Source organism: Diplotaxodon limnothrissa, linkage group LG8 (genome assembly GCF_057381915.1).
Source record: "Diplotaxodon limnothrissa isolate DT_005_m linkage group LG8, D_limnothrissa_male_GT1.1, whole genome shotgun sequence".
Classification (NCBI taxonomy): Eukaryota; Metazoa; Chordata; class Actinopteri; order Cichliformes; family Cichlidae; genus Diplotaxodon; species Diplotaxodon limnothrissa.
In genome coordinates this window covers 13,414,147-13,536,042 of record NC_140603.1, presented here as the reverse complement: position 1 = coordinate 13,536,042, position 121,896 = coordinate 13,414,147, and the positions used below count along the sequence as shown (strand labels likewise).

Sequence of the window (121,896 nt, the reverse complement as noted above, 5' to 3'; positions counted from 1 at the left end):
GACAATGAAAAATTATCTGAGCTAATCAACCTCTGGTTTGTTTTATTTTCCTGCACACTGCACCTTTACATGGACCTCCCTTCCCCCCGTTACTCTCCGTGGCAGCCCACTCCAGTGGCACAGCGACTAGGTTCAGTTCAGGCCTCTGAGCATTTATTTTCACCCACTCACTCTGTGTCACCGTTCACCAACTTTATCTTCCAACATTTTAACCTTTACATTTCCCTGTGTGGAATGCACTTGTAGGTGTACAGGAGAGAGAAACAAATATATATTTTTATCTTTAAGGTGGGGTGAAATACTGGGCGGGACTCCACAGTGTGACACACCTCTGCTTGTCAAGGCTTTCATACCTCAGGGTGAGTAAGATACCTCTAGTCACACTAAGGCTCGAGACAGGTTTTGGTTTCTGCTAACCTCAAGATCCAGGCACTGGAAGTATACTAAGTTACGGTAAGCTGATTTGACATCTATTTCCAGTCTCTGACATCTCAGGTCTTTGATTATTTGACTCTCAAATACATTTAGATGAGTATGGTAAGTCATTTTATTGTATGTTGTATAGGTTTCTTGGATACTCATAGTAATTTATGAAGGTGTAACCAAACATTTACCAGTAATTCAGTATTTGTGATCAGATTTTGAAGGTTTGCTTATGAAAATGTACTAAAATCAAAAGCACCATGGACACTTGACTTAATTCTGACTTAACCTGGCATGATTGTGTTACTCTTCTTACCTAACATCAACAAGACCACAGCTCTTTCTGTCAAATCTATACAGTTAAGTTGCGCACATAGAATATATTTTGTAAAAACATATTGGATGGATGCAAAGTAAAGCTTTGTTTAGATGTAGAAATGTTTCCTTGATTTAAAACAGTACTTTAACTTATAGTTTGTGCACAAATCATCATGCTTACCGCACTGTCCCAGTGTTCATTTTGAAATGCCACACTATATGTTCGTGCAAGACCAGGCTGGCACTGAGTGCTCATAAATGTGAGGTTAAGTGATATTTTTTTTGTGGGCAGAGTTTTTAAGTGACACCATGTGAGTTATACCAAGTGTTTGCTGTCTTTGATGCCGGTGACGCTTGTTCAGTGGTCACTGAGAAACAGAGAGGTTGGTATCATACTTTGAACTGTTACCAGACAGGTCGGGTGGCTCGCTCGCTCAGTCACTCACTCACCAGAATCCTGTGTTACTGAAGCAGAGCGGGGATAGACAAACATAAGCTGGAAAAGGGGAGGGGCAGGGCACATTTGAATGAGGATATTTCTTTTGTGAGTAAGTCTGTTTAGCTTTAGGAAGTAGGAGCTGCTGATAACTTGTTAAAGCAACACCATCGTTCCTCTCTCCATCTACAAATGTCACTCGTAACTCTGTCCAGAATGTGTTTCTGAGTGGTCCTGGTATTCTGCTTCCTTTTCTAGGTCTGTGATTTTTTAGGAAAGCTGCTTTATCTTACACATCTCCAGCTGACAGAGTGGAAAAAACATGACAAACATCACTCGACATATCGTCACAGTGAGTGCCTTCCCTTGAGTGATGTTTTTTATCATGCATTTTTCCTCATGTGCTCATTCTTCCTCATTACTTTGCAGCACCTTCTGACGTTCTCGCTGCAGAATGGGGAAGTGCGGAACGTTGAGGAAGCTCAGAACCGTCTTTCCTCCCTGGCTCAAAATAAAAAGCTATGGAGTCAACAGATGTACCTGGATGTGGGAGCAGGGGGCATTTATCTCAGAGACGTACAGAGTCAGGTGAGGGCAGGCGCATCTCAGTGGATGATGAAGAGATTTAAATGTGCTCAGCTGTGAAATACCACACATATTTGCATCCACAATGACCATCAGTTCTATCTGCCCTTGCAGGACGAGCTGGAGAGCTACGCCTTCAGATCCATCTTCCGCTGTGAAGCTGTTAACACAGAAAAACACTTCCCATCCCTCCTTATGTTAGTCTGCCAAGGTGAAGATCAGAAGAAGCCAGACATTCACTTCTTTAACTGTGAAACGGTGAAGGTGAGTGCTGACGGCGCGAGGAGTTTCCCCAAGTGTTGTCCTGGATGAGTCATAGGGTCTATTTGCATCAGGTTTTACCAGTGATGCCACTTACATTTTGTCATTTTAAACAGGCAGAGCAAATCTGCGACGAAGTCACGTTGGCAGTTTCGAATTCCACCGCCAGCAAGAGTAAGCTGCTCCCTGATGACCACAGGTACAGTGACTGTCATAATCACGCACCCACGAAAGTGCATTTCTCGGCACGGTTTTAATGGGAGAGCACGCTTCTGTGTTCACAATCACATGGGCGGAGTTTAATTGGCAGCCACAAAAAAGGAAACTCAGACCCACATCCCATTTAAAGCAGTTTGATTTTCGCCGTCGTTGTCATTATGTCACATTTTTCCACTGAGTCAAAGCAGCTTTGTGTTGCCATCCACCTGTGTGGAGGCAGAGAGAGGGAGGACAAACAGTATAAACAGCTGAGCGAGAGCAAGCAAAAGACTCGTTCTACCGGTTTCTACATAACTTAAGAAGGTGTGACAGAGATAGCAAGGCCATTGTGACGGCGAGTAGAGAAGGCAAAGGGAACAGAGGCGAAGGCTCTGGGCATAATCTGGCTTTGAGAACATTTCTCTTTAAAGGACACGTGAAGGGCAGAGACATGTGGTAAGAGACACAGCAGGAGCCTTTTGTATTTACATCAGAATTTAATTAAAATTTCTAAAAAAGTGAAGTCATCACTGTTAGGTTACTTGTATTTTTTTGGGGATAAAAAAGTCAAAGCGGACTCACTGTTTTTATTGCTTGCTAATGTAAAGTGTTTGTGTTTAGCGTGGAAACGAGTATGCAAAATTAGGATGTTCACTCTTTCTTCATGGTTGGATAAGGGCTGGAGGATTAACTCTTTAGCCCTTGTAAGCCTACTGGGAGTAACCTTTAAAGCTCCTTTTTGAACTAAGCATATTTCAGACCTGCTTATTGGACAAAAATGACTGGGTTTGCATTAGAAGTTAGTGAGAGTGGTCCCTGTTTACGCAGCTACCCTTGGAAAAACCTGGAAACTGTTCTACTGGTCATAAAACCACATCTTTATTGATATATACTGAGGTGTCAAAACCCATCGTTAAGAGTGCTGGGGAGGTCATCAGATGTCTTCTTTATAAGGGAAAGGGCTAAATCTTAGAGGCGCCGCGTTGTGCACTGCGCTCATAGAGCTGTTTGGGGCTCTTACCAAGAGGATGCTGCTGTTACGGCATTGAATGTGAGCTTGTTAATATGACTTCTTGAGCCCTTGCTGAAGGGCGTCTCATTTGCTGGCGCTGAGTGTACACCTGTACCATCATCAACAAAAACACTGTTATCACCTTTTAACCCGTAGTGCCGTGTTGTGGGAGAAGCACTGAATCTCTCCTCTCGCCCCGCAGGCTTTCTCAGAGTGGAGGAGATATGTTCGACCCCTATAACATACCAAGTCCTCCCGTGCTGCATGCTCCTAATCCCCCACCTGTCAACCCTCCACCTTACCCTGGACCCAGAGGTAAGAAAAAACATAGAAGACTTCTTTTTCCACATGCATGCCTGTTCAGTAGTGCTTCAGAATTATTCCGAAGGGTTGGGAAAGTGAGCAGGAGGAAAGGAGAGAAGCGTCAGGTATTCGAGGCAAAGGTCTCTCCAGAGCACAGAGATGGCTTTGTCAGCTTGTGTTTGTGAGAGGGCGGCTTTGGGAAGTGCAGAGATGAATGAACATGGATAAACTGAGTCCCTTGCTCTATTTCACGACAGCAAATGGCGGACCTGATATCTCTTTCCTGCGAGCAGAGAGAGAAGTGGTAAGCCAGCTCATCTCTTTTGAGTCTTTTGTCGCCACTTTTGGCTGCTTTTCACGTAACGAAGGCAATTCTTCTTTCCTCAGGGGATCCTTAATCACTGTTTCGACGAAATCGAGGCCTTCATGGGCAAGCTGCAGCAGACTGCTGAAGCTGCGACGGTGCTGAACCAAAGAAAGAAGAAGAAGAAGAAAAGTAAAAAGCAAAGCGCTGAAGGTAAGAGGGAGATGCATAGATTTCTCCAGTTTCTCTAGTTCGAAGCAACATATCCATCAACTGCTGTTATATTTTGTTCCCAAACAACAGACGAGCTACTCGCCACAAAGGCTCGCCCTCCACCAGATGGGGAATTCGTTGATATCTTCCAGAAATTCAAATATTGCTTCAGCCTCTTGGTATGTATGCCATCAAGTCCAGCCTCATTATTTGCTTACTCGTGGCAGCTGCATATTCATCGCCTCTGTTTATTTCTCAGGCTCGCCTGAAATCAACCATCACCAATCCTTCTTCAGAGGACCTCATTCACCATGTGTTCAAGCCTCTGGATATGGTGAGTCAGGGTTATAAACTCTACCTCAGCAACTGTTGTTGCTATTGCTGTAAATATGAGGTGTTGTCTTTCACTGCAGGGGAGCATGACCAACCTCTTCGAATAAATCCGTGTGACACGTAATGCCATGCGGGGGCAAAGTCAACTGGGGGTAAATGCCTAGATTCAAAAGACACATTCTCTGCTTGACGGCCCAATCAGGCAGCGTTTTTGTTCCTGATGTTAGTGGACATCAGTGCAGAACTGTAAGCATGTGTCATGTCAAAATAATGGAAAGTCTTCAGAGTAGTTAAGTGATGTTGTCAGAAGCTACAGCTTCTATTCAGTGTTTACACAGGGCAGTTCCCTGCACAGCGGCCTGATTGAAAATCACCAAAAAATGCAGCATTTGTTTGATCTACGCAGTTTCCTTGGCTGTATTTGTATGCGGGCAGGGGTTGGTGGTGCATACCTCTCAAACATTTGGTTTAGATTTGAGCTTGTCTCGACACTAGAAAGGCCACTTTGTTGTCCCTCGACGCCTGTTTTAAATTAGGACGTTGGTAAGTTCCATCTGGGAAAAAAAGGTGGGCCATTCGTGGCTGCTTTTTTAGAAATCAAGTGCCTTTAGATTATCATTTATTTACTTTGATTTCATGGAAATGTCCAATGCCCTTCATTAAAGTATCAACATCACTCATGATGATACACTGTGAGTTAGCAGAAATGAAAGAAATATTTCAAAGTATGTGCTTTAATTTTTCCACTCCAGTATGAATCAAATAGGGTGAAAAGGGTGTGTTTGATTCGTGTAAACTGACACACCTGAATGGGAACACGCAGCCTTGTCTCTCAAAGACGTGTGTGTGCTTCTTCTTGTGTGCTTTGGCTTTTGTGTGCAGATGTATCCATTAGTTTTTTGCATTTGTTGTTACATCTGTGGTTTGATGTTCGGCTATCGGGCAGAAGGATGGACGGTATTGTTGTTGCGGTTTGCTAGAACCATCAGCGATTGTTAAGACTTTGAATGCCAGATCCATTACAGCAGACGTGGGAACATCAGTTCAGTTTAATTTATATAATGCCAAACAATCCCAACAACAACTGCCTTAATGCGTTTCATATTGAAGGAAAGGAAATTATAATAATATAGATATAACCCCAACAATAACTTGGCCCCTTTGAAAAAGCACTTTGGCAACAGTAAGAAGGAAAAACTGCCTTTTAAGAACCAGGCTCAGGGAGGTGCAGCCATCTGCTGCGAACACTTGTGGGTGAGGGGAGGAAGAAAGGATAAAAGACACACTGATTTTTTCTCATCTGTATGTTGCACAGATGGTAAAAACAACAGGAGGACCAGCTTTTGGAGCCGCCATATCCAGTCCTGCCCTGACCAGCTCTGCTGTGTCCCTTCTACAAGATACCCTGACTGAGGAGGAGAGGCAGCTCTGGACGTCGCTGGGACCCAACTGGACACACCCTCGGTCGGTATCAATGCTTGTCTGTCTCTTACTAGTTGTGAAACTGGTGTTTTACTTTCCAGAAATCTAAAAAGGCAGCACATTAAAAACTTCCAGTCTTGGTGTTGTATCAAGCTCGACTCTGGCCAGAGGCTGTGGAAAGGGAGCATTTTGCCTCTGTTGATAGTTATGTGTCACCTTTTTACATTTTTGGGTTCACTGAAGATTTTATCTGCTGAAGAGCAACATCTTTGTTTCAACCAAGCAATATTTTTGTACTTCGTTTCTCTTGAAATCCTTTGTTTTACCTGCGTTTTGAAATAAGCAGATTTTTTGAGACAGGAGATTAAAAAGGACGTTTTTTTGCTCATATCCAGTTCCATATTTTTATTCTTGGACTGAAAGACTACAAAGCAATCCCTATCTGTCTTCTTCGGTCTTTTGTCACAGCACCTCAGTTTCAGCTCATGGGGTGAGGGTCCCCTTACTTTAAGACAAAACTTTCTTCTGATGTTTAACAGGACCCTCCATCAGGTTCCATTGTGACAGTATTTATATAATAAAAAGCATAACAAATCCACTTAAGGCATTTTGGGATTTATTGATTTCTCATGTTAAGAAAAGGGAACCGATGGATTAGCTGTCAAATGTACATAAGACCTATTATATTTAATATTGTAAGCAAGCTTTAAGAGGAAAATCCAATGTCATAACTTCCATCAATGAAAACTGCTTGAATAACTATCATAGTTTTGGTTGTTGAGCTCATTGAAGGCCAAGGCAGTGACTTGTTCTGCTCTCTCAGGTCTCAGCTGCGTGGGCCTGTAGCTCCATACACCCCAGTGTTCTTTGATGGCTGGAAGCCAGAAGCCTTGAAGCCTGACGGGCAGGTTTGGGAGGATCCGGTCGAGTCACAGCACAAACTCGAAGCCCTTCGAGAAAAACAAGAGGTGTGGAATACTTCTATAACGTGATTTAGAAGTCATTAATCGTAGATCAGTGGAAACAAGAACTACGGATGAGTGTGTAAAAGGACAACACAGGGGTTTAAGATACTAACGCATGAATAAACCTTACGTACAGTAAACAGTGGAGATACACTTTCCGCTTTTTGACAGGTCAGCTCACATTTCTGTCCATCCCTGCTAAAAACTGTATAAGGTTCACAGTTAGTTCTTTGTTTTTTTAATAACACCTTAGTTTCTCAAACTTTAATGCAGTCAGCCTTACCCAGATATACACTGACATTATATTTCTCTACATATTTTGTGCATTTTGTGCTAACTTGTGTTGTCTTCACTTGTCTATTTTTTTTTTTTGCTCCCACAACAGCAACAACCACCTCAGCCACCAAACAATGACACGTAAGTCATCTACAAGACATAAATCAATGAACTGCTGTTTTTCTTGTTGTTGTTGTTTGTTTTGACCTTGACTAAATAAAAACAAACTTTGTCTCGTTTGGTCAGAAATTCACTCCCACCGGGGCCTGACAGACTCTACTGCTGCAGTTATGACTTCATTGCCAGGAACAGCAGTGAGCTTTCAGTGCAGCAGGGGGAGACACTGGAGGTAACACACAGTGAAGCAAGTCATTTTATGGCGCACTCAAGGAACCATCATAAAAGTCCTGTTATTCGTTGTTTGACAAAAGCTATTTGCAGTTGTTGATACACTTTACAGCCCTCTCCCTGACCGCAACCCTCTCTGTCTGACAGGTGATCGAGTCATCCAAGCGCTGGTGGAAGTGTCGCAATCGGTTTAACCAGGTCGGCTTCGTCCCCTTCAACATCCTGGAGCCCATGGCTCACATAGAGAGCCCTGTCCACAACAACCCCCCCAGTGTAAGACGGCAAAAAAGACACCCACACACATGCATGCACGTGTGAAACACACAAGCTCTCATCTGATCATTCCATCAGAGCAAACTCATTTTTTTCTTCACTCCACGTTCCTTCAGGTTCCAGCTGCGCCTCCACTTTCCAAGAATGTCACTCTTGCCCCACCCACCCCCCCTGCTCTTCCCAAAACCACCCCCACCCACTCCCCACAGCGCCCACGCAGCTTACCATCATACAACCAGCATGTGCAAGCTGTTGAGGACAATGACAAAGGTAATGGACTACAACTTTATGTGTCCTAGACTGTGGCTCTGTAGTGTAGCGGTTTGCACGTTTGCCTAACAGGTGAATATAAGATTTATTTAAAAAGTATATAACCAAAAAAAAGATACAAAAAAGCACAGTGATAGGCTTCTCATAAGTCACCTAATTATGGGTTCATTATTTTGGATTTAAACCCACGTTCTCATGTTTTAAGATGCACTTTTGAGCTATGTCTTTCCTCCACTGAGTCCTGCATTTATATTATTATTTGAGCATGAAAGTGACCGTTACCTCTTTAAACTCCAAACTTTTCAGTCACGCTGGTAAATGATGAGCTGCTCCAGAGACTGACGAATGGAAAGTCCAATATGAACAAACCCCTCGTCATCCCTCGCTCTGCTGACACCTCCCTCCCCCTTGACTACCACTCTCCTCCAGAGGAGGTGGCTGAGTGGCTCAGAGGGAAGGGCTTCAGCAAACCGTAAGTGACCGCAGACCAGATAAACCACGTTTTGTGTATAAGCAGGGAATGCTGGCTCTACACGTGCGTTTTGCCATTACATGGATGAACGCAGCGGCTCCACCGGAGTATCCTCTGAAATCCATTATGTTTTGTGTCCCTCAGGACAGTGTCATGTTTGGGTGTGCTGACAGGCGCCCAGCTGTTCTCTCTCAACAAAGAAGAGCTGAAAGCTGTGATTCCAGAGGAGGGTGCCAGAGTGTACAGTCAGCTCGCTGTGCAAAAATCACTGCTAGAGGTAAGCGAAAAGAGAACAGCTATATCTTTTAAAGGGAAGCCATATCAAAGCCTTCAATATTGACATTTTTATTGGTTTTAGGAAAACTAAACATGATCATTTTTGGCAGGATGCAAAAACACAAGTATGAGTGTAATCAGTGATTTAAAATTACTTACTTTTAACATATTTTCATTCATCTTTTACCTTTCATGCTGGACTGAGGACATATGATACATTCGGATCAGCAGACAGTCTAATCCAAACAGAACAAAATTCTTATTTTCAAGTCCCACGTGCCATCCAGATTACCCTGGAAGAGTCTTATAATTCAGGAAAAGATTAAGAGACATTAAAAATGCATTTGTATGTGTGACAAATTTTACATTGGTATTTGGATTATTTTGGTAAGAAAGGCCAGCATCATTTTTTAGGCTTTTATCGACGTTTATCTCTAGTTTTTGTGACGTCCAAACTTCGTCCCATATTTTGTGTGAAAGAAACATGCTGGAAACGTGCTGACAGGCCATTTAAAAACATCTTGAAATGTATTCTACGTATATGGATTTCACAAAAACCTTCAGCGTTGAGCAGAAGGCTCACAGTAATTTGAGATGGAATGACCTGAACTCAGTAGCTTGAGGTTCAAATTACTGTAAACAGCTGATGCTTTTCATCTCATTGCTACACAGTCTAAATTGATTTCTACTTTTTACAGGATGCCAGAAGGGCCACAGAGCTGGAGGCAGTCATGGAGAAACAGAAAATGAAGGTTGATCTGAAGCTGGAGAGCAGTACATTGTGAGGAACAGCATCCACATTGTGAAGAGCGTTACATGAAGGACTGTTTTCCCGTCCCCAGAGACCGAACATGTGGCAGTGACTTGACTATCTAACATTAAATCACGGCATGAGGGTCACTACGGTATTATTACCTGATGTTAAAACCGAGCTTTCTGTCAGCAATATGAGACGTAGGAATTTAATATAACCAGGTGCCGTGCAAACTAAAGGGGACTGATTTTGCTTTTCCTTATTTTATGCCATATATGTACAGTTAGTGTTTTTTGTGGATGCTCATATTAAACATGGACACAGTTTCAAACAGCGATTGGAGCACGTACAAGTAAACCAGGAGTCAAAAGGTCAGATTTCAAAGGCCTCCACCAATTTTTATGGAATGTTTTTTCTACTCTTGGCTTTGTACAGTGGTGCAAATATGACACACCTCAGGTACACAGCTCGGGCTGTTTAAACCCTTTGGTTGCAAGGGCCAGCCAATCAGAAGAAGGCTGGCTTAAAGAGAGGGGAAATGGAACTAGAGTGGTTTGTTCCAGGATGAATTGAGGTGATGGACTTAGGCCCAGTATAAAAAAATAAGAATTAATCTGAGCTGTGAATCTTGCAGTGGTTCTCCAGTAGAATGCAATAAATCTAAAAATGGAAATCAGTGTAAGAGATCCCCTTTAAATATTTTACCACTGCAGTGCCCCGTTTGTAATGCATGTTCATTTTAGTGTAACAGCTGTCTTCTTCTCTGCCTAATTAACTTAAATGAAATGTATTTATCTTTGTAATACACATTTGTAAAAATTCAGCCATTATTATCACATCTTAACAATGACAGGACCTTGTCAACACAATTCAACACACAATTAAATTCCAAATGGTGCTTTTTTCTTTTTTTTTATTGAGACTTTAAAGAAAGGTTTCCAGCAGAACAAACAGATATGACTTCACACATTAGGTAAAGCAGTGCATCCATTAAAATCTGTTTGCATTTAATCATAATGGAAAAGAAATCTGTTCAAGTTGGGCCAAAAAAAATGTTTAAATTTTTCACTTAAAGGTAAGTAGATCTGAACATGATCATTTCTGAACCTACTGCTTCACATGCTGACACAAATTCTAAAGATATTGTTTATTTGCAGTATGTTAAAAAGAAATCAAGATAGAAAGAAATGATAAAGAGACTTGCCACCAATATAGATCAGAAGATTTCACTTATACTGAAGAAAGTCACCTGTAACCTGATCACTTATGATAATAAAAAAAAGACAAAAAAGGGAGGCAAGTCGGATACTAATGCTAACATCTTTAAAACCTTTGAATGTAAAACTTTAAGTGGGTTTTAGAGAACTAAGTACTGAGGACCATTATGTGGACAGACATTCGAGAACTGCACTGGGACAGCGAAACGAAATCTTCAAGGAGGGAGATGAGGAGGGGAAAAAAAAAACCAAGAAACTACTTGACAAGACTAGGCTTTTTCAGACAATTAGTCAGCCTAGAATATATTTACAGACAGATTTTTTTTTTATCAAAAGACCATCAGATAATAATAAAAAGAACATGGACCAGTTACATTTTTATGCTCCAGTCCAGCAGATCAGTTTGCCTTTTCTAGTGGACACATTTCAGGGCAGTAACAAGACGAGGGATGGACTGGATACAGACAAGTCACCGAGTTACAGATGTGGGTATTAAGAGTACACTCCACTACTGACCAATAACCTGCCAAATCCCCAAAAATCTGATGTATCTGATGCTATAAAAAAAAAAAAAAAACAAGAAAAAAAAAAAAAAGAAAGGAAAAAAACAACAACAACTAAACAAAAAAACTCAATTCTATACTTGATAGTATGTGTGCACTCTGGCTGCACTAAAGCAAAGAAAGGAGGCAGGCGGGAAAACAGAGGGGTGGGGTGTCGAGGCAAAGTGTTTAACATTAGGATATTATAAATGGACAGACGGGAGGAGGCTGTGGTGTTGTGGTCATGGATGGAGTTTGGTCTTCAGAGGTCCCCCACGTCTCTGTCGTCTGCCCTGCGCGAGTCCGACCTGCCGTTCATACCATCCCTTCTGTCTCGCTCCCGTGACCGGTCTCTGGATGAGCGGTCACGGTCCCTGGACGAGCGCTCTCGATCTCTGGACGACCTGAGCGACAAAACGATATGAGATATTCAGGTTAGTAACACAAATACAACAGAGCAGTTGAAAAAAAAAAAGAGAAGGATTGTATGTGTAAAATGCCAAAACACAAGCTTGAAGCTGGATAAAGGGCTCAAAAAAAGCCCATGTAATTGTTGTTTCCTTTTATTTTCACTGACTGTTCTTAGGCGACGCAATCAGTATCCCACGGATCTCCATGTGTTTGCTCAATTCTCTTTCACGGGAGTATAGATTAATAAGGGTTTTCGTCTGTGTTTACTTGTGTCTGGAGCTCTGCTCGTGGCTGTGACGGTGTCCTCGGCTGCGTGAGCGGGATCGGCTGCGATGCCGTCTCCTCCTCTCCCTGGAGCGTGAGCGGGAACGGCGCCTGTCTCGTGACGAAGAGCGTGAGCGTCTCCTTCTGCGGTCACGAGAACGGGACCTGGCAAAGACAGCAGACAGCATATTTCATTAGCTGACTTGAACAGAACAAATCGGACTCATAAAAGACTGGAACGAATGAACTGACAGACAGAAGAGGGAGCTTCCTTACCTTCTGTGCTCTCTGCTCCTTGATCTTGTCCTATAAAATAAAACCCCAGAGTTAAACAGTAAAACACGCACTGCTGTAAATGTCATCTGGATTTTAACATCGGCACTCACCTCCTCCTCATCCTTTCCTCCTTCTCCCTTTCTTCTCGTCTCTTTAAGCGCTCCTGATTCCTCTTCTCTTGCTTCTCGACCACAGTTTTCTGATAAAAATAAATAAATAAAATAAAGTCAAAACAAACATATCTAAAGCCTTTACATCATCCTCCCTTTCTAGCAAGTATTCAGCACCATGTCACTCATATTTTTATGAGTTGGCTGTAAACAAGTTATACACACCTTTAGCTGGTCCAGTTTTTCTCTGATCTGAATGAAGCCGAGGTGAAGCTTCCCGCCAAAATGGTCAGCCAAACGACGGTCGTTGTCATGGAGACCAAGGTAAGCAGAGCACACCTCACACACCCGAAGCTTCTGCTGCTGAAAGCTTGAGGCTGGCATGGAGTTTCTGTATTCTTCCTGAAATGGTTCAAGAGGGAATAAAAGAGGCAGCGAGGTGTCAGAAGTTCAGAAAATTAAGAGACGGAAAGCACCACAAGCTCGAAGTTCTAAGAGCTCACTCCTTACCTCTGCATCCTTCTTCTTCGTGCGGACCTTCTCCACCTCTTGCAGGACTTTCTGAGCCTCATCCACATTGCCCTCAGCTCCGAGCTGTTCAGCCTTGGCCAGGAGCTTTCCTATTTCCTCATTTAGCTCATGCACCTTCTCTGCCTACAAAACAGCCACACCAACACAAGAGACAACAGGTTATGTTGAGTGAAAAAACACACTGACAGGGTTCACTGGATGTTGCATAAGGAAAGCCAGACTTTATCAAGCATAAAAATGTTGCATCATTCACCTTTGCTGCCACCTCTGCACTGATCTCTTCTTGGGTCTCAGCCAGGCGCTTCTTGGCCAGTTCTGTCCTCCGATCACAGTCCACAATAAAAGACTCTAGGTGATCCACTGCCTGTAGGAGCAACACCTTTTATTAACACACTCAGCAGTCACTACTTGGCAAGTACAAATGTTTTGATTTGCACTTGCATCATTTCAAAAACGCTTTTGGCATGAATGGTGCTGACTTGCAAGACAGATAGACATTTTATTCATTCACAAGGGAAATTATTGTGTTACAGCAGTACGATAAAGAATACAAATAGTACTCTTTAACTATGTTTATTGTAAAGCAAAAGTGCCACAAGCGCACACCTAGGGCCTTAAACCGTGAGAAATAGCAATTTTTTAAAATATGCACAACATTGATAAAAAACAAAGAAAACATAAAAATGAGTTAAAGAAAAGTGAAAAGTCTAAGATTGTGCAACTTGCATTAATAAATAATATGCACACAATAAATCAGGGAAACAGCTGCAAGAAGGTATAAAAATAAAAAAAAAAGACTTCCTGAAGCATTCTTTTTGAAAGCGGGGTTAAATCATTTTAAGGGAGAAGGAGTTCTGCTGCCTCGTTAGTGTGGAGTGGAGCGTGTGAAATGGGCCATGATGGAGAGCAGTTTGTTCAGTCACGTCCTGTCCCTCACTCACTCCAGATTATTATTAATTAATAATATTATTAATATATTATTAGTAAAAGGAACCTCACTTACATCAAGCTCAAAGAAAAGATCTCTCTCCTTGGAGGCAATTTCATAATCAGCCCGAAGTGCCAGGTCATGGATCTTAGTGCACTCCCCCAGGTCCATGCGCTATCACCAAAAAAAACCAGACAGACATGAGTTATGCTGCATAAACTCAAACATAAACAAATGATAATGTAAAAAAATAAAAAAAGACTGCAAAAGTTAAAGACACTTATAGCACTTTTTTTTTCCTTTCTGAAATTTCTTTCCAACCTCTTAGAAATGAACTGAGTTTTTAAAGCTTTCAGGATGGGTCAGAACTGAAGTTTGTCTCACTTACAGTTCCAGAGAGGATGTCATGTGGGCAGCAGTTGAGAAGGTGACTTTTGCAGACTCGTTCGTCAGTGAACTTGACCCTCTGCCGCGTCTCATCCCCTGAAACAGCCCAAAAGAAGAACCAGTGAGACAGCCCTCACATACTCGATAACAGTGGCGAGGTATCCAGTGCTTCAATACATATTAATGTAATTGTACTACATACCACAGTTCCATTTAAATACTTTGTACCTATCCAAATGAGTAAAAGCTATTTGTATATTGCTGCTTGTCAGGGTTTTCATTGTACTTTATTAATGTAACATTACAGGTATCCATTAGTAGAGTAAATGTGCCTCTACTGGACTATACTAATGTATTAATGCAGTAATAAAGGTTGCTTTGTATGTGTGTGTTACTTTGTTCTTATTCTTAGTGCTTACCTTACCCAAGCCTCAAATGGGTTATTATCAGAGCCTCAACTCAGTTAACTTTTTATAAGGCTCAACGCCCACTCTATAATGAGGGTCAAAGGATTGGGCTGGGAGCGGTGTAACATAACATTATAATAATACAATTTAGGTTTCAGTTAAGTCGTGTCAAGTACAGCTGCTACCTTAATGCTGTATCATTTTCATTAGAAAATGGAAGATGGCCACTACAACTATAAATAGATTTACATTTTTAAAATCAAATGTTCCAGCCAAGCCTTTATTTATAACTGTGAACATTCAAAGGAAATTCAAAACAAGGATGCAAAAGAAATCCAAGGAAAAAAATTTAGGTTATACACACTGCGACTTGCACCACATACTGTACCCTTCTGCATCTTCAAGACCTCAGCTGCAGAATTTTAAACCCGCTGTAGAAAAGTATAAATGGGAACAGTTTTCTCGCGCACACCTGTAGTAAGAAGTTGGGAGTCATACACAAGTCAGATTGTAAATGCTGTGTGCAAAGTTTTTTTTGTGTGTGTGTGTGGACTGACTGCTAAAATTGCCTTCTGAAAACAGACGTGTAATGGAAAACTGCTCGTTTGGACTCAGCGCGACCAGACGTCTTAGCTCAAGCTGTGTGATACTACTTCAAATAGTAATACTAGTGCCACTGAAGATTTACCTATTTGTGTGATTTTTTTTTTTAAGAAAAAAAAAGAAAAAGGCTACAATAACTTCCGGAAGGCAAACAAATTGTTTGGATATTCACCATAACAGCTTTAAAAATTATGTGTGACTCACGGCTCGATGAACATGAGGCTTTTCTGCAACTCCTTTGCAGATTGATGTAGGCTGGCAAAGATACACTGAACCTTAATGAATAAAATAAAGGGGCCACAATTGTTCAGTCTGTATGCAACAAAAGTATGGGAAGAATTTGATATCATATCTCATCACACATACACCCACAAGCTCACCACACAAATTCACTCTTACTCTAAAGCTCAACTTGTTAAAAAAATGAAAAAAAAAAAGGCTCAGAGCTTCAAATTTTACACAACCAGCTGTCAGGATAAAATATTTATAAAACGGCAGGGCTGCAAGAAACTGCAGTCAGACCTGACAGCTGATATATTTACACACACATACATACATTTAAATTATGCTTCTTCAAGCGTGTATTATACATGTTTTTCTAACATTGCACAGCACCGATGTTACAGGTTATGCTGCATCTATTTATAATCTGCTGCTGTAATAATGTATTACACTTCCAATTAATCCCAACTATGGGACTAAATCGGGTTATATTATTTGCCAATTAATGTTTGTATCCAAACGGCTGGAAGCTACTAAAAAAGAAAACACTTCATTTAGGACGTCTGTCCACTCATAACTGCGATAATCAAAATTAACGAGCGCAGTATTGCACTCCGTTTCTTTTTAAATAAAATCTAATCTCGAGTTAATCTCGAAAGTGTTTTATTATCGAGTATATGTGCTAAATTATTTTGTTCCTTTAGAAAAGTGTTTCATTTTGTTTTTAGAACTCCTGCAAGACCGACTGCAAAGTACGGTCCGTTTATCGTTTAACCCTTGTTTGGTGTGAGATTACGCTTTATTTAATCAATACAGCCATGACGACTAATGCAAAGATACTTGATCTCAAATCCAAGCAGTACTGACATACATGGAAAACACCTGTAAGAGCACAGTAATGAAGAAACGTGATACTGGTTTTAGTGACAGAATGTAATGAAGAAAAATCTATCAGAAAATATGGGTGGAAAAACATTTTTATCCGAAAATATGTTATCCAAGATATACATGGGGCAAGCTTCCATTGTTACGTTATTGTAAGCAAAGAAGGAAGGAAGAATATTTTTTCTCTTTCTAAACACTGAAAACCTTGAACACCGCACAAGGGTTAAAATTATGCCAATTAAACTATATAAATGGATACAGAAGATATCTGGTTTACCATTAACTAAACATTAATTAACGCCAGGAATATATTCTTGTACACTGTCCAATGCATCCTAGCTTGGCGCCTCACAGTCCACAACAAGTAGCTACGTTTAGCCAACGCACATTACAAGCTAGGAATTTAGTAAATCCTAGAAGTAATAAAAGGGAAACTACAACCTATTAAACTGCAATGAGCCACGTTGGATGCAAACATTAAATCCTCTCATTAATCCTTAACAGGCTGCCTGAATATAACGTTACTTTGTCCCACAGCCCTCTGCAGTACATCCATTCATGCAGCTCTGTCCATCACACGCCAACACAAGCCAGCCTCAGCAGTGGCTCCATCTTGGCTAGCTAGCTCGGCTAGCATGCTACAGCAACTCACCGTCCCTCGCTGTTCCCATCAGCTGGTCGAGCAAAGCTCTCATTTGAGCTTGGGCAGACATTACTGCGGTTCTTCCGTCGACGGGGTTAGATAAAAGTCAATCAACTTGAAAACGGTTCCTCTGTTTTATCGGCTTATTTGAGAATGTATTTATCCAAGCATCTCCTTTTGCTGCTTCTCCCTCTATTTCTTCAACTCGCCCGTTTCCGTCCAATATCCGGGAAATGACGAAACTATTCTGTAGCCTCGCTAAACCAGGAAGTCCCCAGATTCCGTCTAAATGTGCCAATCGAAACGGCCAAGTACGCGTACAACAACCAATCACAACACGTTTACTGATAGACCCTGAGCTATGACTTTCAGGCAACGGCTATTCGCCATAGGCATTCATCATGTTGAAGCACCTCTTGCTACAAGCAATACCCAAATTTAGGTAAATTAATCTTAATGTTAAGGTTCATGTTGTTTCGGAGGTTTCAATATTATTTGAATGTGTACATTTTCAATGTGTAGCGCTACCTGTCAGACAAATTCGGGGTACGCGAACCTTTTAGGACGGTGGGCTTGCCTGTGATTTGTTTACGCAATTGAGGTTGACAGGCAGTTTTGTTAGCCTGTGTGTCAGGCCTGCTATCTAAAGTTAGCCGCACCAAAGAACGCAGGAGTCGGCGGTGCAGAGTTAAAGTAAGAAAAACCTTATCTGTATCTGCTTAAACTATTGAATTAACCTCAAATCGAGGGCCGCTTTCTGTGGTAATATTACACACAGTCCCTTTTTTCGGGGCTGGCCTTCGTTCAACAAGTTAGCAAACTAATCCACCCAGGTGTTGAGGGTAAACTTTTTTTAATACTTAATCTCGTTAATATAGATAGCTATCCGGAACTGACTAAGGCGAAGAAAAGACTTTCACGGCACGGTCTCGGGGCGTAAAATAATTTTGTGCGAGTCTGTTTGTAATATACATAAGGAAGTTTGTAGCACACGCCCTTATCTTTCTTTTTTCTTTTTCTTTTTTTACGTGTGAGTAATAAGCCTGTTGCTGCAGAACAAATAATATGGTGTGCAATCCTGAGCGATGTTTATTATGGGTCTGCTCTTTTTGTGCTGAGAAGCGTCTGGATCTGTGCTGGCACATCTGAATAAGCAGAGATTCACAAAGGTTGATGCAGCAGAAATAGCTGGACTGCTAGACACTGCTGCCTCCAGTATTATTTCCCACAGAGTGTATCTGTGAATGCCAGCGAGTTTTGTATGGTTACTTTGACACATGCAGGTTTATAATCCGCTCCACACTGGAACTGTATATGACTATTTGTATTTGCAGTGGTATGTATTTACGTAAGTGTTTACCATAATCTCTTTTCTCCTTTTAGGCAGGTCAGTGGGCCAGTAATGCGTTAAGGCAGTGATGGAGACCACAGACCAAGCCACTGAGGGCGACCCTCTGAAGACAGGAGAAGATGGTGCAGAGGCAGGAACAGTACCATCAGCAACAGAGCTGAAGAGAAAGAGCTGCAAGGAGTTGGGTTTTTCCAAACTGTCTCATTGGCGAACTGCAGTCTTTTTCTTGTCCTTGTTCCTTTGCCTCACCATCGTGTTTGCCTTCTCCTTCATCATCCCCTGTCCCGTGAGGCCACAATATCTCGTTACCTGGAACAGTTCATTCCCTGGAGCAGGTGAGTGCAATTTCACTGCTTGACAGTGTTATAGTTGCGAGATAATTAGGCACTACTTTCTCTTTTCTTCACCACAGCAACCTACAACTTCTTAGCTTTTGAACATGCAAATGAAGACAAGGTGATGGATGTCCTGTTTATTCTCAAAACCACAGAAGTGACACAGAACAGATCATGTGCTGATAAAGGTAGAGACTGATCCTCTGTTTATGAAAATACAATACACCCATTGTGTGTTATGTTTGTTTAGAAAAACTGTGGGTTTTCCAGGTCTATCCTCACCATGCGTGTTTCTGTTGGCACTGGATGGCACACATGGAGAGAACCTGTGGGACTGTCCGCTGGAACCCGACTTCCACTGGGCCCAGTGTGGCCTCGAAAGAGAAACGGGCAGAACCTGGGACTGTCTGCTGTCCCATTCTGACAAACTCACAGCCATCGACAAACATACAGGTTAGTGAAAAAACAAACTCAATGCAAGTAGTGGCAAATCAAATCCTTTATTTAATTAAGAGGAAGAGAAATGGGGATTTTACTGGCTAAGAAAAAAATTGTACCCATTTCCAATTTGTTAGCGGCAACAAATTACTGACATACCATTTAATGTAGTGTTCCTGAAGTCTAGTTAAAGAAAGGAAGTAAAGCAATTTTAACTTCTAAAGATCCGTTTTAGGTCAAGAAAGATGTCTTTTGTAACCTACGTTGTTACTGTGTGGTGTGGTTGTCTCAGGTACGAAAATCTGGCAACAGTCTCAGCCTACTGGGCTGCGCAGCTCTGCGCCCGTTCTCAGTGTCCCAGATCTGGATGGGGACAAAGTTGGTGATGTGGCTCTGGTGGCATCTGATAACACACAGGTAAAGGTGAAGTTAAGAGTTATATTATTCTGTTTCTTGGTTTTTGGTATATTTTATTATGTTTTTCTCTTGCTGTAACAAGACTCAAATATGGAAATGTTCCCCATTGAAAGTGTTGATATTAATGATAATATTAAAGCAAAAATGGAATCGTCCCAGTCTCAGTGTCTCCTGTCATATCTGCAGACTCAGCTGGTATTGCTCTCAGGGAAGACGGGTGACCAAATCGGCACTACGGTGGTTCTCGATTCCACAGAGACAGCCAGTCATCTTCTGCACCGCACTGAGAAAGGTTCTTACTACGTACTACTGCAAAAAGGTTTGTGTATGAAATCATCCGTGACAGTTACTCTGCAGGCAAACCGGTTGAGCAGGTTCTCAATGATAAGTGTTGCATTTTATCCAAGTACAGTTGCAAAACTCAAACTGTTACAGGTTTTTTTTTAATGCTTAGTCATAACAAAAGCTGAATAATAACAGCTGCACTGTTATACCTTTTATAGGATCACCTTTAGTCTAGGCTTAAAAGATTATGTGAATCTTTGTCCTGTAACAACTTATTTAAAAGTTGAATAAAGTCATATGTTCTGATTAATAATAACTTATGGACCCAAAGAAAATTACCCGCAGGTATTAGATGTCTACAAAGGAGGTGGGTCAAAGAGATTTGGTTAGGGTTCAGGTGTGCATCAAACGCTTCAGTAAAAGAAACGTTATCATAGAGATGTTTGTTAAATATTGATATTACCTGATATTAACCTTGCTGCATTTTTTAACAACAGTTCTTACAGTGAGGCTCATTTACTGTAACATTTCATCTTTACTCACTTTTCAAAAGATTCGTCAGCTTTTAGTTTTCTTCCTGTTGTTGATTCTAGGACAGGAAAGGGAATTATTGAGTGAGTGAGTGTATTTACTCGTAGACACTGGGCTGTATGGCTGGGCACTGTGGAAGATCGCTGCCAAGGCTAAAGCAGGGATGGATATGGGTCTGAAGAAGGACCAACACCTGGAGAGAAATGCCAGTGGCACAGACGGCCTTGTACCCATCTACGAGTAAGAAGGAACTTTGATTATCACTTCTACAAAACCGCCTGTTGTCATGGGGATTTTTTCCCTGAGACTTGCTATTTGTTTCTGCTTTATAGGTCTGAAGTGAGTCGAATGCTGAAAACCGATGAAACGGATGATTCATCCAACCTGCTGGTTGTGGCTGGGAAGGAGGTGGCATTGCTTGATGGCAAACATTTGGAGCTACTGTGGAGATTCAACACCAGCTCAGTCCTCAGGTAAACCCACTGTGTATGCTTTAGATTTCATGTGCATAGAATAAGAGGAAAGTGCTTAGTTACACAGCACAGCAGCTTAATTAATACCTCAGTACAGAGTGCTTACAAGGTCGATACCGTTGAGATTGCTGGACAAATTCCATAATGCCATGGATACAGAAAGGGAAGAAAAACAACAAGAGCACTTACCTACATCTTTCCTACCATAATGAATACATGGCATGCATTAGTGCAATAACATAATCAGTGTTTACAGATACACTAACATTTGTGATTCTAAATTTAATACTTCACCTAAAAAAAGTTAGGCTATTAAGTAATTACAGAAACAAAAAACATCTTTATTTTATTTATTTATTTTTCCCCTGGTGAGCTGCAGTCATAGCTGTGCAGCACTTGCCTCACAGCAAGAAGGTCCTGGGTTCAAATCCAACATCTGGCCGAGGCCTATCTGTGTGAAGTTTGCAATGTTCTCCCCATGTTTGTGTGGGTACTCTGCCTTCCTCCTACAGTACAAAGACATGCAGTTTGTGGACTTAGGCTCATTGGTGATTATAAATGTGTGAGTGTGGATGCATGGATGGTAAAGCTATATCATTTATAGACCTGGAAAAATAGTCCCTAAATGTACTGTAGACATGTCCATATCCACTAAATAATTTATACATCTCATTAAAATAATATATTTGCTCAGAAGTCAGATTGTGTTAAAACACAACAAAAACCAACAATCTCAAACATTCAGTTAGGGCTGCTCGATTATGGCAAAAATGATAATCACGATTATTTTCACTGAAATTGAGATCACGATTATTTGACGATATTTATTTAACCCTTTAAGACCTACTATAGAACCAAGTCCACCAGAGCTTATATTATTATTATTTTTTTTTTTTTACATGCTGTAGTGCCATTTGTGGGAGCATTTCAAGTTGCTATACATCAATACAACTGTTATAGCCCATATTTTAATAATATGTATGCATTAAGTGCATAGTAATTACATAAATTGCAAAAAAGTGCAATAAACTACAAAAAAAATTGAAAATCGCTTTTGTTTTGTTTACATATATTTCTACTTGGAGAAATTTAAGAGGTTTATCCCTCAAAACTTTAAATACAATAATGTTGCAAAAAATAGTTTCCCACCACAGGAAATTTATTTTGAGTGTCTTCATAGTTTTATTTTGGAGATACAGCAATTTTTATATACTGCAGGAAAAACAAAAAACAATCCTATGATGCAAATTTGCAAAGAAAACAGCATGTGCATCATTTCACTGTGGGAAGTGTTACGAACAGCTGATAGGAACGGCAAAGCGTGTTTCTGGAATATTATGTTTTTGTTCCTGCAAGCGCTTTTTATGCAATTTTTGCAAAGCTATATGTGGAACGAAACCGTGACCGAGGACAAGCTGATGGCATCAGATGTAAGTACAACTCCTCCGGTTTCATATGCAAAACAAATTATTGCGCTAGCTTACACGGTTCAGGTTCTACAGGGATTTAAAAATAGTTACGCAAAACGGAGCGTGCTGCTCTGACCGGCTTTAAAGGGTTAACAATGACTTTTAAAAAATAATATAAAATAGTGTGCAACACCACTGAAGTTTTTTTTTTTTAACTCTTTTCAACCAACGGCAGTCACTCTCCAAATAACTTCTGCTTAGCTTTCCGAGCTTCCCTCGGGTCCCCTTAATCAGCGGTCTCCAACCTTTTTTGCGCCACGGACCGGTTTATGCCCGACAATATTTTCACGGACCGGCCTTTAAGGTGTCGCGGATAAATGAGGGAGGGGCTAATAATCGGCTCAGTCATTTTTAATGATCGTTGAAAGCCCAGATCGTAATCGTGATTAAAATTCGATTAATTGAGCAGCCCTACATTCAGTATTAAATTCTGGTCATTTTTGTGGGAGAGCAAAATAAATATCAAAGTAAACCATTTGTTGTTATTAACTAGGACTCGCTGGGTGGAAAAACAGCCTTTTCTCTTTATTTTTTTCAGTGAACCCTCTTTTGGTCATTTTAACAAAGATGGTTTAATAGATGTTGTCATTGAGGAGGATATTGGCAACAACACAAAGAGGGTAAGTTAAATTGAAAACGTGACAAACAGCTTTATTTCGATGCCTGACTGCTGGCATGAGGTGATCAGTGTGAATCATAGAAAAACTAGACCACTTTGGTTTTAAATGTAGATAATAATCCTGGATGGGAAGACTGGCGGTGTGCTGTGGGAAGTCCAGCTCTTGGCCAGTCCTAATTCCCCGAGACCCGCTTCCATCGACACCACCAACTACTTCTCAGTCTTCATGTTTTGGGGCTTGATGCCCTCAGAGTCAAACTCATCTGTAAGTACACTACCTTTATGAATATGATCATTTTACACGTTTCTCACAAACAAAACTGCTCCCTGACAGCTGCAATGTTTTCCTTTCAGGAACCAGTAACAAGTGAACGACGCTCTTACATGCTGCATCCTCTCTATTCGAATGCTGTCCTCGAGTCCACTAATGTCGTAGACCACATTATAGCATTTAAAGGTACCTCTTGTTCTAGCAAAGGTATTACTGGTACGATGTATTTCCAGGGTGTATCTTTATAACAACACCCCGTGTTGGTGTTATACCTGGATTATCTTAATTAATGTTGGTCCAGGTTTAACATTGCAAGTGACCAATCACATGTTGATGACATAGTTTTGCGCCTTGGAATAAAAAATCCAAGCAACGTGATTGGTCACTTGCGATGTTGAACCTGGACCAACAATAATTATTTTTAAGAAACAACACAAGGAAATCAGATTGAGCAGTGTTTTTTTTTATTTATTTTTGGGTAACTTATATATTTTCATTGTAGCCACGCTGATGGAGCGTGGGCGCCATGCTGCCTACATCCTGCTGATAGGTCCTAAGGAGGAGGGAGCCGAAGGCACCGTGGTTCTCAGCAAGCGCAAGCTGAAGCAGGACGTTCCCGACAGCAAAGTACTCCGTTTTGGCGACGGGACTACAAAATCCAACGAGGACATTAAAGAGGCCTTCAACCGACTCCGCTTTAGCGATTGGTGAAAAGGCCGGCTGTAACCTGTGCAGTATATCATCGGTTTTATGCTGACTTAACTTGATTTTCAAAACCAAAGTTGTTGTACACTAATTGTGAGTTTCCAACTGCTGACCAGCAAAGAAACTCCTTTATCTTTAGAAGACTTTAGGTTGATTTGCTTTGACAGGGATGTTCTCCGGTGGACAAACTGGACACTGTCTATATTCACTCTTCTTCACTGCATATCCTTCATATTGTCAAAACTCTAAACCTGTATAGAATCAGAAAAAAGCTGCTGTTCACTGACAATCACTCTACTCAGACTGCTGTTCTCCTGCTGATAAACCCATCAGATCTGCCTTTATGTATTGTTTCTAGCAATTTCATGCATTGGTGCAATGATCGTTAAAAACAGTAGAAGCTGGACTGTTCAGATCTATGCAACTGTATGTCACGCTGTGCTTTAAAGGTAGCAGATGCATGCAACTACAGAGGCTTTTCCTTAGTGTGTCAAATTAAAAATAGCCTAAATAAAATAGATACTCAGTTGTAAGGCTGGTTTATGGTATAAACTAAATGTTATGTGTTAAATTTGTAAGGGATCCTGTCTGTGAAAGTATCAATAAGGCACTCTGGCAGTCAACAGTACTGATGTTGACATCGATGACCCTTTACTGTTACTTACTTAATCCAACATGCTGTAAGATGTAATGCTATATAACGCACACTGACAATTTAGTCAATGCTGTATCAAATAAGAGTTATTGCTGTGGTTGAACAGCTCCTTGTGAAGCTGTTTTCCCTTGGTAACTTATATTAAGGTTGAAGACCAGGTTCTTATTTTTGCTGAACATGGACATATTGAACCTGTGAAAGAGGCCTTTATTGGAGATGACTTTACTTTCTGACTTGTAATGAAATGTTTGGATTTGAGCTATATTAAAATATTTTTAAAGAAATTGGTTTTGTTTAATCTAAATGAATAAAAACAGGCCGTTTGTCGCCATCTTGTGCACGCACACACAGAGTGCAGTAAAGCGCGGACAGACCGTCGGCATGGATGTATGCAAGGCAGTCACGTGTCTCCGGGGCAGTACCGTGCAGTTTACTCCCTAAATACGTACACCGCGTCATTTATTTACCGTGACGCAAGACTGTCGTGGGGCTCCTCCTGAATACATGTGAGGGGATTGAGAGCCTCTCCTTGTAGGGAAATGCTTGGAATTTTTATGGAAAGCCGCACTTGAGGCAAAATAGGAGAAGGCGCCGAGACTTGGCTGGAAGGGAGTGGACCCGCGTGGACAGCGACCGGAGACGGATAGGCGCGCGGATAGTGCAAGTGCACTACCTGTAAAGGAGTTACGCGCGGAAATGCAGCTCATGCACTGAAAGTGTAGTTAGTGCTCCTGAGGCACTACACGGTTAACATGTCACTCTGCTTATTATTATCAGGCTAATAGACCTGCCACATAAAAAACGGACTGCTCATCTGTTCCGTGTCTTAGCTCACAGCTGGTAGGTCCTATAAAGTGCGCCTGCAGCACCTCCATACGATTGCAGGCATTTCTTGACAGAGTTCCTCACTTGAAATCCGAAATATAGGAAGCCCACATGAAGGGAAAATTACTTTTTATGGCCATCCAACTCAAACCCATCCAGCTCATATGCTTAAAAACATCATATTAATGATTAACAGAAACACAGAGGAGCCGAAAACTTCCGGCTTCATAGGAGTAAAACCTCGAACAACAAATTAAAGCTAAAATAAACACCTCCCGCTGCGCCCCTGGGCTTTCACCCCTCAGGGCTTTTATTCTCCAAAACACGACATAAAGCAAACATTTGCGTGTAGACAAAGTGTGACTGTGAGAGTCTTGTCATTTCAATGTGACCTGTATCCGCCATTCCCTTATGATAAAACTGCACGGCTCCAATATCTTCAGACCGGAGCGCACGCGTGGAGCGCGCACTGTCTCTCAGAGTAACGACACTCACCGTCCGGTGTAAAGTCACTTGAGCCGAGCCAGCATCTGCGACTAAGGTACCGTTTACCTGCATGCTCTAACCCTCTAAAGTACCGTTTTCGTCTTGCGCAGACCGTCCGCTAGGTATTATTTCTATTTATTCTATTCATGTCTGTGTGTAGTCATCAAAATAACCGCTCGGGAAGTGGCGTGTCAAAAATGGCACCACTAATTCTGGGTATCGATAGGAAGTGTTTTAATCGGTTTTCAGTAGCATTCTTAAAGAAACTAATTACACTGCAGAGAGAAATAGCGAATGTGTTACCAGGTTGTGCGAAAAAGAAAGAAACTGGGCTACGTGCGAAGGAAACGCTTTTTGGCCTGGTAACTAAGGCTATTGATTACTGCCAATACCGGCTAATAAGGCGCATTTTACCATTTAGGGCCTTCCCACTTTGTCCTACATATTTAATCACTGCTTATGTTTGACTGTAGTTTGATATTATAGATTGGACGGTGAGAAGAATAGCTGATGAAAGTCCCGCATTTCTAGTAGCAGCCTTCAGGTGCCGCAGACAGCAATCCGCTGCACTTGCCCAAATATGAAATCTTAAGGCGTCACAGATCGTCACCGCCGGCCACTGTTCAATCTCCGCACATAGAAGGCAACCTGCAGATGTTATCCTCACAAGAGGCTACCACACACAGGCTAATGAGTGGCTGTTTCTTTCCCCTTTTGCACCCATTCATTAAATTCTCCTTCCAGAGGTGAAAATGGCCGAAGACATTAAAGCCAAACTTGAGAAATACCGCACGGCTCCCTTTGACTCCAGATTCCCCAACCAGAACCAGACCAGGAACTGCTGGTCCAACTACGTGGGTAAGACTACACCTCAAGGTCAAAGAGGTGCCTGTTGTTTTCTCCAAATGTGTGAAAGCGACTAGAGGAACTGCCAATTAAATCAAGACTATGCTGTGCTTTAAAAAGGCAATAACAACCTAGTACAATTTTGGATTATTACAACATTATTCAGTCACAGTAATCATGAGAAAGGCTTACATAGCTCACCTACTGACCCTGACCTCTGGCCTGAAGATAGCCCAGTCAGATTTCTTCACAGGGTCTACTGGAAGGTTATTTTTGATATTCACCATTGTTGTTTCTCTATTTATAGACTACTACCGCTGCCAGAAAGCTTTGGATGCCAAGGGATTAGACACCCAGCCCTGCGAGTGGTACAAAAGGGTCTACAAATCGCTGTGCCCCATCTCCTGGGTAAATATAAGAAATGTTACCATCTCATTTCTAACAGAAAAGCCACTTTGCTGAAAGCGTATTGGCAGCATGTACATGGTAATTTAATTGGTGGGAAGAGTTTATTTAGCAGGGGTCAAACAACTTTATGATTCCTCACATTCCTGCTCAGCCCAAACAGTCAAAAATAAGGAAAACATGGAAAACACAGTTTGGAGATTTGCCCCTAATCACACAGCTGACTAAAAATACATCAACATGTTGAGTTACTTTATCAGCCAAAGCGATTCCACTCTCTAAGCTTTGCTTAACATCACAAGTTGTACAAAAATGTAGTTTGAGGATTAACACTCTTACATAGTTATTAAATCAACTAAAAATAAATATTTTTGTCTCAAAAGTTTTCTTTTTTTCCTCTAAAATTTTTGTCCCTTTAGATCCAGAAATGGGACGAGCAGAGAGAAGATGGGACCTTTGCTGGAAAAATCTGAGGCTTAAGCATTTCGAATGCCGATAGTCTGCAGAGATGTAATCTTTTCAGTAGAATGTTTGTACGAGTGGTATAAAACCTGCGGTGTGCCTTTCCACTAATGCTCTGTCCTGAGATCACACCGAAACTGAATGGTCATTCCTTAAAGATATCATGAAATGTACAGCAGATTCTGCATTAATAAAAAATATCTCAGGATATATTTATGGAACTGGCTTGTCCTGTCTTATTTTGTCTCTTTACAGCATGCTGCTGATCCCCTGTGAGGTTATTCATAGACTCTTTTTTTGGGGTTTAGTTCAGATGTGTGTGAGAAAGAGTCAGGGCAAGGAAGTCTGAACATAAGAGATCAACAGCAAAACCCAAGTGGCCCGCTTATAGAGTTTGATGCAGATCACTCCAGACATCCCCCCCCCCCCCCCAAAAAAAAGCACAACAAGAGGATGAATTTCCAGAAAACTGAAGGTAAACTATTACTTTTTTCACATTTTATTCATTCCAATAAACCTACTTCAAATATACATATTTAATCAAGATTAGAAAAATAAATATTTCAAAACACTAAATGTCACGGCTACAATAATGGCCACCACTCCACAGAGCAGAATGGAGATTTGGAGTAATGAGTATCACTGCTGCGGGACATAATGAAATTAAATACATAAAACTGCATTTCATATACAATGACTCCCAGCTATAAGGAGTGTAGAATAGTTTATACTGGGGCTCAATGACGCAGTAAAAACACCTAAAAAAAAATTTATGCTGAGGAGTTTTTCCCATGCAACAAGTTAGTACAGTGAACACTGAGCGGAAAAAAAAGTACAGCACAGACTACCAAGTATTTTAGTGAACACAGATTCCTATTTATCCCCTTTTAAACAACTGCTCTTCTTAATTTGAGGTAAGTTTATAATATTTGCATATTAGAAGTTGTCTGTTATCTACTCAAACGCTAAAAGTGGAAAATTGCTTCTATTTTTTAACCGAATTAAAAAGACTGCTGTGGAAATGTTTGCTGGAAAAAAAAAGTCAAACAATCTAGTGCATGTGCATAGCAACTTCAATAAAGGTCACTTGGATTGCAAACGAGCTTTTTCTACTTGATGCGAAGCAGAAAAAACAAACTGACCTAATTGTGTGAAGCCAAATAGATATTTGTTAGTATTAATGTGAAGCTTTGAGCGGCTTCAATTCTCAATGTTCCTCGACTTCGTCTATCGCATTAGTCGTTAATGTGAATCTTGCAAATGTAAAAACCTCTCTGAAAGTACTTCCACAAGTAAAACCACTCACTTTTGAAATATATTATCCAAGAGATATAAATATTAATAGATATAAATTAGTGGCTGCATAGCATTAGGCTTGGTTTGTGCACTGGTGGGAGTGTTTTCATACCCATTAGGCCGAGAGCTAAATGACTAGGCTCGTTGGTGAATCATGTTAATTAATTAACGTAGCGTCCTGATGTGACAGTGTACTCATGTGGCCTTTGAGCTTTTTTTTTTCTTTTCCTGGATTATGTATACGCCAGAAGCAGCATTGGGATATGCAGCACAAGTCACAAGTCACAAGTAGCAGCCACAGATTATAGTGTTGGTACTAGGCACAATAATATGGCTGATAAAATGCAGCCTCGACAGTTTTTTCCTGGCACTGAGGGAGGGACGACTATACAGTACATGTTCAGGATATCTGTGGACTCGTTTTCACAGCAAAGGAGAGAAATCCAACCATAAAGTGGAATCTTGTGTGTGTATAATCTCTGTCCTTTTAATTGTGGACCGTGTGAGATGCTGGGGTGACGCCTTTACAAATGACAGCTGGGTGGCTGCTTTGGGACTTGGTGTAAAGGAGGTTTTCAAAAGTCACCCACCAAAAAAGTGGAATAAAAGAGTCAGCCACAGGTTCTTCCCTTCAGCTCTCCTCAAACTGTAAAAACACTGACTCCATGTCAGTCAGTACCTCCTCCTTCCATGTTTCCCGCCATCAGTCATGCAGGTTTTAGGCCGTAGAGCTGAATTGAGTGAGAACAGAACAGAAGAGTTAACAAAGACATTTTAAAACAGACGAATCCATCCATGTTAAAGTGCTCCAATCGCTTCTCTGATTCACCTGGGTCTGCCGTCTGCTTCTTCTTATTGTGATGAACTATCTGGTTCTCATTGGTCATCTTCACATCCTGATCTTCCACATAATTACTACAAGGCAACACAAGAAAAGGAAGACACAGCGGATGTTTTTCTTTAAAACTGTAGTGCCAGCGAGAAGCGGAAAAGGGCAATAAAACACAAAAGGGAGGGTTGACAAAGCTCGAAGTCAGGGAGAGGAGGGACTCTGGGGATCACAAGTCAAGCAAGTGGTAAGGAGGATGTGGGATGTTTGAGGGCACTGGAGGAATCTTCAGTACAGGGAGTGACCACAAGGAGGCAGCAGCACTGGGTTTTTACTATCCTGTTACTCACTGTTGACGGTGTCTGCTGACACGGGGGCTGAAGTGGAGAAGAGTACAAGTCTTTTCAAAACTACTGAGTTAATCTAACACAATTTGTCTGTAAATCTGTTTGATTGTCAGAAATGCAACAGGCCTGTCAAAAAGCATTTTACATGACAGATCACGGGTGTCATTTCAGTTCATGGGCCACATGCAGCTCAATCTGACTTCTAGAGGGTCGTACACCAAAAGCAAAGCAGCATTCAAAATACATTTAAAAAGTCCTCTCATACATTTTATCCATTTACAAAAAAGATGATGAGCAGTGTAAGATGTCTTTAAGAAGACTGTGGAATTATAAATCTCAGTAGGAGCATGGCTCCTTGGATTAACCGTCACACTTCAGTGTAGTATGGGATGACAAAGATAATTTGTAAGATTCTGGAAAAACACTTTTATGTTACCCATTCTTAACATCCTGCAACACAACCTCCTCTGCAAATTTCAGACTCTGCAAGGCGTCCAGTCGGCTGGCAGCCGAGTGCATGTCTGATACCCCTTTTCTAAATAAGGCAAACCTAAATAACAATCAGCATTTAGCCTGTAAGCAAGCAGCCGTTCATGAATTCATCTTTCCAAAAAAAAAAGAAAGATAAATGAATACAAAAAGCCTGAGTACCTGATGACAGTGTTCCTCTCTCTGTGAGTAATGTAGACGTCATCTGTGAACAGGATGGTGTGGTAGGGCACCACAGGGTCGCAAGTAGGCAGGATGCCTCGTGTCACTTGGCTTACGCAGTCCAAGATGCCATTATATACCAGGAGGTCATCCACCAGCAGCTGGACTCACGGAGAAACATGCACCATTAGTAAACAAACAGAAGCGATTGCTAAACCCGCAGCAGAGAGAGAAGTAGGCTTACCCCAAATTCTTTCACTCCTCTCTGAGGCGTCTTTGAGTAGTTCCACAGCTTGATCATGGACACAGTCACTGGATGATCAAAGATGACATACACACGGTTCACCTGCATGGAAACAGAGCATACACTCGTGTCAGCTGCAAACAGTCTCTCTCTTACACACTCACACACACACTGTCTTTCTCACCAGGCCAGGAAGCACTGGGGCTAACCACATGTGTCTTCCATCGTGGGTGCAATTGACTCCATCTATTAATTTATCTGGAGTCCTCACATCACCGCTCACATTGTCCAGCACATTCACACTGTCTGGAAAAGCAGCAATGTCTGGTGGACGTAATGTTGAGGTCTGATCATGTTTATTAATATAAACACAGCTGCTAATTACCCACAACTTTACTCAGAGTTTCATGAGAACAGAGTTTTACAGTAGTCACAAACTCATTCAGAGATATATTATGTAAACCCAAATCAAATAAACTAGACTACTTTTTTTATTTGAACCCCTTGAATATACTAATAAAATGCACAAGTATAATTCACACTAAATATTATTTCAATTTGATTGTCACAGTTACCTATAAGAGTAAACAACCATGCACTACTGCTCGAAATCCTTATGTTCTTAGAGTAGGATGTAATGTTTGATCTTTTAAGAGGAAAACATTAACAGCTAGTGACTTAATATCTATCAATCTAAAGTGACCGATTTACAGTTGTTGTCAGAAGTTTCATCCAATCAACATAGGCATGAATGTCATGCTGCTTTTCCGGGGTGGAATGATCATACAGCATTTAATAAATCTTTTAAAAAGAACTGGGTGAACAAATTTGATTTTGTTTTGGATTTTCTTCAATTCACACAGCGTCTTTTGGTAGCCATAAACAAGCAGGTATAATTCTACCTCGATATTTGATCACCCTTCTTTGTTAGAGTTCATTAGAGTGACTTGTAAGAATTTTAAGTGAAGTCCACAGATTTTCAATAGCACTAAGGTTGGGGCTAGAAAAGGTCTTTGGATCTTTTGGGATCATTGCCCTGTTGGAACACCCACCGATGTCTCAGTTTCAACTATTTAGTGATTGATACTCCTTCATTATTCCATCCACTTTGTGCAGTGTATCAGTACCACCGGCAGCAAAACAGCCGCAAGGTATGATGCTACCACCACCATGCTTGACAGCTGGTACAGTGTTCTTAGGTTAGATAATCTCACTTTTACCTCTCCATACATACCTGCACTCTTGTCATTGTTACCTAATAGCTCAATCTTTGCCTTGCCTGGCCATAAAACTTTTCTCTAGAATGCATTTGGGTAGTCCATGTGGGAAAATGCTAATTTCACTCAAGCTTGAAGGTGTCAATTTTCGAGTAGGGCCTTCTTTCTTGGTTGGCACCCTCTCAGTAAGGCTCACTTCACTTGACAGTGACACTGGTGTGTCAGCAGGTTCCAGCTCATGGCAGGCTTGGCCCTTCATGGTTCCTGAACATCCTAACCAATTTACTCCCATATGAGGGTGAAAGTTTGGGTCTTCTTCAAAAACTTGTCAAAGTGGTGAGACATCTGAATAATTTGTACATATGTACAATTGTTTGAATCAACGGTCCTGGAATCTAAAGTTGTTTAGAAATGGCTCCAAGAGACCTTCCCAGCTTTTGTAAATCTACAGTTCTCCTTGTTGGATCTTCACTGAGTTCCTTGGATTTTCTCATTATTCTGAGTATTGGTCAGTCCACTGAGAGTTGGCAAACATATCGTTTTTTTGTTAGCAAAGAGAAACTACCAGTTGTAGTTAATCATGATCACTAATGAGAAGTTAACAGTTCTTGGCCTTGTCAAGTTAAAAGACATTGAAGAACCTTAATTAAAAGACAAAAGCGATGTATGTAAATAATTGTGAACCCAAATCTTTGTCTACCCAAGTCTTTAAAGATGCATGCTGCAAAATCATTCCACCCTGGGGAAAGAACAGCCGAAAGAAACCATTAAAAGTCCAAAATTACCGTGACATTTCTCCCCACGATGAGAGTATGTAAACTTCTGACCACAACTGTACACCACGCATTCTTAACCAGGCACCCATCTGACCACATTAACAGTAAACATTAACATATTCCAGCAAGTGAGGTGAATTCGAGCCAGTGAGGTCAGATGCAAGTCTGAATCATGAGAAAGGATACTGTTGTCACTGAGGCTGATCTTCTCATGGTTCTGATTGTAAAACTCAAGGCCGTTCAGACCAATGTAGTATGGATCTCCCCAGGTTGTTAACAGCTGGAGCTGAAAAATGACTGACAGGTGAAAGTCAAGGAAAAGACAACATCGAGCATTTTAGATCCAGCTTTTTCCTTTTCTAGCTGCTTAAAAAAAGGAAAAAAGAAAGATAAGAACATTTTTACCACTTTACTGGACAAAAACAAATTTTCTTTAACAAGTCTATAATGTTCAGCTTTTGTTTAGAGTTCAAAATGTGTACAGTTACAGACAAATTATTATTCGGATGCAATGGGTTAAATCTTCCCACTACATTTTTAAGGCCTGGTCTTAATCTGATCCACCCAAATTCCAGGTGGTTCTTCTGGCTGGTGTACATTCACCAGTCTGAGGCATGGCCTGTGATTTTAACCACTTAATTGCATAACCAGCAACCTCAGAATAGCAGTCACTAACCACCAGTAACGAATCATTCATATGAAACAAAGGTTTTTGCTCTGCCTGTGTTCACATTATTTCACAAAGTTAATAGTTCCAGAAAGAGTAAAATAGTAAGAGGTTACAGAGGTGAGCCCTGGCTGGCTCCTAGACCGAACGTGAAAGGAGGGCACATTGTAATGTCTGTGAGAACAGTGGATGAAAACACGAGCTCGATAAAGTGCTTAACTTATCACTTATCGCTACACCAAACGATATAGTGATTTTTCTGTGTTAAATACATACTAACCTGTCAGCCAGTTTTCACTGCTATTTTCTGATATGTGGAAAGGTTTTGCGCAATATCACAACACACTGAAATGACTGGACACATTTCTATTTCTCCTCCAGCCAGACATTTTCCTTCTGTAAGCTCTTGATGAGCATGTGCATGCCAGTGGTGTTGCCAAAGCAACCAATGCAGATTATTTAACGTGGTCTGAACTCAATCTGATCCGTGCATTTAAAAAATATCCACAGAACATTTTTGGACCAATAGGGCAGACAGGAGCACAGCATGCATAAGCATGTGTGTAATCTGTTTAGAAAAAGGATACACCCACAAGGCATGATGGGAGCCTCATAGTCCATGCTGGGCTGTTCTTGTTTCTTAGAGTGTCCTCTGAATTAAAAATAAAGTTATAAATAAGGAAAGGCAGTTTTCAGAATTTCTGATGAAACAGCAGTTTTACTCAAACTCATACTCTGGGCTTCACCTGTGGTAGTCTTCGTTACTCCCGTTATCAGCTGGAGTCTGGAGAAAGTCAACAAAGAGAATCTCCTGGGCAAAATCAAAGTGACAATTGCCCGGTCCCTTCCTGATCAGTAATCCCTCCGTTGGTGAGACAGGAACATCATCCAAGAACAGATGAATCAGTTTCACCTGAACCAAACATGTGGACATTTTTATGTTTTCTAAGATGCATAAAGTGTTCTGCAAAGAACTTCTGTGGTTAAAAATAAAAATCTGTCACAATAAGTAATCCATGCTTTGCAGCATTATACACAGTCATCACTTTTTCAGCACGTACTGTTCTTTGTACAAATGAGAAGTCAGATTCACAGCTTCATAAATCCATATTAAGGGTGTCATACAGTGTGTTTACATACATTAATTTTCATAAAACACTGTAATATTGTTGTTATTTCTCTCACACAGTATTTTATCTCTTGTCTCTTTAAACCCTCCAACCCCAGAAGGGCCCAGTCTACATTGATTGGTCAGCTAATATGTGGTCTGATACTGCATGTATTAAAACTGGACTTTGGGCTTTGTAACCACAGACCTTTTATAACCGCAAAGCAGAATATGGCCTTAAGTAATATGTGAATTATACTTGTTCAAAATTATCAGCTGATCTGACTCCACTTGAAGGAAGTGGCACTAATTCAGTTCACAATATTTTGTTAATTTACAAATGATCATGTAAAGTACGAAATATCATAAACACGTTAGTATTTGAAGTAAACTTTATTCTGCATCATAACAAATGTGGGTTCAGCCTGGCAGAAACTGTCTCACCCCTCTGTAAGAGTCCTCAGGAGACTTGTTGTAGTTCCAGAAACGGAGACCAGCGATGGTCTGGGCCTTGCTGAAGGTAATGGTCAAGGTGTGGGACTCTCCATAGGAGAAAGGAATCAGCCACATATGCTGGTCATCGGTGGTAATGTTGTGGCCATCAATAAGTCTAAATAATGACAGTAGACATTATACACTGTATCTTACATAATAATGATGTAATCTTTGCCTGGACTTTAACTGTAATATCAAAGGGCATGTTACATTTAGTGTCAGGCATACTTATCAAGTGTGCGCAGGTCATGTCCATAATCAGGTAGGTCGTTGAGGTCCCTGGGTGAAGCAGCGATCATACTAAGATCTAAAGGTAAAGTCTCTCCATCCTTCCCCACGATCTCCAGTCCTGTCAGGCCCATGTAATGGGGGTCGCCCCATGTCAAGGTCATTTCCAGTCTAAGGCCTGGGATTAAGACAGACTGTAAGCATCCAGAAACATCCAAAACACAAAGCCAAAAACAGAGAGGCAACCATAATATGACAGGATATGACTGATGTACTCACACTTTCCTGTGTGCATCCCAGGAATGAGCTCTAAGCTCTCTTCAGATTGGCTCATAGTAGAGTTGAGTTGAAGTTTCAGCTAAAACAAAACAACATTGCATTTAAAGCATAACTGTACCACACAGTCCTGTTGATGCTGTGGCTAGTTTGGCCTTTGTGCCTGTCTGCTCTGATCATTTGGGGCCACATAATGAAAGTCAACTCTGTCACACTTTGGAATAAGTTGCTTTATGAATTTATGATTCAAATTCTCGAATGAGACCAGTACTTACAGTGAGGTCTTCCTCTCTGAAACCAGCCTGGGTAAAAGGTCGTTCCTCTCCCTCTCCATCAGCAGTGCGTGGTCTCTGCAGCTCCTCCTCATACACCATGCTCTCAGGACTTTCACCTTCACTAAGGAAGGTCTCATCATAACGAGACATCGCCTCCAGTATCTCATCATCAGTGGTGAAGAGGATAGTGTCGCCAAACTGGTCCAGTCCTGAGCGCATGAATAAAGGATAATTTGGTCAAAAAAACAACACACAATGGAGCATAAACTCTTGTGAAGTTGTTCTGATCAGATACCTCCAGAAAGAGTTCCAGACGCTTTTGCAATCTCCCCCCTGAAGATGCACCTTCCATCCAGAAGCATTTCTACCTCTTTCACGCCTCGGAATGAGTGGATGCGCGACTTGTTGTAGTTCCACACACGGATCATGGCCACTTTGTGGGGCACTCCAAAGTCCATGAAAATGGTGTGGCTACAACCAGGAGTAAATGGGGCTAGCCAAAGATGCATGTCATCCTGAGTCCGATTGATGCCATCGATTAAGTTGGTGACTACGCGTGGATCCTTGCCGTATGCTGGGAGAATGTTGATGTCTGGCGGGTCAGCGTGGATATGAACAGGTCGGAGAGGCTCTCCACTAGAGCTGAAAACCTCCAGGCCGTTGAGACCCACGTAGTGACGATCACCCCAGGTGGACAAAATGTTGATTACCAGCCTTTGGCCTTGCGGCAACACTGGAATCTCAAACTCGTCCTCCCGCTCCATGGATGGATCGTCATCAGGGCCTTCGCAAAGTGTCCCCTGAGTGGTTAAGGAGGACAGAGGGCTTCTGGGTGATGAAGAAGAGATGGGTGGGACTGTGGGTGGACCACAGCCCTGGCGCTGAAGAAACTCATCAAATATGTCGCCTTCGAACGCCATGTTGGAGATGCGTCCACGCTGACATTGGTTGAACTTAGTGAGTGAATCCCAGGACTCCATGAGGGTGTCATCCTGCTGACTGTGCAGCCGGGCCCGAGAGCTACTCTGCCTTCTGCTAGCACTCACCAAAGACATGGGCTCATCTGGAGAACACACAAACATTAGACTATAAATTACTAACAAACCAAAAGGAAAGAAATTAGCCTGTAAGAATTGTCCGACATCAAATATAACTAAAATCTACAAGTCTGTGTATTTCACTAAATATCCACTTAAAATTTTACATAAATGAACCCAATGCAAATGAATCAGTAAGATTAAAGAGCAGTAATATATTTGCCAAAGTGATCAACAGCAAAAAGAATGACAATGATTAGATCAAACAAATGACTGCCAGTAAGGTGAGAATAGAGACTCTAGTTAGCTAAACTATATACATATTAATGTTATTCTCCTAAAGTCTCCAAAAGTATATTCCTTTGTATTTTTAATCAGTGGATACGATTTCCTTTGAAAGGACTGATAAGGTAATGAAAACTCCTACCCTGACCGATGATACCCTGATATTTTTAAAGATGAAATAGAGCTAAATTTATAGAAAGGCTGGAGTAGCCATATATACAGATTTGTCTCTCTGTTTCAGTATGAAAATTCTGACAATGCATACCAGCGTTTGTCAGTGCTGTAGCTCTGTGGTGTTGTTCCTCTGTCTGCCTTACACTGGCTGTGGAGTTTCTGAATGAGCTCCTCCGTCCGCTGATGGGCCTGTCTGACCTTTGCTCCCCGACCTCCTCAAGCAGGTCGCAGCTCAGGTCCAAAGAGTCAGCCTTCCACTGAACCCCATTCGCCGTCCTCTCCGCCCCTCTGCACACACGCCCTGGGTTACATGGCAACTCTGGGAGCATGGAAGAGGATGATGCTGATGGCTGTTTGAGCTCTGAAGAATGTTGGGGTACCAGCCACCGTGGCCTCTCCCTGCTGGTCTCACATCCCTCTGGAGCACCTCTGTTCAGAGGCTGCAGCCACTGCGGGGCAACCCGTGAGGAGGATGGCTGGGTGGTGACTGTTTGCTCCATGGGTGCAGACTGCTCCACCTGCTGCCTGAGAGAGTGGGTCTCCTCTGAGGCAGACAGGTCAAAAGAGCTCCTTTGTATCGAGTGACGAGTAGAGGATGACACTCCCACAGAAGCAGTGATAGGTGGTAGTGGTGTATGTGATTTCTCCTGCATGTCTACCACATTCTGGCCTGCTGTGTCAGACAATGCATTCAAACTTTGGTATCTCTGGGAGATGCTACCCTCTCCACCCTTACTGTCTTCATAGCAAAGGGGAGTGGCCCCTCTTAGACTGTGTCCTGAAGCCACAGGGCTGGAAAACACAGAGTCGGAGACCTGGCAATCCTGAAGATCAATTGTGGTGCTGTAGTCAAAGACTTGGTTGCCACAGCCCTTCTCCAGCTCACCTTCAAACACCAACGTGCTGTTCAGGTACAGCTTTATATGTCGCGCACCTACGTCAAGCTCCTGGCAAAGATACAGCACATCAGTTTACAAGCGTCTTTAATTTAGGATGTTTAACAATTTCAAAAGCATTTGATTTTAAGCAGTAAGTTATGCCACAAAATGAAGAAATAATGATTTTCACATTTCAATTCTTCACAGAATTAACACCAAACATTTGAGTGAAGCTGTAAAACCAAATGGTGGGGAAATATTTAGCATTTCATTTCTCTGTATAATGAATGTTTGATTAAAATTCAAGCAAAAGGATGACAAGCTGCAACCTGATGAGTATTAAAAAAAAATCTAATTTCATAAAACACACTATTGACTAACATGCTCTAGCTAGCTGCTAATTAGTGCAACTGCGACCTTTTGATCCTCTAGACAATAAACCACTATGAACCCAGAGAAGTCTAGAAAATACTCCAAACTCCTTACCTTACAGGCTCTTATTCACAGTCCGGTACAAATATTGCTAAGTACTAATGGTCGGTGTAAACTAGGAAAACCTGGGGTCTTTGTGCCCCCTTCTTAACAGCAGAGACGCTGACAGACAGAAGCCCATGTTACACTAATCCTCTGAGGCTAATCTCTCACTGTTCCACATTTGGACAGACTGAGTGGCAGCTCAGACAGCCACTGCTTAAAGAGCAACGCACCTGTGACGTAACCAAACCAACACAGTCATCCACTGTTATAATGGAAACGCACAATCACGCACCATCTATCAGCTTGCAGCAGAAATCAAACAGTTTGTAACTGAATGTGTTGAAGAATTGATATAAAATTTATTGAATACACATACATTGAAGCTTCTGTTGTAGTTCCAGATTTTAATACAAGATATTCCAAAGTCTGGAGAGCGCTCGGTGTTCCTGATGATGAAGTAGAGCTGAATGGGTGGGTGGAACGGACACGTCCACATATGACGGTCTTTGGTGGTCTGTCAAACCAAGAGAAGAACAACAAAATGAAAAACAAAAACAGCAACTTATTCATAAGAAGGATGGACAGATATATAGTCTGAACATCAGTACTAGCTGATTGTGGCCTTGTTGGCTGCCAATGGTCTCTTGGCAAGTGCTGTGGCATTTATTGATGGGAGCAGCTGATGTTTAGTTGCTGTGTCACACAAACTTTGTGCTTGTTAAACTTTCAAAAGTAGTGCAATGAAAAACCATAAAGAACTCAAAACAGCCACTTTTTCATAATGGCAACTTATTTATTTCCCACAAGATGGGGAATAAATTACAACACACGCACACACAAACACACACACTACAGCAGAAGAGACTGACCTTCACTTTCCCATTGACGAGCGCCCCCAAATTACCAGGGAAGTCAGCATTCCTGATGTCTAAGTCATGAGGCGACACATAAAGCTTCTTGTTTCTGAGGCAGAAGAACTGCAACTCAGTCAGCCCGACCTGCAGCGCGTTCCCCCAGTTTGACAGTATCTCCATGGTAACATACAATGCAGGTGTGTACTCTGGTGACGACTGCCTTCTCTGCAACAGCGATACAAAACATTAAGACAAGACAAGGCAAGACAAGACAAGATAACCTTTATTAGTCCCACATGTGGGAAATTTGTTTTGTTACAGCAGAAAGCGGGCAGTTCAGAGGTATTCCACCCAACAGCATCAGGATTATTCATTCTGATCTGGGAAAGTGTGTCATTAGCTCACCGGCTGCTTGGTGTAGTCTGTTTTCACACTTTGAGGGATGCTGCAACCAGGTCCACCTTCAAGTTTCTCCAAGGCTTTCAGCAGTTTCTGTTGTTGACTGAATAAAAGAATGACAACACTTTAGCTTGCCTGCTCTGTTTATCGTTCCATTTATTTATTTATCCTCAATCTTCATATTAACGCAAAGCACTGCAGTAGCTAAAGCCATACATAATTTCAAGGTCATTGGGTATACACTCATTGTTATATTTCAACCAGTAGGTGTTATAACATCAAAGCATTTACCGAATTGCCACAGGCAATAACGAGATGTACTAGGAAGTGAGATTAATGAGTCAGCAAGGTATGCTGAGCCTAAAGTCAGACTATTTTGATGTCAGGTGGCTCCTTTTTTGGATACATCACCATAGTAACTTGTGCTGGACACTTTATACGCTCTCACAGAGGACAGGTTCAATTACCACCAATAAAACTGGGTGTAAATGCAACATTTTCAATTGTTCTTTTCTTGCTGATGTGTTCTATGAGTTATACAGATTTTCTGCAGATACACAACCTGTTGAGGGGAACATTTGTAACACCAACAAACAAAGCTGTGAAGTCACAGCCCGCTTGGTCTGGTAATAGAGCCAACATAACACAGAGTAAAGACTCTTTGTTGTTTATTACAAAAAAATATTCACACAAGAAGATTAGTTTCACTTTGTTATGGCCAAAAATTAAACTGATTTCAATGCCTCCTTGATTATGTATTGGGTTAGAATTGAATTTGTGTCACGCATCAAGTTTAACTGGATCATGGTTGAACAAATATTCCAGTGTTTCCAACAGAATTGATTGAATTAGATTGCATTTACACACCATATGCACGCAAAAGGAGGCATGTATGATTTTTTTAAAGAAACTGATAAATAATGTCATATACATATGGTGCAATAATCTGCCTCTACAGTAAGTTCTTCATCATGTGAACAGACTCCACTTCCACTGTCTTAAACTGCAGCTGGTGAAACAGTCCTTGTTCTGCTCTACAGGCTCTGTGAACTTTGAATGGTAGCCCATGAACTAGTTTTGCACCTGCAGCAGGTTCTGGTTAGAGTGATCCTCCAGCTTGCAGCAAATCTACAGCACAGAGCAAGCACTCCTCTCTCCAGCTGCAGTCAAAGATGTTAGTTAAATCTGATGAAATGCCTCAAGAAATGTCACAAAATGAACCTGATCAGTCTGTCAGAGAGAAATGGGAGACAGCTAACTGATTAGCGCTCACTCACCCAGAAAATAAGGTAGTAACTGCCCACTGCTGTCTTACGTCATTCTCCCAGACAGATGCATGTTTTTTTTTAAATTACAAATATCTCTGGTAATGTCTCTGACTGAAGTAGGCATTACTTGATCGATTAATGTTTAGTGGAAGAACAGTCCAATAACATGTTACACATGCCTTTTATCGTAGTGTGCACATATGGCCTTAACTGAAAAGCCTGGGATAACAAAGAAAGTTAATAATCACCATCATAATACCTATTCTTTGTTGCTGGGCTTATAGGTTCTGTTGAACCACCTACTGCAAAGAAAGTCCAGCTATGTTAGGGGCGGCCAACTCCAGGCTTCGAGAGCTGGTGCCCTGCAAGTCTTAGATAACACCCTGGGTCAAAACACACCATCATCAAATGATTAGTTTATTACCAGGCCACTGGAGAACTTCAAGAAATGTCGAGGAGGTAATTTAGCCATTTAAATCAGCTGTGACACATCTAAAAGGTGCAGGACACCGGCTCTCGAGGCCTGGAATTGGCCACCCCTGAGTTATATCAAAATTGTTTCATAGTACACTGTAACTGTTAGCGTTCTGTTCCTGAGTGTTTAAGTATCTTTTTCTGTCACCATACCTGGGACCCATGAGTGTGATTCTCTGCATGGCCAGAGTGACATTGTTGTCATCCTTGTTGTGAGTGTTGTAGTGCACTAAACCATTCATCACCTGATGTCCCTTGACCTAGAGGACAAAGAAACCAAATCAAACCGATGTGAAAAATATATGTATGGGACAAGATTCACATGTGAGTCAAATCCAGGAAAATTCAATTGAATAAAATCAAAAGTAGGCAAAGTATACAGTTACAGATGAAAATGAGATGTAATAACAGATGTAAGAAGTGAAGTGTGGCTCAGGCAGACCGTGTGTCGACTGAAGAGCTCTGCACTCTGCACTGGGTTGTTTTCTCTCTGTATGGCCTGGCGTACCCTGATCGCAACCTCCTCTGGGTCCCGGTCCTCGACAGAAGACTTTCTATTTGCCGACAGCGGCCTCTCCACCCGACTCCTCGGCCCTTAAGCAGAAAATACACATTTTTTATCCAGCAACAATCATGTGGAATGGAATATCTCAGCCACATTTTCATTCAAAAACGGGAGATGAGTTTGTAAAACATGACTTACTCTGACCTTCCCAGCTCTCTTTTGAAGGTGGCCTATCTAATGTCTTGCTCTTCACCAACATAGGTTTGGTGGGTATAAAAGTCTCAACACTTTCTTTCCTTTTTGCAGACAGTGAACGCTCGATCTTACGACCTGGAAAAATAAAGGAAATTGATTAAGATCAGGAATAGATGCTTCTTTTCATATGCTGACAACATGCCTAAAGACATCCTTAGGTCAGTGCTAATGACGCAGAAAAGCAGGGGATGTTACCTCTCTTGCTTCGCCCTAAATCAATAACAAATTTCCATATTAGCCTACCTTTAGGTGAGGGTCCAAAGTCCAGCACAATGAGGTTCGCTGAGTCAAAATGGCTTTGGGAGCCACTGGGCCGAGAGCTGTTGGAGGATGACTTGGAGGAGGGGAGAGGCAGCCCCAGTTCATCCAGACTCTCTGTGCTCTCATCCCTCTCAATCTGCTCCTCTACCCACTCTTCATCTGACTCCTCCCCAGCTGAGCCACGACTGCTCCGTCGCATGCTAACCTCCAGGCTTCGACGCAAAACCTAGTTTGCAAAGGTCATCATTTATATATTCATCCATGCACAAGTCATCGTCCTGCGCACTCACAGGCACAGACCTGTATACTGACAGTTTAACCATCCTCGTGATTTGACAAACTACCACTAAAAAGTGAAATAAATTCCCACCAACAGGCATAAACCAAATTACGATGATTCTCTATATCTAATTCATCTTCGACAAGAAGACACAAAAAAAAAAAACGCATACATTTTCATCCACTCACCTTCACTTCCTCAAGGTTGAGAAGTACCTTCTCACTGTGCTCCTGGTCTCCTCGGCTCTCAGGCCTGGAGCTGAAAGAGTGCGACACCTTGCAGGTGTTCCTCTGGCAGCAGGGACTACGAGGGGAGCGTGGACTGGAGCTCTGGATGAAACGTGATGATTGGATAAAGGGGAAATAGCAGAGATAGAGAGATGCTAAGTACTACAGACAGCTGCATCTGGCACATAGTCCCTCCCCTAAAAATAAAACACCCACACATACAGGCTTAGTAGGCATTGTTATGTCTTCACTCTACCTCCATGTCTATGCTTTCATAGGGCTCAAAATCATCAGAGTAGCGCTTTGTTGGGGAGATTAGCAAACTTGGTCCATCCTCTGTTCGAATTTTAACAGGATCCTGCACATATTAGAAAAGAGGAAATATCAAACATGTGTCCTTAAAAATAGGAAATGTCTATTTTTGCTGAACAATAAGTGTTAATACAGATAGGATAAGGATATCAGATGGCTGCACCTGCACCCATTCTTTCCTCTGGACCTTTCCTGGGGCAGTGTGGCTTCTCTTCCTGTGGGTCTGCTCCAGTTTACTACCGTCTTCAGTTAGCTGGTGGGCGCTTCTACAGACATCTGCCGATGAGTCACAGCACAGAAACGAACATGAGCAGCATGCAGCAGACTAATGCCTCGGAGGAGAAGGAACACACAGTCACATACACAGATGGTCCACAGCACAGAGAGGAAGACGAATAAACTGCCTGCCAGCTACAACTGTCACTATCATTTATTCACTGGGACTGGACACGGGATCCTGTCACACAAACTACAAGCTGAGGAGTGGTGGCTATTAGCTGGTTTTCCATATGGTTCATGGGTGACAGTAGCAACAACAAAAAAAGAGCATGAGATAGTACCTTTGATTTCTCCTAAACATGACTGAACACTCAAGAATAATACATCTGCCTGCATGACAGATTCAGAAAAATTTAATAAACAAGAAGAAAAAAAATCAAGTGTTATATAAGAATATCTAGTTTTGAGTCTAAGTGCAAAAGCATACCTGCTGTACATGTAGGCCTCAAAGGTGGCTGTGAGGAGGGAGACCTTTGGTTGGAGCCCTTGGCTTGCTTCCTACTGGCTTCGGCATTGGCTCCATTAAGATAAATTGAAAAACCTTGCTCAAGCCGTTCCAACTCAATCTCCTTGGGGTCTTTGACTTTAAGGCGCTTTAAGAGCCTGGAGAACAAATAAAGAGCTAATAAATAGCTTTCGAAAATATAGCAAATCCTATCACAGTTTTGACGTGGCTAACAAAGGATTCAACATGACACATTCCAATTCCAGACTATGTTACTTTTTAAAATATATGTATTGTTTCTCAAGGGAAGGAGGCAAACCAATCAGAGCTCCAATTAGGCAGCACTGAAAGTCATGCAGGAGTTGTCCGTTTCCCCTGTGAAATCCAATCTGTCTCTTCCCCGGCAGCCTGCACTAACACTTCACCTGTTTTTGTGTTGGAGGGCGATTAAATATTCATCCAGAGTGTCATCTACAGCAGAGGCGAGCTTCTCTCCTTGGCACGTCTTACTCTCCTTCAAGAACACACACATCAGTAAACAGACACACACGATGAAAGGTCGGAAAGGCCTACATCAGCGGTTTGTGGGCAACAAATTGTCATAATACAACTCATTCTTGCACAGGTATGCACATTCACTTTATTGCGTGCATCACCACAATTATGCAAGCAACTTGCTCCTCCGCCGAGTGTGGAACTAAAGCTTTAGTGAAGGATGCGTAATGTGTCATGACACAGGGGTTACGGTTGGATTTAAAAACCATTTAGTCAGGATGTAGCCTAAGGTTAAATGGGTGATGGAGAAATGAATTAAGAAAGGTTTTATTGGTTAGGACCATAATAAAAACTGATTATTTGTAAAGCAGCACCTGATAACCTTAACACAGTATTAGTCTCTACAATATCTGCTGCTAAAGAGCCGCAAACTCTCAATTTTTATATGAAGCCACACAATTGATCATAGCAAAAGATACTGCCAAAAAAAAAAAAAAAATGAGCCCAAGCTGAGCTCTCACGCTGAAACTACTGACTCAGCATGGGCCAAGATCCCAATACTTGCATGGCTTGTCAAATTCAGCCACTTTTTCACAAAGGCAGCCCTACTATATCCTCAGTGGTGATCACATCCTGCAATAATATGTGCACAGTGCATGAAGTGTAGCTCTTTAGCTGTAGTTCAAGTGATGGATTGTAAAACGATATCTGTCACGTTAAACCAAAAATCCCAAAGTGAGGACCCCTACGGGTTCTACCACCCTGACAGCATACATCTTGTTCAGACATTTCTGCACTCAGCTGAAATGAAATGGCCCTTATTAAAAGACCAGATGTCTGCCTGCTTTAAGCTTAATAATGCTGGCTGCAGTAAAATTAAGCAGATTAAATAAAAAGTGGGTCTCGGAGGGAGCACTGGTTGACTGCATAACACAATCGCCTAAAGCTCATGCCGTTTCATTTGTTATATATTTTTAAAGAAACATGCAAGATGAACAAAGAAATCACAAAGCCTTACTCAGTTTCTACAAGTCAACTAGGCTACAGCATCTGTCAAGGTCAGGAGCAGAAGGGAGGCAGAGAAATGAGAAGCAAGGGTAGAAAATTCTTGTTAGTGACAGAGTATAGAGACAGGGTGACAGCTCAGATACTGGTGCACAAAATGGCATGCCTTTAGTTTAGAGTTTCATGGTCGTGAAAATTGCAGTGTTTAATGAAAAGTGTATCACGTAAAGTAAAATGGCAGATGATCTGAACTATCATTACCTCGTTATCCATCGTGTGATTGCAGATGATGCTGCTCACATGACCCTATCCCATATTTCTGAAGAGAGGCGATCACTCCTGCTCAAAACGTATCCCTCAAATCTGTGTCGTATTTGTCCATCACTGTAGCGGGACACACATGATAACCCTGAGGTTAGCCGTGACATGAAACCTAAAGTACCTTGAGTACAGCTCGTGGAAAATGTCGCCACACCCGCTGGCCGATTCAAGGGACCAAATACCAAACATTCACGATTGTGTTAACGTTAGCATCTTATTTTAAGCAGGGGTTGACCAAAACTCGTTTTAAACCACCCCAGGGTTTTGTTTTCATCAGCACTCGTGCACGGAGTTGGCTTGTCGGGTAGCGTTGCTGTTACAATAATTTCTATGCTATTAAGAGCTAACGAGCTAGCCATTGTTGACTATGTCAACTTTAAGCGAAAGATAACGGGTTATCAACCTCCTATGCGGTTGTATCGCATGAATTAACTAGTAGGTGTAGTGGCGCAGGCGACGTTAGCAAGCAGCCGATAGCTCAGTAAAAGCAGTGCTGACGTTCATAACTAAACTAAAAAAGCTAGCGAGTTAGCCTCCAACTACTATTAAAAGACAGATATAAACCTGCGTACCGTCTTCATAATCTCAGAAAGCCTTTACTTTATTTCGACTCTGATATATGCAAGAAAAATACTCACGGTCCATTAAAAAAAAAAAAAAAAAAAAAAAGAGTACTTTGATAACCATTATCTTTGAAATTCACGAGCTTTTTAGTGGTTTCTCATGTGCCCAGTGTTGTGTTGGTTGGTAACCAGGATAGCTGTCCACCAATGGCGAGAGCCGCATCAGAGAGAACCACGCCCCTAACCGGTCCGCTCTCTACCTCCTGCTCCGACAAGCCTCCACAAAGCCTCCTACTGCCCAGCCACACTCCATCTGACTGAAAGGGTATTAAAGCACTGCCTATGACACCAACAGAGCAACACAGCAGAAATCTACATAAAGGTAAAATCACTGAAGAGAAATGAGACAAATTTTCAAGGTCAAAAATTCAACACTGCTTTTATTTATTATAAATCAATACATTTTATATAAAAAAGGAAAAGGGAAGAGGAGGGGTGGGGTGGGGGAGTTAAAATAAAACCATTGTAGCTGTAAACCAGACAAATCAGGTTATGGTCACCCTCTTACACTGAACCTCCATCGGAGACTCTTGATTAACCAGTCTAATTAACACTCACTCATGGCAAAAAAAAAAAAAAAAGAAAAAGAAACCTCTAAGCTATAGATAAAATTAATTAACATTTTTGAAGAGGGTTTCGATGTGGTTGACATCAATCTCTCTGCAAAGCGTTCCCAAGTATAGCATCTTAGCATGCCATAGGTTTTTGTGCAATTTATTACAACCATCACCAGCAGCAATCAACTTTATTTGTGAAGTGTGCACATATTCTATTTTTGTTTAGCAGTTCAAGACTGTGAAGCTTCAAACTCCCAAAAGTAAACAATATACAATAAAGCTTCATGTCGCGCCCAGTGTAATGATCCTGAATATAACGCAGGCTTAGGCATCTTCTGACCAGAAATGACCAAGACCTTGCTTTAATAGATTTGTTGAGATACAGGTTTCCTTATATTGGAAAAAAAGGCAACATCATTGTGTTGTATATGACATTTTCTGCTTCTTGAAAATAGGTGGACAACAAAATGGTAGAGAACGGAGTACAGCAGCAGCTTACACAAGCTAAGCTGATCACCGCACTGTAAGCACTCAAAAAAAAAAAAAACAACAACACTCAACACAGATGAGAAGTTGTATCTGTAACCATGGAAAGCAACTTGGATTTAAAACTAATTGAAACTTAAGTTTGTATCATTTTTTAAAAAAATGAAATGCCCTTGTTACAGAATTGTAATCCATTACTATTAGTTGAGTAATTGCAGGCAGACAGTTGTGAAGGCAATTCAAGTGGAACCAATTCAAATTTCACAGCACTGCAAGATAAAAAACATACAATGCAACTATATTAATCCAATTTCACTGACTCCTACCCTTATGGTAAATCTTGTGTGTGGTAGTAAATTATCTGTGGACATGCTGCCCGATTTTCCCTTCGTCTTTATTATTATTATTGTTATTATTATTATTATAATAACAACCATTTCCTTGTACAAGATGAGTGGTACTAACAGGTCGAAATCCACTTTCTGTAATTGTAGGGGGGAACCTCGTGTGTTGCCCTTTGAAACAGAGCTTTAAAAAGAGCTAATTTTGCTGGATTGTGGTAGGTAGTTGTATGTTAAAATGGACTTCTTGTCCAATTACTAAAAACCAAACAAAACCCAAATATGGGAGGACAGAAGAATAAAACAATAACTTAAATAGAAGTGCATTAAACACAACAGTTCTTGGAGCCCTTTGAAAAACCAAAAAACAGGGTTGGAAAAGCAGAAACCCCACCCCAACAGAAAAAGGGGAGCAAAATGAACAGCTGTTATGGTAATACTAATATTCATCCATTGATTCACAGATGTATAGTTCACTCATATAGGTTGTATCCTTCCCTCCTTTACAAATATTCTTTTGTTTTCTGGTCAGTGGCCCCCCCACGTCTGTGAGCCGCGGCTTCCCTCTGTTTCAAGTCTATCTGAGGTGGGAGAGCAGTCTGTCTCAGTACACCTCCCCTCTTCCTCCTTTGCTGTTAGTGCCTGCTCCTCCTCTTTTTTCCTACGCTCCAGCTCCCACTCTACAAACGTATCAAAGAGGCTGGGCCAAGCCTCGTCCTCGCTGTAGTTGCTCAGGTCGGGCCCAATCGCCTGGGTGAAGTTGAGGAACATGTTCCACGTGTCCCTTGAGATGCCCCGAATACCTGAGGGGTTCTCTGAAAGGAAGTCCAGCCAGCGCTCTAGGATCGGAGGTGTGTCCTGCGTGAAAACCAGCCGCCATAGGGCAATGGCAATTTCGCGCTGCAGCGAGCGCTGCCCCTCCTCGGCGTCCAGGCCAAACTGGAAGGTGAAGCGGTACAGGTCTTTGAAGTTCTCCTCACCCTGGGCCTCCAGCAACATGCAGGGGAACCGTGAACAGATGCCTTCGAGGCTGTCTGCTTGGATAGCCTTGCATCCTTCGACAAACTCCTTCCTGGTGATGCAAACACGAGAAGCGTGGACATCAGAATCACAATCACAATTTCCAGTCAAGATAAGCACCAGAAAAAAATCCATTTACTTTTCCATAGAGCCATATGAGCACAAGTAGACTGAATTAAGACCTAAATCTGCAGAAAATGTACAACAAAACATTGTGAAGACATGTCAGGCAATCACCAGGCTTTATCTTTAACACTACAAACATCAGTGACAAATCCCTGTACTATTTAAGAACACATTATCAAATTTATAGAAAACTTCATTCTTTCATTGCAGCTTTGAATAATATTACAGTCATTTCATGCTGAAAGCACTGACCCAGGCAGATATACCTCCTTTGACCTCTACAACAGTGCAGGCTTTTTTAAAACTCAAATGTAATATAAAGAGCATCAGTAAGCATCAGATCACAAAGAAACATGTTGGGTACCAGAGTCTGGTACTGTCCAAAGCCTCTCAATAGAAAAGTGCTGAGTTCAAAATCTGGACGGACTAACGACCATGCCAATAGGCAGCTCTATTCAACTGCAGACGATCTACTTCCCGTGTGTCCCTTGAGGACCAGCTTGAGACTTATACTTTTGAGAATGAGCACATAACAGGAATAAATGATCGTCACCTTTAAAGAGCTGACTTGTTAAGGGAGAAAGTCAAATTGAGATTTAGTGAGAGAAGACGGGACTTAGTCTGTCACATTTAGTTGAGATAAGGAGATCGTTATTAATCAAATATGTAAAATTCTACTCTGTCATATGTTGTTATAGCTGTAATTCTGTATTCTTTGACTTGTTATAGTATTTCTAAGCTGTTTTTATATATGTAAAAGGGTTAATAGGGACATATGCTAGGTATTAGGGGTGCAAAATATAGTGGTTAACAGCATGTGACAATCTTTGCCTAAAACATGTTATTTAAATAGCTTAAATAGGGGAACAGTATTAAATTCTCAACACATAAGCACATGCAGTTAAGAACCTTTTGACTTCCCCAAGGAAAATGCATAAAAAGTAACCAAGTGTGATCATAACTAGTCATTTTATCTTCCCATTTTTATTAACCCAGATGTTTATCATGCCCCAGATTTAATTCTTTAATGGTTATCACACCAGCCTTAAGAACACAGAGCCTGATCGTAGGTCATGTGAAGACTGTTCATCAGTTTGTCTTTATGACATGCAGCTTCCTGGAGATGAGTCAGTCTACTTACTAGTCTGCCAGCAGCTTGATGGCACACATTTAGATTGCGCTTTAGTCTTACTTACCACTTGAAGTGCTTTAAACCACAAGTCACATTCAACCTGTCATCCATACACTGATTTATCTTATACTGCACATCCACTGCTATTTTATAATCACCAATTAAGCTAATGTGTGTGCGGGTCTGTGGGAGGAAACCCACACAGGCACAGGGAGAACGTGCAACTCCAGCAAATAGTGTTACACAGTACAGACGTGGAAATCTGTGTCAGGAGACTTGGACTGTCTCCCTTATTAGCCAGCATTAGGGACGAGCAATCATCTGTGTTTTGATACCATCATATTGTCATTAAAGGCGACTGCCAAATGGTGAGCTAATAGCAGCGGGTGGCAGCAAGCTTTCTCATCACTCATGCCGATGACTGGACGTCAGTATAACGAATCTCCAAGCTCAGTGGACAGCTCAGTGATGCGCAATGTGTTTGCCTGCAACAATTTGGTTCGCCCTCACGCCTTTCATGGCTCACAGTAGTTGCAGGAGCCATACAGAGAATGGAGATTTGTCAGAATACACAAGGAACTCGTCAACTTTCGAGACAGAAAAGAGAGAACAAATGGGCTGCTTTAAATTAAGGAGAAGAGTTACATGAAATAGAAAAATAATCTGTGTTTTCACCTTTAACTCTTGACTCTAAATCTAATCTCCTATCAAGCATAGCACCAACAGCACTAATGCAGTAGAGTATCTGTAAAAAGCTACCTACTCAAGAAGCAAAGTGATCTTTTCTATAACGACTGCCTCACGCATGCTGTTTGCAAATCTGTGTTAGGAGGGTTTAAACGTTTGCCCAGGCTGTGAGTGGTTATTCCACCAATCCCTACATTGTTTTGAATGTAAACATAGCAAGGAGAGGGAAGGTTGCCAGCGCTCTGTGCTACTGCTATTGGGAGTTCACAATGGTACAACTTTTAAAAAAAAGAAAGAAAGAAAAAACTGCCTCTGTGGCTCACTGGCAATCACTGAATCAACCCAAGAAGAAACAATTCAGGAGAAGATAATGCAGGTCCTGAGCTATCTGAAGGGCATATCTATTCACCAAGAACAAACAGAAAAATCCATGAAAAGAAAGAACACTGGAGAAACATCAGCTGTCTGATCTAATCAATGACAACTTCTAAGATACTACTTTAAGAAAAGAAAAAAAACTTTATCACATTCCCTTATCATTCCCTCTGAAGCGCAACCCACTCTATATGTCCACATGATGAGATTATATTATATTGACAGCAGCCGACGATGACGTAGTTGCTGCTACAACTAGAAGTAGCCAGCAGCCAACACTGTACTGTACCCTGCTGCAGTGATGGAAACTGCTGGCTGTCTGAGAACAGTTTTAATGTTTTTTTAAATGGATAACAAGTTTGGAAGTATTAATCACACAGACTGAATGTGTTACTGTAAACAAATCCCACAGTAATCAAACTGTATATAATAGACAATCAATAATACAGCGATTGTCCTCATTCCAGAGGGATCCCGCCTAACTTAATCACATGTTTCTGACAATGTGCTACAGAGAAGAAAAGGACTGGTTTCATGGAGGAACATTTCTTGGGAAATTTCATTTGAGATTTTAAAAGGAAAATTATTTTTCCCCCTTTTTGACCTTTATTTGCTTGACTTACAATGAAGAAAGATGTGAAACATGGTGAGACTAACTAACAGGAATGAGCTGTGACAAATGAATCTGACTTTTTAAAAATGTGGACTTGGGCAATCTTGTTTAAATGAGCATTTTCATCATCTAACACCTGTCAGACAAACAAATAAGTGCAACAGCTATGTGCTGTGGTACATCGGACAAAGATACATACTTATCAGTATCATTATAATCACACAGAAGTAATAACTGTGTAGTGGTCATGCTAGTTTATCCTGATTGACAAACATGGATAATGACAACACGCCCTGTTCTCAAAAACTCCACCTTACCTTGTAAACTTGCACATGGTTGCTGCTTGAAACTTCCAGGCAAGAACCAGGACACGAAACTCAGCCGGGTCAACGCACAGGTCATTACAAAACCTCTCCATGCCCTCTTCCAAGATGGTATCTTCCTGTTCATCTTTGTAACAGCAGAACAGCTCCTCAATGCGCTTGACCGACAGCCCATCTCCATCCAGAAGCTCATCCTTGCGTGTGTCCCCTGCAGTGATGATGGGCGTCTCCACTGTGACCTCTAAAGGTTTGGTGCCATTTGACAGCTCATTGGTGGCTTTGCTACACTGGGTGCCAGGATCCTCTTTGTGGCTCCCGACACCACCAGCGCTGCCACCTTTCTTGTGAGACTTTCCTCCGCTTTCCTTGTCTCCACTCTTGCTGCCGAGCGAGGATGTCGGATTCTTACACTTGGTGACACACTGGCCCATGTCTTCCTCCCGGTCCCTCGTCTGTCTTTCCTCCTCGCCTTCAGTCCCCGTCTGAACCACCTAGACGCCTCTTCTCTGGCCTCACAAGACGTCTCAACATACCCTCAAGCCTGAGGGGGAAGAACATTTATTAAGAATAAAAAGTTACACCCAGCGACTCTCAAAAAAAATGTTAAAATGTGGATATTAGTACAGAGGAACACAGAAAATGTCAAGCTACCTCTGCTAAATCTACCACGATCCAAGTCTTCAATGGGAAGATTTAAAAACCCTGAAAAACAAAGCAAAACAAAAATAATCTATAGGCATTAATTCAATGCTTAAACATTGTTCGGGTTACCATAGAAACCTTGTCAAAAGTAGTACAAGAGGAGTATCACCCTTAACCACAGAAGCCTACCGGTGGGTTGTGTGTTAAGTCAGAAGACCTATATAACTCTTATATGACGGCTGTAGGAGCTTTTCTTGGTATTACCATAGAGTTAGTTATAGGTAATTAAAATAGGAATACAATTGTATAAATATTGTGATACAAATAACTGCATTTATAGGTCATCCTCTGTGCCGTGTTCACATAAACGTGTGTGTGTGGGGGGGGTTCTCTTTGAACAGAGGAAGTTTTACCTCCTTTTATACTAAGCAGTAGATTATTGCACAATATTGCTTCTTCATTCTCTACTAGCAATAATGAAAGCAGATGAAAAATAAAAACACTGACAACACCAAACATGGACCAAGAATACAGGGCTACTATGGTTATCCATGTCTTTTTTAGGATTTTACAGCAACATATGTTAATTACACTGGCTCTATGTAGTTAGGATTTTTTTTATACTAATATTTTGCATCTTGCAAGTTAGCATACAGGACTTTCTAGGTTTTCTAAAGGACTAACAAGTAAAATGTGGCAAAAACACAAAAGGCATACAAGATTATGAGATACTGACCAAGTTGCAACTGAACTGGAGTTTACATTAATCAAACTAAAGCTTGCTTTGTAAACTGCTTTCTCTACCTACCCATTTAACTTAAAAAATGTTTCTTTGATGAATGCATGTTAATGAAATTAATCAGTCAGACGGAAAAACATGAGGTGATCATGTGTCTGATAACTAATAAAATAGCTGACTTACAATCCTTCAGATGGCATTGTCTTTCTACTGAGCTCCATCATTGTGACCTTGCCATCCACAATGCTGAAAAGACACATTATCTTGTCATCATAAGCAGAAAGTGATAGCTCATCATTTCCAAACCTGCAGGTCTATTTTGGTCAACATGCTATTAATATGTAATTTGAGAACTTGCAAAGAGTTTGCCTTATTTCAGGATTTTTCATTTACTTGTTTATAACTGCAAATAAGTTAGCTATGTTGCATACTGTGAAAAGCTGAGCTTTGACACCGTTGGCTTTAAGGAACTACATCTCAAAAGGGCCGCAATATTCCAGTTTGTGATGTAAAAGCCACAACTTCAGGAAACTTCTCAAACCAACTTCTACCTTTCGCAGTGATCACTGACCTAACAGTGATATGACCCTTGACTTCATATTTAATGCATGGATTCAACATCAAGGCAAAAAGCCAGTCCTGATCAATACATGGGGCATGTAGGGGAAAATCTCTCTCACGTCTGCTGTGGCCAAGTTCACCTAACTAAGCTCAGATGGCCGTCTGAATTTATATTTATTAAATTTTGTTTATTTGGCTACATATAATCCGCAATAAGCTGGCACTGGAGTTAGTAAACACTAAGCAGCCTAGTGACCTATACAGCCAGTAGTTTAACCAGATTATTAGCTCGTCCCGAGGTGAACTGGAATACGACTGTGTTACATATGCAACACTGTTATATCGATATATCCTCAGCGGCCCTTTACCAACATCTACAATAATATCATTTCAATCAAGTTAACGTTTGTTGGGAGGGTGAGTATAACAACACAAGTACAACACTCAAAAATATAGTGTAAACCGCCATTAAATAATCACCCGCACCTCGGACTTTTAACTATTACACACAAATTCAGATGGCAGTCGTTGTTAAGCTGCTATTGAGCCACATTAGATCACCGCACCGGGCCATTTAACAGCTCCATCCCAACTGCCCGGCCCTGGCGACGTCGTCATAGCTAGCTAGCATCAGCTCGATTAACTAAAAGTTAGCTCTCGGCTATGCTAGGTATTTTTCGATTAAGACATCAAGAAATAATAAAATTATCACCGTAAAAAACTTACCTTTAGGGGAAAACACATTCGGTCGAGTGTGGATGTACATCACTTTGTGAATAGCTGAAGAAATTTAGTAGTTAAAGAAGTTAGCCAAAAAATACGAACTGAAGCAAACTCGTCGCGTTAACTCAGATTGCTAGCTAACTAGCTAGCAGCTGATCACAAAAAAAAAACTTCCACATCAATGTTGAATTCTGTTCCACGCTTAGAAAATAAGCAAGTAACAAGCTAGCAACTAGCTTTAGAGTCCATCTTCAGTTGTGTTCGCTGTTAGGTGTGAGTTAAAACGCCAGCTCGGACTAAATCACCCAATTTCTTTGTGCTTCCCCCTTTTAGTCATTGAGTGGAGCTACATTATGGACATTTTCCTGCATCACTTCCTCCCTGCCTACAAGCACCCAACAGCTGATCCTCGCGTCTGCGACGCTAACGTACATCCTTTTATTTTAACCAATTGATGGAAGTATTCATATGACAAGGAAAAAGTCGATGTTTTGTAGATCACAGTAATATCCAAAATGAAAAATGACTCAAAAACCCCACTGTAAATTAATTACAATCGCTCATACACATTGAACTGTAGAGGTGTTTATATTAATTTCTGCCTTATTTCTACTTTTTATCCACTAACAAGTGAAACAAATACAACTTTGACTAAAAGTATATGAACTCTTTTATGTTTGTGTTTATTATTTAGCTTCTTCCCGATTAGTCATGAGTAAGCGTCATCATTAGGCGACTGTCCTAGCAAGCGGCTGGTAAATTAGCCTCTTCTTCAGATACAGACGGGTATGTCAATTCTTCGTTTGTGGTGTTAATTAAAGTAAGATTCGCGACAATTCGAATTCAAGTTGTTAATGTGACAGGCAGTAACATTGCCTTTAATTTAATGTCCCTGTCTTTGTACGTTTAGGTCAGTCACAATAAGGGCTAGCTTCAAGGTTGCAATTGATGCTAAAACATCAGTGAGTACAAATAACGAGAATGGTTTTATTTAATATACAACGTAATTCAGTCTGCGCGCATACTAGAACATACAGTTAATACCTCTCCGTCAGTCATGTAACAGTTTGTTTAATATCTCAGTGTTGATTTTAGTGACATCTAGCGTTGAATATGGCTAATATATTTAACTATAATTTAAAAATCTAAAACTACAGTACTGTGCAAGTCTTTTCTTTATATTTTGCAAGGAAAATTGAAAATCATTTATATAATAGAAATATAGTATATAAGGCTAAACCGAGTTTTGCAGGCCTTGAAGGTCAATATTTGATATGACCGCCTTTATTCTTCAACAAAACAACATCCTGAAGTCAGCTTTCTTGCCATTTTATTAAGTAGTCTCCAGGAATAGTTCTCCAGGCGTCTTGAAAGACATTCAAATCTCTTTTGTTTTGTTTTTTATTTTCTGTTCACCACACTGTTTCAGTCATGTTGAGGTCCATGCTCCGGAGGCCAATCCATAGCATTTCACAGAGAGCTGTAGACACTCACTGTCATTGTTCTCTACTGACCTCCTTTGTACATACATAGAGTAACAATGATTTGTAAATGAATTTGCAAATTTGGATTCCTCTCCATTAAGCTCTGTTGCCACTGATTTTTCAGTCCAGTTCTTGTGTAATTTGGCATACCCCAGGCTTCTTGAGACCATTTTTAATGTGGCTTCAGTGAACAGTTGATGGATCGACTAATGGGCCAGATGCATCTCTCAGGTCCTCTGTCTGGTCTTTCCTGGATTTTTTTTCCCAATTTCTTAAGGACGTGACATTCAGGTACTGTTCACCTGCTCTAGATAGTTTGTAAGGGATATTTTCATCCTACGCCAATTTAGTTTCCTCAATTTTTTTTAAGGACCCTTTGGACACCATGGAGAACTATGCCAAGTTTTCAGCTAATCGCTTTTTGGGAATCACCTTGTTAATGCAAAGATGCTGTGTTATCTTTGACATTATTATTGGATTAAACTCAAGACTTTTGCACAGTACTGGAAAGATGTTCATATATTCATTTACTAATTGCTTGCTTAGCATGCACATTATTGTTATGTTTCTCATTATAACGCACTTCATGTCTTAATTGTGCAGTAAAGCTCTTAATTAAAGTCCTAGTAGTTAAAGAAAAGAGCAATAAATAATGTCACATCTAGCTAACTAACCACCAGTGGTATAATCGAGTAATAAAGGCTGCAAGTATAGAGCATCCATCCATCTTCAGCTTATCTAATTCAGGGGCACGATGTGGGGGACGGAACACAAACAGATAATGCAGTAAAAACTTTATTTTGCAGGTATCTTTTGTTTTTTTTCCTCAGATTCGGAGCCCCGATGACTGCCTCCACCCGTACCACTGTGCTGTCACTGTACATGCGTGTTTTTCGCATTGCCCGAACCTGGCAAGCACAGAGTGGTGTTGCAAGTGACACGGAGACAGAGAGGAAGTACATACTGCAGGAGGCCCGCAATCTGTTCAGACGGAACCAAAAGGTGTGAACGACACTCTGCTCTCTAATATGCTTTTTTTTTTTTAAAGAGAAAATGGCTTTATGGCATCTTTAAGACTTTGTGTGTTGTTTTGTTTTTCAGCTCACAGAACAAGAATCAATAAGAAAGTGTATAGAGGAATGTGAAGCAAGGATAGAAATCGGTAAGAATGGAGAAAAGCAGCAAGTTGTTGTTTTTTATGTAGTGAGCATGTCAAAAGGCCACAATAGTAGCAACACCATTTTTTGATTTTCATGTGTCTCAGGGAAATATACTGATAATATGTAACCTTTCTAATTCAGTTGTATCAGTGATTTTGGGATGTCTTCAGCCTGAAAGCATGCAGAATGGTGTTGTTGACTGAATGTACTGAAACATCTGACGTGCACAGACATTCTGAAAGGGTTAACAATAATCCAGTGCCGCGTTTACGCAACTCTTACACATCACACACTGAGTCTTTGTCAGTTGAAAGGTTTTCAGCATGTCAAGCGTGAGTAAGCAGCAAAGCTGACCTGATGACCTGAATGATTTGGATTAAAAAAAATCGTGGTTGAAACTGCAGAGAAAAAAATAACAATACAAGCCTGCGGTAACAGCATGAGAAAAGTGCTATGTTGTGCTCTTACATACTTACCCAAACAATGATTTTTCTTGGCTTTTATTTTGTAATTTGTTTATAGTTTGATGTAACGTTGTCACTGACACGTTGTTATTTTTTAAAAAAATTTAAAGGTCTTCATTACAGAAACCCATATCCAAGAGCTGTAAGTAATTACACTTTATTAGACCATAATGGGTGAAAATTTTTGGGGGGATTTTATTTGCATACTCTGTGTGTGTTGCAGACGTATCTACCACCCATGGGACTGGCAACTCAGAAGGGCAGGAAGCTACGAGCACAACAGCGCCTGAGGAAACAGGCCAAACCAATTTACTTACAGTCACATGATGAGACCTGATGCTCGACATCCCCGATCTTTGTCAAGAGTTCAAGTTACCAAGGAGAGAAAACTAGAGAGCTGTTGCAGTCGAGATGCTGCAAGCACTCAATGATGCAGGAACGCACGTCATTCAGGATAAAGCCACTTTTCATTGTATTTTCTTTTTCAAAACACAATCATGAGTTGTAACTGTAGGTGAAGAGTGTCAGATTCCTTTCAGCTCAGGGAAGCTCCCACTGTACCACTTTCTAATATCATACAAGTTTGTATATTTTATTTATTGTTGAGTTCATTTGATTAATAAAATTGTCTCAATGTGGAGGATTTCCAGACTCTTTTAAACTCACTGTCAGAAATCATGAAATTCACTAAATATTCTCTAATAAGCAATTTTGTTAGGACCATATATTTTTTTAGCTTTTAATTTAGTTAATGAAAAATTAAACAAAAGGTGATTAAAGCACTTGTCAGATTGTACTTTCACAAGCATTGTATCCCCTATCTCTGTTTCCTTATGGCAGTACAGGATCAATTGATACATCAGTCTCTATTTCTCTAGAATTTTAGAGCTTTGTTGTGGTTCAGTATGGTTTCCTCTGACCCAGTTTGTGCAGCTGTATCTCAAATCTCGTAAAAAACCCAGAATGCTATGAGAGCAGTTTGCTTTGATATGTTTTATTTACCTCGAGCCCCCCATAATAATGACACAGAGAATACAGAGAAAGAACAGCTCGGGGCGTGCATCGCTTTCAGTTCCATTTGGGGATAACTCGCATATTGATTATAGTGGCAACGACCTGCAGGTGGGGTCAGTGATCCATGTCTAATATGACTCATGTTATTGTTGACTGAATACTGAGTCATTTTTCAGCACAGGCTAAAGAGCATTCGCTCTCCCTGTAAAATGATCACAAATATTCTGCTTTCTTTAAAAGTTTACTTGCTCTGATCACTGAACACCTCTCATTCACGGACAGCAGGTATTATGCATAGTGACCCATGTGCAATTTATAAAATACACTAAATGCACAATAAAGGATGAAATTGTGATTTGAATTAATAAACCAAGAAAGCCAATTAACTTTACAGCAAACAATCAGTGTTTTTATCAATAAGAGGAAACTTGTTCATCTTTAAAAGGGAAAATATTTCTGTGTTATGGTGGTGTGAAAAAGTGTTTGCCTCCTTCCTGATTTCCTATTTTTTGAATGCTTGTCACATGTAAATGATTTTAGATCATCATAGATAACAAGTAAACAAAATGCAGTTTGTAAATGAAGTTGTTTATTATTAAAAGGGAAAAATATCCATACCCACATGGCCCTGTGTGAAAAAGGGATTGCCCCCTTAACCTAATAACTGGTTGGGCCCCCCTTAGCAGCAACAACTGCAATCAGGCATTTGCAATAACTGACAATGAGTCTTTTACAGCGCTGTGGAGGAATTTTGGCCCATTCATCTTTGCAGAATTGTAATTCAGACACACTGGAGGGTTTTCGAGCATGAACCGCCTTTTTAAGGTCATGCCACAGTATCGCAATCAGATTCAGGTCAGGACTTTGACTAGGCCACTCCAAAGGCTTCATTTTGTTTTTCTTCAGCTATTCAGAGGTGGGCTTGATGGTGTGTTTTGTATCATCATCCTGCTGCAGAACCCAGATGCCCTTCAGCCTGAGGTCACAAACAGATGACCAGACATTCACCTTCAAGATGTTTTGATAGACAGAAGAATTCCAGGTTCAGAGGCAGCAAAACAGCCCCAGACGTTCACACTACCACCACACTTTACTATTGGTATGACATTCCTTTTCTGAAATGCTGTGTTAGTTTTATGCCACATGTAACGGGACTCAAACCTTCCAAAAAGTTCTGCTTTTGTGTTGCTTTTTTTGAGATCTCTTAAGTTTGTCAGAAAGGTTTTATTTAGGTGATTTCTTAATTCAGCAGGTCTGGCAGTAATCAGGTGGCAGTGAAACCGAACTCAACTTTGCAAAATATGTAGTTAATCACAGTTAACCAATGTTTTTACAAGGTGGAGTCAATCCCATTTTCACACAGGGCCATGGAAGTTTTGATTTTTTCTCCTCCTTAACAATGAACACGTTTATTTAGAAACTGCATTTTGTGTTTAGTTGTGTTATTTTTGTCTAATATTTAAATTTCTTTGATGATGTAAAACATTTAAGTGTAACGAGCATATAAAAATAGGAAATCAGGAAGGAGGCAAACACTTTTTCACACCACTGTAAATATAGGGTCATTAAGTTCTATGACTGATGAGCCTCTACAGTAACTTGGTACACTTCAGTGTGCTGGCTGGAGCCCAAAAGTACTTGAAAAGCCCTCTGTAGCTGATCTATTCTGTGGGGACCAGAGTACATTTTTATGTTTTGCCCCACTTTCCTGAAGGAAGTGTAAGAAAAAAAAATCAAAAAATGTAGATCAGCAAACATGCCCTCTGGTAATCTCAGTGGGGCATGCACTTACAGTTCAGTATTTTTCTCTGGTGATACCGTGCTGTGTGACTTTGAGCTGTATCATATTTTATCAGGTCCTTTTCAGTCACCCTGTGGACTGGGTCACCTTGACTATAAAATGCCTGTTCTCTTTTAAGACAGTTAGAGGTCATTCTGCTTATCCTCTAGTGTCACATTAGCCCGCATGCAGCCACAGGATGGAGCTCAGTGAACACCAAATTAAGGGAAGTGTGCAAGTGCTTTTGGGTGACGTCAGTTGAGCGGCTGACACATGAGGGTACAACCTCAGGCTGCGGCGTTGGCGTATTTAGAAGTGAACAGAGCCCTTGTAGGTTTAAATAGCTTTGGTTCAAACATAGAGGTACATAGCCCCGTCCCCAAACCCTTGGGGAAAGAAAAAGAGTGGGTTTCAGTCACATGGACCCAGTTTGTGACGCACGCGGAAAATAAGGTTTGTAAAGGAAACCTCAAGGGAGATCGCCTGTAAAGTAATCTCTTAAATAATGGGGGTCAGACAAGGAGACAGTGGTAAGATGAGCCTGTAACAACATCACAATTAACTAAACAAGGCTCTCTACAAAAAGTCAAACCTGCCAATAAGTGTGGGCGTTAAAATGTGATCATGATTGTGTGGATGACTGATGGGTGATTTAGGAAACAACAGAAGTGAATTAAAGCGAACCATATTCAAATGAAGAAATTGTAAATATTTCAAGCTCATTACATACAATATTTTTTGAAACCACGAGAAAGGGCGCACCGAGATGACTCTCCCCCCTTAACAAATTTAATAGAAGAGACACTGTGCAAAGTGAAATTAAACTCCAAACTAGGAAAGCACTGAAACTGATCTCTTTATCCACCAGGGGTCAGCCACACTTAATCCTTAATTCTTGTGCAGCTCAGCGAGTTCATTCATAAGAAATGTGACCTAGCTTTACCTGATTTAGTGGACCACAGTCAAGGTACAAGTGCCAGAATTGTTCAGGTAACACAAACTCTGTGATCTTTATACAAAAATCAGCTTGGTTATGATTAAATTCAGTCCGACTCACAAATAAAACATTTCACAAGAACCTGCAAACAGATGCTCTCTGATGAGGAATTCATTACCACTTCAGACTGAAATAAGACTGATGCATTTGTTTAATTTGTGGCATTATTGCTTCTTTTTTCAAACAGTGTTACCTGAGTGACAAAGTACTGTCCCTGTAATCCTTTTCTGCATGGCTTTATCAGTCTCTCACATAATTGGGATGTAATTTTGGCCCACTCGTCTTTACAATATTGCTTCAGTTCATTGAGGTTTGGGAACTTTAATTCATACACAGCTGTCTTAACTGGAGGTCTGGACTTTGGCTGCTCCATTACAACACCTTGATTCTTTTCGTTTTCAGCCATTCAGCTGTACGTTTGCTGCTGTGATTGCATCACAGACCCAGATGTATGACCCGGATTTGGCCAAGCTTTAGCTGCCGGACAGATGGCCTCACATTTGATTCTGGAATATTTTGGTATACAGAGGATTTCATGGTCAACTCGATGACAGCAAGGTGCTGTTGCTGCAAAACAAGCTCAAATAATTAGCTCTCCACTACCGTGCGGACATTTAGTGGGAGGTGTTTTGTGCCGATGTGCTATTTTTAGACTTTGCCTTTGACTTAGACTCCCCCCCCCCCCCCCCCCCCCCCCCCCCCCCCCCCCCATGGGGATCCTTAGAGTTTCATTTTATCTAATGAGTAGACTTTATGTAGACAAACAGTTACTTTCAGGGTGCTGAGAACTTTTTCTCAGGGGCATTTTTTCACTTTCCCACTAGTTACTACAGACAATCAATAAGCATTCTCATGAGGGTCTAAAACAACACCAGCTAACTATCAGGCACTAAAACAGGGAAGGAATAGAACTGAATGTAAACCATAAGCAAGTAAATTAAGTGATAATGCCGTAGAGTATCTACAGACTGGTTTTCAGCAAAAATGTTAACTCAGAAATAAACATTGTAACCAACATAAGAAAACCTTCAACCTAAAAATCCCAAACCTGTTGTACGACCCATTTTAGCAGTGATACTAAAAAGTGGAACAAAGAAAAAAAGTGGTTCTTATTAAAGGTTGTCTGGTGTAAATATAGATATTTAGAGATTCACCTGAGAACGGTGTCATTGCTTCAGTACCAGAAGAATACATGAGCTCCAGAAAGAGGCAAGTGATCCATCACAGAACCCCTTTCAGCCCTTCAGTCGGCGTGCATTATTTAGGGGTTTCAGAGAGACCCTGGGGGAAATATGGTGCGAGAAACAGTGGGAGCAGGAAAAGGGGAAATGATAGGGTAAAGAATAATGCAGGAGGTGGAGATCTAATGTTGTATTTAAGGGCCTACGATAAAGGTAATTAGATGCTTGTAAATGGGGAAATCTATCTCCTCGTCTTACTTTGTTAACCTGTCTTGATGCTCTGGTGCGGATCACATTATCTGCCATCCCGACAACACTTGAACCGTCATTAAATAAATATCAAGCTTGTTTTCACTTTACAAACGTAGTCAAAACACACAAGTTAAGGTGAATTCAGCTGCGCCACTTTAATGGCAGGTCATCTCTTCTGAGGTTTATAAGGAGAGACACTACTGAGCTTAACATGCTGACTTACTGAGCGCTATTTAACTGACTTCTTTTATATAACGCTTCAGCATTTGCTGCTCAGCTGCAACTGCTTTTGTCGCTTTTGTCGCGGTGGTCTCTGAATCAAAAAGTAGATTTGCGGATGTCGTTGTGCATTTGATTTGATTTAAGTCATTCTGCGCATCACAAATGTGCAGCTTGATAAACCTACAGAGACTGTGTGATGCTTTCATGTCATGGGTTTCTCTTCCTCAATAATATTCTACACTCTGTTTATCAAATATTAGAAATGATAAGACAACATCTACATACTTATACCCATATGTATGGTGCAGAGAGTGCAGTAGTTTATGGCTAAATTAAAGTAATTTCCTCAAAGTTTTACATATGCACGCCACGTCTTATGGCTTTTTTTTTTTTGCATGTAATCATTATTAGCTTCCATTTGAAACATTAACAATGGAGAACTTTCTGCAGATAATGAGATCTTAGCTTTGTCACGGCATATCAAAGTGTTTTAAAATGTATCATTAAAGTCATCTTTGAATTTAACAGACAGTGTGGGGGGAAAAAAGCCTGAGGTAAACCTTCAATGAAGACCATTTATCAGTGAGAGGTGTCAGTCTGGTACAGACTTGGTATTTTCATTTAACGTCTTACAGAGCGACACAATATGTACAATAAAGAGATGAGATGTTCTGTCATGACGAAGCACTTAATTGGCTTTTCATGTTGTCACAGACTTTTGTCTCATTTCCAGCTCTCTTGCTCACTCCCGTCCCACTCGCTCTTTGTGTTTCTCTTGGCTTTTGTTTGGACGATACGTTTCATATTGTCTCTGCTCATTGGGTAGCTACTTTGCGATCAGAGGAGGCGGAATGAGGTGTGTGTGGGTTGACTCGAGTAGTGTAGTGAGTATTGCTGAATGCCTGCAGCGCGGCGAGTGCAGACGATGCTCGTTTAGACCATCTATGAGCACGCCTTGAGAAGGGTGTGTGAGGGGAACGCGACTGCAAGTAAAGGTGGAAATAGGGGTGAGTGGGTGATGATTGGATATTGAAGAAATTGGTGAATATAAACACCTCATATATTGTGGCAGAACATCTCATCATGGATGAGCTAAGTGCACTGAGGACCACTGCTTGCTGAGGGCCATGATTGTGTCCATGACTACAATAACAGAGAGCAGAGCACAAACCTGAGAGTGCTTTATATTATTTGCTAACCAGTCATGTGCCCACAAATGTCAACCAGTGCCCTATAGAGGTGTTTAACAATGACTGTATGTGCCAGGATCCAACTTTAGTGTTGGGTCACAGGCTGACTGGCTCTGAGTAACTTGAAGAAGCCATCAAATATTTAGCTGGCACCCTTTTCATGATCATGGGTATGTAAACAAACATATTATCTGTGTGATTGACACACGATCTGTTGGCCTGGAACCATAACGAAAACCTAGATCGGCCCTTTTAGTGCAAAAGCAAAAGAGGGTCACAGAGAAGGATTAACTCTCAAATTAATTTTCACAAGATTTGATCAGACCACTGGGAATGTCACGGGGACACTCGGAAGGGCACGTTTTTGTTAAGTGATCAAACTCCTGACTGAACATAATTAGTTCTGAGAGATAAATAAGAATATGAAAGACAAATCTGCTTCACTTCTGCACGTTGCTGCTGACGCTGTTTTTGTTAGGGCACCCTATCTGCCCAAAAATGTACGCTCATTTTGCATTCTTTGGCCCATTATGCCATTCTGCCACGCTCCATTCATGCTGCTTTACACAAAAGACCACTTACTGCAGCATAACACGTTGATAAAGTTCAATTAAAGTGATTGAACACAATAATTTTAATTGTGGGAAATGCATGAAGGTGGATGGAAAACTCATTAAAGGCGGTGGATGAATAATGGAGGAGGGTGTGTTGGTGTTGTGCTAGCTTAGTTTACATCTTTGCTGGATGGAGCACTGTTGTAGCTCCTCGGGAGGGGGTGGTGTTGCGTGGGTGTGTGTGTTTTGGATGTGGTGGTCAGACACAAAGCAATGGGGGCAAGAGAAGGAGGAGGAGGAAGAGGCTTGAGGGGCAGCGTGCCAGAGTGTCTCAGCACTGTGCGGCGAAAGTGAGGAGACGGTTTCATTGAAAGGCTCAGCCAGCACCAGCTTCATCAGGCAAAAATGGAAAAAGGTTTGCCAGCCAGACAGCTCGCTGCAGGGATGCAAGGCAACCATGACCACTGGGAGCCATGACAGGAAACTCAACCTCCTCAATGTAGCTGGTGGAAAAACAAATGAATGGGAAGTGCTAAGCGCAACATGATAGGCTGCTTGATTAGGACACGTTTAATGCACATTTCTTTTTATAACATGCTGTATTTTAATGCAGTCTTTCATGATTCGCGGAATTCATTTTTTATTCTGGCTCCTATTTTAAAACTGTCTGACTGTGAAATAATTGCCATCACCTGTTTGCACTCTTTACTGATAAGTGAGGCTTTAGGTGGTGCTTCACACCTTCTGCCAGACGAAATATATATAGGGGAGCTCACCGCACAGCTCAGTGAAAGTGACAAAAGAAGCTTGTAGGTTGGTGGCTGTAGGGCATGGGTTTCAGGTGATGGTGATGCGTGGTCAGTGTGGTAACCGGAGATGGAATCTCCTTCTGAAAAACAAGAGTCCACACGTTTGCGATCCAGATAGAGAATGAAAGGAGGAAGACACCAGTGGGGATGCAAAAGTTGTTACAGACATAAAACGTGGTGCATCAAAATTTACAGTAGTGCTTGCATGCATGCACTCCTAACTGCAGCCATGTTCAGTGCTACTGCTCCACCTAACCAGTCATACTTCCTCTTCCAAGGGACGCTTACAAATGACTAATTTGTGGCCCAAAACACAGATTTAGTTTAGGGGAATGGAATGAAATGTAGAAAATTTCCAGTATCAAGTATTAATTGGATTTACATTCTTAAAGATTACTAATAGCCTCATTAACAATACTTTTAACTGGATACAAGTGTGGAGGAAACATTAGTCATTTTGACAGAACTATGCTCTCTCCCAGCCTTTATTCATCTCATTGGTCCTTTTACATGTTAAATACAAAAAACGCTTTTTATTTTGTCAGTGTGTTGTTATGGTTGTGCATTCAGAATGAAATGGGATTCTCATTTGCTGTTCATAACCTGTGGATGAATCCATTTTAAACAAAAATAAGGGCAATGGGTGCAAACTCACAGAATGACGGCGGCAGATATGAGGTTCAGCTTGGTGTTTGTGTTGGTACAGCACCAGTGCCGGGGCAGCTGGTAACCTGGTCAGAAACAATGCACTCAGAGTGGCAGATGATTCACTCTGAGTGCGATTGTAAAGCAGACAAAGAGAGCGTGGTTGAGAAAACACTCACCATGAGTAGGAAGACTAACAATTCACAGCTATGCATTTGAAACAGAATCACATTCATGCTCGCTGCAACTATGCTGTTGTTTGTAGGTTAACATTGTGGACATGCAATAATGTATTTTGATGCTTCCAAGTTGAATATTTTATATATATGTTGCATATTATCAATATAGTGCTGTAAAATTACAGTATCACAAATAACAGGAAAAAAAACAATGTTTCATAGCCTCCATAGTACCTACAATTTGATGAGAAATAGGTCAGCGTTTCACAAGGTGCAGTGCAAAACTTATTATAGAGAGGAGATCAAATAGACTAAACTGAAACTAACTGGCCATTTTGTTAAATGCATAAAGTGAACTGCTCATTAACACAAATAGCAGCAACAGAATGAGTAAGAAAAGTAACTTAAGTAACTCTGAATGTGCCATGGTTGTTGGTGGCAGACGGGCTGGTCTGAGTATTTCAGAAACTGCTGATCTGCAGAGATTTTCCCACAGAAAATAAAATGAGAAAAGTTCTCTGGGTGAAAAAAGTCAGAGAATGGCAAGACTGTGTCGTTGTGGAAGGCAGTAACTTAAATAATAACTTGCTACAAATAAAGTATGCAGAAGAGCATCTCTGATTGTATGATACAGAAAAACCTTGAAGCACATGAGCTCGAGCAGCAGAAGACCACACCGGGGACCACTCCTGTTAGCTAAAAACAGGAAACTGAGGCTACAATACTGAGGAGAAAAGATGTCCGGTCTGATGAGTCTCAATTTCTGCTGAAACATTCAGATGGTTAGGTCAGAATTTGGCCGCTCTGAAGTGAAAAAAGGGGTTTGAATCTAGTAATGGAAAGATGTACCCAAGTGTCCAGTGGGTGTATACAATTCTTCAACTCACTTGTAATGCACTCTTACTTTTAAGCAATTAGATTTTTATGATAAGTCATGGAAATCTTCTGAAAGCCAGACCATAAAAATCAAAAGCCTTCCAGTATTGCTGCAGTAATTTGCATCGCTTCCAGGGTGTCCCATTCTAACCAATTACATTGCACCTCTGAGATTTCAAACCTGTACAGAGCACAAACATAATATTGTTTATCAAAGAGGTCTGAATTTCATGTGCAGGATAATTGCTTTTGAGAAGAGACGGCTCTTTGGTGACAACCACGATGTTGACGAGTCCACAGCCCGAAAGCAGGGTGTCAGGTGGGGAGCAGGAGAACGCTCCTAATTTTTTTCAGCATTCATCAGACTGTACACTGGGAAAAGATCCTGAAACTGTCAGCATGGAATGTTACTGAAACATCCTGGGAAGGTCTGAGGGGAAGGCTGAGAGGAAATGACTAGAAATGTGGTGTATACCGCTGCCATCTTATGCTGGGAGGAAGCAATGCACTGAAAACACAACCTTCACTCTACAGATCTACTTCTCTGCCATTTCACCTAGAAAGGTGCGTTTTGAAGAATCGCCACTGCCATACTAGAGGAGATCCAGTGCCCTATGCAGAGCTAAAAGTACAGGGAGTTATAATGGGACTTCCAGTGAGAGATCTAAAAATAGCAGCTGCACTGAAAATGGACCAGAGATGCATGAGAAAATTATCTTCAATGTGAGGTTAGAAAAAAATTAAAATCATGTAAGGTTTTCTGGAGCACTTCTCACTCTGTGAGCGTCAAAGAATAAAATTATTGAGCTAGAAATCTGCAGTAATAGCTTGCCTTTAATCAAAAACAAGGTTGCCCAAATATTTGCATACAATTAATAAGTATATGATTAATAAGTTTAAAGGTGCAGACACTTATATTTTGGGGTTATTTAATAGTACAACAATGTTGCGCTCATAAACATGCATTGTTAGTGTGTAATTACACTTTCAGCCAATTGATATATTCTCATGAACTCAGAATTAAAATGGAGACACATTTTATTTTTGCAGAGAGAGAAGAATTTTAAACGTGACACTGAAGTTAGCTGCTTTCTGCTCGACAGGTAATTCAACCAAACAGTCCAAATGTAATGTTTTTGATCTCTCTTGGCTGAATGAAGCACAGTCACGGATATAATGCTACAGCTAGTTCTACTAGTAGCCTTTGAAAGGTTTATTTTATTATGACAAAAATATTTTTTAAAGCTATCCTTGTCACTTGAAGGAACAAATTAGGTTAAACTGTCATTTTGACACATGGAGTCTGAAAAGAGCTCAGAAATCTGCAATCTACTGACATCTAGTGGTGAGATTTTTCACATTGTACCTTTAAACAAATGGCAGGAAGGTCCACTAATAAATATTTGGTGCCATGTGATGCAGTCTTCGGACCACATTTATTCCAACCACAGGGATTTATTGTACCACATTATTAAGGCTTCCTGTCACTAACTTGTTGTCTTAAAGTTTGGTTTGTTTTGTGAGCACACAGCTGAGCTAGAATCTTAGTAGATAAAAAGGTAAAAGAACGTTTTTTATTTTTTATTTTTTTTTAACTGTGACATTACGAGACTGGTACTATTTCTCAGAGGAAAGTTGTTGCGCTGGATGTTTGCCTGTGTGGGCAGGTCAGTGGTGATCCCTGCTGTCATTTCACATCACTCTTAAGGCTGCCTCTCAGCTGTTTGAAAAGACGCGTCCTCTGGAAGGTCACTGCAGTATTTAAGTGGCAATAAAAATATTGTTTAGCACAAAAAGATACAACCTCATAAAAATCTAACAATGAAAGTGATTTGTGGGGATATTTGGATTCATTCTCATCCACGATTGTAGTGTTTTTGGCCAAAGCACCATCAAAATGTTGTTTCTTTCTAACAGGTTTTGTGAATTTATAACAGGCTGAATCATTAATCGTCTTTATTAATCCAAAAAAGCTGCCATTTATTCATATCAAACTAATCACACACTATTACTGTGTGTCCAGCCAGTCCAAACAGGTCATATGGACACAAGGCTGACCTAGATACTAAAAATACCATTGGCTGGAGTTAATTAGTGAAGTAATAAGATCAGATAGCTTGATTAGAAAGAAATGGACAGGAGCTGGAGCACAGGAAGACTAATCCTGCTTGGCAGCTGTGAGCTTAATCACAGATCTATACACAGCATCAATGAAGCTTTGATTCATTGACCAGAAAAAGTTGTGATCTGATAAACTACTACAACATGAAAACGGCATTTAAATATATGGACTAAAGCAACGAACAAGTTCAATGATTTCAAGTCAGATTTTAGATTTGCATTCAAGTGTCACTTCCTAATAACTTGCAGAGGGAACACATCATTACATCATTAGTATGAACTCAGCGCTACCCAGCTTCACATGCATTTTGATAATTTCTCTTTTACAAACCGCCCCTGGGCACTGGCTGGAGTAACCAACATTCATAAAAACGTAGCAGGTGTCCAAGAAGCAGATGGCAACTATTTGCGATTTTTAAGAAAAAGAAACAAGAACAAGGAAAACCTGCTAAGGCTTACCTGTGCTGTTAAACATTGGCTTGTATGCTTTAGTGTTTCTTGCGTAACACTTGAAGCTATAACTCGCTGATCTGTCTGTACACTTTTATTTATTAGAACCTTTAAATAAATACTTACTCCAGGTTGTAATTAAAACCTTTTGACAGAATAAGTGAGATCCTTAGAGCGCTTGACCCAGCTTCAGTTATGGCTAAAGAAGAAGAACGCCACTGACCCTGAAACATACTCAAAGTCCTGTTGTACTTGGGGACTCGCACTTATTTGACAGCGCGGTGGTTACTTTGCTGGACAGCCGCACACTCAGCAGTGCTGAGGTTTATAGAAGCACTTCGTCATTCCTCAGGGAGGATACAGGCACAAACACAAGGTGACACCCCATTTTGGATTTCAAAAAAAAGAAAAGAAGAGAGAGCGAGAGAGAAAAGCAGGAAGAAATTACATCTGCCTGAGTCAGTAAATGATTCAACAGCCCAGCAGACGCACAGCTCGGTGATACTCGATTGCTGCTAAATGAATCCAAAAAACTCCTCAAAGACTTCATTCATCCAGCGCCAGCTGACGGTGACAAACTGTTCAGTCCATTTTCACAGGTTTTCAGTTTCCATCACTGAGATGCAGATGAAGAAACACAGACAAACCAGACAGTATTACAAATAGCATTTAGTGTTTACTACTCCAAACATTAATAACATGCCGATCAGCTTTAAATATGAATAAAGTAAATTACATGTAGTGGCGCTCTAATCTCAGGGACAGGTCCTCCTGTTTTGTCAATATGCTCTTATCCAGCCAGTGTTGGTTTCATAAGGAGAAAAGCACTGCATCACTAACCTAAACTGACTGCTAGCTCGATTAATATTACATATACTGAAGTTTTCTTTAGGTCAGGTCCAGACTGACTGATAATGTGTCACTGAAGTCGCCAGTGAGGCCACATTTTATTAAAACAGATGGTTAAAAAGTCTTAAACAATTTGCAGATCAGAGTTCACCAACAATGCATCTATCACCTGACAACAGTAAGCTAACGTATGCATTTTAATGTTCTAGCAACTTTCATATTTACCTTCTCTGTGTGAATACATTTAGAAAAGGTCATATACCCTCCTAGGACCTGGCGTCCACATATGTGGACATCACATTTTGGATTATTTAGACCAAAATACTCAATTCTGCTCTACAAGGGCCTGATATCCACTTACGAGGACATTATACTGCTGCTGTTCTATCAAAAATGTAAGCTAATATCTTCATATGTGGCTCTTATTTTTCATAAAAACAAAAATAAGGTAAAAAAAAAAATCTGGTAATTCTTTGTTTTTACATTCATCGAGCCCCAATATGCCCAAATATCAAAGAGAAATTAAAAATGCATGCCGTGGAAGAGTTCGGGTCTTAGGAGGATACAGCACCACAAGCATAAAGTCACAAATATGAAGCCAGAGTGATGAAAAAAAGGAGAAAAAACACAGTGTAAAACGATTGAGTCTGTAATGACACTGCACACATTTGCACTTTTCAAATCAGTCAAGACAGAAATCATTTACAATACGCATATGAAGATGTGACGGGACAGAACACATGCTTTCACTGTGGGAACTGATAAAAACTTTATAACGCTGAAATGAAAAGACCACAAAAGTCTGGATAATTATACGCTCTCTTAAAGGTTACAAGGTGAAAAAGCGAGAAAATGTACAGCATCTTATTAGACTTCCCATCTCCCTGTGGACAGGCCGCTCTCTATTGTAGCCAAATGTGCCAGTGATGAAGTAATAATTGCTCTTGCCAGAGTGCCACGGTTCACATCGTGTGTGTTCCTGTGTGCATGTGTGTGTGATTAGTGCCGACGTTCCTCTCCTGCAGATCGTCTTAGCACAGCTCCAATTACACCGCAGTCGATTAGATTTTCCCTGAAGCAAAGGCTGTGGGGAATACAGAAGACCCAGAGAAACAAAAAAAATTGTGTCTGAATATCATAACAGCAAATAGCTTTACTGTGTTAAAAGGTCTCTGTTCAAATCCTCAGACAGGTGCCAGCCACAACACGCTGTTTATAACTGACATTCAGACTTTGTTACATTAATGTACTGCACTATAATGCAAAACTCATCTAAAGTAGAAAAATACTCCTGCCAGCCACTTTATTAACTACACATCAACAAGGCAAATCTCTAATCAATCACATGGCAACATCTCAGTATATTTAGGCATGCAGACATGGTCAACACAACCTGGTCAAGTTAAAAGTTGGAAGGTGATTTAACTGACTTTGAATGTGCCGTCATGGATGTTGATGATGTGCCAGAGTCAAAGTCTTTCTGAAACTGCTGATGTACTGGGATTTTCCACACAACCATCTGTAGGATTTACAAAGAATGATCCAGAAAAGAGAAAATATCCAGCAAGCAGCAGTTTTCTTGGAGAAAACGGTCAGAGGTCAGAGGAGAATGGTCAGAATGCTCCAAGTTGGTAAGAAAGAAACAGTAACAGAAGAGCTGCAGAAGAGCATCTTTGAACATGCAACACATTCAACCTTGAAGCATATTGGCTACAGCAGCATAAAATGGTAAATGGCCTGTGTTTGTATAGGACTTTTACTAGTCCCGCCTAGGGACCCCAAAGCGCTTTACACACCCAGTCATCCACCCATTCACACACACATTCACACACTGGTGGAGGCAAGCTACAGTTGTAGCCACAGCTGCCCTGGGGCAGACTGACAGAAGCGAGGCTGCCATATCGCGCCCCTTCTGGCCAACACCAGTAGGCGGTAGGTGAAGTGTCTTGCCCAAGGACACAACGACCGAGACTGTCCGAGCCGGGGCTCAAACCGGCAACCTTCCGGTTACAAGGCGAACTCCCAACTCTTGAGCCGCGATCGCTCCATAAAACCATACCCAATGCCTCCCCTCTCAGCTAAGAACAGGAAATTGTATCAATATTTCACACAGGCTTACTAAATCTGGACAATGCTGTCTGACTTGACAAGTCTTGATTTCTCCTACAACATTTGGACAGTAGGGTCAGAATTAATGTAAACACATGTAATTATCCTGCCTTGAATCAACATCCAGGCTAATGGTGTAAGGCAGGGGTCGGCAACCCTAGGCCCGCGTACCACCCAGGGTTAACTGATGGCACGACCATAGCTGGACTGGCCATCGGGCATACCGAGCATTTGCTCAGTGGGCGGATGGTGATTTTCCGTTTTTATGGGCCGATGATTTATTTATTTATTTTGTAACGGTATAAATAATGAAAGGTGGTGGATTGGCCAGATGCTGGCCGGTGTGTAAAAATAGCTCAGTTGTTTGGTGGTGGCTATAGATTCAGTGACATTAGCAAGTGGTGGAGGCCAGTAGGTGGATGAGGGAAAGGGGAGGCAGGAGGAGCATAGATAATAGTAGTTATTCAGTAATAGTAGTAAATCACACAGCAATAGTACATTCATGTAGTTGTAAAAAGCATGAGAATATATCGAGTAATCCAAAGTATTCAGAATACGTACTCACATTAAGTAACTTAAGGGAATACGTTAAAAACTACATTTTGGGCACGATGTATTCTGTAATCTGTAGTGGAATACATTTTAAAAGTAACCTTCCCAACACTGGGGATGCTATCATCTCAATATGGACCAAAATCGCTGAAGAATTTGGCCTTAATTCTTGCATGCCATGAAGAATTAAAAAAGATTTCAAACTGGAAATTCACAAATTAATGAAAGATTTTACAGATTTTTTTTTTATATACATTCAATGAAAATATCTGAGGATCACTCAGATTTCTTTTAAGTGAAAACACCCCAACGTTACAGTCACACACCACTTCATCCACACAAACTGTGACACTTAAGGTAAGCGCTTCAGAATGAAGAGCAGTTTGCACCACCCATGAACAGGGAAATCCACCAGAAAAAGAAAACCTCAAGACACCATGATGCAAAGCAACAAAAAGGCATTTTGTGTTTGGAAAACGGGTGTTACTCTCAGCTCTTAACAACTGCAAAATTTCTCACTTTGGAACATTTAATTGCTCTCTCTGCCTGCAGTACACATGCTGACTGCAGCTGAATGAGGCGAGTTCACACCCAGTCACTGGGTGAAAGTGGGTCATAAACGCTAGGGCCTTATACACTTTGTCAAAACATGCATGGCACTGTAATCTACTGCTCCATGCCCACTGTGAAGATGATGTAAAAAACAAGTTGATCAATAAGACGTAAACGACTTCTCCAGTGGAGAGAGCAGTCCAAGGGTGACTGTTGGGAAAAGGTTGCATGTCCTGGGATTGTCACCTCTCTGCTGGTGCTCTGCCTCGGAGACTCACTGTAGAGGCCCTGATAATAAGCTAGACTGACAGCAACGTACACTGTTGCTTCTCCTTTGCACCCCTCCTGCCTCTGTTACTTCAAAAAGTGCCTCGCCGTTAGCTCTAAGAGTCTGGAGAAATGTCTTGTTGTAAAAGACAATGGCCTCGAGTTTTTCTTTACACTTTCATTTTGGTGTCAGAAAGGGTCAGCGGTTCATCTGAATATCAAATCAGCTGAGATCAAATGGAAGTGAGAGTACTGTTATAGTTGGAGAAAAGGGGAGGCAGCTATAACAGTTTCTTTCTGCATTTATTGATCTCTGGATCTCTTCCACAGTCTATCTTTAGTCCTTTCTTTCTCCCCTAAAACCCAACAGCAGATGGCTGCCCCTTCATGAGCTTGGTTCTGCTGGAGGTTTCTTCCTGTTAAAAGGGAGTTTTTCCTTCACACTGTTGCCAAGTGCTTGATTGTTGGGTTTTCTCTGTATTATTGAGGGGGTTTTACCTTATAATATAAAGTGCCTGGAGGCGACAGTTGTTGCATTTTGGTACACTTTTGGTTTCACTTTCAAATGCCACAACACATGAACAAAATCAGTTATCAGTCCATAAAATAATCAGGTCTGCTCATACAGAAACACTTTGCTATGGGATTGTTGGGGGTTAAGGGGTGGATATGAAATGCAGACTGGTGAAACACAATCCGAGCGGATAGAGTGGTCCTGGGTGATGAGGCAGCTGAGGTGATGATGCTCAGAGGACAGTGAGAGGCCAGTGATCAGGGTGCCACCACACCCTTTTCCTCACCAACCAATTAAAGTAATTAGAGGACTGTTTCCAGTTACTGAAAGGTTAAATGGTCAATTTTCCAGCTGCCATCACAGTTATTTCTGTATGAGCACAGAGCACCAATATGCAAAAACGTAAACGCTCATACAAAATTTAATATGGAGAAATGAAATTAACAAAATAAATAAATATTAAAAGAATAAATAGACATTTTGTGGAAACCAAATGGGGAAATGACATATTAAAAACACATAATTAATAGCATCGTGTTTGTTTTTTATTTCTGATTTGTATTGTTTTGTTTATCCTATGTCCATGTTGCATTGTTCTTCCATTTGACAATCCTATCCTAATAATAATCTATTTTTGTCTTTTGGGTATTTTTAAAGAAAATATTTCATCTAAAGCTCAGTCGCTATGAAATAGACCAGGATATTACTTAAATAGGTTATTATTGATTTAATGTGTCATTCTTTACACGAACCAATAATTTCAGGAAGCACAGGCAAGACGAGTGAGCTCCATCTGTCATGCCTTAATTGCCTAGACACTGAGGTCACTGTACAGAGCCACTTGAGGTATTTTGTGTGCCCAAAAATAAGAGAAGTCCATAAAAATGAAAGCATGAAGCATCATCACTTGTGATCTTCCTGTCCTCTACTTCTGTTGCCTGGTAAAGATGTGATGCAACACAGTGAATAACACTGCAGGTGTAGGACACTTGTGCTGCAGCCAGAGTGAGCGCCCTAACACAAAATTACATTTATTTGTAGGAGGCAGTGTTTGGGCAAAACAATCTCTGTGAGCCTGAATTATTGTCAGGAATAAGGCAGCCTGATCAGTGATTTCGACACTGAACAAGGATAAAGATTATTACATTAACTGGGACTGAATTCTGAAACACACATCTTGTGAAAACAAGTGTAAAGATCAGCGTGACACTTTTGTATCAGGCCAATAGGTCATAGAAACAGCTTTTACTGAATTATAGCAAAGTGTTAACTTTGGTGAAATGTTTAGTAGGAATGAGATGGGGTTACAGGTGTGACAAACCTCAGGGGGTACTCTCAGTCCTAATCTTACTGACATATGTGTTGTCAGGTTAATAAGAAGCTCTCCCCATCAGTGTAATAGAGAAGAGTGCTGAGTGGCAGTTTGCACCTTTTCTTTCACAGTGCTGTGGGTCTGAACCTCATGGTGACAGGAGGGCTCACTCAGGAGGCGTACTGCTGTAATGAGAGCATCCCCTCCCAGTGTCTCCTGAATTGGATAATATTATGAGTGGGCAGCTTTAGGTTTTTAAAGTCACGAGATTAGACGCACTAAAACTGCAAGTGATCTAAAGAAAGCCCAAAAGGTACAACTTTACACCTAAATCCATTTGAGGAATTGTTTATGGCTGTGTGAAATGCCATCCTCCAGGGCTAAATAATGACGCTGTCGTTTAGATTGTATTAGGGCTAAAAATTGGGCTCGATTACACCGCTTTGAGTGAAAAATGGATGCTGACACAAATGACTGCAGTTGGTAGATGTCTGCGAGCTTTCACGTTTGTTTAATCAAGCCACTGAACTCAAACCCTCAACTGTGATTGTGGTGTTTTTATATTTTGGAGCATTTTAATAAGATTACATCACAAATAACATGACCCTCTGTGCAGTTATGCATTGTACTAACAACCTGTCCAAGAGGTCTGTGCTCAGGTTTTGGTCATTAAAATTCTTGTAGCAATTTTTTTTTCACACCAAACGTGTTGCGAAAAAAAATCATGAAATCCTGAATTTTCTGCATCCAAACTTATCAGGTAACGCTAAATTATTGCGTTTTCACAGACAATTCGCCCTTTAAAAACACACTGTCAAAAAAGATGAAGTCAATATTCAGCCATGATGAGCTGGTCCTGACTGTTAAGAAGAAAAGTAAGAAACTGAGATTCTGGGTCCATCCAACTGTCATGAGCAGCATGGAACATTTCATGGTTTGATCCAGGAGTTGAAGCTGTATCACGGCCACTTTCGTACATATTTCAAATTGTCAGTGGGACAGTTTGAGCTCTTGTTAGGAGAGTTGGGACCACATCTGAGCAGACAGGAAAATAATTTCAGATTGAGACTACTCAAATTGAGCAGTGCCTGAGGTAAAAGAGTAATATCTTACTATTTTCATATCATTGTGCATTCAGTCCCAGCGGGCGATTTGAGTCACTAGTGCACTTGTTGCCAAATGCAGTGATTTAATTGAACTAATTATATTTTTCTGTTGTGCAAAGGTCTTAAGTAGCAACTATTTAATAGCTCAATTACACTACTGTAAATAAACGGTGGCTGTTGCAGATCAACTGCAAGTAGCAACACAATAATCTCTGGACCACCACTTTTGATTGCAAGTTAACTTTACAGGTCAGTCCGGCTGGGTCAGTCTGCACTGGTGACTGGTTGTTGTATCCTGGTAATACTCCTTTTTAAAACCAAGGCTGTCGAGCAACAATGTAATTTTGCAGTTAAATCACTACTTTGCAGCAACTTTGTCATTATTGTGGAGAAATGTTTTGAATTTCTTTTTCAGATCTATGAGATTCTGGCAGGACTCTGAAACTGACTGGTTAATACAAATTTCTGTTTATGTAGGTGGCAAAAGATTTAGAACAGATTCACGATTTTTGACGATTTATTCCAGTCGATGGCCGTATAGATCGCAGATTGAAGGTAATTGCCAACTTAAACACATTCAAACACAAACTGATACCACAATGATAGCATTGACTCCATTTAATTGCCATCTTGATGCATTCAAGCCACTATGAAGGGCGTAGGGCGACCGTGGCTCAGGGGGTTGGGAATCGCATCTGTAACCGGAAGGTCGCCGGTTTGATCCCTGGGCTCTCTGTCCTGGTCGTTGTGTCCTTGGGCAAGACACTTTACCCTACTTGCCTACTGGTGTTGGCCAGAGGGGCCGATGGTGCAATATGGCAGCCTCGCTTCTGTCAGTCTGCCCCAGGGCAGCTGTGGCTACAACTGTAGCTGCCTCCACCGGTGTATGAATGTGAGAGTGAATGAATAGTGGTATTGTAAAGCGCTTTGGGTGCCTAGAAAAGCGCTATATCAATCCAATCCATTATTATGAAGATGGCAACTGGCTCCACAGATCTGGGCCTCGTTTTTGAAAGAACCATTTCAAAGATAGTAACTTGCACTTGCACATGGTTGCAATATATGTGTATATATGTGTATGTGTATTATTCAGCTCCAAATATTATTCAGCATGCTGTGATTTGCTGAACAACATTAATAATATTTCAAAATGCCAGTTTTGTTTTGTTTTGATTTTTTTGCTTAAGTGCCACATTGAATACTGAGTCAGAAAAATGACATATACTCAACACAGGAACAAAAGTTCCTAAACAGTGAGAATGTTTTCTTATGGGATCAATATTTCATGAGCATAAACCTAGTCTCTAGTAATGTGTGTGTTTGTAGTTCAAAACGAGTGATTGATATGAATCAGTGTACCTGATAAATCTGTATCTCAACATTACGTGATTCCCATAACTAAAATGAGGGCTGGCTTTCACACAGCCTCGGTCTATTTCTCACTTCGATCCACACGCCCACAGTGAGAGCTGTTAAAGAGGGATAGCAACTAAAAAAGACTAATCTCTCACCAAAGCCAAAGTGAATCCCTGTGTCTTATCCCAGGTCAGTGATACGCAAATACACATTCTTATTAGTTACGTACGCTACTCTACCAGATTGTCGCTAAAGATTTAAAAGTGGTGGTGAACTTCATTCACTTCAACAATAGCAATAGCAAAAAAAAAAAAAAAGAAAATTGCTGAATATCATTCCCTTCCCTTGCCAACCCTTTAAATCCAGCCTCTCTCGAGGGAACAAAGGGAGAAATGTTTGGCCTTTGGAGCCAGTGAGCGGGGCCATTGAGCGCCTTGCTGGAGGATCGGATGCAGTGAATTAGCGTAAAGCCTCAGTGGAGAATAAAGCTGACGCAACGACACTGCCGTGGCCTAGCGATCAGCTACTGCCATGCAACGCTGAACCTAACCTGAAAAGCTCCAAAGTTGAGAACAATTGGTATTACCACACCAACCCCAAGGGATATATGGGTGTGAATATTGTTGAACTGTACTCCTGTCCTTATCTACTCTAAAACGGACAATTAGAAAGAGCAAACATTGATTTGCAAAAACAATCTGAATTCACAGAGCTGAGATAATTAAATAGTTGGTGAAAAAGTGAAAGGTGTTAATCTGTTGACTTTTCAATTAACTGAAAAGACATCTTTTGCTTCTCCACACCTGTGCAAAAAACAGCTGACTGAAACACAGCTCTATTGCTATGAGGCAGGCTTGCTAACCACTTTACCAACATGCTGCCCTGGCATGTGGGAACAATAAGCAATGCTAGCATTTAGGATTATTGTTAAATTAATCTTTACTTCAGGAGCTTAGGCTCCAGAGTCACCTGAATTGGGTAAAAGATGAATGGAGGAAACTTTGCTATCACATAATCCTGACTGCCAAACAATTTGGGAAAATAAAAGAAACAAAAGTAAAATTCAATGATCTGCAATGATCTCATATCAAATGTTCAAACTCAGAAACATTCATTATTTCATTAAAATATTGGCTCATTTTGAATTTGATCACAGCAACTCGTCTCAGCAAAGTTGGGTGGAAAAGAGGCTGGGAAGAAAGCGGCAATAAAAAGAAGGAACATTTTTCAACTAATTCATTTAATTGGCAACAGGTCAGTAACAGAGTGGCTATAAAAATGTTTTGGTGACGGGTAGAGTTTCTCCGAAGCAAAGATGGAAAGAGGTTCACAAGAACTGCATCTATTAATTGTGAACCAACTCAGAATAATGTTCCTCAACATAAAATTGCAAAGACTTTGAATACCTCATCATCTACGGTACATAATATCATCAGAAGATTCAGAGAATCCGGAGAAATTTCTGTGAGGGACTACACTAAAAACAGACATGAAAATCACCCCACGTTGTCAGGAAAACATCCGGAAATTACTATTTTTTTTACCGTACCAGTTCACCATGCCATCCACAAATGCAGGTTAAAAATTTGTCGCACAAATAGGAAGCCAGATGTTAAGATTATTTGGAAAACATGGACACTGCATCTCCGGGACTAAAGAGGAAAGGATCATCTGTTTCCTTTAGAGTTCAAACCTCTAGGGCAGAGGATAGCTCAGTAGGTAGAGTGGTGGCCCCATGATCGGAAGGTCGGGGGTTCGATTCCCCTGAACAGCTACCCTGAGGTACCCCTGAGCAAGGTACCGTCCCTACACACTGCTCCCCGGGCGCCCAATGGCTGCCCACTGCTTCACTGAGTGAATGGGTTAAATGCAGAGAGGGATTTTCCCCACGGGGACCAATAAAGTACACTTTCTTTCTTTCTCTGTGGCTGTGTTAGTGACTATGAAATTAACAGCTCTGTCATCTATCAGAACACGAACAGGTAATTGACTGCATTCACCATTTTGAGTCTGTTTGGTGTATTTAAGGACACCATGACTTCCTAATAAATAAACTATGATGGCAGAAAGTCATCCAAGTCTGAAATTCTTGGTGTCTGCACACCAGTATCAGTCAAAATCCCCAAGGTGCAGCTGGACAAACAACATACCCCCCAAAAAAGCCTCTCTAAGTTAATGTTTTTAAAAATTAGCATAGCATAGTACATGGTCCTGGCACATCCTCTTCACTCTCAACTCTAACGTGTAAAGCTGAGCTTATGAATGGTATCTTGCAGTATTCTCCAAAAAGGCCCCGAGCTAGAGGGGCAAATGGCATCTCACCATATGCCTGCAAAAATCTACCATATGCCCCACTGGTTAATTCATTTTTCCAAGGCCACAGGCCTCTATTGCATCACCTCAACATACCAGTCAAACAACACACTTGTATATTTGTTCAACCTCCTGTTCTGCATGACATTTAAGTTGTCCAATTATATCTATAACTTCCAAAAGCTCTTTGTTATTTAGCATTAATCTACTGTCTGGTATGTCTATTCTGATGACATTACAGATGAGTGTGTAGGTGTGAAAGCACATAAGTGCTTAAGGAGCATGGTCCTCCTGAGTGTATGTTGATGGAATGAGGGAGAAAGTAAAGTAGACAGTATGAGCGAGAAGGCAAAGACAAAGTCTGCGATGCTTAGTGATGAGCATCTATGACGCTGGTAGGTCAGCTGCTGGTAAATTTAGGGTAAAATTAGAGCCTCACTGGGCTCCGCTGTGCACCCTCCATCAGCATCGACAGATGGAGGGTGGGCTCCCAAGGAGCTAGACCTGCTACAAATAGCGGCATGTGCACACAGTCTCTATATGCATGTAAATGCATAAATGCAACCATTAAAGAAGCTGCACACGCAGAACAAGACAGCGGTATAAAGATCTTACCTTCATTCTCCTCTATCTCCATGGACTACATGATAGTATGAGATCTGGTTTTTGGTCTAGTATCACTTGGTTTCATTCAGTTCTGAAACCATGTCTAATTCTTTGGACCAACTCTTAACTGTCCAGTCACATCGCTGCTCCAAAAACAAGATTGGAGAAGCAAAAAATAAAAAATTGTGTGAACATTCACATTTATCTGCTGACTACTTGTTCTTAATATTAGCTAACCCACAAGAAAATGCAAGGGATTATTTGATTTTACTGTGAAGAAAGCATCTCTAATATATAAACATCACAAAGACAGAACCAAGAGCCCCTGAAGACATAATCAGTTCTGCAAAAGAGAGAGGCTGAACTTGTGTCATGTCCACATGTGTCGTAATGAATTTTGCCATCTCTTATCCAACATTACATCATTAAGTGGGAACACTGCTTTAGCTGCACTAAAGCTAAGGGTGGCTTACATAAAAAACAGTCATTAAGTGTTTTATGTGGATAAATTAAGAGTACCTGAATGGCCTTAATCCTGAAACGAATGAACAAGGAAAAATCTTGCTCTGCACTTATCTAGTTTAACGGGAATCGCATTTTTCCACAAATCAACAAACATTCCCAGCTGTCGTTGTAGATGCTTATTTACCCGAGATGCCAGGTGTTGAATGTGTCACAGCTAAAAATGCTGAATTAGTCTATTTCTTGTTATTGGTGAAGGGAAAGGGGACAACTTAGATTTGATAAAAATCATGTTTTGTGTTCAAAATTTTCAGAATCAAAATTTTCACATCTCCTTCCTCATTGCAAAATCCAGAATCTATGGCAGTGCATTCAATAAGCTGACAGCATGCTGGACACAAGATTTCTCAAAATGTCAATAGAAGATCTTTTACATTGTTCTACAGTACAATTCATTTTCAGCCATGTGATGTGACAAGTCCAATCCTTGAGCCCCCCCTCAAAAAAATCCCAAAACACTACAACATGTAAAAATGTAACTGCAGTGTAAGTCTGTCAATGCTATATCAGTGTCAAATCACTATGTTCATTATGTTCTTGTGGAGAATTCTTGCCTTTACATAACTGCAAGGATGAAATGGTAAAAAACGAAAGTATGTACAGTATTGTGCAAAAATCTTGAACCACCCCTTATTTCTTTATATTTTGTAAATATAAATGTAAATACAGTATAAAATACAGAATTTGTCCAGTTCAATTCAGTATTTGTTCTGACCACCTTTATTCTTCAACACAACCTGAACTCTGGCACTCAATACTCTTCTTTGGATGTTGGCAGCCTCTGTTCTCTGTTAAGTTAAGATGATCCCACTCTGCTTCAATAATGTTGAGGTCCAGGCTCTGAGGAGACCAATCCATGACTGATAGTGTACCAGTGCAAGTTATTAAATTCAGGTATGGCTGGTATTTGGTATGGCTTTTATTGCATTTTTAGTGTGTTTGTAAGGATTAGGATCATTGTTGTGCTGAAAAAAATCCTTGTAAATCAGGTGTTGGCACTGCATAGTGGACCAAACTTTGATAATACTTTTCTGCATTCATTATTTTTGTCAAGCTCCGACAGAACTGTACAGAAATACAGCCCCAAACCATGACAGAGCCTCCACTGTGTTTTACACAGTTTATGATGTAGGCACTCATTAGTCTACTTTTATTCTACATTACCCGACCTTCTCTGGATACACCAAAATTTTTAAAAACTGGATTCATCACTTCATCAGACCTGTTGCCACTTTCAGTCCAGTTCTTGTGTAATGTGGCATACCTCAGCCTTTTCTCCTTGTTTCCCTTCCCTAAGAATGGGACGTCTTGACATGGGAAGCCCCGCCCTTCCACTGAGACCATTTCTGATGAGGCTTCAGTGAACAGCAGAAAGATCAACTGGAGACTTAGGTACATCTTTCAGGTTCTGTGTCAGGTCTTTGTTGGGAAGTTTTTCTGTTTCTTACTGACATAACTTTCTGAGAGAGTTCATCTGCTGTAGATAGTTTTTCCAATTTAAATATTTTATGCTTGTTAAATTATGTTAGTAACAAAGTGTCTAAAATGTTTAAAACTGATTATTTTCTAAGTTGTCTAATACGCATAGACACAACACTGTTTAATCCCTTGAGTTAGGTACCTTTCTATGCTTGAATGATTCATAGGTCAGTGTTAAGTGGCTTAACAAATGAAAGTGAGTAATAAACAGCCAAAGAAAAACATTCAAAGGCCTTCAAAAGACAACTATTACTGAAGACCACTTTTAAAAAATGCCATAAAGGCTTAGCTCCCTGGAACCAAAATAGGGAGGATTTATAATTCAAATGTGATTGGATTAAAAATGTGGGAGCTAATTAGCTATGGCTACCTACTATCTTATGATCTTGTCATTAATATAATCAAACTCACTTCCAGTGACCCACCCTGGATAATCTTGGTTGCTATAAATATGGGACTACTGTGCTTGTATGATTTTAAATGTGTTGCGGTGCTATATTTCCATCTGATTGAGTCTCTTACTAAAGTTGACATACTAAAGTCTCTTCTGTTAGGAAGGAAATAGTGTAGAAAAGCACATGTACTTCAAAACGATATTAAGAGTGTTTGAGTAAACATACTCGCACCAATGCGAAAGGAGTTGAGAGCTTTCGATCACCACAGGGATGGTGTGTCACTTGGGCTAAAGCTGAGGTCAGGGTCAGCCAAGGGAGGGGTGGCTGTGGGGACACTGGATCCTGAGCTGATTAATTTCTCACCCCCAGGGTATCAGTGGAAAATCAGACAGGTGCTTTTCTTAGGTGAGGACACAGGGAACCATAGACACCCGACTTTCACCCCCAGCACTGCACATTAGATAATGAAAGTCTCGTGAAAAGCAAGCAGACAAGTTCCAGGGCTGTACACGAAGACTTTCAGCCAATCAAAGCATTTTTCTACAAGTAATTTATCAGGAGAATGACTCTGCTGTCAGCTATTAATGATAGCATTTCTAATTTTTAATGCAACATTTCAAACAGCTCAACAAACATCAGCAAATACACACCGCGCACAGTTTGTCACACAGGAAACTGTCTTCTAGCTAAAAGTAAAACTGTTCACAGGGAATTTGGTTCATATTATCATACTATAAGATGCAGGTTTGTAGAACAACTTCTTTTAAAAAAAAGTTATCTACAGGGATACTTTTTACTTTTATATTTTAAATACTTTTCAGAATTTGTCCTTTTTCATTTCTATTTGAGCAACAAGGTTAAATCTGTACTTCAACTTTTAAAAGGATTTGTAACACAAAAATCTGTGTTTCTATCAAACTGACTAATCTTGCTTGAGGTCTTTTTGTTGCAGTTACCCATGGGACATTTAAAGACAAAGAGTTATGATTTTTAATAATCTTAACTAAAAGTATTAGGTGCTAATCAGCTGTTAATGGGTTACTTTATTCATACTTTCCTCAATCATATATCTAAATATGCTTACATGTCACAAAAAAATTGTTATTATAAAGTCACAGATTTAAATGAAAGTCAAATAGACTTCTGTAGAAGAAAAACAGAAGAAAATTGTTCAGTGATGAACGATGGCAGGACTCTTTCACCTCCAGCCAAATAAACGCTGAAGAATATTGAAGAGGCAGCCATATCTTTATCGACATCTGCCATAAAGAAAAGAATTTATATGAGAACATAGAGAAGGTTAAAGACTAGGTGAAAAACTACTCATAACAGCAAAAGGAAGAAGGACAGATTAACAGAGCAGTTCTGAAATGTCATTCTTTTAACACATGAAAATAAGATCATAGCTGTACCAAAATAACAGGTAGGAACAAGCATGGGGAATTCTTGAAATGGTTCATGATGAAATATTAATTAAAGGTGAAAGTTTTCACTTCAATCCCATACTGATTGTTTGATTTACAATCAACTGTGGTGGTGTACAGAGGCAGAACTACAGGAGATGTTTCTTTGTCCAAAACATTATGGAGAATGCTCCAAACCCATGGCATCCAAACACGATTAATGTTTAAATGATGAGGATGATTTGTTGTTTTGTTGTGTTTTTTCAAATTCAAAGAATCCAAATGAAAAGAGGGTCAAACCAAAAAACTCCCAAATGAAACAGGATTTTTTTTTGTTTTGTTTTGTTTTTACATAGCTTTAACAGAAAGCTAAGCCAAGAAAATCTAGATAAACAAAACAAAAGAAGCCACACATTCTGAAACCTAGAGGGGTAAACAAAGGAGCCAAAAAAACAGCAACCACTCAGTGTAACACACTTCCTCACTAGCATGAGAACCTTACAGCACTGCCAGAGCCAGCCCACTGAGGCTGCACACCTTTCTCCACAGCCTTTATACTGCAGTGTTGATTGCTGAGTGGAGCCAGCTGTACACTGGCTCCATAGGGGAAAGGGGCGGGACCCAAGTCATCGGAGAGAGTAACGCTACACATGCATATACACACACCACTACTGCGCACAACACCCTGCATAACAATATGTGTAAGTTCTCAACATTCAGTGTATTTTTTTTTTTTACTCAACTCCTTGAAATAAAGCTGAAAATCTCTAATAACATCTTGATGGTTTCTTTTTAAATCAGTTGTAGTGTTCATGTGAAGTGGAAATAAATTCTACAGCTTCAGTGAGTGTACAAACATTTCCAGTCCTAACTGCACAATTTTAATAAACGCATCCTAGACATTCAGAACTGTTGCCTGTTGTTCTTTTGTTACCTAATTACTAAGTCGAAGCAGCAGATACAGTGTATAAGTGGAGGTCAATTCTTAGCGTAGGATAAGAGGCACATTATTGAAGGTGTACTTCAGATTAAATCTCCATCATTGTTCATTTCCTGAGCTTGATGTAACACCTGCCACATGGCATGGAGAGAGAAATGTTAAGTGCAGATGAAGAAATCATTATGTAAAAGCATTAATAGTGTGTGTCCTCACATTAAATCATAGCCCTTGTGACAGTGGAGGTACTGTGGAAGACACTATTGTTGAGTTTTTGTGTCTTGGACATATGTGTGCCATAAGAGAAAAACTTTGCTTAATAGAAACGACAGGAATTTCTAACAAGATTGAATGTAACAGTGGAGATTTTAATGTATGTCATGTTTTACTTTAATTTTTGATGCTCAACTAATCTTTATATCTCAGGCTCTATATGCTCCAAATACTCACTTTTATATAGTTCCTTCTACTCTATGACATCAGTGAGGCAGGATATTCTTAATGTGGGCGTCTTAGGCACAGAGCTCTGACTGTGAGCATGTGCAGCAGCCCCACCTACCTGCTGTTTAACTCTTCTGATTATGAGATACAGCCAATCAGAAGGTCGCCTTACAGGGAAAAGAGGTAAAACAACTTGATTTAGCAGGAGGATGATTTCACCAAAGCTCAGTGTAAGGTATTGTTGGGATTCAGAGATTCTTTTATTGCTACCATATAATCTGCCTTATGAAGAATGTATTAATAACATGTTTTACAGTATCATTTATCAGTAATATTTCCTGCAGGGTTTATAAAATTGCATTGAGTATGTCTGTCATCACATTGACCTTTCTATTTTTATCAGGTTGAGTTCATTCTACACACAATGCATGAATATGCTTGGTTAGAGTTGATGTTCCATTCTAGAAGGTTTTAAGCTTCACTGGTGAGAGTGTCCAGATGATACATGCTGAGGGGAGATGAGAACATAGCAGGTTAATTGCATGCACGCTTACGATACACATATTAATCTAGTAGCAGGTCTGAGCGAAGGCCTAAGCGTCTTCTGCTTCAGTTTGAGACTGGCTGCAAAGTACTCTACTTAGTGATTAATGACGATAAAATATAGTCTTAACTGTGAATCATGCACAGCTAGGAATGCAACAGTCACTCAAATAATAATTGGTTACAACCAAGGTATGCAGAAGAGCATCTCTGAATGTACAACTTATTCAAACCCTGAAGCAGATGCAGAGGCTACAGCAGTAAGATCACACCAAGGACCACTCCTGTCAGCGAAGATGAGTAAGTTAAGCCTACAGCTTGCATGTGCTCACCAAAATCCATCCAAAAAAAAGTGTTTCCTGATCTGATGAATCTGGATGTGAGGGTCAGAATTTTGTGTAAACATCATAAACACTTGGTTTCATCCTGCCTTGTATCAACAATCAGGTTGGTGGTTGTAGTGGTGAAATGATGTGGGGGATTTTTTTGGGGGGGGGCTCTTAGTATGAGCTGAGTATCATTTAAACACCACATCCTATTTGAGTAGTGTTGCTGATCATGTCCATGCCTTAATAACCACAGTGTACTATCTTCTGATGGCTGCTACCTGCTGGATAACACACCATGTTACAAAGCTCAAATTATCTCACATGCTCTACAGAGTCACTAAATCGCAATCCCATAAAGCACATATAGACCAGATACTCTGAGAAATGTTTCCAGCACCTTAAATTTATACCATGAAGAATTAGGGCAGTTCTCAGGGCAAAATGGGGTCCACCGTTGTAATAGCAGGTTGTAAAGTGGCAGATGTGAGTCTATATGTATAAATAGCATTTTACTTCTTGAAAAACAATCCCTACCTGTAAGTGGACACCAGAAATGATGATCTACGTAAAAGCACCAATTATGTTCTGCAACAATCGCCCCAAAAATGAAAGAACGGCAAAAAGAATGCGTACGTGTAAATGTAAGACGTTATTTCCACACTGTCCAAGAGTGAATCAACCCCCAACAAGTATGCACCATCACCAACCAGCTGGGCCCAAGAACAAGAAGGACTTTTCACAACTACTGCAGCCAGTGTGAGTACAGTAATATCACATTCTTAATCCCTGCTGACAAGAAACGAAGTTGCAAAAATGAAATGAACAGGAATGGCTCCAAAGCCTGAAATAGCTGCAACAGACAGGAGTCTCAGAGAATAATGTAATTGGGCTGCTTAGTGACAAAGCTGTGGAAGAAGGAAGAGAAGGAAGGGGAGAGTTCAGAGCTGTATAAAGAAGCATTAACGATGGAAAAATTTGTTAAGATAAGGGGTAAAGAGGCATAGCAAGGTTGAATTTGTTTACGATTTTTAATAACATGCAGTAAGTGTGACAGAATGCAGGACTTTAATATTTTGTAAAAATGCATAAATAAAGCCTTAAATTATTTTTTTTAAGTAAATCAGACAAAAATAGAATTGATTTCATTAAATCCATGCATTTTACATCAATAACACTATATATTCATCTTTGTGCGTCAAAACCCTTTTGATGATATTCCTTGATTATGATGGAGAGAGATTGAGCTGTCAGCAGCAATAATTCAACAGAGCTCCTGTGCGGTGTCTGCCCTGGGCAAGTGTCATTGGAAAAAAAATGAAAATGCCACAATCACTATCACCAGAATGATTGTGAAAAGTTTATTCTTAGGGCCTGTCTGATTAATGCAAATTACACAGTGCTGCACACGCCTGGAAAAACTAGAGGGACCACGTTACCACGTTACCACATTACCACGAAGTCTTCACTTTCTGTGCTTAGCCATTGTTTTAATAATTAACAACCTCTCGCTTCCAGGTTTTACCGGAAATCAGTGGCACAGTGGAGTTAGACTGTTTTTATAAGGGGGACCCTCACTCTTATTATTTGCTTATGCAGGCATGACTTACATGTAGAAGTGCATTAGATGACGTCATATAAGTCATGAAAATGTTTACCTTTTTCCTGTTTTTTTAATGATTCTCACACCTATGTTTCAGATCAGCAAAGACAAATAAAACAAGGTTTTTGAGTGGCCTAGTCTGGACTTCCTATTGAGCTGCATCGGCATGACCTTAAACAAGCTGTTCATACTGGAAAATCCTCCAACATGACAACTCTGCAAAGAAGAGTTTAAAATTCCTCCATAGTCATTTTAAAGACTCATTAGATTAACTCACTTAAGGGGTGGATGATCAGTTACTGAATGTAGTCGCCAATCACCTTTTCAGATAGGGCCCGATGGGTTTATGTAGCTTTTTTCCTTGTAATAAATGAAATCATCATTTAAAAATGGCATTTTTCATTTACTCAGGTTATCGTAATCACATTTCAGTTACACTACAACTATATTTTCTACTACTGGGGTCACCAAAATTAAGATTACATTTCCTGGTGAATTTCAAAAGAAGTCCCACAAGGTTTAATTTTAGGTCCTCTTTTATTTCTTATTTTTATAGACAATAATTGTAAGAATAAGTTTACAGCTAAAGTGCACCTTTATGTCGACGAGTCAATATTCTACTGGTATTCATATCCTATAACAGAAATGAGAAAAATCACCTTACAAATACTTTGGTATGTGGGTGGATTAAATTTTCCTTTAAGCTAAACTGGAATTTTTTATTATTAAAATAGGGCCTTTTTAAATTAGCAGTCAGAGAAACGCTTGTATAGGCTACATTTGTTTATGTTCTTGTATAAGGTGGCATTATTTACGCACATGCTGGCTCTTGCACATTTCATTTTCTAGACACTGGGTATCACAGTTCTTTATGTTTTATATCATTGTATCATTTTATATCATCATTGTCCAGTACACATGAGTGTGTACTTTATGAGTGTCAGGACACAACAGTATTAGTATATTTTTACACTGGACATATGCCTTTGTTATCTGCTAACTGCTATGATTTTTGCTGTTCTACATGGTTTCTCTTATGAACATGGTGGAGCAGGCTCACTCATTTTGCACCCTGGTGATGGAATAACCTTCAGGCTTTGAAAAAAAGAAGACTCATTTTTCCATAGCCAAAGCTGAAGCTTTTGTTGACTCTGCTCACGCTTCATCTCTCTTTTGCTTCGTTTCAGATCTTTTTGGTCTGATAATATTGAAAGTGTATTACACCTGTAGCCATGGAAGCACGAGTGATCCCACTCAGCGATCTCCCTGGGAGGCAAAACCCTCTCATTTAGACAGAGACATGGATATGTGAGCAGCCACCTGTGATTATGGTGCGGTTACATAACGAGGTTTACAGTCTAGATGTGTGAACTGTGTGATCTACTGTTCTCAAAGCTTGCATCGCCACGGCCTTACATTATGCAGGAACCAGTACAGTACCTGTTGCTGACACAGACTGAGAGGCCCCTTAAAAGGATTCTTTGAGCTCCATTAGTTGACGTCCTCAGCAAAACACAATAGGCTGGTGATGATCACACACAGGCTATTGCAAATCACCCTCAGAAGTCTGAAATCAGAGGCTGCCAGGGAGAAAGAATAAGAGCGTAGAGAGAGAAAGGGAAAAAAAAGAGAGAGAAAGACAGAGAGAGGGAGGGTTCCTGCACTGATGAATCATTAGTGATAAAGCTAGGGCTGAGCCAGTATGGCTGTATTTAGAAACTTCTCACTCTTTCAGCCCCCTCTCTTACTAATTGTCATCTCTTCTAGCATTTGACTGATGACAGGCTCTCTGAGAAGATGTGCGAAAAGGGGAGCAGACACACAGCTCTGAGGGTAATGTCACAGTTTTGAAGCTGTCAAGGGTAACGGTAAAGTACTCCACATTGGTGATGACTGAGAAAAAAGCTACAGCTTGTTCTCCAAAAAAACAACTTAAGGCAAAAACCAGGGACACTGGAGAGTGTTGCAGGCACGGTGACGCACCAAAACAAATAGACTTGTGAGTTAACTGTGTTTTCCTGGAGGAGGTTATTTGTAAAACGCTGTTTCAGTATATGGTGAGAGGAACTGGGCAATAGTGATTGTCATCTCTCTAATATTTAAAAGCTTCACACACACACACACACACACACACACACACACACACACACACACACACACACACACACACACACACACACACACACACACACACACACACACACACACACACACATCCTGTGGTCAGATGTGTTTGATTAGTTGTTGGTGACAAGTGTGAAAGGCAGCTCCCTTCCCTGAGACACAGCACCCAGCAGCATGATATTTTGAACCCATGGAGCCTTTCATTCGTGGAATTGGCTACCACAGGGTCAAAAAGACACATTATCATTTTGCCCTGGTCACGTCAATATTCTCACCTGAACCTGAAGTACATAACAGAGTAACCTCAATTACTTTTTAAATATAGGATCACATTCATCTACAGAGTAAAAATTGAACAAATGGCCCTCAGAAAGGTGGTGAATTAAGAGCTATTCATCTACTTTTGATTAACTATGTCTGATGGTCTGCGTGTGTTTTCTGAATGATACGTCTGTGCATCAAGTTGCTGTCAACTGGTAGTACCATGATGTGAGAGGGAGGGAGGAAGACAACAAGAGAGAGAGAGAAAAAAAGAGAATAGGGAAGGAGAAGAGAGAGAGAGAGAGAGAGAGGGAGAGAGGGAGGCTGCAAATGGCAGCTTCTGTGACACCACAGGAAGGAGGGAGGGAGAGGGAGAGTGAGAAAGAAACAGTCAGAGGGAGAGAGTGTGTGCGCGAGAGAGGGAACAGCAGTCCAACCAGATCAGATTGCAAAAGATTGATAGAGAGAGCTGTTCTGTTAATAAGTAGTTTTATGGAAAATATGACAGGCAGACTAATTACAAATAAAAATTAGGGATGAACACCAGTTGAAGACAATGCCTCTGAAGATGGAGATACAAAAACCTGAATTTTCACTTGGATAGTTCTCGTTTTGCACCTGTTCTGCAAGTCCAGCGCTGACTAACGGCGGCTTGGGCCAAGGTTTCTGGTGCGATTCAGCCTCGCTTCACCTGCGCTCGCAAAAGCACCTGAAAACGACAGAGAGAGAAAGAGAGAGAGAAATCAAAGAAGGATGAAGAAATTCAAAAGAAGCCTTATCCTTTTGCTGAAGACGAAGGAGTGGTTTTCTTCAGTATTAGATTAGCAACAAAGAAGGAGGAGTTGTAGTGGCAGATGGAGAGAATGCTTCAGTTTGGTTAACAGGGATACTAGGAGAGAAGATACCATCTTTTAGTTCTGCAACCTGGTGTAGGACAAGTAATCGTAAAGGTAAGATATGGAGAGAAAACTTTAACCTGAACTTGGGGCCTGAATCTATTGTCGTTCTGTGTCAAATATCATTGCTCTGTGGCAGTGGAAACGGCAATTTCTACTTTTAAGAATTCCCAACAGAACCAACCAGTCATTCTGCTGAAATTCAATCAGAATAATCTGAAGTAGCTGTTAAAAATCCTTGAATTAGACTAAACCAAAGTCATGTGCATCTTTTCAAGCAAGGACATGTCCCCACGAACCCAGAACTCTCAATATGAGCAATGCCAAGCAATGATACCTGACCTGATAAGTGTAAGCACCACAAATTGAACTAGCAATTTAATTGTGTCGTGTAAAATCCACAGAGCAGGTACTGTGTTATAGAGTATAGCTTAAATTAAGCACAAATTAACATAAATATAGTATTATAGTTTGTGTGGATTTTTCCACCAGATACCTTTCATGCATGCAGGGTTAATTAATTTAATTATGGCATCAGATTCTGGCCTTCCCTGCTGATATCACAGCAGGATATCGACAAGCTTCCAATTCGCACAGGGTTAAAACAAAAGTGATACAAATAAGCTGGCATTTTCTTTGATCCAAATCACCTATTATTATTCAGTACAATAGGAATGCAGAGCGAGAAAGCATTAAAATGAGGAATAAACATGGTTTAATCACGCACAGCAGAAACTCCGATTTACCAGTTTAGTCTACACACCAAACTGGTAAATGTGTTAACTTTGCGAGTTTCTGATCTAGGTTATTATAAATCATGCTTATATGCTATTTATTATAGCTGTGCATATTTATAAAAATGGGACAAATTAAACAGGCAATTTTCGCTTTTCACTTTCAAATATGGTTTGCATCTGGTAGCATAATTAATGGCATAAATTAAACGAATTTGTTTGTTGTTTCAAAACACAAGAGGTTGTCAATCAACCGAAGCATAAATCCAGTCAACGTAAATAAATAATCTGCCTGCTTTACATTTAAATAACTCAATATTGTGGGAGTTGAGGACAGCAAGTATCAAGGGACCAGTGGGCTGTTTCAGGTGGTGCACTTTTCTGCCTGTGTATAAAGAAATCACTGATGTGCAGGTACAAAGGAGACACAGGATGAAGAGAATGAACATTATGCAATCCTGCCCGAGAGTTCAATGACCTCATCTCGCTTTTTATCTCAGCTTAGTTCAGTTTGACATAATGTACGAATAGTTTTGTATTAAAACTAATGTTGTCAGAGTTTTTTACCGTAGACTGCAATTTCAAATATGAAGTGACGAGTCTGGGTTTAATATGGATGATTCAGCTTGTGAAAGTGGGCACAAACAATTAAAATAAATTGCACAAGTAAAGATCAAAAAAGCCCAGAGTGGAGCTCACATGTGGGAACGATCAATCAGTGGGAACCAGGTGTTTGAACAGTGGAATAGCTACAGGTGCAGCTGTAAAAAAACCCCACTAATATTGTTCTACTTAATAAAGCAGCTGTTCTAACAATGTGTGAAGGCGACTCAGTAATTTATGTTACGTTTATCAGTCTTATAGTACAATTCAATGCACCGAGCACCTAAGATGGTTTTTCAGCACGGAGGATGACTTACATACAGAGTCCAGCCTCCGGTGTTGGTAACTGTTTATAGTTTTACTATTTCTGTCTAGCAGTTAGTCACTGGTGCACCTGAAAACTCCCAAAAAATAAGATGTAAAGTTGTTTGCATAACATATTTCAGACAGCATCTCTCCATGTCGAGGTGGTGTCACTTTCTATAGTAAAATACTTGCGGGTCACTTGAGATGAGACGGTTCCACATGGTGAGCTATAGGAAAATACAATGACACCTGAGCCTCGGCTCTTCCTTTACAATGGCCTTGGGAGGTGGGCTGGGATCATAGTTCCTCAGCAGCTCAGTTTTCTGCGAGCTTGTCTTGAGATGAGGTGCCCTCTCCAAGTCCACTTCATTGTTACCGCCCAATCCCTTCTTTTATTTTGCACATCCAATTATTCATTCTATTCATCCTAATCAGCAGGCGAGCTTATTATCTCCCCCAGTCGCTCCTCTCAACTCCCTAAGAACAAACACGATGGGCGAGGTCACAAAAAGGTTACACAAGAATTTTATTGAATTTGGTGCAAATCACTTTCTGTGCCCTGCCTTTTAAAGGAAAGATGTGTGTTCTTTGGTCAAAGATGTTTTTCAGACTTGAAGTGCTTTAAATACAGAACAAAACAATATGCAAAAAAAATGCACTGCTAATAGCCTTCCTCTGAGATAACGTCACGCTGCATGTTGCGTAAGATTTACATTTTAATGCTGACTTGATATAGGAATTAACAAATAATAATAAAGGTGCAATAAAGATGATCCCAATTAAACAAGCAATATGTAGAACCTGTTGCAACTTCCAGACTGACTGACATGATCCTCAGCTAATGCAATATATACATATGTGTGTGTGTGTGTGTGTGTGTGTGTGTGTGTGTGTGTGTGTGTGTGTGTGTGTGTGTGTGTGTGTCTGTGTGTAAATAACAAACGTAAGGTTGCTATTTTTAGCTGTGCTCTTCTGGGAGTGTAATGCAACATTTGTCGAAAGCAAACATGTAAAAATAGCATATTTGTTTTCCTGACACAGAAGAATTTACCTAATTGGACAATTTAAAGACTGTGCATGATGTAATTGGGCTAGAGATCAAGAGAACTTACACCTGAAAAGAGTGTGAATGAGAGCAGCGCGTAGTGCGAGTGTTAGGCAGACGGCGGGACACCTGGGATTTTACATTGCACATGACTGAACTGTCTAGTCTTCAGGGTCCAAATCATGAAGGCAGACACACAACGGATGTGTCCAGGCAATAAAAGCTGTCTGCACCCAGAGGGACCTCAGTAAACTCCCATGGGTCAAACTTCTTAACCCTCAGGCTCGACATCCAGCTCAGTGGCCAGGTTATCTGCTGCCAAACAGTCATTTTACAGCTCTACTAATTGTGATCCATCTTATCCCACTCTGACATTTCTACACTTGCAAGGTTTAAAATATCAACTTATCATGTGTCTACCTCATCATATTGTTGTAAGCTCAAGTTCTAGCATATAATTAAGAATTATTATGCAATACCGGGCACTGTACCAGGAGAAAATCCTCTACCTACTTGTATGCTGCAGCAAGAGAAGAGAATATGAACCTGCAGCACCCTCACAACATGATTAATAACCCTGGAAATTTTACAGAATGGGGCCAAATAAATAGAGCCCGTCTTTATTAATCTCTTTATATAGCATCTGGAATTGCATGTCCATGGAATCAGTGGCACACATACCCTTAGGAGTTTAAATAAACAAGTACTACCCCATCCAGTCCCCTGGCAGAAGCAGAATGCTAAAAGGACAATGGCCTCAAAAGAAACAATGGAAGAATTATAATAATAGACTGTTTATACGACTTTGTAGGATTCCTTAGTACTTAATGGCCTCTCTTATGAGCTGTGATTCAAAAACCTGATTAAACTTTGGCCAATCTCTTATCTAAAGCATCTTCTTGTGCTACTTATATTTTTAGATCTCTTCCTGGAAGTTCTTTTCGGATCACTTAGACAGGTTTCTATGATTTGACAACAGACCTCAAAATTGTATAGAGCAAACTTAAACTTGTCTTTCATGTCAATGTCTTTCATGACGCTGGTAGTGTGTACCAGCGTCCCATTTCCGGAGTCTCGTGGCTACACTGGCGAAATGTTAGTTCACAACCTGGATCAGTCACTAGATGTGGCTGCACCTTCATCAAGCCTGAAAAATTGCAGTTTTGACACACTTGTGCCGATTGTAGAAGCACCAGTTAATATGGCAACATAATGACACTTTCACTGAGAGAGCTTAAAAAACCCAGCCAACCTCAAAATTGGCTTGAGGGTCTTACGATCCGCAAAATTTAAATCAGGTGAGGCTTTTGATTTTAATGGACCTGTTCTCATAACTTTTTGAACACTGCTCATTCAACAGGCATCCTCATTATATTAAAAAGAACAATTAGGAGCAGTGACTCATACAATAGTTAATTCGTTCATTAAGTAATAATAAACATCTGGCAGGGTAAGGCCTCCACTGTGAACCTTCTTTATAATTTGCAAGAGAAAAGCAGGGGAAATGCTAGTTGACAGAAGTGGCTGTGCTGTGAGGCCAGCTCCTCACTTACCCAGTCAACATCAAAAGACACGAGGGCCCTTGAGTGAGGACCAATTGGATTTTGAGTCGTGAGGTTTAGAGAAAGGAAGATGGATACTACTACTACAGCTTGTACTAGTAAGTACAACAGAAACAATATTGCTACAATACTGAAAGTCTTAGTTTTTTATTTATTCAGCATAGATTTGGGAGTCTACAAACTTAAAAGAAGATGGACTCTAGCAAGACTGACTGCACTGATTAAGACACGTGTGGACATAGAAACTAGTGATAACTTGAAATTTTACAGAAGGTCAGTGTAGTTTTTTTGTGTGTGTGTGTTTTTAATAAAAAATATGTATAATGCTGTGAAAGGTAATGATATGATGTCCTGAAAAAACATTGTCATTCAGATAAATATATGCAAAGAACCAAGTCGTTGTAGGCTTAAATACACATTTCACTGTCATTTTCTGGACAGAAAAGTGGTTATACATGTATCATTTAAAAGCTTTAATAATGAATATCTAATTTCAAATACACAAACAAATAAACAGAAAGATTTTCAGGCATATTCTCCTCTTCTGATTTTTTTCTGCAGGGATTGGATTAAGACACAAGGCTACCAACCATCCACCTAAATGACTCACTGACATGCAACTGAGCCAGTGATCAAGCTGTGAAGGGGCCTTGATCCCACACTGGGACTCCAGGTCTGCCCTTCTACTCTAACCCTGCAGCTGGAGGTGCCGTCAGGAACATGAGCGTGGGAAGAATCAACCGCTACAGCATTGTGTCATCTGAAGAAGAGGGTCTGCGCCTCACTACCATGCATGGTATGAATGGATTTGGCAATGGCAAGATCCACACACGCCGCAAGTGCCGCAACCGCTTTGTGAAAAAGAATGGCCAGTGTAATGTGCAGTTTGCCAATATGGACGACAAGTCGCAGCGCTACATGGCCGACATCTTCACAACGTGTGTTGATATCCGCTGGCGATGGATGCTCATAGTCTTTACTCTTGTGTTTGTTGTCTCTTGGCTGGCCTTTGGCTTAGCTTTTTGGGTTATAGCTTTGCTGCATGGAGATCTGGACAACCCAGCTGGAGATGACAACTTCACTCCATGCGTTCTACAGGTCAATGGATTTGTGGCTGCCTTTCTATTCTCCATTGAAACACAGTCTACCATAGGTTATGGCTACCGCTGTGTGACTGAAGAGTGCCCAGTAGCTGTCTTTATGGTGGTCTTTCAGTCTATAGTTGGCTGCATCATTGACTGCTTCATGATTGGCGCCATCATGGCCAAGATGGCAAGGCCTAAGAAGCGAGCACAAACGCTCTTGTTTAGCCACAATGCCGTCATTGCCATGCGGGATGGAAAGCTGTGTCTAATGTGGAGGGTAGGGAATCTGCGCAAGAGCCACATTGTTGAGGCCCACGTCAGAGCACAGCTCATCAAACCTCGGATAACTGACGAGGGGGAATACATCCCTCTAGACCAGATAGACATTAATGTGGGCTTTGACAAAGGCCTGGATAGGATTTTCTTGGTTTCACCTATCACTATTCTACATGAGATAGATGAGGAGAGCCCTCTTTTTGGGATCAGCAAACAGGACTTGGAGACCGCAGACTTTGAGATTGTTGTCATCTTGGAGGGAATGGTTGAAGCAACCGCCATGACCACCCAGGCTCGCAGCTCCTACTTGGCCTCAGAGATCCTTTGGGGACACCGGTTTGAGCCTGTGTTGTTTGAGGAGAAGAACCTGTACAAGGTGGATTACTCTCACTTTCACAAAACTTATGAGGTGCCGTCCACCCCCCGCTGCAGTGCCAAGGACATGGTGGAAAACAAGTACCTAGTCCCCAGCTCTAATTCTTTCTGCTATGAAAACGAGCTGGCCTTCCTTAATCGCGATGATGAGGAAGAGGATGTAGGTGGTGGAAGCAGAGCACTGGCGAACCTCAGTCCAGATCGAAATAGCCGACCTGAATTTGAACGCATACAGACCACCAGGGTCCTGGATCAAAGGTCATATCGTAGAGAATCGGAAATATGACCTCTACACTTTGACCTGAGGGTCAAATTTCAATAACTTTATTAAGGGTAAAAATGCAGAACAATGCAAAGTGCCATAGGAAAAGCTGACTACTGTGAAAGAGTGTAAAGGTGACAGGACAACAGTAAAAGGGACTTAATTGGAAGAAATGGGTAAAAGTGGGTGTATGCAGCTTGGCAAATTGTGGTACAGAATGTCTACAAACAAGGAAAAAGCTAGAGGGATACCTTCTTCCTTTATGGAAACTTGAATCTTTTTTCACACGGTCATTTTGAGTTTAGAGTGTTAACTGATAGAGCATCAAAAAACCTTTATGACAAAACCTTATAATCGAACCTTAGGTGTAAATACATTTATTAGATAAGTTATGTTTTGTGTGCAGTATCAGTTTCCAAAAACACTTTTAAAATTAAGAGTTGCTATTTCAAATTGTTCTTGAGATCAAAGATAATGTTGGAAGGCTTCTCTTAAGCTCTCTTCGAATTGCTGCGATTTGCTGGAATTGCATTCAGTGACACATTGAAAATTTGTGCACCGCAGCATTCAGATGCAATGAGCCACGATCAAACATCTGACCATGAGCCGCTAAGAACAACACAAGTCTACAACTTCATTCGAAACTCAAGCTAGGGACCCAGACAAGAATATAAAGGAAGGTGTTAAACAGAAATGAAACTGAATTTACTCCCTATTTATAATGACCTAATTCCTCTTACAAGCTAACAAACCATGATTTGGCTGCCTACAGATATGATGACATTTGCAAATACGGTTCAACTAAGAAGTCAAGTAAAACAAAACTTAATCACTGATTTTAGACAATCGTGCTACAGGTGGCAATATCAAAGTTTGTACTGATCAAATTAATAAATAAACAACCCTTAAAAATGCACACTGAAGTGCTCTTTTACTTTTTCCACTTATGTGACAAGCAAAGATCAATTAAAACCTTTATGTTATCACTCTTCACTACTTTATCCTGAATTCTATCAAGACAAAACTGGTATAAACTGACTACACTTAATGTTTTTTAAAAAAAATGGATCTATGCATATTAACCTATCAGGGGACAAGCATCCTATAGAGCTAAGTGTGTGAGATAAAATTATCTAAAGGGATTAATTCAACGAATGCCCAATGCTTAAAAAAACAAACTGAAATTAAAAGGTATGGTGTCAATTTCCTGCTACTAACTGCTACTGAAGTTTATTTCACCAGAGTTAAATTAAATTTACAGTAAACTGACTGTCAAAAATTGATAAAGGAAGACTGCTTGATAGATTTATTTTGTCTGAGAGTGGGTCTATGATTAGGTTAAATCACAAATCTAAGATTTAGTTGTTTGTATCCTAAATGAACGAGCACCATAAAGTCTCCAGCATGGTTGCTTCGCTCACTGCTGCAACCTCGTCTCACAGTCTCTTGTATTTAAACCTGCTAGTATGGCGCAGGAAGCTGCTGCATTATTCTCTTGAATGATATTTGCTGCCACTGATACTATATCACCACATAAGTGCTGATATAGGAGGAGAAGAAGTCAAAACCAGAAGCCAAGACTTTGTTGAGTGTTTTTCCACAGACTCTCAAACCTTTCCTCCCTCTGTATATCTGTATGTCTCTGAGCTTCTGTGGCGGAGTATCATTAAGATGGCAGTAAAAGCCGACACGCTCATACACTCGTGTCTTCACCCAAGCTGCGAGCAGCCACGGCGTCACACGTCAGGTTACAAAAATTGAGAGGTACACAACCAGCACATGGTACATAACAGATGATGTGACATCTAAATCAGCGTGCGACACCAGCGACACAGCGAGCATAATGACCCCATTAGGCAGATGAGTGTGTGTTCAACACTTTAATGCTTTTAGATTAAGTTTAAAATACTCAAAATGTATAAACCAACTTTATAACTGCTCTGACATTTCTATTCAGTTTACATCAACAGTGGTTATATTTGACTACTGTTGTTATAATGTTACTAAGAGAGCTTATTTCAAACTATACTTGGATTGAAGATTTACATGACAACATTTTATTGATGATACAACAAACAGATCCTTCATTTAGCTGAAAAGTCAGACGTCCAACAGTAACACACACAAAAAAAGACAGTGTTCCCTTTTTTAATACTTGACTTTTGCTTTTAAAACAGTACATACTGTAGACAGCTAAATGCAGTTTAGCAATATGCTAATAAATGAGTTAAGACACTGGAGGGAGTTCAGAATAGAAGCAATAAACACTGAAGCACACTTTTTTAAAAATGCGCTTATTCATGTTCATTCACAGATAACAAGTAAAAGGTTTTGTGCAAGGATAATGACCATAGAGGTTTTTTTGTTTGTTTTTGGAGGTTTTTTGTATTTTACTTATAATAAAACTTGTAATAAAAATAATTTCTCATGATTGATACCAAAGTAGTGGAGTGTAGCCTGGACTTAACTTGTTAAGTAATTGCTCCCACCTTAATCTTCCAAAACCAGTTCAGACAGAATGGGTAGATAGGCTCTAAGAAGGAGTTTGAGTCTCCAGTTGGCATATTTAAATCATTTCTAAAACTACATCAAAACATACAGTATATATCTGTCAAATAAAAATCTAAAACCAAATCAAGTAATCTTTTATTTGTAGTTTGCTATATAGAGAGTAGGTTAAAGTAACTATATAGAATTATTAAGCATGATAGCTTTTCTCTATGGCATGGACAATAAGATTTAAAAAAGAGCCCTTATTCTATACCATGCCAATTTATCATCCAAACCTCAACATGTTCAGCATAAAGTTCAGCTTAATTATTACCTCAGTAAAATGTGTATTTCATGGTCCTATACAAAAAATTATGGCAAACAAAAGATTCTATATGTGCAAAGAAGGAGATTTAGGTCTCATTCACACAGGCCTAGAGACCAGTCGGTGGCCACTGAGCAGCCACTGGTATCTAGGAAGAAATTTGTATTTTCTAACCAGTTATTGGTAGGTGGTGAGGCTGTTGGCTGTCGTTGGGTGAAATTGGTCACAAAGACGTATACGGACGGGTAGAGCACCCTCTTTATGACCGATTTCACCTGGCAATAGCTAGGAACTTCCTGCAACCCCTCAATAACTGGTTAGGAAACACCAGTTTCTCTAGCAACCAGTGGTTGCCAAGGGTCACCAGCTACTGTCTGTGCCTGTTTGGCTGAGGCCTTAACCGATTTAAAGAAATAGGAAATAGAAAAAAGGAACCATAAAATGGTTATTATGCTGGTCACAATGACTAATGTTTTCAGTTAAGTTGTCATACGTGTGAGTCTAAGATACTTCTTGGCTATATGTTGCTTTTTTTGTAGGATGTAGTGAAACATAAATAGATTTTTTGGGGCTTATAAATGAAGCATCCTTTACCTACCCTGAACATTCATATGTTCATTACCTTCTGGGAAGGTTTTGCACACTGATGTGTGAAGCCTCTGCACCTACTCACGAAACTTTAGTGATAAAAAACAGGTGAAGGGTCTACAGCTTCCACGCTGCATTAAAGAGATTCATTAAATTCAATTTCTACTGAATATTTTTTTTCAAAGATTGTTTTTCATTTTCATGTTGCCCACCTGAGCCCTTAAAAAAGAAGCACACACTAAAGTTTTAGCTAAATAAAATATTTATAGTGTAAAAATGATTATAAAAATGATAATAAGGAGCAGCCAGGATGAACAACCTGCTTATTTTTATACAAAGTTGTTGGGTTGGGTTTTTTTTTCACAGAATACAACAATCAAAATTTATCTGTTTTTACCAGAGCACTACGATAAAAATCACACTGAGAGGCTAAAATGTAATTCTTGTCTTAGTTTTCAAATTTTCACTTTCTGTTGTTTCCTTTCTGCACAGAAGTTAATGATTAAACAAGTATTTCTCTTAAAGGGATGATTGGAAAAACCTTTGACCTCTGTAGAAGTCTTCCTATGTCCAGCAAAATGTCTACTGGGCTTTAATTCAAAGTCATTAAAATATTCAATTAAAAACAATGTGAATTTTTTTTCATCTCTTTTGTTTCTTCATCCCTACCAAGTGTGGTCTGTGATGTATTGAAATGTAAAGTCCAATTCAAACCTAGAGTTTCCTCAAGCATGCCCTCACGTGAGGTAATACATCACCACGAGGGGCGTGTGAAGAAGAGAGATCGAGCTTCGTGTCACCACAGTCAGATAACTTCCTGGGCTTGGGCCAATTATTCAAGAAGGCTCATCAATTAACCACTGTGACACACAAACAACTATTAGGGCCAGAGGCCTTTTGGCCCTGGGGAATTGAGCAGGAGGCCTGCAGCTGACTTTTTCATATCAATATGGCAACAACACATGACTTTGCTACAAGAGAGTAAAAAGAAACCTTACGGTTTTTCACAGAAGACAAATTGATATAACACAGTAGACAAAGTACACATGTTAATAAGAAGATGGATGATAGTTTCAGCATCTTAGTTTTGTGCATGCTGACTTGTTGTCATGACTTACAGTGTGGCCTGAATAGTGCTATAAGTAATAACTCTCATTCTCTTTCTAAAATACGTTGAAGTTTTTCTTTTAAGTTTAAGGACTACCACTGCTGATTAAAGCCCAAACAACACTGAATAAGTTTTTCGCTGCTATTTGAAAGGGAAAACTCTGAATTATCTAAAGCGATTTATTTTGTTGGGGTCCTTAAATTTTTTCCATCCATCTTCTTCCATATGCAATTCAAAGTTGGGGGCTGGAGCCATCGCAGCTGTCATTGGGTTAAAGGAAGGTACAGCCTTGACATACAAAATAACTAGGCTAAGTAACAAAGTCATTATAAGATAATATCAGCCAATGTTGTATTTTATTGTTTGTATAAAACATTTGAAATTGGGAATACAGGTTTCATAAACAATATTGTGCAACTGTTAACAGTTGCACTGCTGGTGGTTAGTGGGTTGACATAATTCTTCAGAGCTATCACAAAGATCGCCTCCTAACAAGACACACAGAGTGTGCAAAGCAGAAGTTACAAATACAATAGTGGCATACTGACAACAGCAGCTACACTGAAAGGAAACATGTATTTATCTGTAATTTGGATGAGATCTGTGGCCATAAGTTGGGGTGACTAAGTCACACACATTGAGGTCCAGTTATAGGGTTAACGTTGCTGACCGCTGGTTGTGCTGAGATCAGGCATTGGGCCTCAGCACTAACTGACACCGGGATCACAGAGGCTGTACTGAAAGCTTTTGCCAACTTTGATTATATAACATGGACTAGGGAGTGTATGCTGTGCTTTGCATTGCTTAGTATCAGAAATACATAGAAAATGTGAAACTTTACTTAAAGTGATCAACTGTAACAGGGGTCGTGGAAGCCAGTTAAACTTAACACTGAAAATGAGCCGTCTTTAGAGGACTGAGATGTCAAACTGGTGTACTTCCTCAGTAGGATTAGACATCAAGAGGTCCTGGATAATTAAGGGCATGTCAGGATAAAATGTAGCCTACTGGGACAGGGAGACTCTGACTTCAGTTTTAATTATCCCGAGCAACTGAAATCCCATTGAATTCTTGCTATGCTAAGTATTTTGTGGCCTCCGTTTATCCACCCTAACAAATTGCTCAAATTTCTCAAGTAAATTTTGCTCTCACTTATTTATATGTGTTTATATATAAACACATATGACAATGTATCATGGGACCAAAATTATTAGCTAAAAGTAATTTTCCAAATCAGTATATTAATTACAGGCAAGTCAGTCATGCTCGGTCAGTGCTGGGATGTGAGGTTTTATTTCTTCTAAGTTTGGTAAATTATGATGAAATAAAAATTGTTTTGTATTTTTATAGCTTTAACTGTAGAATATGCCACTATTAACCTAAAATCGTGGTAAAATAAAAATGCACTATCTGTTAATTCTAAAATAGTCACGTAGTAGGTGTTAGCGCAGTGGTTAGCACTGATGCCTCGCAGCAAGAATGTCCCGGGTCTGACTCGACCACCCGGACAGGGCTTTTCTGTGTGGAGTTTGCATGTTCTCCCAGTGGGTTTAGGTATTGCTGCTCTCTACCACAGTCCAAAGACATGCAGTCAGTGGGGATAGGTTTATTTAACAAAAACTGAACCAAAATGCAAAAGCTATGTGTGGACAATTAAATAAACCCCATGATTCAGTAGCTTATGGAATCATCTTTAGCAGCAGTGACTTGAAGTATTTACTTTCTGCATGACTTCATCAGTCTCTCACATTATAGTGGAAGAATTTTGACCCACTCTTCTTCACAATGTTGCTTTACTTCATTGCAGCTTGTGGATATTTATCCACACACAGCTGTCTCAAATCGGGCTGACAACAGACTTTGACTGGGTCATTACAACAACCTTGTTTTTATTTTCTTTTTCAGTCACTCTGTTATAGTATTCTGCTGAGCTTGAGATCACTGTCCTGTGGCATGACTCAGTTTCTGCCTCATATTTGACTCTAGATTACTTTGGTATACAGAGGAGTACATGGTTGACTCCTGTTGAGTCCTGTGGCTGCAAAACAAACCCAAACCATCAACTGTCCACCACCGTGCTTGACAGTTGATGTGAGGTGTTCATGTTTTTATACTGTGTTTGGTTTTGGGAACCTTAATGTTGTGCATTATGACGAAACAGGGCACTTTTTTAAAACTCTTGTGGTTTGTTCATGCAATTTTGCAAACTCAAGTTATGCTGCAGTGTTCTTGTAAGATAGATAAGGTTTTCTCTTGTCAACCACTACAAAAAAAAAAATCACATTTACAGTGTAATGAATGTTAACATTTAACAACTTTAAGCTAACAGAAGCCTGTAGAGTCTAAGATGTAGCCTGTGGGTTTTTTGCAATTTCTCTGAGATTTGTACGGTCTGACCTTGGGGTGAATTTGCTGGGACGTCCACTCCTGGGAGTATTAGCAACTGTCTCAACTGTTTTCCACGACAAATAATAAATCCCACTCTAGAATGAAAAACTTCAAATGGCCATACAGTTCTTCTCAGATTGATTGGAAACAGCAGTTGCTTCTTTAAGTTCATTAATGATGTATTTCCTAGTTGGCATTTTGCTAACACAGACCTGCATGCTCCAGACCTGCAAACTGCCAAATCGTCTGCTTTTATGGAGGTGCTCACACTTCCCCATGATCAGTTAATCAAGTGCATTTGATTCTCCTCTGGAAGCAGTAAGGGTGTATTTACAAGTCCAGACTTCACTTTTGATGAAATGCTGTGGCGGGACCATAAGACAGCTGTGCATGAACAAATGCCCACGTGCGTCAATGAAATGAAACAATGTTGTAAAGAAGAGTGGGCCAAAATTCCTCCACAATGATGCAAGAGACTGATAAAGTCATTCAGAAAACAGTTACTTCAAGTTATTGCTGCTGAAGGTCTTTCTAGAAGCTATTGAAGCATATGCTGTATACTGTGCCCACATTTTGGATTAGGGTTTGTTAGACAAATAACGACACAGTGTAATATTTCATGCTTTGTAGCTCATCTTTGATTGTAATACCATCATTTTAAAACCTGCTATGGACCAGATGATTTTTTATGGAGTCCTGATGTATAAAACAATTTATTTCAAACACATCTCAACATGCATAACTTAAAAATGTAAAAAACAAAAAATACTGTAAACAGCCTATGCTTTTGTTACTATTACAATACACCGCCATTAATTGTTGTATTTTGTAGTGCAGTGGTTAGCTGTTATCAGGTCGGTACCTGCTGCCATTCTGTGTGGAGTTTATAGTCCAAAGGCATGCATGAAGGTTAGCTGTTGAGTCTAAACTGGCCGTAAGTGTTTATGTTGTCAGTGTCTGCGTGTTAGCCCTGTGGCTGTCAATCGGTTCAGGGTGAATCCCACCTCTCACCCAGTGATAGCACAGATAGGCTTCAGCCTACAATAGATAGCCAGATAGCTAGATAGATAGAATGACTTGAATTATGCAACAGACTTGACAACCTGGATCCCATGGGAATGTCCCCTCTGTGACTCCCAGGGAATAGACGAAGAAGCCAGCTGGGGTCTGGACAGAAACATTTACTGATATGATCTAAAAAAAATAAACTCTTACACCTACTAAAATGTAATTAAACTATATGAAAGGATGCAAGACATAGCCTGGCTAGGATCTCTGCCACCTAGCCCATATAGACTAGTTATAAATAATGCTGGAACACATTCCCTGTAGGCTGAATTGCTGATGACAGTAAAATGGGGGAAAACTGTGTTGAAGCAGCTATATAAAGCTCTTTGGTGTCAAACCACATGTGGCTCTAATCCCTCGCCAGCATTTCAATATTCAAAGTACTCTTGATTAGCTGCTGTGGTAGTATCACTCAATGAAAGATACTTCTGAAATCTGTGTTACTATGACTGAGAATATTACTAGATGGAAAGTAGTTCAAAGCTCATTGAATGCTGCAAAAAATGGTTAATATAATGTTATATAAAAACAGACAACGATTTAATATGATAGCAGCAACATAATCTAGAGACAGATATTACTATATTGAAGTGAGGTATAAATAAATATATCCTATAAAGACACGCAATGTATTTTTTACAAGCAGACACTTCACAACAGTTTGTATGCCAGAGCAGTCTCTAGTCAGACAAATGAAAATAAAACCAGTTGAAAGCGCTGCTGAGTGACAGTACAAACTGATCCTGAAGTGTGATGGGACTTTATCCAATTACTGAGATGTGTTTTGTAGTAGCCCAAATGGAAGAGACACAACAGCCTTATCCTACAACCCATCCTTGTCATCCTGTGTAAAAAGCCCATGGCTGTAAGCCGTGCCCCAGTAGACGTTAAAAGACTGCATATATTAAAAATAATAATAATAATAAAAAAATTTTGCTAGCTACAGGTATTTTGTTAGTGCTACAGTCCTCAGTTGTATGTTGTAGTTCCAAGTGTGTGTGTGTGTTTTTTCTTAAAGCGTGGGCTATTATTCCTGATATTTTGGGCTCTTTGTCTGTTCTATAAATGCGCTGTAATACAAACACTAGAAATGGCAAAATTTTGAAATTCTCTATTATATCAAATGACAAGTTTATTGTTTTATTTTAGCAAAATTATTATCCTCAACTTCACTATACACATCAGTAAGACAGATATAATATGGGTAAAAACAACTCAACACATTTAGTCTTTTCGACATTGTCAAGGCAGCCTGATGAAGTCTAAACCGAGGATCAGAATGGAGAGGAAAGGTGATTTTGGAGGTGGCATGGTTGTTAGTGCCAGACGGGCTTGTTTCAAAAACTGCTCATTTGCTTGGATTTTCCCACACAACCATCTGTAGGGCTCACAGAAAATGGTATGAAAAAGAGAACATATCCAGAGAGTAAATTTCTCTGGTTGAAAATGTCTTATTTATGTTAGAGATCAGAGGATGGGCAGACTAGATGGCAACAGCAACTCAAACAATCACTTGTTAAATCCAAGGTATGCAGAACAGTACCTCTTGTACAGCAAACTGAATCTTGAAGCAGATGGGCTACAGCAGCATAAAATGATACCTGGTGCTACTCCTGTCAGCTAACTGAGGCTAAAAAAAACTGGACAATAGAGGATTGGAAAAACGTTGCAAGGAGTTTCTGTTTCTGCAGCAACATTCAAATTCTAGACTCAGAATTTGGCATAAACAGCATGAAAGCGTGAAGCCCTCCTGCCTTGTGTCAATGATTTAGTCTGGAGGTAATATAATGATGTAAGGAATACTTTTACTTTTACCAACAGAGCATCATTTAACACACCACCAGAATGTTGTTCCTGTTTGTCCATTTATGACCACAGTGTACCCATCTTCTGATGGCTGCTTGCTTCCAGCAGGATAGCACGCCATGTCACAAAGCTCAGATAATCTCAAACTGCTTTCTTGAGCATCACAATGAGTTCACTGTCCTCAAATGGACTCCACAGTCACCAGATCTCAGTATAACATAACATGAAGCTCTCATGTCAGTATGGACCAAAATCCCTGAGGAATGTTCACCTTGTTAAATCTATGCCATGAAGAATTAAGGCAGTTCTGAAGGCAAACCCACAACTAACAAGGTGTAACTAATGAAGTGGAAGGTGAATGTTTAGTGCATATAAATTTGTTATAATGTTATTTACTGCAACTGTGCTTTTCCTATGTACATTGTTTGTATTACAAGAGTGGGTCATCATATTTAGAAAGCCTCCCCATACACATGTTATTCCCAAAGTCGGTTGCCATGACTTTAACAGCTTTAACCAGATGTTCATGTCTCTCACTTTATTGTTCACCTATGTTAAAGCTGCTGTTTCTACATCACCCTCCAGAAAGACTTTCATTTTGAGTTCAAACCTGAGAGAAAGAAGCTGTATGCAACATTAAACGTACTGACACATCATGTGCTTAGCTTCTCTTGGTTACAGTAGTTGCCTCTAGTCTATCCTGATTCATGAAGCAACATCACTGGACGACCTGGGGGGACAGGAGAGGGCCACTCTCATTTCCTGCTTCTGAACCCTTGGTAATTATCTCGGTGTGCCCAGAGGCCCCAGGAGAGAATGAATGACAGTAATGTTGTGTTTAAAAAAAACAGAATAGAGAAGTATAACAGATATAAAGATCTAATAGAAACACATGCTATGAAATATCACATTTATTTAGTTCTGCTCTTTCATAGGGATCATTATCTTCTGCTTCTCTGTGCATCCCGTACAGGTGGATGATTATGGTTTATTAAGCAATGGGCCCTAATGGATTTGATAAATTGATTACACAAAACACAACGCAACACATAATCCACATTGTTTCACTGTTAATTGCTGGTGTTTGGAGATAGTAGCTTATGTTTATCTCATTATTATGTAGCTGAAAGGTATTGGTGGTGTTGAGAGAATTTTAAAAAATTTAGTTTTAAAAAATAATAAGCATCTGAAAATAATACTTTAAAAACTATGTGCCATTTTCAAAATTAGATAAGTTGTCAATACAGGGTTCTTTCATAGTGAAAGTATCTACATCCAGGTAATCCTGGGAGACTTTGAGCACCACAAACTAAACACTAGTGAGTCCCATTATAATGGGATTACTCAATAGGTTACATAGAAGAAAAATAAGAGTCAGCAAAACTGGGTCTGTCCCGGCAGTGAAGTCATGAGAACAGACACAGAGCTGTGACTTCAGTCTCTCTGGTCTCCCCAGGGGTAGACTCAAATCTCTCAGTACCCTCCACTAATGCAGCTCTCCACTATGTAGAAGGCAGAGGGGATAAGATCACTCTGCCCAAATTCACCGCTGCACACACACACCTCACAGCTTCATAATCTCTCCAACCCTCACCTACCAAGACAACGCCAGGACGCATGGATCATCTCTTGCTGGCTGGCACAGGGCCGTCCCAGGACACAGACTTCGCTCTATCAGGACACCGTCTCCAGTGTCAGGCAGAATAAGGGTCTTTGTAGTCATAAACTCAATACAGGATATTCCCTAGCAGAAGTAGTTGGGTGGTTTTGATATAGAGAACAGTATCCCTTTTAGCATGAAATACAACTGAGTTCTAAAGTTAAAAGGAGATAGAGAAACCCCTGCCTGAGTAGAATTTTTTTAAATACCAGTGCCACTTTCAGCATTGTTCTGAATATATTTTCTTCTTGAGCATGTGCTTTGTGAGTAACCAGATTGTTTATTTATTTAAATCTAAATAAAGGAGCCATTTCCACATGTGCTCATAGTTTATTCCACCCTTGTTTCTTTCTGGCTTTCTAAGAGTGTGAACTGTTGTAAAGACACATGTCCTGTTTTGCTTCTTTTTTTTCACCTCAACATTCTGACATAATAAACAAAATCCTGCTGAAAGGGACTGGACTGGCACACACAAAAGAGGTACACCGAGGTAGTGAATCACACAGCTGAATGAGGTGGTTATGTAAGACAACAATGCATTTCACTGTATGCATGGATGAAATAATCAAACAAAATAAATGAAACTTAGTTATATCAGGTATAACTTATGTCATCATTTTACAGCTAAAAGTACAAGAAAAAATCAGTTAACGTGGAAACAAACACTAGTTGTTACTAAGTTAAGTTTGGGTTTATTTTAGGTTTGTTATGTCATAAAAAAGCAATAATAATAACACCTACACACATGGGGCTGCTGAAATTTATAAGTAAATACATCATTGGCCTGGAAAACTGCAAGTATATCAGAAAAATTTGTTCTAAAAAATACCTAAAGCAAAAGCACTTATTAGCCATAAGGATTCATTTCAGAATATCACCAAATCAATATTGTGTAAACAAGTTTAATATGGTAGTTGTAGCTAGTTTTACTTGGTCTTCATACTGCTGAGTAAACTAAACCTAGCTAAAATCTCCAATAAATGAGGTGGTGTATAAAGTCCTGTATTTGCCTCCAAAATTTAAAGGAGTAGAAACAAAAAGTTGCATAACACAAAAAATACTAAGTCATGCCTCTGCAAGAACTATACTTTCCTTCATTTTCACTAACAAACAAAACGACACTGCAAACGGCTAACAAGACATCACAGGGGTCAGGCTAAAATAGCTGTTTATATTAGAAAATGATTCAGTTCTTTGGTTTCATGTTTTACCTTTAGCTGGAAAGCACAACAACATTTTTGCTGCCTTCATTTCCTTATGTATAGAAAGGGGTATAAATACAGTGGCCGAGCCATGATTCTTACCTTTGTAAACAGCGTCATCTGCTGCTAGTCGAGCGGAGCTCTGCCGGTATTCCCCTTCAACCAATCCGCGCGAAGAATACTGAAACGTCAGGAGATTAACCAATGAACGGGGACGTCTTTCAAAACAAAAACGTCGCTTCTTGCGTCGTGAAGCTGGGGTCCTATATAAACAAATATATTTTAGCGTAAGCTTCTAAAAACTCAAAGCGTCAGGTAGGTATCAGATTTAGCACCGCTTTAAGACTCGTTTTGGTGTTAATTTGTTGTGAAAACTGTTTGTTTTCTGTATCCGACAGGAGAAGTTTTCTTTAACTATTTCATTAGCAAATAGCATGAGCTAACGTAGCTAGGAAATAGTGTAAAATAAGCTTGAGTGTTACAGCGAAAAAACGAACAGTGACTGAATGGTGGCCATTTTTATTGATCTTTTCCCCCGCCAGGATGAAAATGGTCAATTTGAAGCAAGCCATTCTGCAGGCTTGGAAAGATCGTTGGAGTGACTACCAGTGGGCCATCAACATCAAGAAAAACTTCCCAAAGGGAGTAACATGGGACTATCTCAACCTTGCAGGTTGGTAGTAGTCTGTTTAAGTATACCGGTTCTTGTGTTTTCTAAAGTTGCTCTAACTGTTCCTTGTATATAATTCAGAGGCTTTGATGGAGCAGGCGATGATTGGACCATCCCCTAACCCACTCATCTTGTCTTATCTCAAATATGCCATAAGTTCACAGGTGAGATAAAGCACTTGTATTTATTTATTTTTTTTAAAAAGCAAATGAAAACGTGTGAAACTGAGAAGATTATCTAACCTTGTTGGTTGTTTCGCATGTTGTTATTTGTCTCCTCTCTTGCCATAGATGGTGTCTTATTCCAGTGTGCTTATGGCTATCAGCAAGGTAGTTTTCTGCATGACAATACTCAATGCAAAATTATTTTTACTATAAGAAAATGTGAATGATCTTAATACTTGTCTTTTCTGTGACAGTTTGATGATTTTTCCCGGGAGCTCTGTGTCAAGTCACTGTTAGAAATAATGGACATGTTCTGCCATCGCCTTAGGTATGTTAAGTGTTTCTAATGCATCTGCATGAATCTAATTCACGTCTTTTAAAATTCTGATGGATGCAGAAATGTTTTTTAGAACCAAGGTTTGCAGAAGAGCATCTCTAAATGCACAACACATCAAACAACACGACAAACCATGAAGCCGATGAGATCCAGCCCTGTACTAGCAAGGTGTACCTAATAAAGGGACCAGTGAGTGTGTATCTTGTTTAAAATGTCACTGCTTCTTGTCTCTTATTGATCCAGCTGTCACGGAAAAACAGAGGAATGCATCGGGCTTTGTCGGGCTCTGCTGGCAGTGGTAGTGTGGCTGCTGCAGGGCTGCGCGTGGTACTGTGAGAAGCTCAGAGAACTGGGTCCATCAGCCAGCACAGAGACCAGTCTTGGAGCCTGCCAGGAAAGGCTCCAGAGTCTGATGAACAGCACCAAGAACAGAGCTTTGGTCCACATTGCCAGATTGGAGGACCAAGGTATAGAAGTGTGTGTGGGTATTTGTTTACACACAGGGTTGTGCTCAGTGAAGTCTGGCTGTAATCTGCTGATGTATCAGTACAATAGTGTATAAATTACCCGAGGCTCTATTAACATGCTCTCAAAAGTTTATTGGCAGTTTATTTACCTTTTAATATTAAGTAATTCTAAGGCAAACACCTGCATATGTGTGGAATCTGGCAATTGGCAAAATTATTGGCAGTCAGCCATAGTGATTCAAAAATTTCACTTAAGCTAAAACTGTCATTTTTGGCCAAATCTTGAATGTGTGTTTTTGTGCCGAGCGTGGCATCTAAACACTGTTTCTGCTGCTGCTTTTCCTCCACAGGTTCCTGGAGCAATGTAGAGCAAGCTGTGCTTAATTTGACAGATGGTCTTAGTAGTGTGACTAACTCAAAACTGCATACTAAATTAGAGGAGAGCTTGTCACTAGTAAAAAGGTGAGGCTGACATGTTAATAATGAGCAAATGATCCTAATTTGACAATAGTTTCAAGCGTCCCATCTGACTTCTTTGTGCCGATTTCTTCACTCTCTTCTTCAGTATTCCCCTGATGCTGTCTGAGCAGAGTGACCCTCCAGTTTATGCCTCTTTTCCATCAGTTCATGCCTTCATCATGCTGGAAGGCACTATGAATTTGACAGGAGAGATACAGCCACTGGTGGAGCAGTTAATGATGATCAAAAGAATGCAGGTGAATACTAAGCTGTGGAAAAAAACTGTAAAAATTTAGACTGACAGATTTTATAAGACAAAGGAATTTCATTACACACAAAAAAGAAAATGTTCAGCTTTTGGCCAAAGTATTACGCAGCCTTTCCTGGTGAGGTTTTGTGTGATGCAAATGGAATCTTTCTATTCCCATCAGAGAATCCCTGCTCCCCTTTTTGTCCTGGAGATATGGAAAGCTTGCTTCACTGGCCTCATTGAGTCACCAGAGGGCACAGAGGAGCTTAAATGGACTGCTTTTACTTTCCTTAAGGTTAGATCCACTTCAACGAGGAAAACTTGGTCTTCTGTTGTCTTTTTGTCTGTCTTTTGCTGCTTTTACTTGTTGTTTATATCATTGCCTGCTTCCTTGACTCTGTTTGTTGTGGATTTTTATTGTAGTTTAGAGAAGGAATAGTGTGCAAAATTTTGTGCGGTGATTTTTAAATCTCCCCTCTGAGCTGTCTGCATGAAACTGATTTGGTAGTAATATTACTGTCTACCCTTCACAGAAATCAGATGAAATTAACTTGTGATTTCTTAATCTCAGATCCCACAAGTTCTACTCCGACTAAAGAAATATCCTCAGAGTGACAGAGGACAGGTAAAGTAAATGCCTGACTGATCTTTGTATTGGAAGTTAACACCTAGATATTGAGCGCTGGGTGTGTAATGTCATAAACTGTCTTTGTCACTTTCAATCGTTGCAAACGTTTTTCCCAGGATTTCATGGAGGATGTGAACATAGCATTTCAGTACTTACTTAAGCTTACGCCACTCCTGGACAAAGCAGATCAGAGATGCAAGTAAGTGTTCGTAAATGTCACTGGAGATGCCCCTGATCTCATAATAAGATTATATAGATAACACAAGCAGCTATAGCTACTAAGCCTGGTTCTGCCGTAGGCTTCTTCCTGTTAAATGGGAGTTTTTCCTTCCCAGTGTCGCCAAGTGCTTGCCCATAGGAGGTCATCTGATTGTTAGGGTTTCTCTGTATTACTGCAGGGGTCTTTACCTTATAATATAAAGCACCGTGAGGTGACTGTTTTTGTGATTTGACATTATATAATTGAGTTGAACTGAAATGGCAGTAATTAAATATCTTTTATATTCAGGTGCTGCCGTCTGTGACATTGTTAAAGCGGCTATTATTAGAATTATTACCCATCTTCCATTTACCATCTTGTATTCTAATAGTATAGCTGTTTATGTTTACCTGTATATACCAAGTTCAACGATGTTCCAATTTTTTTAATTTTTTTCCCTTTTGCTTCTTTACGTAGCTGTGATTGCCTTGGAATGCTCCTGACAGAGTGTAATAAACTCGGGCTGCTGTCGGATTCAAATACAGTTAACCTCACATCAAAGCGGTATGGGTTTCTCTGCTATCAGAAAACATGCGATTATGGATATTTTAGGACAAAGATTACCTATATTTCTTTTTAAAAATTTTAATTATATTGATGAGAAATGAGAATGGAATTTTATCCACTATATTCATGTCATTTCCCCCAACACCTCCATCCTATCCCCATCCTCTTCCCCGTCCCTTTTTATCCTTCTCCCCCTGCAAATTTGATTCAGGACCGAGGACAGGGAGTTCGCCCCCAGGCTAAAGACTGCAGAAAATGCTAACATCCAGCCTAACCCAGGCCTCATCCTGAGGGCGGAGCCCACTGTTACCAATATTCTCAAGGTAGCACCCCATAACCATGTTTGAATTGTGCATGTTTTTAATTAAATTATATCAAAATGCAGATGTAGTGTTGGCCATTGACAGAAGTGCCAAAGAAGATTCAGAGAATCATATATATGATTGTAAAAGTGATCCACAACCAATGAGACCTAATGTCTGAAAATATCAGAATCAATGTGTTTTAAAGGTCACAACATTACAACAGCTTAGTGTTTGTTTGTTTTTTAAAAATACGAGTATAAGTTTTCCATCTTTGTTCATTAGACAGTAGATGCAGACCACTCTAAGTCTCCTGAGGGTCTGCTCGGTGTTCTTGGCCACATGTTGTCTGGGAAGAGCCTAGATCTGCTCCTGGCTGCAGCAGCAGCCACTGGGAAACTCAAATCCTTTGCCCGGAAGTTCATTAAGTGAGTAAATTACGCTTTTGAACTTTTAGTAACAAGAACTTTGTAAGACCGGCAATGTTCAAGTGTTGGGAGATTATGTGCAACGTCATCTTGAACGTGAAGTTTTCGTGTGTTACTGTGTAATGTTTCATCCCCCTGTTTTGTTCCAGGCTTAATGAGTTTCCCAAGCACATCAGCGGGGAAGGATGTGAGTTCAAATACAAGAGTGGCATGTTCCGAATAGGGAATTTCTTCTTTCATTCACACGATCTTTCAGTGGGATACTAACACTGTGGATGTTCTCCTCCTTTCCGTTAGCCAAGTCTGCGTCTGTACGGGCTCTGCTCTTCGACATCTCCTTCCTCATGCTCTGCCACGTGGTGCAGACATATGGATCTGAGGTTAGTTCAGTTTGACAAAGTTCAAGTGCACAAAAACAGCCCAGGAATGGCTTTATTGCAGCTCGCTGGACGGCTTTGGAAAATGTAACAGAAGACTTTCTGTTTTCACAAGTTTTAAAACTTTTACTACTGATAAAGACATTGCCCATCGTCATTCATACTGCACTGTTATAATTAGGTAATAGATGTGTATGAAATGGTTTTTTTTCACTGCATACTATAGAAATTACTTTATTTATATATAATTTTACAGTGAATCCACTGTTTAAAAAAACAGTTTTTGTGAATTAACGAAAGCTTTTATACTTACAGGGCAATAATTACACAGAGCTGCCAACAATTCCAATGTCATTTTACACATCTCTTACAATTTAAGCCCAAAGAGTTTTAAATTTAATTTAATTTTAGAATTTCTTTAATTTACAACTGCAACATTTCTTTATCTTGACAAAATATTTTTTTTAAAAAGAGAATTTTTCCTTTTTCTTTTATTAAGAGATCTCAGGAGTTAAATGTGTAGTTAAACTTCTTTATGCTGACAGAAAGGGGATTTCTCTGGTAGGCTGTATGTGGCCCTGCGATGTAAAAATTAGTTTTATGTCGTTGAAAATTCAAGTCTTAACTATGTTAATTGTGGACAGACTTACTTTGCATCTGTATTAAGCAACAAGGCTTTTTTGCATATTAAAATATTCTATAAAGGTCTTCGCTAGCGTTAAAAAGGGAGAAAAATGTGGTGGTCACCTCAAAATAATAAACAGTAGAGATACTGTCTTTTTGAGCAGATTGTGATCAGCTGACTTTTGTCCAGGTGATCCTATCAGACCCCAGTCCTTCAGGAGAGACGCCCTTCTTCGAAACGTGGCTGCAGACATGTATGCCTGAAGAGGGCAAGACTCTGAACCCAGAAAACCCCTGCTTCAGACCCGAGCCTGGGAAAGTGGAGAGCCTAGTGACCCTGCTGAACAACTCATCAGAGATGAAACTAGTGTGAGTGAAATCTGTAAATGAATCATTTACAGTCAGTGCAGATGTTGCCTGGCATTGCTGCGGTAATTAACTTTAGATCTTTTCTTTAGATGGTGGCATACTCAACCCCGTCATGAAGTTGCTTAACACCCTGAACTTCATTTACATGCCTGAATAACAATTACGATAGACGTAAAAGAGCACAGTTTTTTACTGTACTGTATTTTTGTTTGACATAAATGTTTCTGATTTTAACTTGCACTTATTTAGTGTTTAGAAATGTCTTAAACGTGGCCAGCAATGCTCTGAATGTGGGTTTTTTTTCCTAACCTTGTGACAGGCAGGTGAAATGGCATGAGATCTGCCTTAGCATTCCAGCGGCCATACTGGAAGTCTTGAATGCATGGGAGAATGGTGTGCTTTCTGTAGAGGCGGTCCAGGTTTGTCTAGCTTCACTATTTTTCCTTCCTGTGGGTAATAAAGATTTCTTGTGGTTTCCTAAGTATCTCATGTCTGTGAAGGTTCTCAGTCATCCAGGTGATCGTAGTCAAAGGTGCTAGCAAAGAAAAGAGTCTTAAAGAAGTTCAGATGCTTTTCTTTGCAAGCTCCTTTGACTAAGTATCTCATATGATTTTCAGGTTTCAACCCTTCCCACCCTTGTATTTCGTTGAGTCATGACTTGACATTTTCCACTGAATATGTCGAGACTACTTGAGTAAAAAAAAAAAGCTGTGAAAACGCGCATCATTAGTGACGTCTAATAGGTGTAGCCAACTTGTCGCTTCTTCCCTATTCCTTTCAACTTTGTTTTCTAATGCAAAGTGGGAGGATGCCCATTTTAGTCAGAATTCGACCGTCTCTAACCCTTCCTTCTCTTCATTCTGCTAATCACATCCTTCCTCTTTCCTGGGTGCTGCCATTGCAAGCGTAGAAGATTACTGACAATATCAAGGGCAAAGTGTGCAGCATGGCCATCTGTGCGGTTGCATGGTTGGTAGCCCATGTCCGGATGCTTGGAAGAGATGAGAGGGAGAAGCCCCAGACTATGATCCGGCAGCTTGTAACGCCACTTTATGGGGAGAATACTCTGCAGTTTTACAATGAACGGTACAAACGCATAAAGAGCACATCCACACCAGCACCCACCGACTTTATATTTTACAAATTCTGAGAAATTTCCTTGTTCTGGATTCAGTTTGATTCTCCGTCTCTCATCACCCGAGTTAAAAGTAACATCATTTTCTTCCACAATCTCACCAGCGTGATCATAATGAGCTCCATCATGGAGCACATGTGCGCCGATGTCTTCCAACAGACGGGTGCCACCCTGCGGTCCCCAGTGGAGGGCCAGGAGCCGATCCCCTACCGCAACCTGCTGCCACCCAAAGAACCCATCCATACGGCCCTCAGCAAACAGTTCCAGGCAGTGCTGCGTAAAGGCTGGGTGGACAGCCGAGCTCTGCATCTGTTCGAGAGTCTTCTCAACATGGGAGGTGTCTTCTGGTTCACTAACAATCTGGTCAAGGTACGCGGATAAAAGGTCTGATGGTTTATGCAGTGACCATCGGCAACACTATCGATCTTTAAAGGCGAATGATTTTTATTTATTTATTTTTTAACTTGAAGCCAATAAAGAAAATCTTCCTTGATCTATTACAATTTTACTTGAGCAACCGTTAGCCAGAAACGTAGTTAAATTTTGAAATTTAAGCAGAAAAAGTGAGAACATCGAGCCAGAGCAAAGACGTTAGTGAAACCAATGTGGTTACATTAGATAAAGAAAAGCTTTGCATGCATTAATTTCCTCATAAAATATTGACGAATATGTGATGTATTTATGTACTTGTTTTTTACCCAAGCCTGTAGCGGTTTCTTTGCACGTCATTGACCTTAAATAGTGTTCGTAGGAGTCCGTGTTGTCGGTTGTGCAAACATTTGTGCATAAAACACTGTTGACATTATTCCGTTGCACTAATGGTCACTAATCTCATTTTATTCAAATCAATGTCCAGTTTTTGAAAACATGAAACTGTTTCTTAACACAGGAACTGTTAAAGGAGACACGGCAGGAGTGGGCCAATCGAGTGGTAGAGTTACTCTACAGCATCTTCTGCTTGGACACCCAGCAGATCACCCTCACGCTGCTAGGTACCATACTGCCCAATCTACTCACAGACTCCGCCCACTGGCGCAGCCTGGCAGACCCACCTGGAAAGGCACTGGCCAAGTAAGAGAAGCTTAATACCCTAAGGGCAGCAGTCGCTGTGGCGTTTTTGACTTCCGGTTTTGACTTTTGTCTCTGGATGTCCCCTCAGGCTGTCTGTGTGGTGCGCACTCAGCTCTTACTCCTCTCACCACAAAGGTTCTTTCTCAGCTCGCCAGCGCAAAAGGCAGAGAGAAGATATTGAGGTAAAGAAGCTCTTTAAAAATAAAAATTTTAAAACTTGGTAAAATTAGGAGAACGTGTTTTCTGTAAGAGGACGTGTTTGAGTGTAAAAATACTGACATGATTCCTTTATTATTCCCTGCAGGACTACAACAGCCTCTTTCCCTTGGATGACACTCAACCATCTAAACTCATGCGGCTGCTCAGCTCCAACGAGGATGAACCTGTAGCCCTTTCCAGTCCAGGTTAGGCCCCTTTGTGCCTGGATTTGAATACACCGTCAAATGATAAAGCCTGTGGTTTACAGATGTCTGAGCTGGGGATGATAATGGTGGTAATACCAGAGAGTTTCAGAACTGTAACAGCAAGTTACTTCTAGTAAGCACTTAAAATGCTTTGTGAACTGGTCTTCCTCCTCATTAATTATCCTTCAAGTGCATTGGCTGCCAGCAGGTTCTAACTTGAACGCTGCCATCCAGTGCTTCTTGCTTTGAGCGATTGTGCAGTTAGCATACCCCTTTCACCCTGCTATTCACATGACTTAAAGTAATGAGCATTTATATTAACTGCTATGGAAATTTTCCCTTGTTTAGTTTTACACAGAAACCCCCACACAGGATGTCAAACTTCAGTGTTGCATGACTTAGGAAAAAAATGCTTTGATGTTAAGACTGAAAGTGACACTGGTTTTCTTGCTACGTAAAGTCAATCATTTAGAAACCGTTCATCAACGCCGGATGCCTCACTTTATAGACTTTTTAAATTTTTATTATGAATAAAATACATCTTTTAGCGCAAGGAGAAAGAAACATTTATTTTCCATGTTAAGAAAAAAAATCAGAATTAATTTATTTTGTTAAAAAAAAATCATCTTTTCATTTTTAGTATCATTGAAATGTCTTATTCCAGGAATTATGATTATGATGTAAGATTGCAGTGGAAACCAACCGTCAACGGATCCTTAACTTCCTTTTTCACATCCTCTAGATTTTTAAATGGTTTTTTTTGTTTGTTTTTTGGGGGGGAGCATAAAATTTCCTCGAATGACTAAATTAGTAGAACGAAAATGAAACTTGTCAACTCATCCATCACATCTTCCTTGTCTTCCTGCAGGAGACCGGTCTATGAGCAGCTCTCTATCTGCCTCACAGCTCCACACTGTCAACATGAGGGACCCCCTCAACCGAGTCCTGGGTGAGAATTTTGCCAGCATCTCTTTTCTCTCATCCCCATTTCTTTCATAGAAATGTCTAAATTACGATGAACAAATTCAAGAAAAATCCTGAATTAACTAATCAGGGAAACGATTTGATGTGAAACTGGAGAGGCTGGTATGTTGCTGTGATTAAAGCCACAAGATCTCCAATTCTGAAGGCCCAATGGGACCTCATCCAGCCCTTGAATATGTTTGCAAGGCCAAACACAGAGCTAAGACACTCATTATTTTCATGTAAAGTGAATTTTAGTGTGATGTTTGTTTGTTTTTTTTCAATCAAAGTCACGCTAAAAGAAATGTCTGACATTACTGAGAATTATATTTTGCATGTTTAAAGTTAGCAAGAATGCTATATGTTATATGAATGTGACTTTTTAAAATTTGCATGATTTAAAAAAATATATATATTAGAAAGAACCTTTTTTTTGCCTCTGCAAAACAACACAATAGATTTTAGACCAAAACGTTGTAATTAAAGTGCAAAAGCTTTAAGCTTTCATTTAAGTTTAACAAAAGTATTACATCAACTGCTTAGGAATTGCAACCATTTTTATTCATAATGCCCATTTTCTGAGGCTTGGAAATAATTGGATATTTACTGAAAAGCAGATTCATGACTAGGTGAGGCCTGTTTCCTCTTTATATCATGACACACTAACAGTTTATAATATCTGTAGTTGATTCCATGCGTTGAACTTGTATTTGTCTTATCACTGGA

The 121,896-nt window shown here is 40.3% G+C and overlaps 9 protein-coding genes across 12 annotated transcripts in view; 6 read left to right on the top strand and 3 right to left on the bottom strand.

Annotated features, from left to right (window-relative positions):
- Positions 1 to 1,499: 1,499 nt before the first annotated feature.
- Positions 1,500 to 9,473, top strand: LOC146626454 (epidermal growth factor receptor kinase substrate 8-like protein 1). Its single transcript, XM_085360575.1, has 18 exons — positions 1,500 to 1,529; positions 1,607 to 1,765; positions 1,877 to 2,026; positions 2,140 to 2,222; positions 3,436 to 3,548; positions 3,794 to 3,840; positions 3,924 to 4,053; positions 4,144 to 4,232; positions 4,313 to 4,387; positions 5,702 to 5,850; positions 6,632 to 6,776; positions 7,159 to 7,190; positions 7,296 to 7,398; positions 7,545 to 7,670; positions 7,787 to 7,940; positions 8,247 to 8,412; positions 8,557 to 8,689; positions 9,387 to 9,473. Exons 1-18 carry the CDS (start codon positions 1,500 to 1,502, stop codon positions 9,471 to 9,473), a joined length of 1,971 nt encoding a protein of 656 aa, XP_085216701.1.
- A 1,803-nt stretch (positions 9,474 to 11,276) lies between these two features.
- On the bottom strand, positions 11,277 to 17,082 carry luc7l (LUC7-like (S. cerevisiae)). The gene is made up of 10 exons (XM_085360574.1): positions 16,878 to 17,082; positions 14,110 to 14,204; positions 13,797 to 13,895; positions 13,047 to 13,157; positions 12,773 to 12,916; positions 12,488 to 12,664; positions 12,263 to 12,351; positions 12,153 to 12,182; positions 11,880 to 12,041; positions 11,277 to 11,605 (listed from the first exon to the last, which is right to left on the bottom strand). The coding sequence occupies exons 1-10, from the start codon at positions 16,936 to 16,938 to the stop codon at positions 11,464 to 11,466; spliced, it is 1,110 nt and encodes a 369-aa protein (XP_085216700.1). The 5' UTR covers positions 16,939 to 17,082; the 3' UTR covers positions 11,277 to 11,463.
- Positions 17,083 to 17,471: 389 nt separating this feature from the next.
- Positions 17,472 to 24,672, top strand: fam234a (family with sequence similarity 234 member A). Its single transcript, XM_085360573.1, has 12 exons — positions 17,472 to 17,561; positions 18,252 to 18,554; positions 18,632 to 18,742; positions 18,825 to 19,007; positions 19,285 to 19,409; positions 19,596 to 19,728; positions 20,333 to 20,465; positions 20,558 to 20,698; positions 22,706 to 22,787; positions 22,899 to 23,051; positions 23,141 to 23,243; positions 23,560 to 24,672. Exons 2-12 carry the CDS (start codon positions 18,287 to 18,289, stop codon positions 23,766 to 23,768), a joined length of 1,641 nt encoding a protein of 546 aa, XP_085216699.1. The 5' UTR covers positions 17,472 to 17,561; positions 18,252 to 18,286; the 3' UTR covers positions 23,769 to 24,672.
- Positions 24,673 to 25,659: 987 nt separating this feature from the next.
- On the top strand, positions 25,660 to 27,653 carry cox6b1 (cytochrome c oxidase subunit 6B1). The gene is made up of 4 exons (XM_085360572.1): positions 25,660 to 25,783; positions 26,460 to 26,586; positions 26,882 to 26,982; positions 27,399 to 27,653. The coding sequence occupies exons 2-4, from the start codon at positions 26,481 to 26,483 to the stop codon at positions 27,450 to 27,452; spliced, it is 261 nt and encodes an 86-aa protein (XP_085216698.1). The 5' UTR covers positions 25,660 to 25,783; positions 26,460 to 26,480; the 3' UTR covers positions 27,453 to 27,653.
- A 1,123-nt stretch (positions 27,654 to 28,776) lies between these two features.
- On the bottom strand, positions 28,777 to 46,138 carry katnip (katanin interacting protein). The gene is made up of 27 exons (XM_085360570.1): positions 46,022 to 46,138; positions 44,686 to 44,774; positions 44,243 to 44,418; positions 43,700 to 43,812; positions 43,481 to 43,582; positions 43,186 to 43,326; positions 42,700 to 42,943; positions 42,400 to 42,531; positions 42,139 to 42,290; positions 41,850 to 41,956; positions 39,961 to 40,057; positions 39,571 to 39,780; positions 39,078 to 39,215; positions 37,438 to 38,293; positions 36,146 to 36,913; positions 35,851 to 36,059; positions 35,579 to 35,657; positions 35,300 to 35,477; positions 35,021 to 35,186; positions 34,215 to 34,381; positions 34,056 to 34,120; positions 32,988 to 33,098; positions 30,993 to 31,132; positions 30,809 to 30,910; positions 30,565 to 30,725; positions 29,567 to 29,652; positions 28,777 to 29,468 (listed from the first exon to the last, which is right to left on the bottom strand). The coding sequence occupies exons 1-27, from the start codon at positions 46,031 to 46,033 to the stop codon at positions 29,410 to 29,412; spliced, it is 4,860 nt and encodes a 1,619-aa protein (XP_085216696.1). The 5' UTR covers positions 46,034 to 46,138; the 3' UTR covers positions 28,777 to 29,409.
- A 1,164-nt stretch (positions 46,139 to 47,302) lies between these two features.
- dcun1d3 (defective in cullin neddylation 1 domain containing 3) lies at positions 47,303 to 55,389 on the bottom strand. Of its 2 annotated transcripts, XM_085360569.1 has the most exons (5): positions 55,033 to 55,389; positions 53,929 to 53,991; positions 53,016 to 53,066; positions 52,359 to 52,905; positions 47,303 to 49,160 (listed from the first exon to the last, which is right to left on the bottom strand). In XM_085360569.1, the coding sequence occupies exons 4-5, from the start codon at positions 52,793 to 52,795 to the stop codon at positions 48,617 to 48,619; spliced, it is 981 nt and encodes a 326-aa protein (XP_085216695.1). In that variant the 5' UTR covers positions 52,796 to 52,905; positions 53,016 to 53,066; positions 53,929 to 53,991; positions 55,033 to 55,389; the 3' UTR covers positions 47,303 to 48,616. The 2 variants fall into 2 exon arrangements, with proteins under 2 accessions (XP_085216695.1, XP_085216694.1); XM_085360568.1 differs by lacking the exon at positions 53,929 to 53,991.
- Positions 55,390 to 55,767: 378 nt separating this feature from the next.
- Positions 55,768 to 58,770, top strand: lyrm1 (LYR motif containing 1). Of its 2 annotated transcripts, XM_085360566.1 has the most exons (6): positions 55,768 to 55,815; positions 55,940 to 55,991; positions 57,320 to 57,515; positions 57,615 to 57,675; positions 58,248 to 58,279; positions 58,361 to 58,770. In XM_085360566.1, the coding sequence occupies exons 2-6, from the start codon at positions 55,978 to 55,980 to the stop codon at positions 58,472 to 58,474; spliced, it is 417 nt and encodes a 138-aa protein (XP_085216692.1). In that variant the 5' UTR covers positions 55,768 to 55,815; positions 55,940 to 55,977; the 3' UTR covers positions 58,475 to 58,770. The 2 variants fall into 2 exon arrangements, with proteins under 2 accessions (XP_085216692.1, XP_085216693.1); XM_085360567.1 differs by lacking the exon at positions 55,940 to 55,991.
- Positions 58,771 to 97,843: 39,073 nt separating this feature from the next.
- kcnj12a (potassium inwardly rectifying channel subfamily J member 12a) lies at positions 97,844 to 99,145 on the top strand. The gene has a single exon (XM_085360565.1). The coding sequence runs from the start codon at positions 97,844 to 97,846 to the stop codon at positions 99,143 to 99,145; it is 1,302 nt and encodes a 433-aa protein (XP_085216691.1).
- A 12,851-nt stretch (positions 99,146 to 111,996) lies between these two features.
- Positions 111,997 to 121,896, top strand: part of med24 (mediator complex subunit 24) — a 12,381-nt gene continuing 2,481 nt past the window's right edge. Inside the window, exons 1-24 of one of the 2 annotated variants that reach the window (XM_085361300.1) lie at positions 111,997 to 112,071; positions 112,299 to 112,429; positions 112,508 to 112,590; positions 112,717 to 112,755; positions 112,845 to 112,918; positions 113,171 to 113,394; positions 113,745 to 113,856; positions 113,960 to 114,110; positions 114,285 to 114,398; positions 114,675 to 114,728; positions 114,848 to 114,930; positions 115,408 to 115,494; positions 115,721 to 115,820; positions 116,085 to 116,227; positions 116,377 to 116,414; positions 116,525 to 116,607; positions 117,419 to 117,597; positions 117,917 to 118,016; positions 118,508 to 118,683; positions 118,837 to 119,101; positions 119,622 to 119,803; positions 119,892 to 119,985; positions 120,108 to 120,207; positions 121,076 to 121,156. In XM_085361300.1, the coding sequence (XP_085217426.1) occupies positions 112,300 to 112,429; positions 112,508 to 112,590; positions 112,717 to 112,755; positions 112,845 to 112,918; positions 113,171 to 113,394; positions 113,745 to 113,856; positions 113,960 to 114,110; positions 114,285 to 114,398; positions 114,675 to 114,728; positions 114,848 to 114,930; positions 115,408 to 115,494; positions 115,721 to 115,820; positions 116,085 to 116,227; positions 116,377 to 116,414; positions 116,525 to 116,607; positions 117,419 to 117,597; positions 117,917 to 118,016; positions 118,508 to 118,683; positions 118,837 to 119,101; positions 119,622 to 119,803; positions 119,892 to 119,985; positions 120,108 to 120,207; positions 121,076 to 121,156 (2,692 nt within the window). In that variant the 5' untranslated portion in view covers positions 111,997 to 112,071; position 112,299. Of the gene's footprint in view, positions 112,072 to 112,298; positions 112,430 to 112,507; positions 112,591 to 112,716; positions 112,756 to 112,844; positions 112,919 to 113,170; positions 113,395 to 113,744; positions 113,857 to 113,959; positions 114,111 to 114,284; positions 114,399 to 114,674; positions 114,729 to 114,847; positions 114,931 to 115,407; positions 115,495 to 115,708; positions 115,821 to 116,084; positions 116,228 to 116,376; positions 116,415 to 116,524; positions 116,608 to 117,418; positions 117,598 to 117,916; positions 118,017 to 118,507; positions 118,684 to 118,836; positions 119,102 to 119,621; positions 119,804 to 119,891; positions 119,986 to 120,107; positions 120,208 to 121,075; positions 121,157 to 121,896 lie in introns of both variants that reach the window. The other variant, XM_085361299.1, reaches the window with a different exon arrangement.

Excerpts from the sequence above, each read along its gene's own strand:
- LOC146626454 (XM_085360575.1), top strand. The coding sequence starts at position 1,500 with ATGACAAACATCACTCGACATATCGTCACA. Across the intron at positions 2,027-2,139 it reads TTAACTGTGAAACGGTGAAG|GCAGAGCAAATCTGCGACGA; the intron begins GTGAGTGCTGAC and ends CATTTTAAACAG. Across the intron at positions 7,399-7,544 it reads AGCAGGGGGAGACACTGGAG|GTGATCGAGTCATCCAAGCG; the intron begins GTAACACACAGT and ends TCTGTCTGACAG.
- dcun1d3 (XM_085360569.1), bottom strand. The coding sequence starts at position 52,795 with ATGGGCCAGTGTGTCACCAAGTGTAAGAATCCGACATCCTCGCTCGGC. Across the intron at positions 49,161-52,358 it reads ACCATGTGCAAGTTTACAAG|GAAGGAGTTTGTCGAAGGAT; the intron begins GTAAGGTGGAGT and ends TTGCATCACCAG.
- kcnj12a (XM_085360565.1), top strand. The coding sequence starts at position 97,844 with ATGAGCGTGGGAAGAATCAACCGCTACAGCATTGTGTCATCTGAAGAA.
- luc7l (XM_085360574.1), bottom strand. The coding sequence starts at position 16,938 with ATGTCTGCCCAAGCTCAAATGAGAGCTTTGCTCGACCAGCTGATGGGA. Across the intron at positions 14,205-16,877 it reads GATGGGAACAGCGAGGGACG|GGGATGAGACGCGGCAGAGG; the intron begins GTGAGTTGCTGT and ends GGGCTGTTTCAG. Across the intron at positions 11,606-11,879 it reads GAGCAGAGCTCCAGACACAA|GTCGTCCAGAGATCGAGAGC; the intron begins GTAAACACAGAC and ends TTTGTCGCTCAG.
- lyrm1 (XM_085360566.1), top strand. Across the intron at positions 57,516-57,614 it reads TGTTCAGACGGAACCAAAAG|CTCACAGAACAAGAATCAAT; the intron begins GTGTGAACGACA and ends TTTGTTTTTCAG. Across the intron at positions 58,280-58,360 it reads GAAACCCATATCCAAGAGCT|ACGTATCTACCACCCATGGG; the intron begins GTAAGTAATTAC and ends TGTGTGTTGCAG.
- katnip (XM_085360570.1), bottom strand. Across the intron at positions 43,583-43,699 it reads AGAGGAAAGAATGGGTGCAG|GATCCTGTTAAAATTCGAAC; the intron begins GTGCAGCCATCT and ends TAATATGTGCAG. Across the intron at positions 42,532-42,699 it reads CTTTGGACCCTCACCTAAAG|GTCGTAAGATCGAGCGTTCA; the intron begins GTAGGCTAATAT and ends TTATTTTTCCAG.
- fam234a (XM_085360573.1), top strand. The coding sequence starts at position 18,287 with ATGGAGACCACAGACCAAGCCACTGAGGGCGACCCTCTGAAGACAGGA. Across the intron at positions 18,555-18,631 it reads CAGTTCATTCCCTGGAGCAG|CAACCTACAACTTCTTAGCT; the intron begins GTGAGTGCAATT and ends TCTTCACCACAG. Across the intron at positions 19,729-20,332 it reads CTACGTACTACTGCAAAAAG|ACACTGGGCTGTATGGCTGG; the intron begins GTTTGTGTATGA and ends ATTTACTCGTAG.
- cox6b1 (XM_085360572.1), top strand. The coding sequence starts at position 26,481 with ATGGCCGAAGACATTAAAGCCAAACTTGAGAAATACCGCACGGCTCCC. Across the intron at positions 26,587-26,881 it reads CTGCTGGTCCAACTACGTGG|ACTACTACCGCTGCCAGAAA; the intron begins GTAAGACTACAC and ends CTCTATTTATAG. Across the intron at positions 26,983-27,398 it reads CGCTGTGCCCCATCTCCTGG|ATCCAGAAATGGGACGAGCA; the intron begins GTAAATATAAGA and ends TTGTCCCTTTAG.